Source organism: Nomascus leucogenys, chromosome 18, assembly GCF_006542625.1.
Source record: "Nomascus leucogenys isolate Asia chromosome 18, Asia_NLE_v1, whole genome shotgun sequence".
NCBI classification, from domain to species: Eukaryota; Metazoa; Chordata; class Mammalia; order Primates; family Hylobatidae; genus Nomascus; species Nomascus leucogenys.
In genome coordinates, this window is record NC_044398.1 from 70,755,923 (window position 1) to 70,900,101 (window position 144,179).

The following is a 144,179-nucleotide window of genomic DNA, read 5'->3' on the forward strand; positions in this document are numbered from 1 at the left end:
AAGTGGGTGAATTGTATGGTTATGTGACTTATATCTCAATAAAGCTGTTAAAAAGAATAAGGGCAAAATTTAAAAAGTTTTCAGACAAAAACAAAGCAATCCGTTACTGCAGATAAATTCTAAAGAATTTACTTTAAGAAGAAAAAAAGTGGTAAAAATACATGGGTAAGTCTAGTAAACAAAGACTATGTAAAATAACAACAACACATTATGAAGTTTAAAAAGCAATAAAACATAATACATTATAATAATATCTAATTAGAAGGGTTTTCTTACTGCATTAAGGTCCCTAAATAGTCTGAGATGAGGGACAACGTACTGATAACTTTAAACTTTGATATGTTAGTATAAAAGACATAATTCCTAGGGAATCCAACAAGAAGATTAGAAACAGAGTGCATAGGTTTCAAATTAGCAGGAGAAACCATGAAATTATTTCCAAAATCCAAACAAACGCAAGAAAGTGAAGATAATCAGTTAGAAAGCATCAGTAAAGGTGCTTTTACCCAAAATTAGAGTAATCATATTAAATATAAACTGTCTAAATGCTACAATTAAAAATAAAGACTGTGAAGTTGGCTTCTTAAAACATAAACTACGTGCTATTTATAAGAGATACACCTAAAATATAATACAGAAAGACTGCAGACAAATACATTACTAATGATAAAGAATGACATTTTATAATGATAAATAAAAAGGTCAGTCCACCAGATAAATATGAAAATTCAAAAGGAATTTAATCAGAAATCTATAATAATTCTCTCAGTAATAAATATAAATGCAGCCAAGGTGAGAAGATCACTTAAGATTAGGAGTTTGGGACCAGTCTGGATAACAAACACATTAAGACAAAATCTCCAAAAAAATTGAATAAAATTTGCTGAGCATAATTAGTCCTAGCTACTTGGGAGGCTGAGACAGGAGCATCACTTGAGCCCAGGAGGCCAAGGTTGCTGTGAGCTATGACTGCACCACTGCACTCCAGCTTGGGTAACAGAGTGAAACCCTGTCTCTAAAAAGAAAAGGGGGGAAAAACATACACACACACACACACACACACACACATATATGCAGGCAAAATAAATCAGTAAAATTGTAGGAAATTTAAACAAGATTTTATATAGAGAGAAAAAAACTGTAATCACTGCAAAATTCATATTCTTTTCATGTGTACAGAATATTAACAAAAATTGACCATATACTAGGCTATGCAACAAGTCTCAACAAATTTCAAAGACTGAAATTATACAAACCATTTTTCTGACTTCAGTGTAATTACTTTATTTTTTAAAAGTTAACTAAGTTCCACCCAAGATTCAAGAAAGAAATCATTCCAACCATATATAGAAAAAGAGAGTAATTTTCAGCTTAATTTATAACCTTGATCAGAGAGTCAACAAAGATAGTAAGAGAAGGAAATTTTCAGGCCAATTTTACTCATGACCATAGATACAAGAACTAAAAACTAAATATTAGCAACAGAATCTAGATATATATATTCAAATGATAATATATCATAATTAGATTTATGCCACTCCCAGAATGCAAAGTGGCTTAATATTAGTAATCAATTAATGTAATATAACCCCAATGATAGACTAAAAGAACTTATAAAATCCTCAACGAATGTAGGAAAGGTAGTTGATTAAGATTCAACATCAACTTATGGTTAAAACAAGCAATAAAAATTTTTTGACAATAGAATAGAAATAGAAAATAACTTCTTTTAAAATTATAAAAAGGTATCTACAAACACTCTAATGCTAAAAACTTCCTCTTTGAAATTAGGAGCAAGATGATGCTGCTGCGATCCCCTCTATTCCACATTAAACAGTAACTCCCCCTTATCTGCTAGGGATATGCCAGATCTCCATAGGTGCCTGAAACCATATAGTTTTGTTTTGTTTTGTTGATACAGGGTCTCACTCTGTCACCCAGGCTGGAGTGCAGTGGTGTGATCTGGGCTCACTGCAACCTCTGCCTCCCAAGTTCAAGTGATTCTCATGCCTCAGCCTCCAGAGTAGCTGGGACTAGAAGCACCCACCACCACACCTGGCTAATTTTTGAATTTTTTGTAGAGACAGAATTTCACCAGTTTGGCCAGGCTGGTCTCAAACTCCCGGCTTCAAGCAATCTGCCCGCCTTGGCCTCCCAAAATGTTAGGATTACAGGCGTGAGCCACCATGCCTGGCCCTGAAACCATATAGTATTGAACACTATATACACAGACATATCTGGTTTCACTGCACTTCACAGATTATATTGTATATTGTATCCAGATCACTGCATATTTTACAAATTGAAGGTTTGTGGCAACCCTGCATTGAGAAAGTCTCTTGGTGCCATTTTTCCAACAGTAATGTGCTCACTTCATGTCTTTGAGTCACATTTTGGTAATTCTTACAATACTCAAAGGTTTTTCATTATTATTACATCTGTTACGGTGATCTGTGATCAGTGAACTTGATGTTACTGTTGTAATTGTTTGTTGGTGTCACAATCCATGCCCATATAAGGCTGAGAACTTAATTGATAAATGTTGTGTGCTCTGACTGCTCTACCCACCAGCCATTCCCCCATCACTGTCCCTCTCCTTGGGCTTCACTATTCCCAGAGACACAACAATATTGAAGTCAGGCCAATTAATAACCCTACAATGGCCTCTGTTCAGGTGAAACAGAGTTGCACGCCTCTCACTTTAAATCGAAAGCTATAAATGATTGAGCTTAATGAGAAAGGTATGTTGAAAGCCAAGACAGAAGGAAAGTTTAGGCCTCTTGTGCCAAACAGTCAGTCAAGGTGTGAGGGCAAAGGAATATTTCTTGAAGGAAATTAAAAGCACCACTCCAGTAAACACACACACGATACAAAAGCTAAGCAGCTTTATTGCTGAAATGGAGAACATTTGAGTAGTCTGGACAGAAGATAAAACCAGCCACAATATTCCCTTAAGCCAAAGCCTACTACAGAGCAAGGCCCTAACTCTTCAATTCTATAAAGACTGAGAGAGGTGAGGAAACTGCAGAAGAAAAGTTGAAAGCAAGCAAAGCTTTGTTGATGAGGTTTAAGGAAAGAAGCCATCTCCATAACTGAAAAGTGCAAGGTGAAGCAACAAAGGCTGGAGAAGCTGCAGCAAGTTATCCAGAAAATCTAGCTAAGATCAATGATGAAGGTGGTTGCACTAAACAATAGCTTTTCATTGTAGATAAAACAGCATTCTATTGGCAGAAGATGTCATCTAGGGCTTTCATAGCTATAAAGAAGCCAATGCCTGGCTTCAAAACTTTGAAGGACAAGCTGACTCTCCTGTTCGGAGCTGATGCAGCTGGTGACCTGAAGCTGAAGCTAATGCTCATCTATCATTCAAAAAATCCTTGGGCCCTAAAAAATACAGTATATCCACTCTGCCTGTGCTCTATAACTGGAACAACAAAGCCTGGATAACCGTACATCTGTTTACAGCATAGTTTACTCAATATTTTAAGCCCACTATTGAGATCTGCTGCTCAAAAAAAAAAAAAAAAAAAAAAGATTCCTTTCAAAATATTACTGCTCATTGACAATGCACCTGGTCTACCAGGCATGGATCCATGAAACAAAGGGATAAGTCATTTTCAGAGTGGACACAGCAGGACAGTCCAAGATTTCATCATGCTATAAGAACAGCACACAATTTAAAACTTATTTCTGGAAATTTCCATTTAATATTTTCTGACTGTGGTTGAGCATGGCTTACTGAAACTGTACAAAGTGAAACCGCAGATAAATGGGAACCAGGGAACTGCTGTACTGAAGATCTCCAGTGTCCTGAGACAAAAAAGAAGGAAAGGATGGAGGGAGCCAGGGAAAGGAAGGAAGGAAAGGAAGGAAAAGAAGGAAAGGAAGGGAGGGAAGGGAGGGAAGGGAGGAAGCGGAGGGAAGGGAAGGGAGGGAAGGGTATGGAGATTGGAAAGTATATGGTATCTAGGTCACTTTATAACAAATTATTCTTCAATTAAGTGGGTTAAAACAATAAACATTTATTATATCACAGTTTCTGTGGATTAGGAATCCAGGCACAGCTGAGCTAAGTCCTCTGGCTTAGAGTTTCTCAAAAGTCTCCAATCAAGGTGTCAGCTAGGATAGAGTCACCTCAAGGTTTGACCAAGGGAAGATCCACTTCCAAGATCACTCATAAAGCTGTTGGCAGGTTTCATGTCCATGCTGGCTGTTGGCCAGAGACATCAGTTCCTTGCCTGGTGGGTCTCTGAAAGGGCAGCTCACAACATGACAGCTGGCTTTCCTCAGAGCAAGCCAGGGAGAGAATAAGAAGGGAGACAATCAAGATGGAAGCCAGAGTTTTGGAATCTAATCTCAAAAGTGATACCCCATCACTGATGATGTATTCTATTATTTAGAAATGTGTCCTTTTAGTTCCACCCACACTCAAGGACAGGAAATTACACAAGGCATTAAATACCAGGAGGCAAGGATCACTGAGGACAATATAGATGCTAACACAGAACGGAAAAGCAAAAGCTGTTTTTTTCCTAATATGTAGACAATGCAGAAGAATCATACTAAATGTTTAGAATTAACAAGTCTAGCAAGGTTCACTATAAACAAAACTCAGGAAAAATCAGTTTTATACCATACACAAGCAACAAACACTATAAGGAAATTTTACAACACCAGCATTTACAAAAGAATTAAACATCAACATCGATCAGCTGAGTAACTGTTGAAACAAGAAATGGGTACTGGGCCAGGCACGGTGGCTCACGCCTGTAATCCCAGCACTTTGGGAGGCCGAGGCGGGCGGATCAGGAGGTCAGGAGATCGAGACCATCCTGGCTAACACAGTGAAACCCCGTCTCTACTAAAAATACAAAAAATTAGCCGAGCGAGGTGGCGGGCACCTGTAGTCCCAGCTGCTCGGGAGGCTGAGGCAAGAGAATGAAGAGAATGGCGTGAAACCGGGAGGCGGAGCTTGCAGTGAGCCGAGATCGTGCCACTGCACTCCAGCCTGGGCGACAGCGAGACTCTGTCTCAAAAAAAAAAAAAGAAAGAAATGGGTACTGTATTCTTTGAAAATTTTGATACTTTTTTTAAAGTATCAAATACTTGGGAACAAATCTAACAAAAGATTTGTAAATCTTCACAGAAAAAACAACTTTTTTTCTCATTTATTTCAAATAAATGGAAGGATAAACCATGGTCATGGACTAGAAGACCTAATATTGTAGACAGCAATTCTCTCCAAATTGATTTATACATATAATACAATCAAAATTAAAAAAAAAAAAAACTCAACAGGGTGAGTGTGTGTCTCTGTGTGTGTGTGTGTGTGTGTGTGTGTGTGTGTGTAGGCTTGACAATCTGATACCAAAATTTGTACAAAGACGAAAAAGTCAAAAAACTGGAAAAAATGTTCAGCCATATTAATAATCATGGAAATGCAAAATAAAACCATAATCAGACACTATTAATAACCACCACCTTGACAACATTTCAAACTCTGATGATAGCAAGTTTTGGTGAGGAGATTAAACAAAAGGAGTTCTCATACACTGTTAATGGGAGTGTTAATTGGGACAACCACTTTGGATAACTGCTATTATCTATTCATCAATTTCACACTTAATTGGTTCTTATGTTTTATGATCTCTCCACAAGTATGTTATATTTTTTTAAAAAGTAATCTTTAAAAAAAAAAAGGAAAGAAAACAACCACATATACTTCCAAAGACAAGCAACAGGAAAAGAGATTCTGAAAAATAAACTCTACTTCGGAGTGAAAATAGAGCAGAAAGAAGAATTACTCTTGGCTCTAAATAGAATGCCAAAGTCTGAGAATGAATCCTGAAACACTAAACATCTCCCATTACATTACGTATTTGGAATGTAAGGTGGTACCCAAACCAAAAGGAATACTTTGGTCCATTTTTAAAAGCAAAATCTACATCAGATGTAGGAGGTATTTTGCTACAAGAGAACAGGAGCAAATCTTAAGTGCAAGGAAAAATCAGTCCAAGGAGTACTATAAGCCAATTAGTGGGTGTTGCTCTCAGATTTTTAGGTAATTGTGCTCAGAGGAAGACTTTCAGATGCTTCATAATCCAAGTGCACCACAATTCTACAAAAGGACAAAGCAATGCTAAAAAATTGGCAAAGTGCTCACCTAAAGGCCAGTCAGTACAAAAGCCCAAATCTTACTTTTCATTTTCTCATAGAAATAAATGACTGATGAAGACCATTGGCAAAGGCATTTGAGGATGCTCTCTAACTGATTTAAATAAATGCCAAAAAAGAGACACGAGGTATGGCATTTTTAAAAAAAATAAGTTTATTTACATTTCACTTACCTTCAAAAGGATGAAAATATATTTATAAAGGAAGTAGTTTCATTTTATTTAACCCATTTGCGTTTGACTTAGAATCACAGGTCTAAGGGTACCCAAAGAATTTATCCAGTTCAACTTTCCATTTTTAGCTAAGACTGAAATTATACCATTGCAGGCAGATGAAAATCTACTCCACTTATAGGTAAACATCAACTAATATGTATGTTATAAAAACACTAGCTTTAGTAAAATGTGTCATAACATCCAATAAATCTGCAATAAAAGACATAGCTATCACAATATAAGGCATTAAAAAATTTATGTGCAGCAATAAAAACTGGAATTTATACAGGAGAAATCATAATTGGCTACTAAGTCAATAGCATCACAGTAACAGTACCCAGTGTCTTTCTTATTCAAGTATACACACTATTTTTAAGACTTAAAATTAAGTCTTAAGGCTATATTAAAGATATCAGTAGCTAGAATGTATATACACAATTATTTAATAAACACCATGAAAATGAAAGCAAAGAGATAAAAATACCCTTAAATTCTGTAACAATTACAAACATGTTAACATTACCACTATATATTTGACTCATAAATTTTAACCAATTTATACACTTTAAAAATAGCATTGAGTTTTATAAAAATACTAATGGTTAAACATTTTTAAAAACGAAGGCAATCTTTATCTATATTTCAGTAGTCTTTGTTTTATGCTTTTCTTTCTTCCACCACCAAAGTCTTTCTCCAAACCACCATTCACTCAAAACAACAACAGTGGTCTCTAGTGCCTGTTGCTGTGGAAGTATTATTACATTCGAAAACTTCTAGTTCTTTGAAATGGTTGGAAAGGCTTCTTTAGTGCCCACATTAGCAGCTGTGGTTTCGGTTTGCATTTTTCAGGAAACAGAAGTGCTTCACTTTCTGGTGTAGGAAATCGTTCTTGATAGACTTCAGGATAGGATTTCTGAAACTAAAAAAAATGAATGGTCCAAGAAGAGTAAAAAAAGACACATAAAAGCCAATAAAATTAGGCAGCCAAATTTTAAGAGTTTCTGAGCCTGTATTTTCCTGTTTTTATTTTTGTTAAAACATTTCATTCCAATTTCTATAGAGCTAATCCATCTTTCCTTTGATCTAAGCTTCAAATAAGTTCCCCTTTTAATCATGTTTCTTAAAATTCCCCCCACTGCCAACTATAAATAGACCTCGTTTTTTAAATATTCACAAGTAACTCTGACTTCAAAATAACTTCTGTTCTACACAGTTAAATAAAATTTTGGCCCAATTACATTTCACCATTTCTCTGTTTCTCCAACTCAGCCCCACCAGCTTCTGCTCAAATGGAAGAGGGAATATTCTGGTGTATATTACTTTGTGAAAAGCTTAAAAGAGAGGCAGTATACTTTCTGTTGATCTTTACCACTAAACTCTCCTCCAAAATTACTCTGAGAATAATACGATCAGAAGCCCAGAACTCTGGTGCTCTGTGTGTAATCCTACATGTACGGTGTTTCCTGAATCCAACCATGTAGAGTTCAGTCTTTAAAAACAAAAACCACTCACCTGATCATGGATCAACCTCTATGAATAGTCAAAATTAACATATTGTGAGTTAAAAACGATTCCCTGGAACCCTAAGCTGTGTTCCCTAACATAAGAGGAACTAAAAACTTGTACTGATACCTGAGGCAAGAAACTAATTTGATAGTGGCTAAAACCAACGGCTTTTAAACTCTAAACATTTTACACCTGTGAATTCCATCTGATTTGCCTTTCGAAAACATGAGAAGAAATCTACCCTCACTGATAGCTTCTCTGAGATTAAAGCAGATGCTCTGCTAATTCACATCATGCCACATACCAAAACAAAGGACAAATATTAGAGAATAGTTCCATAAATGAAGAGTTTGGCAATGGTAACAGATTTACACTGAAGAATAAAGATCTAGGAAACTGACCACAAGTGTGTAAATCAGTGAGACTTCTGGAATGTATGAACTGACTAATATACTTAGAAAACTGCTATGGCTCAGAAGATGAGATTTACATGAAGCCTATTAAAATTAAAAAAACAAAACATAAAAACAATAGGGAGGAGAAAAAATGGCTTATAAAGAATATCCTTTTACCTGCTTCAGTTTCTTCTTCTTCTCTTTGTTGGAGAGTTTGGCATCTGTTATGACTTCCTCCAACAAGGCTGCCAGAGGTTCCTGAGAGCCATATGATCTTTGATATTCAAATTCCTCTGGACTAATTTGACGGCAAAATGATGGAGCAGATAAAGTGATATCCATATCAGCTCCTGGGTATTTTATCTGAGGCAAAAGGATTAGTAGTGAAAGAATATAGCATATTTTCAAATAAATTATAAGAATTAGTTTAGATCAAATACAGGATATCTCCTTGTACTGTAGCGATGCCATGTTAGTCCTCAAAATTTGATTGGGGGAAACTCTATATTGAAAAGTAAAAGTATTTCCATAACTTCAAAATATTATCATTTAAAGCCACGGTTTTAAATTGGAATGTTACCTTTGTAAACCCAAGAGCCATTTCAATAACAAAAAAAGCTTGTGCCCTTGTTGGGAACAGGCCCCCAAATCTGGCCATAAACAAAATCTCTGCAGAACTGTGACATGCTCGTGATGGCCTTGATGCCCATGCTGGAAGGTTGTCAGTTTACAGGAATGAGGGCAAGGAACACCTGGCCCACCCAGGGCAGAAAACTGCTTAAGGCATTCTTAAATCACAAACAATAGCATGAGCGATCTGTGTGCCTTAAAGACATGTTCATGCTGCAGATAACTAGCCAGAGCTCATCCCTTTATTTCCCACAAGGAATACTTTTAGTAAATCTTATGACTGGCTTGCTGTCAATAAATATGTGGGTAAATCTCTGTTCAAAGCTCTCAGCTCTGAAGGCGTGAGACCCCTGATTTCCCACTCCACATTCTATATTTCTGTGTGTGTGTCTTTAATTCCTCTAGGGCCGAGTTGGTCTCGGCATTCCCTCTTTTAACAAGATCTGAAATTCAAGCATAAATTAAACACATTGACTAAAATGATTCAAAACATTGATAATGTTGGATATCCACTGGAACTATCCGGGCGCCTTCCCACATCTGAAGAGTGTGATTCTCAATGCCTTGGGGATGGTAGTGGCACGCATTTAGCTAAGCTTTTAGGAAGAGAGGGGTACTACAATCACTTCCTAACATCTTACCCATGAGAATCAAGTAAAACAACAAATGTGCAGACATTGCAGAAGGGATAAGGGAGAAGAGAAAAATAAGAGGAAAAAGGAAACCAAGACCTGTGAATAAATGAACATACATTAAAAATATTTAATTTCAGAGCCTGGAGTCCTTGGAAATAGAAGGTTGCAGATGAGGATCACAGAAGGCTTGTGTCAAAAACATTGCCTACCTAATAATGTATCCCAGGGTCAGCCCTGAAACTGTCCTAAAACAATCACTGGAATAATCCAAGCAACACTGAATTTTCAGAGAAGCACTCCCCTAAATGTGATACAATGTAGAGGCTTAGGAGTCTAATCAAGAGAACAAAGATCTATAGGTTCTGAGTGCTGAATGGAACAGTGCTTGGCAATTCTAATATGTACTTGCAAGAGAGAAAAGGTAACTGGACAAATGAATCACTATTGATTTTATTCAGAGCACACTGCAATGTCTCTTCACAAGATCATGTTTACCTGCAGTTAAATGAATCACCATAGCTCAGCCTTCTGAACTTCAAGTAATAGCAAAGGGCTCACAAGGCTAAGTTACTACAATATATGCCTGTGCTATGCATGTGAATACAAAAACCAAGCAAGTATACAGGGCAACACAGTTATTGCTTGATATGGTTTGGCTGTGTCCTCACCCAAATCTCATCTTGAAATGTAGTTCCCATAATCCCCTTGTTGTGGGAGATGGGAGGTAACTGAATCACGGGGTGGTTCCCCCCATGCTGTTCTTATGATAGTGAGTTCTCATGAGATCTGATGGTTTTATGAGGGACTTTTCTCCCTTTTGCTCGGTGCTTCTCTCTCCTGCTGCCTCATGAAGAAGGATGTGTTTGCTTCCCTTCTGCCATGATTGTAAGTTTCCTGGGGCCCCCCCAGCCATGCTGAACTCTGAGTCAATTAAACCTCTTTCCTTTACAAATTACCCAGTCTTGGGTATGTCTTTATTAGCAGCATGAGAACAGACTAATACACTGCTATAACATTTCCTTGCAGAAACTTGGTGAAGTATTTCTGTTCATTTTTATTTTCTTTAGGTTTGGCTCATGAAAATATCAGAGGAAAAAAAATTAACCTAAAACAGCAGTTAAGATTACACTTTTCACCCATGCAAGTGGCAAAGGTATATGCAAGTGTTAATGATAATATCCAAAGTAGGCAAAGGGGCAAACAAATGAACACTCACTTTCTTATACCACTGACAGAAATGTAAGTTGAAATGATCACTCTAAATTTGGCAATATGCTATCGATACTTAAAATATGTTCATGGCCTTTGGCCAAGCAATGCTGCCCCTAGGAGTTTATTCTTAGAAAATAATCATAGATTAGCCAAAAAAAAACTACCTTTAAAAATATTTACTGCTATACTGCTTCCAAAATGGGGAAAAGCATGGAAACAATCTAAATACCAACCAAAAAGTATCATTTAAATAAATTATGGTATATCCATATTATGGAACACTATGTTGCCAATAATATTATTATGGAATAATATAACAATAATGATGATACCAGCAACAAAGGCAGCTACTAATTGTAGGTTTACAATGTGATAAACATTATTGTGAGCATTTCACATGTATTAAGCCCACATGTATTTTAATCACATGTTTTAATTCCCCAGAAAAACTCTATGAGGTAAATATTAACTACTATTATTCCCATTTTACAGATGAGAAAAAGAAATGTTGGGACAGATGTTGAAGCAGAGACATGTTATCTAATTTGCCTAAGGTCACACAGCTAACAAAAGGCATGTCATGAATTCAAAGGCTCCTGAATCTGTGCTCTTGGCCATTCTCATGCCAATCAACAATATTTAATGATGGGGGAATTTTTTTCTCATTGTTAAGAGAACATAAGGGGCAGGAAGGGAGGCAGGCAGGCAGGGAGGCAGGCAAGAAGGAAGGAGGGAAGGAGGGAAGGAAGGAAGGGAGGGCAGGGAGGGAGGAGAGAGGGAAGAAAGTAAGGTAGGCATGGACATAAACAGCAGACAGACACAGAAGAAAAAATCTGAAAGACTATAATACTGACTATAAACATTTTAGTGTAACTCTGATACTTTTTGGTGTGTTTTTTCTATATTTCCCAAGTTTCTTCAATGTGTTAGGTTGATAATTGCAAAAAAATAGAAAAAAATTTAATTTTAAAATTGCCTTCTAGAAACAGCTGGACAGTTAATTATTTTTGTAATACCTCAGAAGGAGGCAGTTCACTGGTCCTTAATTGTGGTGCCTCGAAAAGATCTCAAATGGGAAGAGGTCCAATCAGTCAGAATGAGTCAAGTGGACCTTCTGCCTGCCTTTACCAGGTTTCTGCTCCCACAGGCTGACATACAAACCCCACTTTGGGGTCCACACGATAATAATATATTACACTTCTTTTGCATTGTTTTTATATAACCACCATGACAACAGCAGCAGCTACCTTTCAAAGAATACCTGACATTTGTCAGAAATTCATCCTAGGAATTGCAAAGTACAGTGTTCTAATCTTCACAACTTTATAAAGAAAGAATAGCCCATTTTAACGCCGGAGGAAAGAAACTAAAATCCAAAGAGGTTAAGGGATTTGCCCAGAGTCACACGACAGAAAGGATACAGCTAGGAATTTGGCCAGGGTTTCATGGCTCTCATGCCAGTGTTCTTCTACTGTACTATGATTTTTAGACAGGCAATATGGAATGATAGTTTAGAGCACTGATTACAGAGGCTGACTGCATCAGTCAGAATTCTGGCTCTGTGGCCTTAAACAAAGTTATTTAAGTTCTTTGTGCCTTAGCTTTTTCATGCAAAAAGTGGGAATATTAAACTAGATCACAGGGCAATTATGAATCAAGACACTTACTGCACATAAAATCATTTCCATCAGTACGTATATGTAGATTCTGAACAAACTCATTCAAGGAATTAGCAATAAAAAATATGCCGCATGGATTGATAAAACAAAACCAAATGTGCATTCTGTAAACTTTTCAATGATAATACAAACACATGCAGGGGATTACTATGTGCCAAGACCTGTTGTAAGTACTTTATAAACATTAATTCACTTAATCCTCATAATAAAATGCCCCAAGAAGCCTAGCAAGCTTACGTGACTTTATATTGCCAATTTTATAGGACTGATAATATCCTCTCCTTTACCTGGACTCTTCGTAGATGAGCCACACGCTCCTCTATAGAGGTCTGCAAGGCCAAAGGGACTTTCAGAATTTCCTGGTAATTGTCCATCAGAAACGTTACCAATCTAGCAGCTAATAACTCATCCAAGTCCACTTCATCCTTGGAACACAAGATGCAATGGGAAAATGTCTGAACCATCTAAAAAAAGAGTGGGGTGGGGGGTAAACGCAGATGAGTATTTTTCTGAACTGAGTGCAATCTAATTTGCAAAAGGCAAATATGAGAAATGGTCTAAGGCACAGGGTGCATATTCTACCAAGAGTACCCAGCCATCTCAGATGGGTTGATGGTCTCAACAACCAGAACAAACAAAATGTGCATCTTCCTGTTAAGAGACTGCAGAGAGATGCTTATCTGAGCAATTTTTAAAGGTACCTCCTTTTACACATGATTTTAAATATACATACATATATATATATATATACACACATACACACATATAAATATATGAAAACAAATTTTGAAACTCATTATCACCATGACTTGAATCATGTAGCAGTATTAAGTTCAAAGCACTTTATAGCCATTTAGTCAATTATTATTTATCCTAATTTCATTATTGATTTGCTTTAAACCGCTAACACAGTCCACATGCCTTAACCATTACATCTTTTCCTAGTTAGCTTATTTTCTCTAGGATTTTCTATGTATATTTGACAGTCATCTTTGAACAAAGCCATGGGACTTTTCAAGAAGTACATTAAGTGATAAGACTCTCTTTGAGGCAGGCAGAAATGCAAAATATATTATAGAATCAATATAATGTAATAATTTCCATGGAATTTATATTAACTATTCCTTTTTTTTTTTGAAGGAGTCTTGCTCTGTAACCTAGGTTGGAGTGCAATGGTGTGATCTCGGCTCACTGTTAACCTCCGCCTCCCATGTTCAAGCAATTCTCCTGCCCCAGCCTCCCGAGTAGCTGGGATTACAGGCACCTACCACCATGCCCAGCTAATTTTTGTAATTTTAATAGAGATGGGGTTTCACCATGTTGGTCAGGCTGGTCTAGAACTCCTGACCTCAGGTGATCCACCTGCCTCGGCCTCCCAAAGTGCTGGGATTACAGGAGTGAGCCACCACGCCCAGCCTAACTACTCCATTCTTAATACTGTTCTTTGGACTGGCTTTTTTTGTTTTGTTTTGTTTTTTCCTACTACTTTTATTGCTGACAATCTTCCTTCAAAATCTTTAAGCAAAAAATCATGTAATTCTGCTTAGTAAGACTTCATTTCATTAACACACTGCAAATGATCTTCACTTACATTTACATGTACAGAGAGACACACAGGCAGAGAATTTTTTGCCTGGAGACCATGGACCCCAGGGACTCTGTGATCACCTTGAAACTGCATGCAAAGTTTTGCACATGTATTTTATATGCAGAATAAAGTTTTCTTCAGCTTTTCAAAAAGGTCTATTAGCCTCCCTAACCATCCACTCACTCCAAAAAAATATAGAGATCAAGAATCCTACTGGGCACTAAGTGCTCCTCTGATCTTACTCTATTACTTCTAAAACTGGGCCAGTGAATCCCCAGGGAGTACACAGTGGTTTAGCAGGATATGGAAAGCACATACATTCCACTAAAGCACCAGTTTTGCTCCAAGACATTTTTTGAGGAAAATTAAGAGATTTTACTAGTAAGTAAATTCTAAAATAAACTCTCTTTAAAAACATATGCCAGGCCGGGCGCGGTGGCTCACGCTTGTAATCCCAGCACTTTGGGAGGCCAAGGCGGGCGGATCACGAGGTCAGGAGATCAAGACCACGGTGAAACCCTGTCTCTACTAAAAATACAAAAAAAAATTAGCCGGGCGTGGTGGCGGGCGCCTGTAGTCCCAGCTACTCAGAGAGGCTGAGGCAGGAGAATGGCGTGAACCCAGGAGGCGGAGCTTGCAGTGAGCCGAGATCGCGCCACTGCACTCCAGCCTGGGCGACAGAGCAAGACTCCGTCTAAAAAAAAAAAAAAAAAAACAAAAAAAAAAAAACATATGCCAGTAGAAGCAGAGATTAGATGGTAGTTACCACAGGCTGGGGGATACAGGGGCATGGAAATAGAAGATGTTGGTCAAAGGGTACAAAGATCCAGTGAGACAGAAGGAGCAAGTCTTAGTGCTCTAGTGCACAGCATGGTGACAACAATTATAATAACATATTGTATATTTCAAAACTGTGAAAAGAATAGATTTTTAACAATCTCATTACAAAAAAAGATAAGTCGGTATGGTAATGAATCTGTTAATTAGCTTGATTGATTCTTTCTATAATGTATACATAAATTAAAACATTGTACCCCATAAATACATGCAATTATTATTTGTCAATTAAGAATAAATTTAAAATAATTTTAAGTGGGAGAACAGAGTGTAGCAGATCTCTCTACAGAGTCTGCCCCTACTCAAGTCTTCATTTCTCATTATGTTCTTTAAGACATTTAGACCAAAAGCACGACACAAGTCTGGGTGGACACTGACTGTGGCTCTTTTAAGCAAGCCTGCTTTGTACTTCCCTCTGATCACCCAAACTAATACACCTTACTCAGTCGACTTTCATTCCAAAAAGTCATATCTGATGTTAAAAATCAACCTACCAGTGTTCGGGTACCAAAGCCATCACACAGGGGTGGCATCTCTTTGTTTAAGCAAATCCTTGCCATCATCCTCATCAATAGCTGTAACTTTCTCCTATTTTCAGGAGGCAGGAGAAGGCAGCAAATCTGAAATGCTTCAACTGCCACTTTCTCCTTTTGTAACAAACCTGATTTAGAAAAAAAAAAAATGTTATCTTTCAACACCTATAGCCTAGTAGATTCTATATGGTCATATTTTAACAAAATATATATTAGTAAAATTACATAAAATATTTTCACACGTTCAACTATACTGGGTCAATTGAATATAGATCCATTGTCACTCACAAATCACTATAGAAAATACAAACCATCAACCAGGCATGACAAATATATAGAACCAAATACAGCCATTTTCTTCTCCTATACACTAGACAGATGTGTCTCAATTTTCATAGCACTCTTTCCCGAACCAGGAGCAGCCAGGCTAACACTACCCTAACCCTCAACACTCACGTTGTTAGTAAGTCCAAAATAGCAAGAACATGAATGTGTCATCACTCCCGTGAATTCTCCCCTCTGTATTATTTCCTCATTATCAGCAGGCTCACCACCTCGCATGACTCTCACGGACTAAATAAAGGACTGATGCCCACATAGTCAGTCCACTGCCAAATGGCTCCCCTTCTTTCTAAATAATGCCTTTCAAATAACCCTTCCTTCCACTCAGGCTATCTTTCTTAGTTAAGTGTGCTGGTTCAATCATGTTATATGCCATCCTTCCTCATCTCAGGTATGATTTTGCTAAAAGTTAGGATATTCTAGCCAGGTACAGTGGCTCACGCCTGTCATCTCAGCACTTTGAGATGCTGAGATGGGAGGATCACTTGAGGCCAGGAATTTGAGACCAGCCTGGGCAACATAGTGAGAACCCATTTCTACCAAAAAAAAAAAAAAAAATTTTAATTAGCTGCCATGGTGGCACACGCCAGTAGTCCTAGCTATTCAGGAGGCTGAAGGAGGAGAACTGTTTGAGCCCAGGAGTTTGAGGTTACAGTGAGCCATAATGGCACCAGCCTCGGCAACACAGCAAGACCCTGTCTCTTTTTTTTTTTTTTAAAGGATATTATAATACTGCTCTCTTTTTTACTATATTTGTCCCTGGACATACTTATATCCAAGCCCTCTAATGAGGTAAAACTGCTTCTATCAGTTTATCTGTCCTATATCCAACCATTTCAAGTTACCACTAGTCTTTGGGAGGCAAAAAACATCTTTTATATTGAATAAGTATTTATTGACCATCTACAATATACAAGAACTATGCTAGATCCCAGAAATGCAAAGATATATCAGGCCTCTTCCTTTGAAGAGCTTATGCACTGTGAGGAGAAACCCATAAACAAGTAAGTGACAAATGAAAAGCAATGCAAGAAATATCTGCAAGGGCCACAGGAGGGGAACTATAAGCCACTCAGTATGACATGCAGTTATGAGGGGAACGACTTGGTAGAAGTAAAGCTAGAAAGATCAACAGAGATGAGGTCTCAGAAGGCCCTGACTGCCAGATGAAGGAGATTGGGTTTGATCCTAAAGGCAGTGGATGTGCATGGATGGGAAAGGAGGGCAGAAGACAGATCTTTTCTAGACTAAGTGCTGATCCTAAACGTACTCAGGAATGCTGTTGATTATATCATTATCATCTATGTAGACCTGTTTTCAATTCCACATCATCAAATCATGGAAAGAAAAAAGGTTTACAATAATATTTTAATATATTCTTTCATTTACCCAACAAATATTTATGAAGCCCCACCCGTATTCCAGGAACTGTATTAGGAGGGGACATGCAGTGAGAAATAAAGCAAAATCCCTGTGTGATCTCATGGAGCTTGTTTTCCAGAAGATAAAAAGCAAAAAGATATAGAAATACAAGGTCAGGCGGAAAGATGCTATGGAGAAAAATACACTGGAGAGGAGCTGGGGAGTGAGGGGATGTGCTCCAAAAAAAAACACTTCTAACAATGAGAACTCATGGACACAGGAAGGGGAACATCACACTCCGGGGACTGTTGTGGGGTGGGGGGAGCGGGGAGGGACAGCATTAGGAGATATACCTAATGCTAAATGACGAGTTAATAGGTGCAGCAAAACAACATGGCACATGGATACATATGTAACAAACCTGCACAGTGTGCACATGTACCCTAAAACCTAAAGTATAATAATAATAAAAAAAAAACACTTCTATCATTTTCAGGAAGGCCCTCTCTAAGGAGGCAACATGTGAGCAGAGATCCAAAGGAAATGACAGCAAGCCAGGGAAATACTGCAGAGACAAACTTTCAAGGTGGAGGGAATGGCAATTACAAAGATTGTAATGTGAGAGCATGCTGGGAGTGTGTGAGGTACAGGAATGCGGCCAGCGTCAAGAGACAGTGTGTGTAAGGAAAACACAAGTCAGAAATCAGGTTAGAGAGGCAGCCAAGGGGCGGATCATGCAGAACTTTGTAGGCTATATCATTAAAGACTGAGGGGTTCATTATAAACGACCTGAGAAAACAACTGGTGGGTTCTGAACAGAGGAGTCACTTGATCTGAATTGCTTTTTAGTGTGGCACTTGTATAGCAAATAGATTGCAAGGGGAAAGCAGGGAAAAAGGAAGACACACAGCATGCTGATGGTCTGAATGGGGATGTAGCGGTTGAACTGGTAATAACTAGTTAAATTCTCTTTCTCCACAAAGCCATCTAGTTTTTCTGTAAAGGCTTCTATCTCATTGTCCCGCCAATCCCTTTTTCCAAATTAAAAATCCCTTTGCAAAGGCAGATTTCACCTTATCCTTCCTGCATTGTATCTACATTGCTTTATGAATGAGACTATAAGCTAACTGAAAGCATAATGCATTTATTTTGGCAAGCCACATTTCCTAGTATAATACAAGGCAAACAGACAAACACTCAAATACCTATTTATCAATAGACTACATATTATATTATATTATATTATGTTAATTATTAGCCAGTATTATATGGCTACTAAATGATAATTTTTGAAGTTATGCAACAATATTAGTAGTACAATATTTTTAAAAACTAATAAAAACATGCTGATTATAAAGCCTTTATGAAAAATAATGTATTAAAAAAGAAATATATTTTAAAATTAAGAGTACACCAGGGCTGTAAAATAATCAGAATTTTATAAAAGAAATTTAAAAATTTCTTTGTGAGGATGCTATTAAACAAATATGTAAAAATTGTATCCATTATATCTTTTCAAAAAATTATTACTAAATTCTAAACAACCAGTTGCTTGCCAAACTTAGAGTAGATAATAATTTCAGACTTTATGAAAATTAAGTGAGGCCAGGCACAGTGGCTTACACCTATAATCTCAGCATTTTGGGAGGCCAAGATGGAAGGATCACCTGAGGCCAGGAGCTTAAGACCAGCCGGGACAAAATAGCAAAATCCCATCCCTACAAAAACATTAAAAAATTAGATAGGCATAGTGGTGCATACTTGTGGTCTTAGCTACCCAGAAGACTGAGGCAAGAGGATCACTTGAGCCTATGAGTTTGAGCCTGCAGTGAGCTATGATTGCACACTGCACTCCAGCCTGGGCAAAAGAGCAATACCCTGGGAAAGGAAAAGGAAAGGGAAAGGGAGAAAGAAAGAAAAAGCAAAAAAGAAATCAAGCAAGAAGACATAGGTAAATCCATCTCAGGAATTTATCTACAGAAACCTACATACTGGGTGATAAGTGACCATCCTTGACTCATAAACATCCCAATAACTCAAACTTCCTGTGAGACCAGGGCCTCCCTTTTCCTCCCTCCTGTCACTGATCCCAGCTGGGACTCCTCTACAATTTCTTCCAACTGTCAACCTTCCTATTTCCTGTGAAAACAGAAGCCTATGCTACTATCTCTTCCTCCTTTAAATCCATAATCATTCCCCAAGATCATCCTCCTGCTTCTAGCAGTGGAGGAGCCACTATCAGTATCTTTAACGGAAGGAAGTCTCTGCTGCACAATATTGGATAATGTGGAGGGAGAGGGAGTTGCTTACTCCCAAAGCTAAAAGAGCAGCATGAAAGGATGAGGTTCCTGTCACCTGCAGCTGGAGCATGGAATACAGTTTACCAGACTGGGGAGAAAACCCACTGTAAGGACTGGTTAGATCTATAACACTACTAGATTTGAACCACAGTTGAGCTACATAATGAATTAAGTAGGACTCTGTAAGTTGATCTTGTAATTTAGCTATCTTTTATAGCAATGTTCTGAGGAGTGGGGAGAGAGGAGAAGAGCAGAACACTTGTTCCAAGCTACCTGCTTGGAAAGGCTTGGGACAAAACCTATTATTTTGACATAATTTATGAGATAAAATTGAAAAATTAATTCATTTCTCCCTCCAAAGAGGTATAAAATTGGTATGCCCAATTCCATTTACCTGCTTACTTTTTTCCAAGTATACATTACTACCACCTAATATACTACAGAATATACTACAGAATTTACTTATATATCACCTAATATACTACAGAATTTACTTATTATGTTATCTGCCATTGTTTCCCCTCTGCCCCACTGGAATGTAAGCTCCACAGGGTAGGGGTTCTTATCACTTTCGTTTGTTGATATGCCTCCCGTGGCTAGAAAAATACCTGGTACATCATAGGTACCAACACACTCCTGTGTAAACAATGAATGAATGAATGATATGAATGAATGAATACATGAATGAAGGATAAGAATAACCCATTTCTTATTGGGATTGTAGCCAGAATATCTGGATTAAATCCCAGCTCTCCATGTCAACCTCCATAAATTAGAAAATGTTATTAGGAGATATACCTAATGCTAAATGACGAGTTAATGGGTGCAGGAAATCAACATGGCACATGGATACATATGTAACAAACCTGCACATTGTGCACATGTACCCTAAAACCTAAAGTATAATAATAAAAATAAAAAAATAAAAAATAATAAAAAATAAAATTCCAAAAAAAATAAAACATTAAAAAAAAATGTTGTCAATAGTCATAAAACCAAATCAATGTACTACACTGGGTATCCATGGGCTATATAGAGGAGTCAAGTGAACTAAAAGTTTCAGTGGCATCAGTCATAGCTACTACTAACTTAAAGCGTTAAAACTAACATCAGGAGGAAGATACAACATGAGTCACATACAACTTTGGCTAGATTTTCTTTAAAATCTGGTTAAGAAGTGTATTGTACACTAATAGATAAGATTAAATTTGGCTCTGGGCCTCACAACAGTAGCAGGTAAAATTCCACAATGTCCCAACACAAGCATATTATTGAATAATAAATCATTTAATTATACCCTCCTAAACCCTAATTGCCTAAACATTTGTAGAACCACATTACACAGTATGGAAGAAGATATAAACTTATGTAAACATCATCCACATATTATGTTTTTGTAAAATTCACCATGTGTAATTCAGAAAGCCTCTGTCACAGTTATTACTCTGTGAGTCACTGGAAGATTTTCAGGCTTGCATTATTATTACATACAAAAAGATATGTCTCATTCCCTGGTGTTAGAAAGTCCTAAACAACTCAAACTTTTTTGATTTTTCAGCTGAAAGTTTGTAGATGTTTTTGTTAGCTTCAGTGCGAGAACTATCTTTGTAGTTGCCATTTGTTAGTTGGCTCCTTGTTATAGATTACCGAAGTCTTTATTGGAGTCACCTATTAATATACAGGTATAACCTCGTTTTACTGCACTTCCCTTTATTTGCTTTGCAGGTATTATGTTTTTTACAAATTGAAGTTTTGTGGCAACCCTGTGTTAAGCAAGGCTATCACCACCATTTTTCCAACAACATGTGCTCACACCATATCTCTGTATCACATTTTGGTAATTCAGAATATTTCAATTGTTTAATTATTATTTTATCTATTATTATGACCTATGATCAATAAGTAATCTTTGCTGTTACTACTGTAAGTGTTTGGGGGAACCACACAATATGCCCATAAGACTGTGAACTTAATCAACCAATGTGTGTGTTCTGACTGCTTCACCAACAGGTGGTTCCCCTGTCTCTCTCCCTCTCTTTGGGCCTCTCTATTCCCTCAGACACAATATTGAAATTAGGCCAATTAATAACCCTACAATGGCCTCTAAGTGTTTAAGTGAAAGAAGAGTCGCACATCTGTCACTTTAAATCAAAAGAAACGATTGATCTTAGTAAGGGTGGCAGGTTAAAAGCTGAGAGAAGTTACAAGCTAGGCCTCTGGTGCCAAACAGTTAGCCAAGTTATGAATGCAAAGAAAAGTTCTTGAAAGAGACTAAAGCGCCACTCCAGTGAGCACACAAATGATAAAGCAGTGAAACAGCTGTGTTGCTGATAGGGAGAAAGTCTGAGTGATCTAGATAGAAGATCCAACCAATCACAACATTTCTTTAAGCCCCACCCTAATCTAGAGCAAAGTCCTAACTCTTCAATTCTATAAAGGCTGAGAGAAGTGGGGAAACTACAGAAGAAAAGTTGGAATCTAGCAGAGGCTGGTTTATGAGGTTTGAGGAAAGAGGCTGTCTTCATAACATAAAAGTGCAAGGTGAAGCAGCAAGGGTTAATGCAGAAGCTGCAGCAAGTTATCTAGAAAATCTACTTAAGATCATGATGAAAGTGGCTACATTAAACAACAGATTTCCAATGTAGACAAAGCAGCCTTCAGTGAGAAAAGATGCCATTTAGGACATTTGTAACTAGAAGGAAGAAGTCAATATTTGGCTTCAAAGCTTGAAAGGACAGGCTGGCTCTCTTGTTAGGGGCTAAGACAGCTGGTGACTTGAAGTTGAAGCCAGTGCTTATTTACCATTCCAAAAATCCTAGGGCCCTTAAGAATTATGCTACATCTGGCTGGGTGCGGTGGCTTATGCCTGTAATCCTAGCACTTTGGGAGGCTGAGGTGAGCGGATCACCTGAGGTCAGGAGCTCAAGTCCAGCCTGGCCAACATGGTGAAACCTTGTCTCTACTAAAAATACAAAAATTAGGTGTGGCATGTGGCATGTGGCATGGTGGCATGTGCCTGTCATCCCAGCTATTTGGGAGGCTGAGGCAGGAGAATTGCTTGAGCCCAGGAAGTGGAGGTTGCAATGAGCCAAGATTGCGCCACTGCACTCCAGCCTGGGCAACAGAGCAAGACTCCACCTAAAAAAAAAAAAAAAAAACACAGAATTATGCTACATCTATTCTACCTGTGTTCTAGAAATGACAACACATCGTTTAGTGAAGATTTTAAGCCCACTGTTGAGATCTGCTCAAAAAAAAAAAAAAAAAAGAATAGTAAGTAATAGTAAGTAATCAGTAAGTAATCAGTGTTACTTTCCTGATTTTTATGCTTGTATGAGGGTCCTGTAGGGAAGTGACCTGGTTTGTAGGAAAAACACACAGAAGTATTTATAGATGATAGAACATCTGATTAGCAATTAACTTTCAAATGGTTCAGGAAAAAAAAAAAAAGTTCTTTGGACTGTACTGTAGCCTTTCTTGTAAACTGGAGATTGTTAGAAAATTTAAAAATTTGTTTAAAAGAGAAATGGTGAAAGGTCTGAGGGAATGCAAGGTCACGTGCGGGCTAAGAATAGTGTTATGAATACTCTAAGGATGTCAATGATATCGTTATGGTTTCCATCATTGCCACAAATAACTGAAGGATATAAAATAAAAGTGTGACACCTGGGAGATATCGTCACTCTTCTAAGCTTCTGTTGTGCTATACACACACAAGAGCTACATGCTACTTTTTAAATGCATTGCTTTTTTATAGTCTTCATTATGCTTCTCTTCTCATGAGATATTCATTGCGAGATTTCAATTTCTCTAAATCGATTTGAAGGCCATGATTTGACCCTTATAAAATCTGCATAACAAAAACACATTTTAAAATAGGGTGCTAAGATAGGGCAACTATGGACAAATAAACTGTGAATCTTCAGCTTTAAGGGGGCCTACTTCAAAAACAGTGGAGCCAGAAGGGGCTGCTGATTTGTCACGGAAGAGAAGCAGTTTGGGTTTGTGAAAGATAGTAGACTCATGGAAATATTCAACAGGCAGATGACGATAGCAGCGCTGGAATTTAGGGGACAGGTCAACACTTGAAATATATACTTGAGAATCATTAATGTATTCATTCAATGAAGGTTTGAAAAGAACATAAAATGTTCTAGGACTGTGCTAAGATCTGAGAATCCCAAAACAGTGAAACAAAGATCTTGTTATCAAGAAGCTCACAGTCTGGAGAAGAAGATGAACGAACATAAGCCATCACAAAGCAATGTGGAAGACAACAATAGAGATGTGTCAAGGGGATATCATGGAGGCACCAAGGAGACTGACAGGTAATCGATAATGATCTGTCCCAGGAAGATTAAAATATAACAGCCATAAGAGGAAGTTACTTTTTTAAGTCTGTATTTGAATACTTAATACAATGTCACAGAAACACACAGAAGTCATTCAACAACTATTTCCTCAAAATGAGATGAACTAAGACAGTCCATGAAGAAAGGCTGTTACGTGTGTGTGTGTGTGTGTGTGTGTGTGTGTGTGTGTGTGTGTGTGTGTATAAAACAGATGTAGGGTCATTGTTTTGCCATTAACTGGGTCTAAGGTTTTAAGCATTCCTGTATGACCACCCAAGAGATTACTTATTGATATATTTTAATCAGTTAAGTTCTTTGTACAAGTGATACTTAGTCACAAATTGCACCTATGTTGTACTTTCCGTTTTCAAGTCTTACAGGAACCATTCTCTGCTATACCTCTGTGGTCCAGGGGATGAAGGGGATTTACACCTTTGTAAATCTTTCCTTCCTTTCTCTTTCACTCCTATAAAAGAGGGCAACAGAAGTCTGAACTTGTTTGTTTAAACTCCACCAAATCTTTCTGAGCATGGTTCTAAAAGGAGCACCATGCGTTTCCCCATCTGAGCCTTGATTTTATCTTTTCTGACTGTAGAGCAGTCATGCTCATAGTCAATAAATAAACAACCCAACTTTCAAAAAGTCACTTTAATTTCTGTGAGTTTTGGGGTGTTTTTGTTTTTTTTTACACTTTCTTTTCTAGTTTCTATGTCTTCCTCCAATCGTCTCTGTTTTGTTTTGTTTTGTTTTGTTTTGTTTTGTTTTGTTTTGTTTTGTTTTAAGAGATAGGGTCTTGCTTTATTGCCTGGGCTAGGCTCAAGGGATCCTCCTGCTTCAGCCTTCCAAGGAGCTGGAACTACAAGCATGTGCCCCAACACCCTGCTAATCCATTCAGTTTTGTAAAGTTTGTTGATATTTGTTTATGTTTCTAAGCCCCTGCTTAATCTCTTCTCTTTTTTTTTAACTTACCATATAAGATAGGAATTTATTAATATTTAGATGTAATATGTTTATTAAATAATGTTGTATTTCCCTTTCAATTGGATATGAGTACTGCATTTATCTATCCAAATATGAAATGTTAGGTTTTTTAAAGTTATTATTAGCAGGCTGGGCATGGTGGCTGACGCCTGTAATCCCAGCACTTTGGGAAGCCAAGGCAGGCGGATCACCTGAGGTCAGGAGTTCGAGATCAGCCTGGCCAACATGGCGAAACCCTGTCTCTACTAAAAACACAAAACTTAGCCAGGCATGGTAGCACATGCCTGTAATTCCAGCTACTCAAGAGGCAGAGGCAGGAGAATCACCTGAACCTGGGAAGCAGAGGTTGCAGTGAGCCAAGATCATGTCACTGCACTCCAGCCTGGGTGACAGAGCGAGACCCTGTCTCAAAAATAAACAAACAAACAAACAAACAAACAAAGCTATTATGAGCAAAGTTATGAAGAAGAAAGCCACCCCTGCAGCTAATACTTCATGCACATACATGACTTTTTACTCAAATTAATACTTGAGTAAAATGAATGAAAGGCATCCCAAGTTTAAAATCTCAAAAGTAGGGGGGTGGAGCCAAGATGGCCAAATAGGAACAGCTCCAGTCTACAGCTCCCAGCATGAGTGACACAGAAGACCGGAGATTTCTGCATTTCCAACTGAGGTAACAGGTTCATCTCACTGGGGAGTGTCGGACAGTGGCTGCAGGATAGTGGGTGCAGCGCACCAAGCATGAGCCAAAGAAGGACGAGGTATCGCCTCACCCAGGAAGCGCAAGGGGTCAGGGAATTCCCTTTCCTAGTCAAAGAAAGGGGTGACAGACGGCACCTGGAAAATCAGGTCACTCCCACCCTAACACTGCGCTTTTCCAACAGTCTCAGCAAACAGCACACTAGGAGATTATATCCCGCACCTGGCTCGCAGGGTCCTACGCCCACAGAGCCTCGCTCATTGCTAGCACAGCAGTCTGAGATCGAACTGCAAGGTGGCAGCAAGGCTGGGGGAGGGGTGCCCGGCATTGCCGAGGCTTGAGTAGGTAAACAAAGCAGCCGAGAAGCTTGAACTGGGTGGAGCCCACTGCAGCTCACGGAGGCCTGCCTGCCTCAGCAGACTCCACCTCTGGGGACAGGGCATAGCCAAACAAAAGGCAGCAGAAACCTCTCCAGACTTAAATGTCCCTGTCTGACAGCTTTGAAGAGAGTAGTGGTTCTCCCAGCACGCAGCCGGAGATCTGAGAATGGACAGACTGCCTCCTCAAGTGGGTCCCTGACCCCAAGTACCCTAACTGGGAGGCACCCCCTAGTAGGGGCTGACTGACAACTCACACAGCCGGGTACTCCTCCGAGAGAAAACTTCCAAAGGAACGATCAGGCAGCAACATTTGCTGTTCACCAATATCTGCTGTTCTGCAGCCTCCGCTGCTGATACCCAACCAACCAGGGTCTGGAGTGGACCTCCAGCAAACTCCAACAGACCTGCAGCTGAGGGTCCTGACTGTTAGAAGGAAAACTAACAAGCAGAAAGGACATCCACACCAAAACCCTATCTGTACGTTACCATCATCAAAGGCCAAAGGTAGATAAAACCACAAAGATGGGGAAAAAACAGCAGAAAAACTGGAAACTCTAAAAAGCAGAGCACCTCTCCTCCTCCAAAGGAACACAGCTCCTCACCAGCAACAGCACAAAGCTGGACAGAGAATGACTTTGACAAGTTGAGAGAACAAGGCTTCAGATGATCAAACTACTCCAAGGTAAAGGAGGAAGTTCAAACCCATAGCAAAGATGTTAAAAACCTTGAAAAAAAATTAGACGAATGGCTAACTAGAATAACTAGTGCAGAGAAGTCCTTAAAGGAACTGATGGAGCTGAAAACCACAGCACGAGAACTATGTGACGAATGCACGTAGCCAATTCGATCAACTGGAAGAAAGGGTATCAGTGACGGCAGATCAAATGAATGAAATGAAGCAAGAAGTTTAGAGAAAAAAGAATAAAAAGAAACGAACAAAGTCTCCAAGAAATATGGGACTATGTGAAAAGACCAAATCTATATCTGATTGGTGTACCTGAAAGTGATGGGCAGAATGGAACCAAGTTGGAAAACACTCTGCGGGATATTATCCAGGAGAATTTCCCCAATCTAGCAAGGCAGGCAAACATACAAATTCAGGAAATACAGAGAATGCCACAAAGATACTCCTCGAGAACAGCAACTCAAAGACATATAATTGTCAGATTCACCAAAGTTGAAATGAAGGAAAAAATGTTAAGGGCAGCCAGAGAGAAATCTCAGGTTACCCACAAAGGGAAGCCCATCAGACTGACAGCTGATCTCTCAGCAGAAACCCTACAAGTCAGAAGACAGTGGGGACCAACATACAACATTCTTGAAGAAAAGAATTTTCAACCCAGAATTTCATATCCAGCCAAACTAAGTTTCACAAGTGAAAGAGAAATAAAATACTTTACAGACAAGCAAATGCTGAGAGATTTTGTCACCACCCAGGCCTGCCCTAAAAGAGCTCCTGAAGGAAGCACTAAACATGGAAAGAAACAACCAGTACCAGTCACTGCAAAAACATGCCAAATTGTAAAGGCTAGGAAGAAAATGCATCAACTAAAGAGCAAAATAACCATCTAACATCATAATGACAGGACCAAATTCACACATAACAATATTAACCTTAAATGTAAATGGGCTAAATGCTCCAATTAAAAGACACAAACTGGCAAACTGGATAAAGAGTCAGGACCCATCAGTGTGCTGTATTCAGGAAACCCATCTCACATGCAGAGACAAACATAGGCTCAAAATAAAGGGACGGAGGAAGATCTCCCAAGCAAATGGAAAACAAAATAAGGCAGGGGTTGCAATCCTAATCTCTGATGAAACAGATTTTAAACCAACAAAGATCAAAAGAGACAAAGAAGACCATTACATAATGATAAAGGGATCAATTCAACAAAAAGACATAACTATCCTAAATATATATGTACCCAATACAAGAGCAGCCAGATTCATAAAGCAAGTCCTTAGAGACCTACAAAGAGACTTAGACTCCCACACAATAATAATGGGAGACTTTAACACCCCACTTGACAGTGACAGTGACATTAGACAGATCAATGAGACAGGAAGTTAACAAGGATATACAGGAATTGAACTCAGCTCTGCACCAAGCAGACCTAATAGACATCTCCAGAACTCTCCACCCAAAATCAACAGAATATACATTCTTTTCAGCACCACACCTCATCTATTCCAAAATGGACCACATAGTTGGAAGTAAAGCACTCCCCTGCAAATGTAAAAGAACAGAAATTATGACAAACTGTCTCTCAGATCACAGTGCATCAAACTAGAACTCAGGATGAAGAAACTCACCCAAAACCGCTCAACTACATGGAAACTGAACAACCTGCTCCTGAATGACCACTGGGTACATAACGAAATGAAGGCAGAAATAAAGATGTTCTTTGAAACCAACGAGAACAAAGACACAACATACCAGAATCTCTGGGACACATTCAAAGCAGTGTGTAGAGGGAAATTTATAGCACTAAATACCCACAAGAGAAAGCAGGAAAGATCTAAAATGGACACCCTAACATCACAATTAAAAGAACCAGAGAAGCAAGAGCAAACACATTCAAAAGCTAGCAGAAGGCAAGAAATAACTAAGATCAGAGCAGAACTGAAGGAAATACAGATGCACAAAACCCTTCAAAAAATCAATGAATCCAGGAGCTGGTTTCTTGAAAAGATCAACAAAATTGATAGACCGCTAGCAAGACTAATAAAGAAGAAAAGAGAGAAGAATCAAATAGATGCAATAAAAAATGATAAAGGGGATATCACCACCGATCCCACAGAAATACAAACTACAATCAGAGAATACTATAAACACCTCTACGAAAATAAACTAGAAAATCTAGAAGAAATGGATAAATTCCTCGATACATACATTCTCCCAAGACTAAACTAGGAAGAAGTTGAATCTCTGAAGAGACCAATAACAAGCTCTGAAATCGAGGCAATAATTAATAGCTTACGAACCAAAAAAAGTCCAGCACCAGACGGATTCACAGCCAAATTCTATCAGAGGTACAAGGAGGAGCTGGTACCATTCCTTCTGAAACTATTCCAATCAACAGAAAAAGAGGGAATCCTCCCTAACACATTTTATGAGGCCAGCATCATCCTGATACCAAAGCCTGGCAGAGACAAAACAAAAAAAGAGAATTTTACAACAATAACCCTGATGAACATCGATGCACAAATCCTCAATCAAGTACTGGCAAACTGAATCCAGCAGCACATCAAAAAGCTTATCCACCATGATCAAGTGGGCTTCATCCCTGGGATGCAAGGCTGGTTCAACATACGTGAATCAATAAAAGTAATCCAGCATATAAACAGAACCAAAGACAAAAACCACATGATTATCTCAACAGATGCAGAAAAGGCCTTTGACAAAATTCAACAGCCCTTCATGCTAAAAACTCTCAATAAATTAGGTATTGATGGGATGTATCTCAAAATAACAAGAGCCATTTATGACAAACCCACAGCCAATGTCATACTGAATGGGCAAAAACTGGAAGCATTCTCTTTGAAAACTGGCAGAAGACAGGGATGCCCTCTCTCACCACTCCTATTAAACATAGTGTTGGAAGTTCTGGCCAGGGCAATCAGGAAGGAGAAGGAAATAAAGGGTATTCAATTAGGAAAAGAGGAAGTCAAATTGTCCCTGTTTGCAGATGACATGATTGTATATCTAGAAAACCCCATCGTCTCAGCCCAAAATCTCCTTAAGCTCATGAGCAACTTCAGCAAAGTCTCAGGATACAAAATCAATGTGCAAAAATCACAAGCATTCTCATACACCAATAACAGACATAGAGCCAAGTCACGAGTGAACTCCCATTCACAATTGCTTCAAAGGGAATAAAATACCTAGGAATCCAACTTACAAGGGACGTGAAGGATCTCTTCAGGGAGAACTAAAAACCACTGCTCAGTGAAATAAAAGAGGATACAAACAAATGGAAGAACATTCCATGCTCATGGGTAGGAAGAATCAATATCGTGAAAATGGCCATACTGCCCAAGGTAATTTATAGATTCAATGCCATCCCCATCAAGCTACCAATGACTTTCTTCACAGAATTGGGAAAAACTACTTTAAAGTTCATATGGAGCCAAAAAACAGCCCACATTGCCAAGTCAAAAGAACAAGCCAAAAGAAGAAAGCTGGAGGCATCACGCTACTTGACTTCAAACTATACTACAAGGCTACAGTAACCCAAATAGCATGGTACTGGTACCAAAACAGAGATATAGACCAATGGAACAGAACAGAGCCCTCAGAAATAATGCTGCATATCTACAACTACCTGATCTTTGACAAACCTGACAAAAACAAGAAATGGGGAAATTATTCCCTATTTAATAAATGGCGCTGGGAAACCTAGCTAGCCATATGTAGAAAGCTGAAACTGGATCCCTTCCTTACACCTTATACAAAAATTAATTCAAGATGGATTAAAGACTTACATGTTAGACCTAAAACCATAAAAACTCTAGAAGAAAACCTAGGCAGTACCATTCAGGACATAGGCATGGGCAAGGACTTCATGACTAAAACACCAAAAGCAATGGCAACAAAAGCCAAAATTGGCAAATGGGATCTAATTAAACTAAAGAGCTTCTGCACAGCAAAAGAAACTACCATCAGAGTGAACAGGCAACCTACAGAATGGGAGAAAATTTTTGCAGTCTACTCATCTGACAAAGGGCTAATATCCAGAATCTACAATGAACTCAAACAAATTTACAAGAAAAAAACAAACAACCCCATCAACAAGTGGGTGAAGGATATGAACAGCCACTTCTCAAAACAAGACATTTATGCAGCCAAAGACATGTGAAAAAATGCTCATCATCACTGGCCATCAGAGAAATGCAAATCAAAACCACAGTGAGATACCATCTCACACCAGTTAGAATGGCCATCATTAAAAAGTCAGGAAACAACAGGTGCTGGAGAGGATGTGGAGAAATAGGAACACTTTTACACTGTTGGTGGGACTGTAAACTGGTTCCACCATTGTGGAAGACAGTGTGGTGATTCCTCAAGGATCTAGAACTAGAAATACCATTTGACCCAGCCATCCCATTACTGGGTATATACCCAAAGGACTATAAATCATGCTGCTATAAAGGCACATGCACACGTATGTTTATTGCACTATTCACAATAGCAAAGACTTGGAACCAACCCAAATGTCCAACAATGATAGACTGGATTAAGAAAATGTGGCACTATACACCATGGAATACTATGCAGCCATAAAAATGATGAGTTCATGTCCTTTGTAGGGACGTGGATGAAGCTGGAAACCATCATTCTCAGCAAACTATCTCTAGGACAAAAAACCAAACACCGCATGTTCTCAGTCACAGGTGGGAATTGAACAATGAGAACACATGGACAGAGGAAGGGGAACTTCACACACTGGAGACTGTTGTGGGGTGGGGGTAGGGGGGAAGGATAGCATTAGGAGATATACCTAATGCTACATGACAAGTTAATGGGTGCAGCACACCAACATGGCACATGTATACATATGTAACAAACCTGCACGTTGTGCACATCTACCCTAAAACTTAAAGTATAATAATAATAAAATTTAAAAAAGAAAAAGAAAATGTGGCACATATACACCATGGAATACTATGCAGCCATAAAAAAGGATGAGTTCATGTCCTTTGTAGGAACATGGATGAAGCTGGAAACCATCATTCTCAGCAAACTATTGCAGGGACAAAAGACCAAACACCACATGTTCTCACTCATTGAACAATGAGAACACTTGAACACAGGAAGGGGAACATAACACACCGGGGCCTGTCCTGGGGTAGGGGGAGCGGGGAGGGATAGCATTAGGAGACATACCTAATGTAAATGACGACTTAATGGGTGCAGCACACCAACATGGCACATGTATACATATGTAACAAATCTGCATGTTGTGCACATGTACCCTAGAACTTAAAGTATTAAAAAAAGAAAAAGAAAGAAATGGCTTTCAGGAAAAACAAACATGCATTAAAGAACAGTTTTTGGTTATTACTCATCTTTGTATAATTATATACTACTTTCTTTTCTTAGTAATTCAAGTCTTGAGCCTAAGCATTTTCAGACAATGAATTCAAATGTTTTCTGAATGTTTTTGGTGAATAGCAACTATGCTTACCATCATATGATATACTGATTTTCACAAATACTGCTTTTGACTTCTTTATTACCTTTAGGATATTGGCAATGAAATTTATGAGTTGTATTAAATAAAACCCTTGTCTGCAAAAAATAAAAAATAAAAAACATGATGCTTTAAAAAAAAGTCCTCAAATAACATGTGTTACTTTTTTGTTCAACTTTGATTTATAATTAAAATCCTACAAAAATGTACCCATTTTAAATGTAGAGCTCAGTGAGTTTTGACAAATGCATACCCCCATGTAAACAGCACAACAATGAAAATATAAAACTCTTCCGCCCCCCAAAGAATCTACTGGTGCTCTTTGGCAGTAAGGCCTCTCAATCCCCTAGACCAAAGCAACCTCTGACCTGCTTTCTGCCTCCATAGATTCCCCTTTCCTAGAATTTCATGTAAATGGAACCAGAATGGCTTTTATCACTCGGCATATTTTTGAGATTCATTTATACTTTTGTATGTACCCACAGTTTATTTTTATTGCTGGGTAATACTTCATTGCATGGATATACTAGAAAATGTTTTTCCATTCACTTGCTGATAGACTTGTAGATTGTTTCCAACGTTTTGATATTATGAATAAAGCCGCTATGAGCACCACACAATTTGTGTGAACACATGTGTTCTTATCTCTTAGATAAATACCTAGGAATGAAATTAAGGTATATGTTAAATATGTATGTTTAACTTAGTTAGAAATGATGAACTCATTTTCCAAAGTGGCTGTGTCATTTCACAGTCCTATCAGCCATGTCTGAGGGCTCCAGGAGCCCCACATCTCACCAAAAATTTATGTCAGTGTCTTTGGCTTTAGCCATTTTAGTGTGTACATGGTAGTATCTCATTGCGGTTTTAATCTGCATTTCCTGTATGATTAATGATGTTAATAATCTTTTCATGTGCTTATGAGTATTTCCTATATATTCTTGTTGTATCCAATTTTTTTGTCTTTTTTATTGCACTGTCTTATTATTGAAGTGTTCTCTACATGTCCTAGTTATAAGTATTTTGTGAGCTATGTAATGGGAATTTTCTTGTCTTTTCATTTTCTTAACAGTATATTTCAAAGAGCAGAAATTTCCAATTTTGATGAAGTCTATTTGATATAATTTTTATTTTATGGTTTATGTTTTCTAGGAACTAAGATATCTTTGTCTATGCAAAATTGTAAGGATTTTTCTCCTATACTTTCTTTTGGGAGGTTTTTAGATATATCTATTATATTTGAATCTGTGATCTAGTCCAAAGTAAAAGTTGAGTACATACAGTATACAGTATAAAGGTTCACTTTTTCCATAATAGATATCCAGTTGTTCCAACACTACCCTGAAAAGATGATCCCTTCCCTTGGCTTCTTTGCTGAAAATCACTTGACTACAGATAGGTGAATCTACTATTGGACCCTCTATTCTATTTCATAGGCCTAAATATCTATCCTTATGCCAACACCACACTAAATATCAATATACTTTACAGGAAGACTTTATAGTAAGATACGAATACCACACCTGAAAGTAAGATTTTATAGTAAGTCTTAAAAACAGGTAATGTAAGTTCTCTAATTTTTTCTCCTTTTCTCCACATTGTTTTGGCTATTCAGATTATTTGTATTTCCAAACAAATTTTACAAAATGCTTGAAAACTCTACAAAAAAAAAGCCCTTGGATTTTTATCAAGCTAAAGAATCCATGGATCAATTTTGGAAGAATTGACATCTTATCACTATCGCATATCTTTCAGTCCATGAACATAGTATGTCTCTCCAGTTATTTAAGTCATCCTTAGTTCCTCTCAACAGCAGTTAATAGTTTTGTCAGGTCTTACACACACCTTGTTTATCCCTACTTATAATTCATCCCTGAGTATTCCATGTTTTTTGGTGTTATTGGAAATAGATTATTAGGTTGGGTTTTTTGGGGTTTTGTTTTAGTTTTCCAATTGATTTTTATACAGTGGTCTTATATCCTGCTTCCTTGTTAAGTGTAATTATTAATTCATACGTGCTTTTGGGGGGCAGATTTCTTGGGATTTTTGATATCAGCAAATGTAGTTTTAGCTCTTCTTTCCAATCTTAAATCACTTATTTCATTTTCATGCCTTTAAGGCGTGAAAGCACTGCTGACCTCTCATGAAATGTTGCACAGAAGTGATGAGTTTTGTCTTTTTCTGACCATAGGGGAAAGCATTCAGTCTACCACCATTAAGAAAAATGTTATCAATAATTTTCTCACAGGTACCCTTGATAAGGCTGAGGAAGTTTTCTTCTATTCTAATTTATTTAACCTTTTTATCATTAATGGGTGTTGAATATTGTCACATACGTTTTCTGCAATAGTTGAGATGGTCACATGAGTCTTTTTCCTTCATCCTATCGATATGATGAATTACACTGATTGATTTTAGATGTTAAACCAGTCTTACCTTGCTGCGATAAATCCTACTTGGCCATGATGTATTGTTGTCCTTTCTATCTACTGCTGCATTCAATTTGCAAATTTAATGTATTTTTGCATTTGGTTTTATCAGGGATATCATGTGCTACAACTTTTTTGTGTAATGTATTTGTTGGTTTATTACCCATGTCAATACTGGCCTCATAAAATAGTTCAGGAAATATTCCCTCATCTTCTATTTTCTGAAAGGACTTTCGTACAAATGTCATTATTCATTCCTAAGTGTTGGGTAAAATTGATCAGTAAGCCATCTGGACCTGGAGTTCTAGCTTAATTCTAGCGTGGTCAGAAAACTTAGTACAATTTCAATCATTTTAAATTTATTGAGATTTGCTTAATTACATGTCACCCTTGACATACATATTAGTTTATTATTATTATTATACTTTAAGTTCTGGGGTACATGTACAGAATGTGCAGGTTTGTAACATAGGTATACATGTGCCATGGTGGTTTGTGGCACCCATCAAACCGTCAAATACATTAGGTATTTCTCCTAATGCTATCCCTCCCCTTGCCCCCCACCGCCCACACAGGCTCCGGTGTGTGACGTTCCCCACCTTGTGTCCATGTGTTCTCATTGTTCAACTGCCACTTATGAGTGAGAACATGTGGTGTTTGGTTTTCTGTTCTTGTGACAGTTTGCTGAGAATGATGGTTCCCAGCTTCATCCATGTCCCTGCAAAGGACATGAACTCATTATTTTTTATAGCCGCATAGTATTCCCTGGTGTATATGTGCTACATTGTCTTCATTCAGTCTATCACTAACGGACATTTGGGTTGGTTCCAAGTCTTTGCTATTGTGAACAGTGCCGCAATAAACATATGTGTGCATGTGTCTTTATAGTAGAATGATTTATAATCCTCTGGTTATATACCCAGTAATGGGATGGCTGGGTCAAATGTTATTTCTAGTTCTAGATCCTTGAGGAATCGCCACTGTCTTCCACAATGGCTGAGCTAATTTACACTTCCACCAACAGTGTAAAAGCGTTCCTATTTTTCCACATCTTCTCCAGCATCTGTTGTTTCCTGACTTTTTAATAATCACCATTCTAACTGGTGTGAGATTCTATTGGTTAGAAGCAAGTAACAGGTCCCACATATACTCAAGGGTACAAGGTGGCAGGAAAGTTGGGGGCCATCTTGGATTCTGTGCATCCATAAGTACTTTCAAATATTCTATTTTATCTCCACCATTGGTTGATAAGCTATACCTCTGTTTAAACAACCACACCAAGATATAATGCAATTCCTAAAAATCAATAATAAAATCCTAACAGCAGTCATAGGGGACAAAAAAAGATACATCCTACCCCCCTCCTCCTTCAGGGATTCCAATTACATGTATATTAGACTGCTAAATATTTCCCATAGGTCGAGGCTGTATTTTTTGTTGGCTTTTGTTTTGTTTTTTTGTGGGAGGTTTGTTTTGTTCTTTTTTCTCTCTGTGCTTTGTTTAGACTAGCTTCTACTGTGTGTATTCAAGCTCACTGATCTTTAACTTCTGGAGTGTCTAATCTACCCCAATCTTATCCAGCAAAATTTTCATTTGAGATACTATATTCTTTTTAACTCCTAAGGTCAAATTTAGTTATTTTTTCTTTGCTGGTTCTTTTTTTATGGGATTATCTTTTTTAAAGTATATGATTCTAGTGATTTTTTTTGTATAGTCACTAAGTTATACCCATCCCTATTATCTAATTCCAGAACATTTTGTCACCTTCCCATTCTCTCCTCCCCACAATCCCTGGACACCACTTATCTTTGTCTCTATAGATTTGCCTATTCTGGACATTTCATAAAAATGGAATCTTTTACTTAGAATAATGTTTCCAAGATTCATCCAAGTTGTTGTAGCATGCAACAACATTGCATTCCTTTTTATGGCTGAATACTATTTCATTGTACGGATATACTACATTTTACTCCTTCATCACTTGATGGACATTTCAGTTGTTTCCACTTTTTGGCTCTTCTGAGTAATGCTGCTATGAACATTTGTGTACAAGTTGCTGTGTGAATATATGTTCTCAATTCTTTTGGGTGTACATCTAAAAGTGAAATTTCTATATCACATGTTAACTGTATGTTTAACTTTTTGAGGAACTGCCAAACTGTTTTACCAAATGGCTGTGCCATTTTATAGTCCCACCAGTAATGTACAAGAGTTCCAATTTATCCACATCCTCACTAACACTTATCCAAATTAAGAAATACATTTTACACTGCAATAATAAATATATATGTGTTTAATTAAACAAAAAAGTGTATGAAAATACCTACTCTTGCTACATACAATGCACTCTGATATTTTGCATACTATTCTATTTTTCTGTTTTTAATGTTATTCTACAATACAGATTTCACATCCAACATAAAGTTTCAAAAACAATGGTTTAGGGAATACTGAGTTTGAGCTGAGGTTCTTGTATAACATCCAGAAATACACAGTCAGAAGTCAGAAAGATATTCTGGTCTTGAGTTCAGGAGATCTAGAATGAAAACACAGAACTGAAAGTCCTCAGCACATGGGTGATCTATGAGGTAGGTATGTGATCAAAGAGATACACAGCAAAAGGGCTGAGATTGGGGGTATCTATCATACTTGTGAAGTCCTTCTTTACATACAGTTCCAAGGATGTTAATTATTTTTCAGTTCATTCAAATGTCAAAGCAGTATTCCACTTTTAGTTTTGCATCGAATCTTGGAGTGCTACGCTTTGTTTTCCATGATCCAAATTCATGCAGGAATGCTTAGATTCTAAAAACCAGTTTAATCTGAGCTCTTTGTTCCTTAACTTCTTCCCCATTGCTGAATGATTACCTAATCTTTTTTATTTCATCACTAAGAGGTTACAAACAAAGGTATAGAAAAAAATGATTACAAGATAACTTAGATTTTAAATACACAAGAAGACCTACGAATAAATTCAAAAGACATCTTCATCAAATACTTTGAAACCCTTCAAGATCATAAACTATTACTGATTTTTTAAAAGCTTCTCTTTTTTTTAAGGTTCTGGTTTAAGAAGTTCTGAAGGACATTAGCATTCTATCTTTTTTTATTTTCCCAAAGAGATTCAATGTTGTAACTGTTTTATTATTTGGGTTCATTTCATTTTGCTAAACATAAGCGAGAATAACTTTTTCACCTTCATCATTTCTACAATCTCAACATCATCATCGAAATGCTGATTCTTCCTTCTTTTGAGAAAATGACAAGGGCCTCTGTTGCCCCAAAGGTAACTTGTTTCTTGCATTTCCAAATGATATAATAGTGCTTTCTCTAACTACAGATTGTTAAGATCTCTCACAAGTAGTTTCACATAAAAATCTTCCTATCATTTGAGAGAAGAAATGGCTGGATATCAATATATGATTATTCCATCTTAACTAATATATTATGCCAATTTTTTATATTTTTCAAAATAAAAAAAAGATACGAGGAAAGTATTACCCAATACTTTAACTTTCATGTTTTTATATCTGTTAAGTATGACAGGTTATCACTGCCACTTAATAAGAAAACTGGGTCCAGAAAGGCAGTGATTTGTCAAAGTAGGTACAATCAGGTCAACAAACCAAAGAACTTCCCGATATTTTCATTGGTGAAATAAGAATAAATAATAAAAAGAGCATAAACAATCCAACCAAATAAACTGTGCAATCAATCTATGAGACTTTTGCAATCAGGGAAACAATCATTTAGCTGGCTTGAAGTAGAATAAGTGAATAAATAATTTAACACTCAAGGAAACCCAACTGTTCCTATGATACACATAAATGCAATCAAGTACAGAATTATTCAGAATTGTTAAGTGCTTTCGGTGATACCTACCTTCGTCACCCACTTTCCCAATATCTAATAGTTACATCGGATTTCTATTTTCAAATCACTGGAAACACAAATTTTTCATCTTTGCAAAGTAGACCTGATCATTCCACTAACATGTACAATGTCAAGAGCAAGCTATTCCTTTTGGGAGCTCTGAAAAGAAACGAAACACGAAGGTTTTTCAGACAGCCTGGAGTTCCCTGAAAGGCCAATAGGACCATTGTTTGTTCAGCCAGAGAAGAAACTCAGAAGAGTTAATTGTAGTTTTTGACCAACCAAAGGAATAAAAAAAAAAAAGTCACAGTTTCATTTTCACTAAGAACAGGTATAGGGGTGGAGCCAAGATGGCCGAATAGGAACAACTCCAGTCTACAGCTCCCAGCCTGAGCGACACAGAAGACGGGTGATTTCTGCATTTCTGTTTGAGGTACCAGTTTCATCTCACTAGGGAGTGCCAAACAGTGGGTGCAGGACAGTCGGTGAAGTGCACTGTGCACGAGCCGAAGCAGGGCGAGGCATTGCCTCAATCGGGAAGTACAAGGGGTCAGGGAGTTCCCTTTCCTAGTCCAAGAAAGGGGTAACAGACAGCACCTGGAATATCAGGTCAGTCCCACCCTGATACTGCGCTTTTCCAACGGGCCTGGAAAACGGCACAACAGGAGATTGTGTCCTGCACCTGGCTCGGAGGGTCCTATGCCCACGGAGACTCGCTGATTGCTAGCACAGCAGTCTGAGATCAAGCTGCAAGGCAGCAGCGAGGCTGGGGGAGGGGTGCCCACCATTGCCCAGGCTTGCTTAGATAAAAAAAGCAGCCAGGAAGCTCGAACTGGGTGGAGCCCACCACAGCTCAAGGAGGCCTGCCTGCCTCTGTAGGTTCCACCTCTGGGGGCAGGGCACAGACAAACAAAAAGTCAGCAGGAACCTCCAGAGACTTAAATGTCCCTGTCTGACTGACAGCTTTGAAGAGAGTAGTGGTTCTCCCAGCACACAGCTCGAGATCTGAGAATGGACAGACTGCCTCCTAAAGTGGGTCCCTCACCCCTGAGCAGCCTAACTGGGAGGCACCCCCCGAGTAGAGACAGACTGACATCTCACTCAGCCAGGTACTCCTCTGAGACAAAACTTCCAGAGGAACTATCAGACAGCTGAATTTGTGGTCTCACGAAAATCCGCTGTTCTGCAGCCACCGCTGCTGACACCCAGCCAAACAGGGGCTGGAGCGGACCTCTAGTAAACTCCAACAGACCTGCAGCTGAGGGTCCTGTCTGGTAGAAGGAAAACTAACAAACAGAAAGGACATCCACACCAAAAACCCATCTGTACATCACCATAATCAAAGACCAAAAGTAGATAAAACCACAAAGATGGGGAAAAAACAGAGCAGAAAAACTGGAAACTCTAAAAAGCAGAGCACCTCTCCTCCTCCAAAGGAACACAGTTCCTCACCAGCAACGGAACAAAGCTGGATGGAGGATAACTTTGACGAGTTGAGAGAAGAAGGCTTCAGACGATCAAACTACTCTGAGCTATGGGAGGAAATTCAAAACAATAGCAAAGAAGTTAAAAACTTTAAAAAAAAATTAGAAGAATGGATAACTAGAATAACCAATGGAGAGAAGGGCTTAAAGGAGCTGATGGAGCTGAAAGCCAAGTTTCGAGAACTACGCAAAGATTGCAGAAGCCTCGGTAGCAGATGCGATCAACTGGAAGAAAGGGTATCGCTGATGGAAGATGAAATGAATGAAATGAAGCGAGAAGGGAAGTTTAGAGAAAAAAGAATAAAAAGAAATGAACAAAGCCTCCAAGAAGTTTGGGACTATGTGAAAAGACCAAACCTACATCTGATTGGTGTACCTGAAAATGACGGGGAGAATGGAACCAAGTTGGAAAACACTCTGCAAGATATTATCCAGGAGAACTTCCCCAACCTAGCAAGGCAGGCCAACATTCAGATTCAGGAAATACAGAGAACGCCACAAAGATACTCCTCGAGAAGAGCAACTCCAAGACACATAATTGTCAGATTCACCAAAGTTGAAATGAAGGAAAAAATTTTAAGGGCAGCCAGAGAGAAAGGTCGGGTTACCCACAAAGGGAAGCCCATCAGACTAACAGCTGATCTCTCGGCAGAAACTCTACAAGCCAGAAGAGAGTGGGGGCCGATATTCAACATTCTTAAAGAAAAGAATTTTCAACCCAGAATTTCATATCCAGCCAAACTAAGCTTCATAAGTGAAGGAGAAATAAAATACTTTACAGACAAGCAAATGCTGAGTGACTTTGTCACCACCAGGCCTGCCCTAAAAGAGCTCCTGAAGGAAGCACTAAACATGGAAAGGAACAACCGGTACCAGCCCCGGCAAAAACATGCCAAATTGTAAAGACCATCGAGGCTAGGAAGAAACTGCATCAACTAACAAGCAAAATAACCAACTAACATCATAATGACAGGATCAGATTCACACATAACAATATTAACTTTAAATGTAAATGGGCTAAATGCTCCAATTAAAAGACACAGACTGGCAAACTGGATAAGGAGTCAGGACCCATCAGTGTGCTATATTCAGGAAACCCATCTCATGTGCAGAGACACACATAGACTCAAAATAAAGGGATGGAGGAAGCTCTATCAAGCAAATAGAGAACAAAAAAAGGCAGGGCTTGCAATCCTAATCTCTGATAAAATAGACTTTAAACCAACAAAGATCAAAAGAGACAAAGAAGGACATTACATAATGGTAAAGGCATCAATTCAACAAGAAGAGCTAACTATCCTAAATATATATGCACCCAACACAGGAGCACCCAGATTCATAAAGCAAGTCCTGAGCGACCTACAAAGGGACTTAAACTCCCACACAATAATAATGTGAGATTTTAACACCCCACTGTCAACATTAGACAGATCAACGAGACAGAAAGTTAACAAGGATATCCAGGAATTGAACTCAGCTCTGCACAAAGTGGACCTAATAGACATCTACAGAACTGTCCACCCCAAATCAACAGAATATACATTTTTTTCAGCACCACACCACACCTATTCCAAAATTGACCACATTGTTGGAAGTAAAGCTCTCCTCAGCAAATGTAAAAGAACAGAAATTATAACAAACTGTCTCTCAGACCACAGTGCAATCAAACTAGAACTCAGGATTAAGAAACTCACTCAAAACCACTCAACTACATGGAAACTGAACAACCTGCTCCTGAATAACTATTGGGTACATAACGAAATGAAGGCAGAAATAGAGATGTTCTTTGAAACCAACGAGAACAAAGACACAACACACGAGAATCTCTGGGACACATTTAAAGCAGTGTGTAGAAGGAAATTTATAGCACTAAATGCCCACAAGAGAAAGCAGGAAAGATCCAAAATTGACACCCTAACATCACAATTAAAAGAACTAGAAAAGCAAGAGCAAACACATTCAAAAGCTAGCAGAAGGCTAGAAATAACTAAAATCAGAGCAGAACTGAAGGAAATAGAGACACGAAAAACCCTTCAAAAAATTAATGAATCCAGGAGCTGGTTTTTTGAAAAGATCAACAAAATTGATAGACCGCTAGCAAGACTAATAAAGAAGAAAAGAGAGAAGAATCAAATAGATGCAATAAAAAATGAAAAAAGGGATATCACCACCGATCCCACAGAAATACAATCTACCATCAGAGAATACTACAAACACCTCTATGCAAAAAACTAGAAAATCTAGAAGAAATGGATAAATTCCTTGACAAATACACCCTCCCAAGACTAAACCAGGAAGAAGTTGAATCTCTGAATAGACCAATAACAGGTTCTGAAATTGTGGCAATAATCAATAGCTTACCAACCAAAAAGAGTCCAGGACCTGATGGATTCACAGCCGAATTCTACCAGAGGTACAAGGAGGAACTGGTACCATTCCTTCTGAAACTATTCCAATCGACAGAAAAAGAGGGAATCCTCCCTAACACATTTTATGAAGCCAGCATCGTCCTGATACCAAAGCCGGGCAGAGACATAACCAAAAAAGAGAATTTCAGACCAATATCCTTGATGAACATTGATGCAAAAATCCTCAATAAAATACTGGCAAACCGAATCCAGCAGCACATCAAAAAGCTTATCCACCATAATCAAGTGGGCTTCATCCCTGGGATGCAAGGCTGGTTCAACATACGCAAATCAATAAATGTAATCCAGCATATAAACAGAACCAAAGACAAAAACCACATGATTATCTCAATAGATGCAGAAAAGGCCTTTGACAACATTCAACAACCCTTCATGCTAAAAACTCTCAATAAATTAGGTATTGATGGGACATATCTCAAAATAATAAGAGCTATCCATGACAAACCCACAGCCAATATCATACTGAATGGGCAAAAACTGGAAGCATTCCCTCTGAAAACTGGCACAAGACAGGGATGCCCTCTCTCACTGCTCCTATTCAACATAGTGCTGGAAGTTCTGGCCAGAGCAATCAGGCAGGAGAAGGAAATAAAGGGTATTCAATTAGGAAAAGAGGAAGTCAAATTGTCCCTGTTTGCAGATGACATGATTGTATATCTAGAAAACCCCATTGTCTCAGCCCAAAATCTCCTTAAGCTGATTAGCAACTTCAGCAAAGTCTCAGGATACAAAATCAATGTGCAAAAATCACAAGCATTCTTGTACACCAATCACAGACAGAGAGCCAAATCATGAGTGAACTCCCATTCACAGTTGCTTCAAAGAGAATAAAATACCTAGGAATCCAACTTACAAGGGATGTGAAGGACCTCTTCAAGGAGAACTACAAACCACTGCTCAATGAAATAAAAGAGGATACAAACAAATGGAAGAACATTCCATGCTCATGGGTTGGAAGAATCAATATCGTGAAAATGGCCATACTGCCCAAGGTAATTTATAGATTCAATGCCATCGCCATCAAGCTACCAATGCCTTTCTTCACACAATTGGAAAAAAATACTTTAAAGTTCATATGGAACCAAAAAAGAGCCCGCATCACCAAGTCAATCCTAAGCCAAAAGAACAAAGCTAGAGGCATCACGCTTCCTGACTTCAAACTATACTACAAGGCTACAGTAACCAAAACAGCATGGTACTGGTACCACAAGAGACATAGATCAATAGAACAGAACAGGGCCCTCAGAAATGATGCCGCATATCTACAACTATCTGATCTTTGACAAACCTGACAAAAACAAGAAATGGGGAAAGGATTCCCTATTTAATAAATGGTGCTGGGAAACCTAGCTAGCCATATGTAGAAAGCTGAAACTGGATCCCTTCCTTACACCTTATACAAAAATTAATTCAAGATGGATTAAAGACTTAAATGTTAGACCTAAAACCATTAAAATCCTACAAGAAAACCTAGGCAATACCATTCAGGACATAGGCGTGGGCAAGGAATTCATGTCTAAAACACCAAAAGCAATGGCAACAAAAGCCAAAATTGACAAATGGGATCTAATTAAACTAAAGAGTTTCTGCACAGCAAAAGAAACTACCATCAGAGTGAACAGGCAACCTACAGAATGGGAGAAAATTTTTGCAACCTACTCATCTGACAAAGGGCTAATATCCAGAATCTACAATGAACTCAAACAAATTTACAAGAAAAAAACAAGCAACCCCATCAAAAAGTGGGCGAAGGATATGAACAGACACTTCTCAAAAGAAGACATTTATGCAGCCAAAAAACACATGAAGAAATGCTCATCATCACTGGCCATCAGAGAAATGCAAATCAAAACCACAGTGAGATACCATCTCACACCATTTAGAATGGCCATCATTAAAAAATCAGGAAACAACAGGTGCTGGAGAGGATGTGGAGAAATGGGAACACTTTTACACTGTTGGTGGGACTGTAAACTAGTTCAACCATTGTGGAAGTCAGTGTGGTGATTCCTCAGGGATCTAGAACTAGAAATACCATTTGACCCAGCCATCCCATTACTGCCTATATACCCAAAGGACTATAAATCATGCTGCTATAAAGACACATGCACACGTATGTTTATTGCGGCACTATTCACAATAGCAAAGAGTTGGAACCAACCCAAATGTCCAACAACGATAGACTGGATTAAGAAAATGTGGCACATATACACCATGGAATACTATGCAGCCATAAAAAATGATGAGTTCGTGTCCTTTGTAGGGACATGGATGAAACTGGAAAACATCATTCTCAGTAAACTATCGCAAGGACAAAAAACCAAACACCGCATGTTCTCACTCATAGGTGGGAATTGAACAATGAGAACTCATGGACACAGGAAGGGGAACATCACACCCTGGGGACTGTTGTGGGGTGGGGGGAGTGGGGAGGGACAGCATTAGGAGATATACCTAATGCTAAATGACGAGTTAATGGGTGCAGAAAATCAACATGGCACATGGATACATATGTAACAAACCTGCACATTGTGCACATGTACCCTAAAACCTAAAGTATAATAAAAAAAAAAAAGAACAGGCATAAAAAATAAAAGGTTTATACTTAGCCAGGATTCAAACTACACATCAATTAGTAAAAATTCTTGCCTAAAGAAAGACACAGCAAGAGGAATTATTTCTCCAGAGATTTTCAAAGAAAAGGAAACAGGCACCATTGAAAATTGTTTAAAATTAGATACAGATTCATCCATGCACATGATGATGCCCTTTCCTGCATAAAGAGTCTCAAACTGCTATAGCATTTCTATGACTTTTTTTGCTTTTATGCTTAGAAAGTCCTTTAGACACCTAAACACCAGGCAAATATCAACTGTATTTTATATACAGATATAAATATGTATTTATTTGCATTATTAACATTTCATTTTCTAATCCAGTTGGAATTTATCCTGCTGAAATGGTGGCAGCAAGGTCTTAAACTTCTTTCCCAAAAGTTCTATGGATTATCCTAGTGATCACTGATATAAGTAGGATTCCTCAGGACCCGACTGAGGGGGTGCCATGGCAGCTCTGGGATGACTTGGGGCCAGCCCTGTCCTGGGGAAAAACAGCTCCCGTCCCTGGCCCTGACTGCTGAGGAGGCAGCTTGTTCTGTATAGCTTCTCCGGGGAGTTTTTCTTACATTGTCCACCATGTTGCTGCAATAACATGATTCCGTGAATTTTTTATGGTGAAGAGCATTCCATTGTGTATATACACTGCATTTTCTTTATCTCTTCATCTGTTCATGGACAGGTAGGTTGATTCCACATCTTGAGTATTGTGAATAATGTGTCAAGAAATGTAGGATTTCACCTATCTCTTCAATATACTGACTTCATTTGCTTAAAATGTATATTCAGTGGTGGGATTACTATAGCAAATGATACTTGTATTTTATTTTTTGAGCAACCTCCAACTATTTTTCATAGTGTGTTTACTGACTTAAATTCCACTCTACATTGTGTAGTAGTGTAATAGTACCCCTTTGTCCAACTCCACACTGATCATTGCATTGAAAAAAATTTGTTTCTTTTTTGTAACATTAATTCCAATTAGAGTGGAGAAGATATATCAGTGAGTTTTAATATACATTTTCTTGATGATTAGGTATGTTGAGAACCTTTTCTTTTACCTGGTAGTCAAATTCATGTCTTCTATTCAGAAACATCTATTCAGGTTCTTTGCCCAATTTCCATCTGGTTATTTGTTGTTTTGTGGTGTTTTTTTTCCTACTTAGCAGTGGTAATTTCTTGTACGTGTGAGATAACAACACTTTCAGATATATAATCCCCCATAATTTTGTCCCAATCTACTGGATGCCTTCTGTATTGGTTCATTCTTTTCTTTCCTATGCAGAAGCTCGTCAGTTTTCTATAGTCCCACACTTACTTTTGCTTTTGTTAGCAATGATTTTTGTGACAACAGAAAAAATTATTTCCAACCCACTTTATTGGCAGAATCATTTTCCTCTATGTTTTTCTCATATTTTTCTTTTTGCAACCTGTGAGCATAAATTTGAGTTTCCCTAAACATACATTCACTCTATGTTTTCTTTTAAAAGTTTCATCGTTTCTGATATTCAGTTTAGGTCATTAATTTGAGTTGATTTTTGTATATTGTGCAACATAACAGTCCTCTTTATACTTCTTTATATGAATATCCAGTTTTCTCAAAATCGTCTATGAGACAGACTCGCCATTCCCCATTTTGTCTTTCAGATGTTCTTTAAAAAATGTGTTGACTATCCATTTGTGTTTATTATTTGGTTGCCTCAATTTGTCCACTGCCGAGTCAGCTCCTTGCCCAGAGTAGGAGCTATTGGGAGATGTGCACTCGGCACGGCTGCAAGGACCAAGGGAGCAGCCCAAGCCAGTGACGGCCTTGGACGGGGAAGGGGAGGACATGGAGACCAAGAGCAGGCAACCTGGCCCCACCAAGCAGTGGGGGCTTTGCTTCCTCCTGGGATGCCTTGCACATCTGCAGCAGGCACTGTGCAGGCCCTGAAAAGCATGACTGTTCTGGAAAAGAAAGGCATTTCTAACCAAAAACCAAAACAAACCAAAACAAAGAAGCAGAAAAGGCTATAGAGGTTTCCAAAACTCTGGTTGCCATGAAAGAAATTCTGCAGGCACAAATAAAAACCAGCCACAGACTGAAGGTGCACTCAACCCACTCAGAACTCTGCAACTGTGGGCTCTTTAGCACTTGGGAGCTGATCCACAGCTCGCTAACTTTGAGAACCAAAAAGATGTGTTCACATTTTCAACAATATTCTCAGAAGACAAATGAGTGCAAGAACTCCTACTGCTGAAGACATCTGTACCCAGCAGAATATTGTGCTCCTATTATTGAAAGGGTGTGAACCGCCAGAAATATCTCTACATTTTGGATAATGTTAGAAGACTGCATCAGACATGAACCACCTACAAAGAACATTTTGTGGTGGGAACAATTTTATGATTTCTTCAGAATTTTGCCTTGAGAATATGAGAACGTGTCTTCAGTGGTCCAGAAGATCCGCTGCCCACCCCAAGCAGTGGGTGAAAAAAATCCACATCTGGTCACATAACAGAATGCACCCTGGGGAACAATTCATTGAAGCTCAGGCTGAAGACCTGGTGGAGGAGCCTCCAGGTGACAGGTCAGAGGAGGAGACCTTATCTGAGGTCAAGCGAGTGAAAACCTTCCCGTTGAGGAAATATTGAAATAGCTTCCTCATTACTGGGCATTGGAAAAGGTCCCATGAGAGACAATGGCAGCCTCAAGAATCAACGAATATGATTAGCCCCTGGACATCATCTACGAGGGCAGCTGTAACAACGAAGACTCATCAGCTGCTCCTGAGGATCTCTCAGCAGAAATGAGGAAGATTTCTTCTCAGGGAAATGACATGTTCCCAAACGTCATCAACTTCATGTAACCCAGAGTGGATTCTGGAGAGTATAAGTGATGGGGAGGACTCTCCAGCTCCCTGCAAGGACCATGTGGAAACCAGATCTGAAAAGGAAGAAGGCACTGGCAATATATCATCAACTGCCAGGGAAAGCAAGTGGATTCTGGAAAGGATAAGTGATGAGGAGGACTCTCCAGGTTATTTCCCATCCTGGTAAGTCTCATTTGCATCGTATGGGTCCTATTAGCACAGCTATCTCCAAATGGGCCACTCTTCTATTACATGGAATAAATTGCTCATTACAGGGCCTCTGATTATAGCTATTTTCCTCCTTGCCATCTACTACAAAAGAGTCAATCAACATGGGGCTCTAGGGTCTCACTGAAATTGTGGTCAGCCTTATTCATAGGATCACAGAGTTCACCCACAGAACAGAAAACTGGTTGGTGGCTGGTGGCTGCCCTAAGTTAATAAGTGGGGCACACTATCTGAACTTTGCCATTTTTGTAACCATTCTGGCTATCCTGGGAATCTCCCCATTCACTAAACCCATTCCTGGTGTACATAATGTCAACACTGTTCAACATGAATGATGTCCTGTGCTGATGAGGGTGAAGAGACACCCTCACTCTCCAAATCTGTTGGAAAAAACCTATATAAAGGACCAGTGGAACAATTTGTCTATTTTGTTGCTGTTTCATTAATTCACTATGAGACTGCATGCCTGGGCACTGTGCCCTCTGCCTGAACCTGGGGCACCAGGGGCACTAAGAGGCCATCTCTCGGGGCAGCCCAGGCCACTCAGAGCACACAGGCCACGGTGATGGCAACGCTTGGCTGGAGCGCTCCATGCCCGTGTCCTGGAAGCCACTCCTCACCCCAAATCGGCTGCCAGGCATCATCCCAGGTGCCAGGATCATTGATGCCACCACCACAGGCACGCTGGGGAAAGGCGGCTGCTGCGAACTGAGCAGCCAGCCAGGCCACCTGCCTTGATTGGAGCCTGGTCCCACTCAGCCCCAAATCCTGCAGCCTCCACCCATCTGGCCAGAGCGCCCCCTCTGCGAAGTCAGGCCCAGCGGCCACACGGAACTTTGCGAATATCCAGCTACTGCCTAAGAGCCATGGGTGCATCTGGCCCCACAAGACCAGAGCTGGACAGCAGTGGCTACTCCCGACCTGGCCTCTGCCTTCTGCAGTGCCCAGCACAGGCCTTGCTTCAAGGGCCCATGGCCTCCCAAGTGCTCAGCACCCAGGGCCTTGGACATTTGACCACCAGGGACCACTGGCAAACTAGCAGGGGTGCCTCTAGGCTGGGTCCCTGGCGCCACTTTATATAAGCCAGCCTGGGGAATGGAGACCTCCACAGCTGTGGGGATAATGCAGCATCCAGGTCTGGAATTTTAGGGGGCTGTGGTGGTGTTGGGGACAGGAGACTGAGGCAAGTGGCCGGTGGACTTCTGGAAGTGAAGTCAGGGGAAATGTCTGTCCCTGTCCAGCAGAATAAGCCACAGGCTGGGGGATTCATTTTAAAACCTGCATTATGCCCTCACCTAAGTACTACCACAATCATTTCCTTGAGTGCCTGCTGTGTGCCAGCTGCTGTGCCAAGCTCTTTGTGTGTATCTGAACTTCACAAAGGCCTTAAGGCAACAGTTAATAGCATTATCCCATTTCACTTCTGAGGAATCTGAGGCTAGGGGATAAATAACTTGCCCACAGTGAGTGCAGAAGCCAGGACTGGAATCCACGTCTGCTTCTCTCTAGAGCCTGGACTCCTTACCCCTGAAGTTACTCTCCTGCCTTCTCTATGGTAGGTACTGTTCAGTTAGTGTTCAGACTTTAACAAGAGGAGCTGGCCCTGCTGCCTTCCTTGCCTCTTCTCTCCTTCCTTACTCTGGTGACTTCCTCTGGCCAAGGAGAGGATCTACAAGACTGTCTCTCTACTCCATGTAAAATGACTGGATTCTTGTGGAGAAACTGTGAAGTGGACTTGGGAAGCACACAAGAAAGCTACGCTGGAGGCTTGGGAAAAAAGAGCAGCTGTAGGCAAGTACTCCAATAGAAGCTCGGCCTTCACCGTGAGAACATGCCAGGGTTGGCCTGCTGGAGGCAGACATGTGGAGCAGAACTGAGTCACCCCAGCCAACCTCCAGACCTGGGAGGCCCCTAACAACAGCCTGCAGTCCTGGGAGTGAGCCCAGCTGAGACCTGAAGAGCCGCCCAGGCTAAATCACCAGCCTGTAGATTTGTGAGCTGAAAGGAGAAATGGTAAAGAAAGTGTTCTTGGAATTCATTTCTGGCAGAGTCTTGTGAGCTTTGCTTTCATTTGTTAGTGAAATGCTTGACATTTTTCCTTCACTTTATAAACATTATGTGTAAATTACTCAGAATCCTAATTGAAAATAATTTCCCATTAATGCAGGCTATAAAATACCATTTTATTTGAAACTATGCCTCAGAAATAGATAGTAAAGGGCACCCCTTTACACTCGCAAATTATACCCACAAATCCAGGAAGCACAATGTTGGGTGTGTGAGACAGAGACTTAAAGCTACTACCAAGGAAAATGCAGAAGAGGCAACTTTGGACAGGCATAGGCAAATGGCAGAGAGTGGCATGCAGTAGAGTCTGCAGCAGTGGAAAATCCAATTATGGGACACTAAACTTTAAAAGCCAACTTTTGCACATCTGCAATCTCTGGGTGACCAGTACCCTTCTAAGAATTTAATCTGCCTAGACACCAAGCAAGGGCCAAGAAGGAGGAAAGAGAAGCACTGGCATGCACGGTCTGAATGAGGAAGCCAAAGAACCCACTGCCCTATCAGTGTTTTTTCCTTCCAAGTCAGACACATACAGCGGACTTCCTTTGTGACCACTTGCTGACCACACATTATCTGCAATCATGAATCTTGGAAATAAATCATTCCAAATGCTCTTTAAAAATAAAAATAAATAGGCCGGGCACAGTGGCTCACACCTGTAATCCCAGCATTTTGGGAGGCCGAGGCGGGCGGATCACGAGGTCAGGAGATTGAGACTATCCTGGCTAACACAGTGAAACCCCGTCTCTACTAAAAATACAAAAAATTAGCTGGGCGTGGTGGTGGGCACCTGTAGTCCCAGCTACTCGAGAGGCTGAGGCAGGAGAATGGCGTGAACCCAGGAGGGGGAGCTTGCAGTGAGCCGAGACTGTGCCACTGCACTCCAGCCTGGGCAACAGAGCGAGACTCTGTCTCAAAATAAATAAATAAATAAATAAACAAAAAATAAATAAATAAATAAATAGCTTGTGTATTTAGTTACAGCCAGGTAATACCTAGGCATTTCCCTAAATTTCCACCTTTAATGAGTACCTAACTCCACTTTATTCTGACAATCACGGTAGGCAGCAATCATTATGTTTTGAGGTAATTCAACATCCTTACCTTGGCCCATCTGCATCTTTAAAAGCTCCAGCCAATACAAAATTAGCTGGGCATGGTGGTGCATGCCTGTAATCCCAGCTACTCAGGAGGCTGAGGCAAAAGAATCACTTGAATCCAGAAGATGGAGGTTGCGGTGAGCCGAGATCGTGCCATTGCATTCCAGCCTGGGCAACAAGAGCGAAACTCCATCTCAAGAGAAAAAAAAAAAAAAAACTCCGGCCATAAGCCCTGGGCTCTGAGAGCAGATAGCACCATTGGCAAGAACTTTGGACTAACATGGGCAAGAGCCCTCTGTCTGGTCAAGCACACAAACTTAGCACTCTCTGCAAAAAAAAAAAAAAAAAATTGTTTTCCCTTAAGAATTACCATGGGATAGGGACCCTGACATAACTTGAAGAACATAAGGGCAGAGAGGTAATAAGGCAAAGATTTCACTGCTCCAGAGGGTCTCCTTAAAGTCACTAGACAAAAGAACTAATGAATGGAAACCCTAACCTTAAGGATGTTTCTAGGTTAAAAATCACAGGAGAAGATCTCAACCTATTGAGTTAAACGAACCAGTGCATAATCAATCTAGTGAATGTCTATGGCATTTTCTATATTTAACATTTAGGAGAAAGGGAACAGCAAAGAGCTATTATCTCAGTATTCCAGCCTCCTAACAAATAAACCAGGAGTTGCAAGCTCAACTGCCTATGGGAGCAGACAAATGAAATAAATAACTGAAGAGAGTCAGGTGAACTTGGCTTCAGAGTCTGAGAAGCAATGAGGAGTATTAGAGATTTGGCAAATTGGAGTTCACACTCCTTAAACACTTGCTGCTTCTAGTGGAAGCACTAACTATGCAGCTCCAGCAGTTTGTATCACCAAAAATTCAAGCCCAGGGCTGCCAGATCTTCTAAATTTAAAAAAAAAAAAAAAAAAAACAGAAATATGAATTCTGATGTGAATCTCCTATTTCTTAAGGATTGGTGATTTAATTGAATTCTCTTTTTAAAAACACAGGTCAAATCAGACGTTTTCATGGTGAATTTATGTGGGCCATATTTGGCCTACAGATGAACAGTGTGGGTTCTCAGATTATACGGCCTACAAGTCACTCAATTTTCCAAAACAGTCTACCCTGCTCCTGTAGCCCTTTCTGCTTCCTATCTGCCTCTCTCTTTTCCTCAATATGCCAAATTATTGCATGCTACACATCTCAACGGACTCTAGGTTGGGTATGGAGTGTGAGTAAAGAATGCTACTCTATCTCAATCACCCCATTCAAGAGTCAGATGAGCTCTGACCTCACTACAAGGAATTGCTATTTGGAAATGAAGATCAATTAAAATGGAGTCAAACTGACTGGCAGGTCAGACAGCTGGGCCAAATTAAATAATTTTTTTAATATAAGTGACAAATAAGTCTTTCATCTCCAAAACTGCCAAGTCTTTTTTAAAGAATCTTTAGATGTCATATCTCATGTATCAGTGATGACTAACTGCTTTCATACAGATTTGCCACCAAGCCCAACCATGCCACAAGCAAAGGAAGAAACCTCAAAAGAAGTTCATTAACTAAGCTGAACATCACTTCCATTGAAAACACTGTAGAATTTTTAGCTTCTACACAAAGTAGACTTATTATTTGCTTTAAAATACTTTAATGATATCCTATTCCAATCAAAGTAAAAGGTTTAAAGGATGGATCAACCCCACTGGGATCCAACGTACATATCTAGATATTTACCTTTTTCCACAGACTCTAACAGGATTGCTATGTTAGATAATCTTTGTTAAACATATAAACAAACTGTGGTCTTCCGTATCTAGAAGGCCTTCTTCTTTCTTCTTCCACTATGTAAGGATCTAAGAAAATAGTTTTCGATGTAAGATATCTCAAATATATTCACTTGAGGCAAGGACTGGATGAGGCAAGGTTAATGTATTACCATCCATATGCATTAGTGCATTCCTGCTGATACCTAAAGGCAATAAATTCCCCCAATCTGCCCATCCTTTACCACCCTGAAGCCTCTAAAGATGATATATTAGAGGGCAGCTGACTCTGATACTAATTTAGAAACAGTCAGCTTTCATTTCTAGCTGAGATCAAAATGAATAATTGTGATAAAACAGAGCAGTGACATCGTAAATATAACTGATACAAATTGGAATTTGTTTTTGAAAAAGTTTCCAAAACAGATACTTTTAATATAGAACATTATAAAAATAGAAAATGAGAATGAAATCTAAGAAGTTATTTTTAATACAATCTTTAGGACTCTTATTTTACCAGTGGCATAAAGGCAGTAAGTGGCTGGTATGGTTTGGATCTGCATCCCTGCCCAAATCTCCTGTTGAAAGGTAATCTCCAGTGTTCGAGGTGGGGCATGTTGGGAGGTGATTGGATCGTGGGGGCAGTTTCTGATGGCTTAGCACCATCCCCCTTGGTGACACTGTTGCAACTGTGAGTTCTCCCAAGATCTAGTTATTTTAAAGTGTGTAGCACCTCCCCTAATCCTTTTGGTCCTGCTCCTGCCATGTAAGATGCCTGCACCCGTTTTGCCTCCTGCCATGAGTAAAAGCTCCCTTTGGACTCCCCAGAGGCAGACACTGCCATGCTTCTTGAACAGTCTGCAGAACCATGAGCCAATTAAACCTCTTTTCTTTATACATTACCGAGTCTCAGGTATTTCTCCATAGCAATGCAATTCCTAATACAGTTGCTGTAATAGGAATCTACCCAATTAGTCCGTAAGCATACTAAGCAACAGCAAATATTCATCATTAGCCATGATGATCACAAGTCCATGGGCCCCCAATTCTCCTTAGTTGCAGCCAAAATACAAAGAAGATCCAGTAGTCTCAAAACCCAGTACTAGGCCTAATCTTTTAATTTGTTCCAATGTTGTTCTGTGGGAAAACACTGACTCTTATTTACATGATTGATAATTGTTGTATTTTGTTATTATCAGGAAATCTATAAAAGCATAAAATCCAAAGTATTTCTCATGAGATCAGGTAACTTATTCACATATTGCTGATACTTTGTTACAATACAATGGCAGCATCCATAGTTTCCAAAATGAAAGAATGACATAGGGAAGGAGGAGGAGGAAAAGTAAGCAAGGGAAAAGAAGGGAAAGGGAAAGGCGGTTAAACCCAACAACATTCAAAAACAAAAGTATGCTAATTCCTACAACTTTACCTAATAGAATATGATACCCACACAATAATTTCGTCCTTAAAGCTCTTTTGACAAGAAAACAATAATACTTAATGAACAATTACAAGAACAAGAAAATCTGATTTCCAAGAATAAAGGAATATAAGAATGAACTATAACAATAATGTTGATTTTTTTCCTTTCTACCATGTTCCTTTCAGTGTAAATTCTGAAGTATAAATTTATACGAGGAATAGCTACATGTTTTAATTAATGATAAAGTCACTATATTTATTTCATATGTCTCAAATTACAAAGTCCTACAAAAAACCTGTTTCTTCTATAAAAAGAAATTAGATTTCTAAATGAAAATACACCTCCCACACTTGACTATTCATGAAGTCATAGCCAGAATAATAGATTTAGCCAGGAATAGTAAATGTCAAACTTACATTCTCCTCTGCCAATAAAGTTACAGTCTTTTGAATAAAAATAACATACAACATACTATATTCTTTCTTAAGAAACAAAAACTACTGGTCCTTGCTTTGAGTTTCTTAATAGAGCTTAACCACTTTCTTTTACTTCTTCGCAGAGCAACAGAGCAAGACTCTAGCTATGCCAAATACTCTATCAGTTTTTATTTTTAAAATGGCATGAGCTTTGGCTAATGGAAGTCTCAAAATGGTGAAAAATGAAATGATTCAATATCAGTGATGTAGATATATGTTCATTATATTCCAACTTACCCAGTACACTGACAAAAGCATCAAAAAGATGAAATGTAAGCAGAGGTTCTTTCAAGTGACCATAGTAATCCGCTATGGTCTTAAAGACATCTTTTTCAAATCCCAAGTACGTAGGCTGCTTCAAATCAGAACAGTTGGGCCCTATTTTCAAAAAGAGAGTGAAAGAGAAATATTAATGGAGTAATTACCTCTAAGTATTATTCTCTGTGAATATGTGTGGCATGTACAGATATTCAGATATTTGACATATACAGAAAAGTTTTTATGGGGAAAATTGACATTAATTAGGCATTCTACATTGATATTAATTAAATAGACATTTTACATTTTGCCTACACAAATATGCTTTATGTCTGAATTGAAATCTATTATAAAACAATGAAGAAAATCACTGGCTTACTTCCATTTTAAAAGAAACCTTCAAGAAAAAAACATTCTTCTGAAAGGCATTTTTATTAAATGTAAACAATAATTTTCTTTGAAATACTCAACATTATCCTAGTCTTAATAAAGTTGACCAAGATAACAATAGCTCACATATGTAACAGACAAGGTATAAAGCAATTTTTAAAGATTTTCATTATTTCATCCTTGTTTTATTATAAAATCCTACAGTCATAGAGTTGAGCAAAATAATCAATTTCTGCCTCTATTTCAGACTAATACATATTTAAACTTAAAAAAAATCCTTAAAGGGGAATTTTATATTTTGTCTTAATTCACTCTGATTATAAACTGTTTATTTGATCACTGACCAACCATCAAAAGACAGTTTATCAAGCAAAGTCATACTGCAAAGTTGAAGCAACCATTGAAACCCTGAAACAGCCTGCTCCCAACCATAACCTACTCCAGCAACAAGCAACGAAAACATCCACTTGTGTCTGGCCCAAAGAGGAACAAGAAATGTTCTCTACAGAGTTGGCAACAACTGCTCCACCAATCCATCCACAGACCACACATTTACACTGCCAAGTTGAGAGATGAACTGGAGCTGCCTGTACCTTGAGGAAAATAGCAAGTCGTCCCATGAGGAACAGTGTAGCCAGCCTTCTCTATTTCCATTACAGCATGGAAGAAAGGACCACATCCTCATTGCCTAGTTCTGGCTCAGCAGAAGACTAAACAACTGTACCCAAATAGACCTCTACCCCCAGAGGAACAAAAGCAGCAGCCAAGATAAATTGAAAGGAAATTCTTCCTACAGAATCTCTATAACTAAAGAAAGGGGATCAAGCTAAAAAGGACAGTAAAGCATTCTGGGTCTTTACATTTCAAGGTCACTGTGACATGATCAAATGGCCTCTTCGGCCTCCTTAAAGACTCTCTTACCTTTCAATATTCTGTTATCTTCTTATAAAATAATTTGATTGGCTAAAATAATGAAAATTGTGAAATATCTATGCGTGTGGCACAGCATGAATCCAGCAGCAAAGGTAGCTGCCATTTTGCTTGCCTCCTGCTCTGACATATCCCAAGCCTAATCAATTAAAATAATTAGGTTGATATGTCTCAGCAAGCAATACACATTGCCTAGAATTACTCCCTGTCAGGATAAGTATGTGGTTCATTCTAAGCAGTTGCATCCTTCTTAAAAATATGCAAAAAACTTTTAAAGGTTTCCCTAAAAACAAAAAACAGTGCATGGTGAGCCCTATGAGAGGAAGCCATATTTTATGACCTTTTCTTTTGCAGTCATCTTGAACTTTAATAATATTTAAATTTTTTTTTATAAATGTTATTCCTGACTGATTCTGGAAAAGAAATGCTTTGACTTTTTTGTGTCTATTTTTTATTGAATCCTGGACATGCGCAAAGAAGAAAAATACAGTTAACTTGGTTTTGCATTTATGTAGCCAGCATTGAGGCTGGCCAACAATGAATGTATACAGGCCCATGTGCACACGGGTGTGACAATAAACACAGATGGGCCTGAAGAGAAAGAGGTGAGCAGCACCTCCTTCAGAAAAGGAGGCAATAGGCCTTCAAAATACCATACAATCAGCCTATCCTTTCTGTTCCCTTTTAGATGACTGAAACACAAATTGGGACTTACTAAGGATAGGACGGACAAGAAACAGGTCGTGACTTTGGTGGACTCAAAGTAGATTCTGAGGGTCAACAGGAATTTCAGAAAACATAGTGACTTTATAAAGTTACTCAAAAGGTTAACCTTGCCCTTTGGCCACCTTTATTTGTTTGACACATAAACAAACATCTTTACAGATATGCCAGCCACTCATAAAGCATAGTACTTGATACATATGAGACAAGTTCCCTTTTCCCAGCACTTGCCACCTAGTATCACGCCACCTCACACGCATGAAGATGATTAGTAATTCACCCCTCACATCTTTGCTCTCCATTGATAAGAAATTCCAGTTATTCTAAGCTTTCTGCAGAAGTTTTTTGGCTTTAGGTGCACATGCTGCTTGAGGGAAAATTATGTTCTTTACTACATTTCAGTAATCATTGAAAATTCAACATCATAATCATCTTACTATATATTTTACAATATATTACAGGCTAGATGGGTTATACTAGCTTCCCATGTTCATTCCTAGCTGATCAACTTCTTTTTTTTTTTTTTGAGACGGAGTCTTGCTCTGTCACCCAGGCTGGAGTGCAGTGGCACGATCTTGGGTCCACGCCATTCTCCTGCCTCAGCCTCCCAAGTAGCTGGTACCACAGGCGCCCGCCACCAAGCCCAGCTAATGTTTTTTTGTATTTTTAGTAGAGACAGGGTTTCACCATGTTAGCCAGGATGGTCTCCATCTCCTGACCTCGTGATCCACCTGCCTCGGCCTCCCAAAGTGCCGGGATTACAGGCGTGAGCCACCACGCCCAGCCTGATGAACTTCTAAAACCTTGATTTGCCAGTTCGGAAATGGGAAGTTTAACTTCTCATTTATACTCTCTATCTCATCATTGTCAACCCTAGACAAAGATGTAATTTAAATTTCATTGACTTCAAATGCCTGAGCAGGAAGAATAACAAGCACTTCCCCAAGCAAAGACCATAGTACTCTGCATCTCAGAGGCTCCAAATTTTAACCAAAAACCAATGAAAATGTTAACAGTTAAACTCAGAGAACCTTGGGCTTCACACAAACTAATGGTTACTATTCATATACAGAAGGATAGTATAGAATGAATGAACAGCATTCATCTTCAAAAGGCTATTCAAAATCATAGGATCATGTTCCATATACTACCACTAAGATTCCCCACATTAAGCTTAAGAGTTATTTTAGTTTCATTCTATACTCAAACAAAACCAATTCCAGTTAAACCCATATTTTAGGGTCTACTAATTTATGAATTTAAAGGGAATTTACACCTATATCTGTAATGCTAGTCCCGTACAAAAGAAATGAAAAAAAACTACTACGTTGTGGTATCTGTGAGACTCAAAAGGCACCCCAGACCAAATATCACTATTATCAGTCAGCCAAAATAACTAGAACTCTTTCCATCAAAATTATTTGTTTGGGTTAAGGCATTAGAATCCCTTCTTTGGGTTAACCCTTCTGAAAATTCCCAGAAGAATGGTAGTGTTTCTGAGATAATATAACAACTAATGCCTTTACAGTGCCTATGATATTCAATGATATGGAAATCACATGCCTATGAAATGGATTTCATATACCTATAAAAATCCTCACAGGGACCACCCTGGTCCAGGCCCTCTCATCTAACATCCAAATTACTGAAACAGTCTTTCTCATTTCTCTACATGCAGGTTCTTCTCCTTCCAAACCATCCTTCATCCTGTGATGAAGCAATTAGAACTAGTGTGGATGGATCTACTAGAAAGTAGAAGTACTAAATCCCTTTAAAACTGTTCTAGAATGCAGTCCTTTCACTAAGTCAAAAATTTATCACTAAAAGCACAGTAGTCCCAAAATAATTAACAGCCAGTCTCACAGGTGTCAAATCAATGTTCAGGCCATTGAGCAGAAATTTTTTCTAACTTAGGGCACTAATTTCTGTTAATTTCACAAAACTGGCAGATAATTAGTACTTACAATTTGCCAAACACTTCATAGCTGACAGCACCCAATGAGGAAGTTCTTCTGAAGGAAAAAGAAAATTTTTATTCAATTCCATATAACTCAAGAAATCATATACATACTTGGTATCATAAGAATGTATTACTTGCCCAAGTAATATGAACCATATCTGCTAATCACAAATCACCAATTTATGTTATTAGAACATTTAAAAGATGGAAACCTTTCCTTGTCAGCAGTGTTATAACATGCACTTACATAAATCATGCCTACGGATTTCTCTAAGGACACAATGCACCTTTTTAAAGCTATAGTAAAAAGAAAAAATGTATAGTTTGCTCCAAACAAACCAAAAGACAAACCAATTATTTTAAGAATTACAAAAAGAAAAAGAAAAGAAAAATTATTAGTCATCAAACACATTTGTGAAACAAGTTCATCAAACACCACCAGCCCCTCAAAAAGGGTAATTCTGTAGGTCCAATATAAGTATCATTTTACATGTTTCCATTTTCAAAATGCTTTAGGCCAAGAAAGTTCCACTGACATATTAATGTTAGGCTATTAGTATTAGGACAACTTTTAAATAATAGTAACTGAACATTGCTACAAAAAAATCCCAGCTGAACCATTTGGTACAGAATCTCTTCCCTCCACGCCCTGCCACAGACATCTGATGAGATGGGCTAGCACTCAGGCTGACACTTCATCTTCTCTATTTCTGTAAAACTGCGAAGACACTTGTTGAATTGTGTTAGATCTAATGAACCGGAGTCTTGTAAAATGCTCTCTTCTTTTTTAAGATCTTACTTAATAAAATGAAAGATGATTGATCATCTAACTGATAACTAAAAATATTAACTTGCTACACTCAGAGAACGTGGAAGAATTTTAGATGTATTTCAAAGGCTGCACTCTCCCCCTCATTCTATGGAACTTAATTTTATAGGTTGATATTAACCTCAAAACTCATAAAGTCACCACAAACTTATTTGTCTTGCATTGTCCTCCATTCCTCGTATAGGGACTATAAAAGGAGAAGTGTTTCAGGTCTGAAGATAGGTTCTGCTCCTGTCAGGAAACATGGCATAGAAAAACCTCTTCCCCTCTCACCACTACTTAGGCTATTCTGCTACATTCTGTCTGCTTCCCAGGAGCCTCCAGCCCTAAATTTAATCATATTTTTAAAAAGTCAAAAAGTATTATGCCATCTTCCCACATCCAAAGATCATCAAGTTCCAGCCAATTCCCAGCATCAAGGGTTTGCACTAAAGGAAGAACAAATCAATGAGCCCATCCAAATCTGGTCCTTATCCACAGAAAGATTAAAATCAGTGTGGGGACTGTGGTCCACTATCAGTACCCTAACCACATTTTTACAAATCAAAAGCCATGTTAGGTGGCTGTTATATGGTTCTTTTGTTTGTTTGTTTGTTTGCTTTTTCTGATTTGTAAACTGGTCTATGGTGGGAAATATAAAAAATTAAAGCAATATCAACATTTCAAAAACTACCTTATTAAAAAGAACCAAGACTATTCCAGAAAATCTAACACAGAGAAAACAAAACAAAAATGTGAGAATTCTAAATGCAATCAGACCCCAGGGCCCACCTGAAAACTGACTCTAACTCTTAGTTATGTATTGAATATTCTCACTTTTCAGAGATTTCCCTGGGAATATGAAACCACTTAATGCCCAAGGTGGCTAATACTGAACTAGCTTCTGGATGGATTTTGCTGAGGCTCTCATTCCTAGATACTCATCTTCCTATGACATTCCCTTATTCCAAACAATTTGTTAAAAGGTATTAGAAAGAATATATGTAATGAAGGAACAAACTTATTCAGGTTTAGGGAAGGGTCAGATAGGAGCTGCTGGACCTATGCAGCCAATATATTATGTCTATAAGTAACAAAATTATATTTATGCACTTACTTGACTTGTCATCAAGAATAACAACTCCCTGCTTGCTAACACTATACACATTATGGATGATGAACTTCGAATTGACAAGTTTGATGTCTAAAACTTCTTCTAAGGAATCCAGGCCAAGAATTTTCTGTAAGCTAAAATATAAGTAATTATATTAATTAGTTCTGTCTTTAATATTATATTTACTCAAAAACCTGGTACTACAAAAAAATCAATCTTTATAATGCTTTATTTTCATGCATTGCACCCAATCTTTGTGGGGCAAAAAGGGTAGAAATGGAGTACAATAAAACAAATGTAAAAGATATCCTTTTGCTATTAAAATTTTGCCTCACAGGTTTAGTAACACCCCAAATGACAAGAAAGTAATTTTGTAAGTAAAAATACTACAATATAAAAACTAACTTATCCAATGATAAGAAACTACTATTAGCATATCTTCATGAGAAACAAAATTTTGCTGTATATGATTGTTAACTTTATACATACAGTACATCAGTATCTAGGAGACCAAATTTTCTATTATGTGTTTTATTACTCTTAAGAACTTTTAAACTCCTAACTTAACTATTATGTAAACAGCAGGAGATAATCCCCAGAATTCAGTTAAACTATGTTTGCTGATCACAACTGCAAATAATGCAAAGTTGAGATTTTTATACATAATTTCAGAAAATTAAATATGCAGAGAGTGAAGAAGTAGCAAAATAGGAAAGAATATCGCTAAAATTTCTCATTAATATCAAATGTACGTACTATGATAATGTCATAGACTTCCATATCTCTTCTACATTGGCCTCTGTCAGCTGTCTGCGGTGGACAAGACGGCAAGCTGGCACCTCTCCAATTGCAATACTGTGACGCTTGTACCACATCTCAGAATTCTAATGAAGGGGGGATGTAAGAAGGGAGGGAAGGAGAAACGGTAGAAAGAGAAAGAATAAATATTTCAATATAAGGTGGTGTGATTTTTATAAGAAATGTCTTTGATTTGGTTACTTGTAACTTGATTTAAAATAATAATTAGAAATATAAACTAACTTTCTTTACATGGACCTCAGAGAAATAAAGAGTGATTCTTAAGACTAGGTCACATTATGAATGAATATTCATGAATTACAAAAGAGCTATGGCAATAAGTATGGCATTAACTAGCTAATTTTTCCTGTGGATGTTTCAACTAATCAGTGAAATAGCAGTGAAATAAAATTTTATTAATTCAAAATTAAGGGATACGTATCTAAATTCACACACTGTACAGACTGATTATTGAAAATGGAATTAAAATGTATTACTTTTGAGGACTGTCTATTTTTCATAAGCAAATATCAAGTAAGTGCAATGTTCGAAAGTAGCCCCCAAATCTTAGGCATCTGCAAAAGGCTCCATAAGGACAGCTGAAGATGGCAAAAGGAACAGAAGTTTTTTTCTTGTTTGCTTTTTAGCATTACACCTCAGTCCTGGTGGTCTTCTACTGGGGATATTTTAAGGAAAAAAATGTGAAAGAAAGAGGCAGTCAATTCTACAATGAGCTTCGGTTTTCCAAGACTAGAAGAATCTACCTTTGTTTATATATTTGGTCAGGGGCTATTACACAATATTCCACACCCTAACCTTCTTACCCTCAACTGGCAATAATAACAAAGTTAGGAGGAAGAGACAAAGAGGAAGAAGAGTAATAAGTTATAGAACGTACGGGAAAAGGGGATTACAAGAGAGTTTTAACAGAAACCTGCTCAGTCTGAACATATAAAAACAGCTGGCATATACAATTGACCCTTTATATTTATGGATTCTGCATCTGTGGATTCAACCAACCATAGATCGAAAATATTCAGAGGAAAAAAATGGATGGTTGCATCTGTACTGAAGATGTAGCATTTTCTTCTTATTATTATTCCCTGAACCAGGGGTCCTCAACCCACAGGCCATGGACTGGTATCAGTCCACAGCCTATAAGGAACCAGGCTGCACAGCAGGAGGTGAGCGTTGGGCAAATGAGTGAAGCTTCATCTGTATTTACAGCAGCTCCCTGTTGTTCACATACTGCCTGAGTTCCACCTCCTGTCAGATCAGCCGCATTAGATTCTCAAAGGAGCATGAACCCTTTTGTGAACGGTGCATCTGGGGGATCTAAGTTGTGTGCTCCTTATGAGAATCTAATGCCTGATGATCTGTCACTGTCTCCCATCATCCTCAGATGGGACCATCTAGTTAAAGGAAAACAAGCTCAGGGCTCCCACTGATTCTACATTGTGGTGAGTAGCATAATTATCTCATTATATATTAAAATGTAATAATAATATAAATAAAATGCACAATAAATGTAATGCACTTGAATCATCCCAAAACCACCCCCACCCCCACCACAGCAGCCCTGGTCCATGGAGAAATTGTCTTCCACGAAACCCATCGCTGGTGCCAAAAAGGTTGGGGACTGCTGCCCTAAACAATACAGTACAACAACTATTTACATGCAAGAGTGAAAAACTGCAAAAGTCATTCTTTGTTACTGGTCTCCCAGCTGTTGGCAGGTATGATTTTATTTTAAGGTACCTTTAAACTATTGTTCATAAAGGACCACAGAAAGACAGACCAAGCCTAGGAGTTCATGGATGATTCTGCCTGCTGCCAGCCCCTCCGTCTTTCGGTCGTGGCACTTACCATCACAACTGGCCTCACTGGGATGTTCTCTTGTGAAGTGCCTGGTGGGGGATCATTCCATTCTGGAAATTTAATAACATCCTTTCGGTATGGGGGCTTCTTTGGATATGGTTTCAGGGGTGATGAAGGAGGAAATCTAAAACCCAAGAAGAAATTCTCTATTACTGCAGTCAGTGGGAGACACAGATATTTTAACAATAGTCTCCACTTTTGTGTACCTGAAAATTTATACAATAATTTGTATAATATTTATACAATAATTACATAAATTTTAATTTTTTAAACTGCTCTACACCATACCTGATAAAGAACAGAAAGGTGATTGAATACATATTTTTTATCAGATAATCTTTTTCTGTAGGCTTGTTAGAAAAGGATACAATGCATTACCTTGCACTGCAAAAGCAATGTAAGAACTCTAGTTCTTAACGTTGACATAAAAGGCAGTGGGTTGTTGACTTTTATTTTGACTTTTTATTTACTTAAGCCAAAATAACAGTTTAAAAATCTTACCCATGTTATCCATAGAAAAAATCATACAAATAACTAAAGACTTTATCTCAAAGCAAATGCAGAAACAAAGAATTATAAAATGTCCATAGTGTTCAAGGGAAGTTTATATGAAGGTGAATCTGGAGACTCACCAACAAGAGTACTGAAGGAAACAGAATGTGTCACCTCAAAATATTCCTCTTTGACATAACTTTTTGGGGCTAAAGGCCATTTGAAGCAGATACAGAAAAGTGCTCTGTCTTTCCTCTGTTTGCCTAAGAGCAGGAGTATTATTAATATAAAGACAAAAGGTCTATCTTTCCCTCTTTCCTGCCTCAAAACAGTATGTAAATTCTCCTTTACAACGCTTATCAGCTTAGAGACTGCACCAGAGGCATCTAAGCAGACTTTATTAGTTTCCCCATAAATTTACCTTCCCACACCTTCCTGCCTTTGGAAGCCTTAAACTGCTTTCATGTGTCCTGATGCTTCTCTAAAATTTATTGCTCTTTGTTGAAGGCCATATAAGCTGGGACTCTAAGGCACTGCATCTAGTTATTTTTCTCCCACGGGATGTGCACTGCACACATTAACAAACTTGCTTGTTTTTCTCTTGTTAATCTGTCTTTTCTTGCAGGAATATGTCCCAAGTATGAACATCTGAAGGTTGAGGAAAACTATAATTTTTCATCTTCAAATAGAGAAACATTTCAAAAACAGTCACAATAGATTTGAAAAGGAATGACTAGTGGAGAAAAGTTGCATTTCATCTTTTCTGAAAAGAATATCCAATAACTATTTTAAACATCAGTTTTGGGTCAGTTAAAAAAAGAGAGTTCTGGAAATCACTAAATTAAGTTAGAGATAGCTTAAAGTTTGGTAATCAAGTTACCAAGGCAGGTGTTCCCAAAAGATTCCAAAATATAAACTAAATGAATCTCTATAGCCAAAGCATCTTTCTTTATAAATAAAGGGTGGCTTATAAAAGTCCAATTTTATTTCCTACAAGTCAACAATCCCAACAAATGCCCATTTCTTGACAAAGTACAGCATTTATGCATGTGTATGTGCACATATGCTCACATACAGGTAGGATATTGAATGTAATTCCAGGAGTTCACAGATCGCCCACCTCTCAGTTCATTCAAAACTAAACACAATCCCTACTCCCATCCCACCACTAATGCCCTCTGTTTACTCTCCCACTTCATTCCGTCAACTATGGCATAAAAATTTTTGGACCTGAATTCCGGGCTTTCTCACAAACTGTCTATGTGTCTTGGAAAGTATAAGTCTCTCTAAATAATAATTTATTTATTTGTCAAATGAAGGAATTAAATTGGGTGACCCATAAATTTTCTCCTAAGTTCACAAAGATGCTTCTTATATTTCCATAACCAGAAAAAAGTATTATCTTCCAAAGACCAAAGCAGAATTTGTTATGTGCAAAACTGTGATTGAAGAAATACCAGGAAATCACTTTTTTCTTCCACACTGAGAAGATGAGATCTTTGCTGTCAGTAATATCTGCAGTTACCATTAGAAGGTGTGCTATCTATTTTCACAGCAGTCTGACAACTTTGTCTGAGAAAAAATGCAGAAGAGCTCCCTCCAGTGGAGTACTTCCATTTCAGGCATTGAAAGTTAGCAATTTAATCCTAATATTTTAATAATGTAATGTTTCACCTGTTAAAGATGATCCAGTTCAAATGCCACATTTTTCACTCAGAGAAATTAAGGCTCAAAAGAGGAAAGCAACTAATTTAAAAGCCTCACAACTGGCCAAGAGAACAAACCATCTTACACAAAGGATTTGCAAGCCTTTTATTAAGAAAATTATAAAATTTTTATGCAAAAAAAAGACGGTGTGCCGCCCTAAAAAGAAAGAAAACTATAAAATTTTATTGAAAGACATTAAAGAGAACTAAATTGATAGTTATATTATGCTGGTGAATAAGATTCTTTCGTAAACTCAGGCTCAAGCAATCCTCCTGTCCTTCTGTTTAGCCTCCCAAGTAGCTGGGATTACAAGTAGTTGCCAGTGTGCGGAGCTTGGTGAATAAGACTCCATATCATACAATGTTAATTTTCCCCCATGAAGATACATAGTTACAATGAAAATTTAATAAAAATATTAATATAAAAATTTTTATGAAACATCGTAAACTTATTCCAAGCCAGGCACAGTGGCTTACACTTGTAGTCCTGGCTATTCAGGAAGCTGAGATGAGAGGATCACTTGAGGCCAGGAGTTTGAGACCAGCCTGGGCAATAAAGCAAGACCCCATCTCTAAAGTAAAAAAATAAGAAACATGATCAACTGATTCTAAAATTTATATGAAAATGCAAAGGCCCAAAAATAAGACATTCTTAAAGAAGAAAAACAAAGTGAGGTGACTTGTCCTATCAGATATCAAGGCTAACATAATAGGGCAATACTGATGGCAGAGACCACAGTTCCTCAAGCTCCGCATTGACATTTAGGGCCAGATAGTTCTTTGTTGTGGGGAGCTGTCCTGTGCACTGGGGGATGCTGCTAAGTGCAAAGCATCCCTGGCCTCTACTCACTGGATGTTAGTAGCACCCTACACACAACACACACACCTGCTGTGACAACAAAACATTTCTCCAGACATTGCCAAATGTCTTCTGCAAAATGGCCCCCAGTTGCAAATCATGGGCCTAGACAAAGAGAATTCAAAACAAATTAACACTACTCTTTAGAAACATGATTTATGATAGAGCAGACATTACAGATCAATGGGAAAGTATGGACTGTTCAATAAATAGTACTGAGCCAACTGGTTATCCATTTGGGAAAAATGAAATTGCATCCCGGTTCAGCCTGCCATATTTCCAAAGGTGTTTACAATCATACCTCCTAACCATATGCTCTATTGCAATATGATCTTGCCACTACTGTATCAAGAGGCAGAATGTCTTTCTCTACCCTCTTCAAGTCTAGGTGAGCCCTGTCTAATTGCTTTGATAAATACAATAAGGCAGAAGCACTAGCCTAACTGGCTAGAACTCTCTTCCTGCCTCTTGAAACTCTCACTCTTGTATAACTCATTATTATGAAGCTCCCTCTTGGAAACTAGCCATCTTAGAAGAAGTATGACTACCGTGAGCCCACCATGTTGTCAAATACCTAAGCAACAGGAAGAGGCCCTAGAAGACAAGATACTGCAAGGAAATAAACTGAGGTAAAGGAGCATCAAAATTCCAGATCTGCAAATAAACAAATATTCCTGGAGGTGGATTCTGCAGCCTCAGCAGCCGCAGCTGATGCCCACCTAAGCAACCTTCCAAAATTCCTGATACACACAATTATGTAAAAACTACAATGGGCCGGCACAGTGGCTCACACCTGTAATCCCAGCACTTTGGGAGACCAAGGTGGGTGGATTGCCTGAGGTCAGGAATTCGAGACCAGCCTGGCCAACATCGTGAAATCCCGTCTCTACTAAAAATACAAAAATTAGCCGCACATGGTGGCGTGTGCCTGTAATTCCAGCTACTCGGGAGGCAAAGACAGAAGAATTGCCTGAACCCGGGAGGCGGAGGTTGCAGTGAGCTGAGATTGCACCACTGCACCACTTCAGCCTGGGCAACAGAGCGAGACTCCATCTAAAAAAAAAAAAAAAAAAAAAAAAAAAAAAAACCTACAATGGTTATTTTAATCCACTAAGTTTGACATAGTTTTATTACACAACACATAACTAGAAAAGAAATTTGTGGCATCTCCAACAGGATCGGGCAGTGAAATGGATGCATGAAGGGCCTCAGAAGGACTCCTTAATAGAGGTTGAAAGAACAGTAAGGAAGTTGTTGTGGAACAGTATGGAAGGTGGAGAAAAAAATCTGTGTTGCACAGTGGCATAAATTTCAGTAATACTGTCACCTGTGGTAATAGGGAAACTAAAAAAGGTGGATCTGGCGAACAAATTTCCCAGGATGAATGATGAAAATGACAACTGGTTTCTTTTATAACAGCTGCAATAACCAGGTGTGGATTGTGCCAACTTAAAAATGATGAGGTGGATAAATTTGAAAAGAAGAGCTTCAGCCGGGCATGGTGGCTCACACCTGTAATCCTAGCACTTTGGGAGGCCGAGGTGGGCAGATTACAAAGTCAGGAGTTCGAGACCAGCCTGACTAACATGGTGAAACCCTGTCTCTACTAAAAATACAAAAATTAGCCGGGCGTGGTGGCATGCGCTTGTAATCTCAGCTACTTGGGAGGCTGAGGCGGGAGCATTGCTTGAATCCGGGAGGTGGAGGTTGTGGTGAGCTGAGATCATGCCATTGCACTCCAGCCTGGGCAATAAGAGCAAAACCCCGTCTCAAAAAAAAAAAAAAGGAAAAAGAAAACAAGAGCTTTATTTCTCATAAAGGGTTTCAGCCTGTAGGCTAGCCATCCCACAGGTTGGGAAGCAAAGCCTCCAGCAGCAGCTGAGAGCAAGCACTTTGAGGGAGGGGTAAAGGGAACAGGAATTTATGCTGAGCGAGGTAGCCAAATAGGCATATTTCATAAGCTAAAGGAAGAGTCATGAATATTTATGAAAGGAGAAATATGCACATGTGCAATTGAGCTTCATGCACCTTTCATGGGTTGCATGTTCAAAAAATGGTGGCATTAGCATGATCTGAAGATGGAGTTTTCAGCCCATTGATGTCAAAAAATGAAACAAAGGACACAAAACCATCACCATGTATCCTCCACCAGTCAGCCAAAACCGGTCTGGAGATGGTGGTCAGTTTTTAGCAAGGGATGTATTGTGAAATTGCAAAAAAAGTAGGAAGCGTCCAGTCACAGCCTCAGATGACTGGCTTAAGATGATAAAGCAATGAGTCATCTGTTTCTTGTCTTCCAGAGCTGGTTTCTGTTTATTCCTTAGGAAAGAAATCTGGTTAAATGTTACTAAGGAAGGGACATATTGAGACTTGTCCAACCCCTTATCCCATCATGGCTAGGAACTCAGTTTTTAAGGTTTCTTTTTTGTAGAATGCTTTTTATTTATTTATTTATTATTTCAATAAGTTTTGAGGGACAGGTGGTGTTTGGTTACATGAATAAGTTCTTTAGTGATGATTTCTGAGATTTTGGTGCACCCATCACCTGAGCAGCGTACACTGTAACCAATGTGTAATCTTTTATCCCTCATCACCTCCCCACCGATTCCCCAAGTCCCCAAAGTCTATCATATCATTCTTATGCCTTTGCATCCTCATAGCTTAGCTCCCACTTATAAGTGAGGACACACAATGTTTCGTTTTTCATTCCTGAGTTACTTCACTTAGAATAATGGTCTCCAATTTCATCGAGATTGCTGCAAATGTCATTATTTTGTTCCTTTTTATGGTGGAGTAGTATTCTATGGTGTGTATATATATATATATATATATATATATATATATATATATATATACACATACATACATACATACCACATTTTCTTTATCCACTCATTGATTAATGGGCATTTGGGCTGGTTCCATATTTTTGCAACTGCAAATTGTGCTGCTATAAACATGTGTGTGCAAGTGTCTTTTTCGTATAATGACTTCCTTTCCTCTGGGTCGATACCCAGTTGTGGGATTGCTGGATCAAATGGCAGATTTACTTTAAGTTCTTTAAGGAATCTCCACACTGTTTTCCATAGTTGTACTAGTTTACATTCCCACCAGCAGTCTAAAGGTGTGCCTTTTTTGCCACATTCATACCAATGGTCAGTCTTGCAGGAGTACGGTGGTATCACATTGTGGTTTTGATTTGCATTTCCCTGATCGTTAGTAATGTTGACCATTTTTTCATGTGTTTGTGGGCTATTCGCATATCTTTTTTTGAGAATTGTCTACTCATGTCCTTAGCCCACTTTTTGATAGGATTGTTTGTTTTTTTCTTGCTGGTTTGATTGAGTTCCTTGTAGATTGTGGATATTGGTCCTTTGTCGGGTGCGTACTTTGTGAACATTTTTTTCCTACTCCGTGGGTTGTTTGTTTACTCTGCTGATTATTTCTTTTGCTATGCAGAAGCTTTTTAGTTTAATTAAGTCCCATCTATTTATTTATTTGTCTTTGTTTTTGTTGCATTTGCTTTTGGGTTCTTGGTCATGAAGTCTTTGTCTAAGCCAATATCTAGAAGGGTTTTTTCAATGTTCTGCGATTTTTATGATATCAGGTCTTATATTTAAGTCTTTAATCCATCTTGAGTTGATTTTTGCATAAGGTGAGAGATGAGGATTCAGATTCGTTCTCCTACATGTGGCTTGCCAATTATCCCAGCACCATTTGTTGAATAGGGTGTCCTTTCCCCACTTTATGTTTTTCTTTGCTTTGTTGAAGATCAGTTGGCTGTATTTCACTTTATTTCTGGGTTCTCTATTCTGTTCCATTGCTCTATGCACCTATTTTCACACCAATACCATGCTGTTTTGGTGACTATAGGTTTATAGCATAGCTTGAAGTCAGGCAATGTAATACTTCCAGATTTGTTCCTTTTGCTTAGCCTTGCTTTGGCTATGTGGACTCTTTTTTGGTTCCACATAAATTTTAGGATTGTTTTTACTAGTTCTGTGAAGAATGATGGTGGTGTATTAATGGGAATTGCATTGAATTTGTAGATTGCTTTCGGTAGTACAGTCATTTTTACAATGTTAATTCTACCCATCTGTGAGCATGGAATGTGTTTCCATTTGTTTGTGTCATCTGTGATTTCTTTCAGCAGTGTTTTGTAGTTTTCTTTGTAGAGGTCTTTCCCCTTCTCAATTAGGTATATTCCCTAAGTTTTTTGGTGTTTTTTTTTTTCTTTTTTTTTTTTGGCGGGGGGTACTATCATAAAAGGAATTGAGTTATTGATTTGATTCTCAGCTTGGTCACTGTTGGGGTATAGCAGTGCTACTGATTTGTGTACATTAATTTTGTATCCTGAAACTTTACTGAATTCATTGATCAGTTCCAGGAGCTTTTTGGATGAGTCTTTAAGGTTTTCTATGTATATGATCATATCATCAAGAAACAGTGACTGTTTGACTTCCGCTTTAACAATTTGGAGGCCTTTATTTCTTTCTCTTGTCTGATTGCTCCAACTAGGACTTCCAGTACTATGTTGAACAGAAGTGGTGAAAGTCAGCATCCTTGTCTTTTTCCGGTTCTCAGGGGGGATGCTTTCAACTTTTCCCTGTTCAGTATAGTGTTGGCTGTGGGTATGTCATAGATGGCTTTTATTACCTTAAGGTACATCCCCTCTAGGCTGATTTTGATGAAGATTTCAATCACAAAGTGATGCTGGATTTTGTCAAATGCTTTTTCTGTGTCTATTGAGATGATCATGATTTTTGTTTTTAACTCTGTTTATGTGGTATATCACATTTATTGACTTGCAGATGTTAAACCATCCCTGCATCCCTGGTATGAAACCCAATTGACCATGGTGGATTATCTTTTTGATATGCTGTTGGATTCGATTAGGTAGTATTTTGTTGAGGATTTTTGTATCTATGTTCATCAGGGATATTGGTCTATAGTTTTCTTTTTTTGTTATATCCTTTCCTGGTTTGATATCAGGGTGATAATGGCTTCATAGAATGATTTAGGGAGGATTCGCTCTTTCTCTATATTTTGAAATACGTCAATAGGATTGGTACCAATTCTTCCTTGAATATCTGAGAGAATTCAGCTGTGAATCCTTCTGGTCCTAGACTTTTTGTTGTTGCTGGCTATTTTTTTCTTACCATTTGAATCTCGCTGCTTGCTACTGGTCTGTTCAGAGTTTCTATTTCTTCCTGGTTTTATCTAGGAGGGTTATATATTTTCAGAAATTTATACATCTCCTCTAGGTTTTCTAGTTTGTGCACATTAAGGTGTTCCTGGTAGCCTTGAATGATCTTTTGTATTTATGTGGTATCAGTTGTAATATTTCCCATTTTGTTTCTAACTGAGCTTATTTGGATTGTCTCTCTTTTCTTGGTTAATCTTACTAATGGTCTACTGATTTTGTTTATCTTTCCAAAGAACCAGCTTTTGGTTTTGTTTATCATTTGTATATTTTTGTGTTTCAATTTCATTTAGTTCTGCTCTGATTTTGTTATTTCTTTTCTTCTGCTGGGTTTTGGTTTGTTCTTCCTTCTCTAGTTCCTTGAGGTGTGACCTTAGATTGTCTATTTGTGCTCTCTCAGATTTTTATATGTAGCCATTCAATACAATGAATTTTCCTCTTAGTACTGCTTTTGCTGTATCCCAGAGATTTTCATAGGTTGGGTCACTACCATAGTTCAGTTCAAAGAATTTAATTTCCATCTTGATTTTGTTATTGACCCAACAATCATCCAGGGGCAGGTTATTTAATTTCCATGTCTTTGCATGGCTTTGAGGGTTCCTTTTGATTTCCAATTTTATTCCCCTGTGGTATAAAAGAGTACTTGATATAATTTCAATTTTCTTATATTTATTGAGACTTGTTTTGTGGCCTATCATATGGTCTATCTTGGAGAATGTTCCATGTGCTGATGAATAGAATGTATATTCTGCACTCATTGGATAGAATGTTCTGTAAATATCTCTTAAGTCCATTTGTCCTAAGGTATAGTTTAAGTCCATTCTTTTTTTTTTTTTTTTTTTTTTTTTTTTTTTTTTTTATTGAGACGGAGTCTCACTCTGTCGCCCAGGCTGGAGTGCAGTGGCATGATTTTGGCTCACTACAAGCTCTGCCTCCTGGGTTCACGACATTCTCCTGCCTCAGCCTCCTGAGTAGCTGGGACTACAGGCGCCCACCATTGCACCCAGTTAACTTTTTGTATTTCTAGTAGAGATGGGGTTTCACCATGGTCTCCTTCTCCTGACCTCGTGATCTGCCCGCCTCGGCCTCCCAAAGTGCTGGGATTACAGGCATGAGCCACCGCGCCCAGCCCCAGTCCATTGTTTCTTTGTAGATTTTGTCTTGATGATTTGTTTAGTGCTGCCAGTGGAGTACTGAAGTCCCCCACTATATTAGTCTGTTTTCATACTGCTATAAAAACTGCCAGAGACCAGGTAATTTATAAAGAAAAGAAGTTTAATTAAAGCATAGTTATGCATTGCTGGGGAGGCCTTAGGAAACTTACAATCATGGCAGCAGGGGAAGCAAACGTGTCCTTCTTCACAAGGCAGCAGGAGAGAAAGAGCAAACAAGAGCAGAGAAAACTGCCTTATAAAATCATCAGATCTCATGAGAATTCACTCACTATCAGGAGAACAGCATGAGGAAAACTGTCCCCAGGATCCAATCACCTCCCACCTGGTTCCTCCCTCAACACATGGGGATTGTAGGGATTTCAATTCTAGATGAGATTTGGGTGAGAACACAGGGCCAAACCATGTCACCCACAATTACTGTGTTGCTATCTATCTCATTTCTTAGGTCTAATAGTAATAGCTTTAAAATTTGAAAGCTCCAGTGTTAGGTACATATATATTTAGGATTGTGATATTTTTCTATTGGACCAGTCCTTTTTATCATTATATAATATCCCTCTTTGTCTTTTTTAACTATTGTTGCTTTAAAGTCTGTTTTGTCTGATATGAGAACAGCTATTCCTGCTCGCTTTTGGCATCCATTTGCATGGAATATCTTTTTCCACCCCTTTACCTTTAGTTTATATGAGTGCTTATGTGTTAGGTGAGTCTCTTGAAAATAGCAGACACTTGATTGGTGAATTCTTATCCATTTTGCCACGTTCTGTATCTTTTAACTGGAGCATGTAGGCTATTTACATTCAATGTTAGTACTGAGAAGTGAGGTACTATTCTATTCATTGTGCTACTTGTTGCCTGAATAGCTTGTTGGTTTTTTTTCATTGTTTTATTGTTTTATAGGTCCTGTGAGATTTATGCTTTAAAGAGGTTCTATTTTGGTGTATTTCATGCATTTGTTTCAGGATTTAGAGCTCCTTTTAGCAGTTCTTATAGTAGCTTGGTAGCAGCAAATTCAGCATTTGTCTTTAAAAGACTGTATCTTTGCTTTGTTTATGAAGCTTAGTTTGACTGGATACAAAATTCTTGGCTGATAATTGTTTAAGGAGGCTAAAGATAGGACCCCAATCCCTTCAAGCTTGCAGGGTTTCTGCTAAAAATCTCCTGTTAATCTGATAGGTTTTCCTTTATAGGTTACCTGGTGCTTTTGCCTCACAACTCTTAAGATTCTTTCCTTCATCTTGACTTTAGATAATCTGATGACTATGTGCCTAGGTGAATATCTTTGTGCGATGAATTTCCCAGGTGTTCTTTGAGTTTCTTGTATTTGGATGTCTAGATCTCTGGCAAGGCCAGGGAAGTTTTCCTCGATTATTCCCTCAAATACGTTTTCCAAACTTTTAGATTTCTCTTCTTCCTCAGGAATACCAATTATTCTTAGGTTTAGTCATTTAGCATAATCCCAAACTTCTTTGAGGCTTTGCTCACTTTTTTAATTCTTTTTTTCTTTGTCTTTATTGGATTGAGTTAATTCAAAAGCCTTGTCTTCAAACTCTGAAGTTCTTTCTTCTATTCGTTTGATTCTATCACTGAGACTTTCTAGTGTATTTTGCATTTCTCTAAGTTTGTCCTTTATTTCCAGAAATTGTGATTGTTTTTTATTTATGCTATCTGTTTCTCTGAAGATATTTCCATCCATATCCTGTATCATTTTTTAAATTTCTTTAAGTTGAACTTCCCCTTTCTCTGGTGACTCCTTGAGAAGCTTAATAATCGAACTTCACAATTCTTTTTCTGGCAATTCAAGGATTTCTTCTTGGTTTGGATCCATTGCTGGTGAACTAGTGTAATCTTTTGGGGAGTGTTAAAGAACCTTGTTTTGTTATATTACCAGAATTGTTTTTCTGTTTCCTTTTCATTTGGGTAGATTATGTCAAAGGGAAGATTTGGGGATCAAGGGCTATTGTTCAGATTATTTTGTCCCACGGGGCAATCCCTTTGAGAGACAAGACTAGCTGGGTTTCCTAGGCCGACTAAGAATTCCTAAGCCTAGCTGGGAAAGGTGACTACATCTACGTTTAAACATGGGGCTTGTAACTCAGCTCACACCCAACTAATCAGGTAGTAAAGAGGGCTCACTAAAATACAAATTAGGCTAAAGCAGGAGGTAAAGAAATAGTCAAATCATATATCGCCTGAGAGCACAGGGGGAGGGACAATGATCAGGATATAAACCCAGGCATTCCAGCAGGGAGCAGCAACCCCCTTTGGGTCCCCTCCCATTGTATGGGAGCTCTGTTTTCACTCTATTAAATCTTGCAACTGCACACTCTTTTGGTCCATGTTTGTTACGGCTCGAGCTGAGCTTTCGCTCGCCATCTAGCACTGCCGTTTGCCACTGTCACAGACCCGCCACTGACTTCCACCCCTCCAGATCCAGCAGGGTGTCTGCTGTGCTTCTGATCCAGTGAGACACCCATTGCCACTCCCAATTGGGCTAGAGGCTCACCATTGTTCCTGCATGGCTAAGGGCCCAGGGTTCGTCCTAATCGAGCTGAACACTAGTTGCTGGGTTCCACAGTTCCCTTACGTGACCCACAGCTTCTAATAGAGCTATACCACTCATCGCATTGCCCAAGGTTCCATTCCTTGGAATCCATGAGGCCAAAAACCCCTGGTCAGAAAACAAAAGGCTTGCTGCCATCTTGGGAGCAGCCCGCCCCCATCTTGAGAGAGGCTCGTCACATCTTGGGAGCTCTAAGAACAAAGACCCCTACCACCCCCCATAACATTTGGTGGCCCATATGGGGATTCTCCAAAGCAGTGAGTGATATCGGACCACTTTCACTTGCTAGTCTGTCCTATCCTTCCTTAGAATTGGAGGAAAATACTGGGCACCTGTCGGCCAGTTAAAAACAGTAGCGTGGCTGCCGGACTTAAGACTCAGGTGTGAGGCTGTCTAGGGAAGGGCTTTCTAACAACCCCCAACCTTCTGGGTTGGGAGCGTTGGTCTGCCTGGAACCAGCTTCTACTTTCACAATTTTCCTGGGGAAGCCAAGGGCTGACTAGTGGCAGAAAGCTGTCATCCCGAACTCCTGGCATTAGCCAGTTGAGATCATGGCACGGCCAGAAGTCTCTATTCAACCAGTTGTCCATGTGTGCGTCCCACCTTTCCTTCTGACCCATACCTCCTGGGTCCCGACCACAACTTTCTTGAAAGTGTAGCCCCCAAATTCTCCTTACCTCTGAATCTACTTCCTTCAATCCCTGCCTTCTAATGGTTCAGACTTTCATTCCCTCTAGCAAGTTGTATCTCCAAAGGGATCTAAAGAAGCTCTATGCTGCATCCTTAGGCATCTAAGCTATGAACCCAGGGAGTCTTGTCCCTGATGTCCCTCCAATTTAGGTATACAGCTCTCGACATGAGCAGTTATGTGGGACCTGTTCCCCACCACCCTTCCAGGGCCTTAGAACTGATAACCCAGTACTTTAACAACTGGAACTGGATCTACAACAACATAATAGATCAGGATGAAAATGAATTGAGTAAATTAAAGGGAGGCACGTATTCCTATAGTGGCAAATGGGGGCAACAAGCGAACGTCCTTCCACTGTGTTTCCAAAATCCATCTACAAGGAGATAGAGAAGAGAGAGAGAGAGAAAGAGAGAGACAGAGAGGAGAGAGAGAAAAAAACAGGAGACAGAAAGAGAGGAGAGAGAGAGACAGAGAGGAGAGAGACAGAGAGAGAGACAGAGAGGAGAGACAAAGAGACAGAGAGGAGAGAGAGACAAAGAGTGGGGAGAGAGAGAGAGAGAAAGAAAAGAAGTAGTAAAGAAAAAAGAGTGTACCCTATTCCTTTAATAGCCAGGGTAAATTTAAAACCTATAACTGATCATTGGAGGTCTTCTCTGGGATCCTATAACACTCCAATACCACTTTGTTGTCAGTATAAACAAGGGCATAGCCCAAAAGGACTGAGGCCACTGACAACCCATAGCCTTCCTATCAAAAATCCTTAACCCAGTAAACCGTGGATGGCCCAAATGCATTCAATCTGTAGCGGCAACTGCTTTGCTAGTAGAAGAAAGTAAAAAAATAACTTTTAGGGGAAACCTCATTGTGAGCACACCTCACCAGTTCAGAACTATCCTAAGTCAAAAAAAGCAAAAAGGTAGCTTACTAACTCAAAAATCTTAAATTATGGGGCTATTCTGTTAGAAAAAAGGCGATTTAACACTAACCACTGAAAATTCCCTTAACCGAGCAGACTTCCTAACAGAGGATTTAAATCTTAATTACCATACAAAGGTCCGACTAGACCTGGGAGGAACTCCCTTCAGAAAAGGACGATAGATGGTTCCTCCCAAGTGATTAAGGAAAAAAACACAATGGGTATTCAGTAATTAACAGGGAAACTCTTGTAAAAGCAGAGTTAGGAAAATTGCCTAATAATTGGTCTGCTGAAACCTGCAAGCTGTTTGCACTCAGCCAAGCCTTAAAGCACTTACAGAATAAAAACAAAAAAAACTCTATCTCAATCCTGACTCAAAAGGTTACCGACACCCTCTCTGAAACAAATTTGCATAAGAACTGTTGTTTATGGGAATACATCTTAATGGGGCAGCTGGGTTATGAAATACTCAGGAACCCAGCCCAGCTCTAGGACTCACCCCAGAGCACAAAGGCAATGTTGGGCACGCTGGTAAAGGACCACTAGAATCCAGCAGCCTGGAACCCTTTCTTTGTGGTCAAGAAAAGCAGGAAAAGGGGTGCAGGACTGCTACATCAGTAAATGTAACTAATCCCATAAGCAGAGGTCCATGGGTGGTTACACACCCTGGAAAGGAATAAGCATTAGGACCATAGAGAACGCTCTAGGACTAACGCTCATCAGAAAATGACTAGGGGTGCTGGCATCCCTATGTACTTTTTTCAGATGGGAAACGTTTCCCCCAAGGCAAAAATGCCCCTGAGATGTATTCTGGAGAATTCAGCCCAGTCAGAGTGCATTACCTTTTTCCCTCTCAGACTTGAAGCAAATTAAAACAGACCTAGGTAAATCATCAGATAACCCTGATGGCTATATTGATGTTTTACAAGGGCTAGGACAATCCTTTGATCTGACGTGGAGAGATATAATGTTACTGCTAGATCAGACACTAACCCTAAATAAGAAAAGTGCCGCCATAACTGCAGCCCGAGAGTTTGGCGATCTCTGGGATCTCAGTCAGGTCAATGACAGGATGACAACAGAGAAAAAAGAATAATTCCCCACCAGCCAGCAGGCAGTTCCCAGTGTAGACCCTCATTGGGACACAGAATCAGAACATGGAGATTGGTGCCGCAGACATTTACTAACTTGCGTGCTAGAAGGACTAAAAAAAACTAGGAGAAAGCCTATAAATTATTCAATGATGTCCACCATAACACATGGAAAGAAAGAAAATCCTATGGCCTTTCTGGAGAGACTAAGGGAGGTATTGAGAAAGCATACCTCTTTGTCACCTAACTCTATTAAAGGCCAACTAATCTTAAAGGTTAAGTTTATCACTCAGTCAGCTGCAGACATTAAAAAAGAACTTCAGGATGGGCATGGTGGCTCACGCCTGTAATCCCAGCACTTTGGGAGGCTGAGGCAGGTGGATCACAAGGTCAGGAGATCAAGACCATCCTGGCTAACACGGTGAAACCCCATCTCTACTAAAAACACAAAAAATTAGCCGGGCGTGGTGGCGGGCGCCTGTAGTCCCAGCTACTCTGGAGGCTGAGGCGGGAGAATGGCATGAATCCGGGAGGCAGAGCTTGCAGTGAGCCGAGATCATGCCACTGCACTCCAGCCTGGGCGACAGAGCGAGACTCCGTCTCAAAAAAAAAAAAAAACAAAAAAAAACTTCAAAAGTCTACCTTAGGCCCAGAGCAAAACTTAGGAACCCTATTGAACTTGGCAACCTCGGTTTTTTATAATAGAGATCAGGAGGAGCAGGTGGAATGGGACAAACGAGATAAAAAGAAGGCCACTGCTTTAGTCATGGCCCTCAGGCAAGCGGACTTTGGAGGCTCTAAAACGGTGAAAGGCTGAGCACATCGAATGCCTAATAGGGCTTTCTTCCAGTGCAGCCTACAAGGACACCTTAAAAAACACTGTCTGAATAAAAATAAGCTGCCCCCTCGTCCATGCCCCTGATGTCAAGGGAATCACTGGAAGGCCCACTGCCCCAGGGGACAAAGGTCCTGTGAGTCAGAGAAGCCACTAACCAGATGATCCAGGAGCAGGACTGAGGGTGCCCAGGACAAGTGCCAGCCCATGCCATCACCCTCACAGAGCCCCAGGTATGCTTGACCATTGAGGGACAGGAGGTTAACTGTCTCCTGGACACTGACGTGGCCTTCTCAGTCTTACTCTCCTGTCCCAGCCAACTGTCCTCCAGATCTGTCACTATCCGAGGAGTCCTAGAACAGGCAGTCACTAAATACTTCTCCCAGCCACTAAGTTATGATTGGGGAACTTCACTCTTTTCACATGCCTTTCTAATTATGCCTGAAAGCCCACTCCTTTGTTAGGGAAAGACATTCTAGCAAAAGCAGGGGCCGTTATACACCTAAACATAGGAAAAGAAACACACTTTTTTTGTCCCCTACTTAAAGAAGGAATTAATCCTGAAGTCTGGGCAACAAAATGACAATATGGATGAGCAAAGAATGCCCATCCCATTCAAGTTAAACTAAAGGGTTCCGCCTCCTTTCCCTACCAAAGGCATTACCCCCTTAGACCCGAGGACCAATAAGGACTCCAAAAGATTGTTAAGGACCTAAAAGCCCAAGGCCTAGTAAAACCATGCAATTGCCCCTGCAATCCTCCAATTTTAGGAGTACAGAAACCCAACGGACAGTGGAGGTTAGTGCAAGATCTCAGGATTATCAATGAGGCCGTTGTCCCTCTATACCCAGCTGTACCTAACCCTTATACTATGCTTTCCCAAATACCAGAGAAAGTAGAGTGGTTTACAGTCTTGGACCTTAAGGATACCTTTTTCTGCATCCCCGTACATCCTGACTCTCAATTCTTGTTTGCCTTTAAATATCCTTCAAACCCAACATCTCAACTCACCTGGACTGTTTTACCCCACAGGGTTCAGGGATAGCCCCCATCTACTTGGCCAGGCATTAGCCCAAGACTTGAGCCAGTTCTCATACTTGGACACTCTTGTCCTTCGGTATGTGGATGATTTACTTCTAGCCACCCATTCAGAAACCTTGTGCCATCAAGCCACTCAAGCGCTTTTAAACTTCCTCACCACTTGTGGCTACAAGGTTTCCAAACCAAAGGCTCAGCTCTGCTTACAGCAGGTTAAATACTTAGGGCTAAAATTATTCAAAGGTACCAGGGCCCTCCGTGAGGAACGTATCCAGCCTATACTGTCTTAACCTCATCCCAAAACCCTGAAGCAATTAAGAGGTTCCTTGGCATAACAGGCTTCTGCCGAATATGGATTCCCAGGTACAGTGAAATAGCCAGGCCATTATACACACTAATTAAGGAAACTCAGAAAGCCCATACCCATTTAGTAGAATGGGCACCTGAAACAGAAGTGGCTTTTCCAGCCCTAAAGAAGGCCCTAACCCAAGCCCCAGTGTTAAGCTTGCCAACGGGGCAAGACTTTTCTTTATATGTCACAAAAAAAACAGAAATAGCTCTAGGAGTCCTTACACATGTCCGAGAGACCTGCTTGCAACCCGTGGCATACCTGAGTAAGGAAATTGATGTAGTGACAAAGTGTTGGCCTCATTGTTTACAGGTAGTGGCAGCAGTAGCAGTCTTAGTATCTAAAGCAGTTAAAATGATACAGGGAAGAGATCTTACTGTGTGGCCATCTCATAATGTGAACAGCATACTCACTGCTAAAGGAGACTTGTGGTTGTCAGACAACCATTTGCTTAAATATCAGGTTCTATTACTTGAAGGGCCAGTGCTGCGACTGCGCACTTGTGCAACTCTTAACCCAGCCACATTTCTTACAGACAATGAAGATAGAACATAACTGTCAACAAGTAATTGCTCAAACCTACGCCGGTTGAGGAGACCTTCTAGAGGTTCCCTTGACTGATCCCAATCTCAGCTTGTATACTGATGGAAGTTCCTTTGTAGAAAAAGGACTTCAAAAGGTGGGGTATGCAGTGGTCAGTGATAATGGAATACTTGAAAGTAATCCCCTCACTCCAGGAACTAGCACTCAGGTGGCAGAACAAATAGCCCTCATTCAGGCACTAGAGTTAGGAGAAGGAAAAAGGGTAAATATATATACAGAATCTAAGTATGCTTACCTAGTCTTCCATGCCCATGCAACAACATGGAGAGAAAGGAAATTCCTAACTTCCGAGGGAACACCTATCAAATATCAGGAAGCCATTAAGAAATTATTATTGGCTGTACAGAAACCTCAAGAGGTGGCAGTCTTACACTGCCAGGGTCATCAGAAAGGAAAGGAAAGGGAAATAGACGGGAACCAGCAAGTGGATATTAAAACCAAAACAGCTGCAAGGTTGGACCCTCCATTAGAAATGCCTATAGAAGGACCCCTAGTATGGGGTAATCCCCTCTGGGAAACCAAACCCCAGTACTCAGCAGAAGAAATAGAAAGGGGAAGCTCATGAGGACATAGTTTCCTCCCCTCAGGATGGCTAGCCACCAAAGAAGAAAAAATACTTTTGCCTGCAGCTAACCAATGAAAATTACTTAAAACCCTTCACCAGACCTTTCACTTAGGCATTAATAGCACCCATCATATGGCCAAATCATTATTTACTGGACCAGGCCTTTTCAAAACTATGAAGCAGATAGTCAGGGCCTGTAAAGTGTGCCAAAGAAATAATCCCCTGCACTTCAGGCTATACATTTCAATCTCTGTATTTTTAACCTCCTTGTTAAGTTTGTCTCTTCCAAAATCAAAGCTGTAAAACTACACATTGTTCTTCAAATGGAGCCCCAGATGCAGTCCATGATGAAGATCTACCGCGGACCCCTGGACCGGCCTGCTAGCCCATGCTCCGATGTTAATGACATTGAAGACACCCCTCCCGAGGAAATCTCAACTGCACGACCCCTATTACACCCCAATTCAGCAGGAAGCAGTTAAGAGTGGTCGTCGGCCAATCTCCCCAACAGCACTTGGGTTTTCCTGTGGAATGGGGGGACCGAGAGACAGGACTAGCTGGATTTCCTAGGCTGACTAAGAATTCCTAAGCCTAGCTGGGAAAGGTGACCACACCTACCTTTAAACATGGGGCATGTAACTCAGCTCACACCCAACTAATCAGGTAGTAAAGAGGGCTCACTAAAATACAAATTAGGCTAAAGCAGGAGGTAAAGAAATAGTCAAATCATATATTGCCTGAGAGCACAGGGGGAGGGACAATAATCGGGATATGAACCCCAGGCATTCCAGCAGGGAGCAGCAATCCCCTTTGGGTCCCTCCCATTGTATGGGAGCTCTGTTTTCACTCTATTAAGTCTTGCAACTGCACACTCTTCTGGTCCGCATTTGTTACAGCTGGAGCTGAGCTTTCGCTCGCCGTCCACCACTGTTGTTTGCTACCATCGCAGACTCGCCACTGACTTCCACCCCTCCGGATCCGGCAGGGTGTCGGCCGTGCTTCTAATCCAGTGAGGCGCCCACTGCCGCTCCTGATAGGGCTAGAGGCTTGCCATTGTTCCTGCATGGCTAAGGGCCCAGGGTTCGTCCTAATCGAGCTGAACACTAGTTGCTGGGTTCCACAGTTCTCTTACATGATCCACTGCTTCTAATAGAGCTATAACACTCACCGCATGGCCCAAGGTTCCATTCCTTGGAATCCGTGAGGCCAAGAACCCCAGGTCAGAGAACAAAAGGCTTGCTGCCATCTTGGGAGCGGCCCGCCACATCTTGGGAGCTCTAAGAACAAAGACCCCCGCCCCACATAACACCTTGATGTGGTACTCTCCCCTTTTCCCCAAGGATGGGCTTTCTGAGACCCAAATTGCAGTGATTATGTTATTTCTCTTCTGGGTCTAGCCACCCAGTGCATACTGGGCTCTGGATTGGTACTGGGGAGTGTCTGCCAAGATTCCTGTGATGTGATCTGTCTTCAGGTCCCTCAGCCATGGATACCAGCATCTGCTCAGGTGAGGGTAGCAGGGGAGTGAAGTGGACTCTGTGAGGGTCCTTGGTTGTAGTTTTGTTTAGTGACTGGTTTTGTGTTGGTTGGCCTCCAGCCCAGAGGTGGCACCGACTACCCTAAGACCATCATGCTACAAGAAGCACAACCCACATGGAGATAACCTAGAGGATGAAACCTCATGTAGAAAGAGAGGCCAAGAAGCACAAAGACACATTTGTGAGCAGAGAAAGAAGCCATCTTAGAAGTAAATCTTCTAGCCCAACTGACACTACCTTTATTGGAAGAGAAAAACTACTAGTTGAGCTCTTTCTAAATGCTTGCCACAAAACCCATGAGTAAAATAAAATGGTTACTTTAAGTCACTAAAGTTTGGGGTAGATTGTTTCTCAGCAATACAAAACCAAAACAATTCCTAACTCACAGCATGAATAAAAAATCATGGGCAAAACCATTAAACATAAGGCACAAAAATATCTCTTATTCTAAGATAAAAGAAAATACATCTCTCTGACTTTGAGTAATGAAGGGACTTGTTTTAAGAAAGTTATTAAAACCATACAACATAAAGAAAAAGACTGACAGATTCAACTACATTAAAATTAAGAACTTTTCTGTTCATCAAGACACTATAAAGTGAAAAAAAGAAAGATCTTTGCAATCCATATAACTGATAAAGTGTTAATATCCAAAATACATATATATCTATATAAAATGGATATATATATATAGATAGATAGATAGACAGATATAGATATATATTTTTTTGAGATGGAGTCTCGCTCTGTCACCCAGGCTGGAGTGCAGTGGTGCAATCTCATCTCACTGCAACCTCCGCCTCCCAGGTTCAAGCAATTGTCCTGCCTCAGCCTCCCAGGTAGCTCGGACTACAGGTGTGTGCCACCAGAACTGGCTAATTTTTGTATTTTTAGTAGAGTCGGGGTTTCATGATGTTGGCAAGGCTGGTCTCGAACTCCTGGCCCTCAGGTGATCCGTCTGCCTCGGCCTCCCAAAGTGCTGGGATTACAGGCGTGAGCCACCATGCCCGGCCCAGAATATATTTTTTTAAAGACAATGAATCTATAAGAAAAAACTTCTGTGGAGAAAGGCAAAACACATGAACCAAGCATTTCCAGATGTGGAATCAGGAATGGTGAATAAGCATAAAAATATACTCAACCTCATCAGTAATCAAGGAAATTCAAAATAACATCATGAAACAGAATTTCACACACATCAAATTGGCAAAAGTTTAGTCAATATCAAATATTTTCTGCTACTGAAATAAAAATTAGCATATGTTCTTTTATGAAGGATGTCTTTCTCAATAAAACTGAGAACATTTAAAAAGAGCAGAGCTCCCTCTAGTGGGCTACATTTCATTTTGCTTTAAAAACTGTAAATTTAATCCTAACATGATCATGGATTCCAGAATTATAAACTCCCTTAGAAAACATCTAGAACAAACTACACATTTGTACACTGAAGAAATTAAGGCCAGAAAAGTTACTGGCCACAGCTAATCGTCCAACCAAACAAGCAGGTCTCCTAGTGCCACCACCACTGCCAAATACTGGCTGGAGAAAAGCAATCGAAAAATAATCCATACCAGAACTATCCTTTGGTGAATTTACTTGTAAAAAAATTAGGATTTATTACCTAATAAATCAATAAAATTATTCTAAGTCATCTAAACCACAAAGAAACATAGTTATAAATCTTAATAAACTTGATAAATGACAGCTCTCTCAATGATTTAAAGCCCTTTTAAGAGTTTAACTATATACTGTGGAAGCATCAGTAGAAATTTGCAACATCAAGCTGCCTCCTTGCCCTACTAACTTACAGACTTTGTACCCAAAAACAAAAAGCAAACAACAATACAAAAAAACACAGCCAGATATTGTTTATTATATGGGCTGGTCTTTCTGAGACTACTATTTCCCAGAAATCCATGAGTTATGCAAAACCATAGCAATTTGTAGGGTTTTGCTGTGCTCTGTAAACCCATTCAACATATTTATTGAGCCCATTAGTGGTATACATCACCTAAATGCTGAAAAACTGCTAATGATTACATTTCACAATACTTTCTGAAAGTGTGTCAGGAACATAAAGTGTTTGAGGAAAGGAGAATGGGAGATGAAGCTCGAAACCAAACTAAGGAAGCCTTTAAAATCCAAACTTAGAAATCTTTCCTTATTCCACATGAATAAAGATTCCATTGTAAGCAAAGGATCAAGTGAACATTTTTAAGGAGAGAGGTGAACTTATCTGAAAGACACTCCTACCTTAAATTAACAATAGTTATTTAGAAAATAAATTCCATTTGCAACAGAAAAAAATCTATAAAATATCTATGACTTAAAATATACATATATACAAGATTTACAAGAAAAACTACAACCACTTAAAATAGCACAACCCCACAGTAAGTGGGGTGATTATTGCACCAAACCCCACAATAGGTGGGGTGAAAACTGCACCAAAATAATCACCCCAGAAATACGTGGGGTGATTATTGCACCAAAAAACATGAACTAGTTAGATATAAATATAACAGTCAGGGCGCAGTGGCTCACGCCTGTAATCCCAGCACTTTGGGAAGCCAAGGCAGGCAGATCGCGAGGTCAGGAGATCAAGACCACCCTGGCTAACTCAGTAAAACCCCGTCTCTACTAAAAATACAAAAAATTAGCCGGGTGTGGTGGCAGGCACCTGTAGTCCCAGCTACTCAGGAGGCTAAGGCAGGAGAATGGCGTGAACCAGGGAGGCGGAGCTTGCAGTGAGCTGAGATCGCGCCACTGCACTCCAGCCTGGGCGACAGGGCGAGACTCCGTCTCAAAAAAATAAAAAATAACAAAATATGTTCAGGATCTATATACTCAAAGCTACAAAAAAACTGCTGAGAGATTAAGCACCTAAATATATGATTTCACTCAAAATCCCAGCAATAATTTTTATAGGAATAAACAAGTTGATTCTAAAATGTATATGAAAAAGAAAAAGAACTGGAATGACCCAAACAATTTTGAAAAAGAACAAAGTTGGAGGACTCACATTACCCGATTTCACTGGAGACAAGCTACACATGTAGAATGGAATGGCATATGAATTAAGTCAGAGGACTCTATGTGGCATTGTATCCCCCTAGGAAGAATACATGTACTGGGAACCAGAGGGTGGAAGCAGGAGTGGCCCTACTTACCATCCCTCCCCGTGCCTCTCACCTCCATAACCCTGGGCTCTGCAATTAGCAGTCTTGTCCCTCAAAGGGACATATTCTTGACAGGGGACATAGTAAGGGTATTTTGGACTCCTTGTGGCCAGGGAGCAGCAGGTGAGAAGAGAAAAGGAATCACTATCTTGGCAGAGGTCATAGATCCTGATCAGCAGGCAGGAGAGTTGCATTTACACAATAGGGGCAGGGAGAAATACCTGTGGCACTTCCTGGAGATCTACATGGCACTTCCTGGTACTTCCTTGTCCCATTGTAACTGTGAATGGGTTTGTACAGAAACATTAGCTCAAAAAGTGCATGATTACCATGGGTCCAGATCTTTAGGAATGAAGTTTTGGGTCACAATACCAGGTAAGGCACCCAAGGCCTGCCAAGGTGATGGCTGACAGTAAGGGGATCGAGGATGAAGAGTCAAGGAGGGAGAGAATGAGTATCAGTTGCAGCCATGAGACCAACTGCAACAATAGGGGCTATAGTCTTCCTAGTAATTTCCATCTTCTAGGTTTCCACTCAGGAAGAAAGCACCAACATGGGTGGGCAAGCAGATCTGTGAAGCACAAGAAATGGACTGTGCTGGCCATAGGGGTGCACAGCTCACATCTCCCTCCAAGAAGCCAACAGCTCCCAGCTGCTCTACCTTTCACACTTCCCCAGGCTGCTTCCAGCCCACCAAGGAGCACAGCAAGGTAATGAGCCAAGACAAATCCTTCCAGAAGACCTAAGACTCCTCTAACAGCATCCTTTGCTTGGGAACTCCCCATCAGCCTGGGGAACTTTTTCAGAACTGCGGCATGTGGTCTTAGGCTCTTCCTACCCAATTCTTTCCCCTCTGCTTTCCCTGAGGTCAGGCCTTCATCACAGCCTATAGGCTCACTCCATCGCCTCCTGTTCCCTTCCCCATTTATCCTTTCCTGGTGCCCCACCCCAACCCCTGGCATTAAATCTCTTGCACATCTAGTTCCCTCTTGGCATCTGCTTCTCTTCTCAGAGGACCTGAATTAATGGAGTCTCCTATGAGTTTGTACTTATCTATGTGTAATGAATTCAGATCAGTGCAAACAATGTAAGTACCTGCCACATATCAGACACCAATAGGTAACAAAGATACAAGAATAAACAACAGTCTTTGCCCTCAAGAAACTTAGAGTCTAGCAACTATGCCCTGTGAGCCAAATCCCACCATTTGCTTTATTAGATGTAAAGTCTTACTGGTGGAACACAGCCATGCCCATTCATTGACACACTGTGTATGGCTGCTTTCTCCCTACAACTGCAGTTAAGCAATTCTGACAGAGGTTATATGACCTGCAAATATTCACTACCTGGCCCTTTTCAGAACAAGTTTGCTGACGTGGGTCTGGTGGATACAGAGATAAAGGAATACTTACTTGCTTGTTGTATAGGCTTCACCAGGGTAAAAAGTCTGTCTGTCATGTTCCCACTGTATCCCCAACAACTGGCTCATTCAATTTGAGCACGAGTTACAGGAGACTTGGTAAATACCTTGTATTAGTCCGTTTTCACACTGGTATAAAGAACTACCTGAGACTGGGTAACTTATAAAGAAAAGAGATTTAATTTACTCACAGTTCCACATGGCTGGGGAGGCCTCGGGAAACTTACAATCATGGCAGAAGGCAAAGGAGAAGCAAGCACCTTCTTCACAAGGTGGCAGGAGAGAAAGAAAGAGTGCAAAGGGGAAAGTGCCGCACTTTTAAACCATCAGATCTCATGATAACTCACTATCACAAGAACAGAAAGGGGGAAATCCTCCCCCATGATCCAGTCACCTCCCACCAGATCCCTCCCCTGACATGTGGGGATTACGATTCAACATGAGATTTGGGTGGGGACACAGAGGCAAATCATGTCATACCTACATCTATTCTTGGTGACCAGTATATCCTAAAAACAGTAATGTTAGCAGTCTTACTTTGTAAATGAGGTCACAGAGATTCAGAGAGTGTCAGCATTTTGCTTAAGATCATATGAATGGTAGTAACTGAAAGCTGAGATTAGACCCCAGGCCTGCCTCATTCTAAACCTGTGTTTGTTATAGTCCTTCCATACTGAGCTCACATTATACTTAACTGCAGTTCACCTGATATGGGGAGGACTGAGCGACCTTACCTGGGGAACGGAGGTGGGGTGATTATTGTTTAACTCCTTCACAGTAAGAAAGGGAACTCACTGACTAACCTTTGAACTTCTTTGTCAATAAATACTGGGCATTATGCTGGGTGTTGAGGACACAGAGATAAAAGGCAAATTCTTTCACAGTCTTATCTCCCACAGCTGCCTGTGTAATAATACCTAACTTGTTTACTGGGTTCCCGCCCCCTTGATCACCCTGACCAACCTCTCTCCCTTCCTTCCTGACACACACCTGTTGATGCATCAAGACGCAAGTGTCACCTCTACAGCAAACTATTCTCTGACTGATTCAAGCAGAGTTAATTCCTCAGCCCTCCTATAACAATGAATTCACATCCATTACAGCATTTGAAGCAATAAATTCGAATTTATCTGTTTGTCTTTCTAACTAAACTATAGATAGAAAAATGCATCAAAAGTGTTTAGCACCATGCCTGGCATACAACAGGAACTCCATGATGCCTGAGAAAGGAAAGGAGGAGGAGCGGGGGGCACTGGAAGAAGCAGCATATGTGAGGATCTAATTAACAGAGACCCAAAAACACAAAACTGAGCTAAGAAGCTGGAAAAGAAGTGTTAATCAAGTGACTGGGGAAATGCTGACTGGGCACTAGCTGCATAAAATGCTTCAGCCGACTGTGCTTCCTCATGTTCACAGGAAACATTTGATGGGCCTCTCCCATTCCTAGTTTGAGAGCTTGTCAACTCCACAAATTCAGGGAATAGTATACCCCAGCTTTCAACAACTTTTATAAATCTAGTCTTAACAACCAACATCTCAAGGCAAGATACCACTCTTCTCAGCAAGTTATAGTTTAGAACTGATTAATGCCTATATGATATTATTTTGTTTCTAGGTCAATAATATCTGAGAACTACTCTTGTTCAATCCCTGTTCTCTCCAAAAGAGTGTTCTCTTCTGTGTAAATTGGGAGCTTTCAGTCAGCTGTGCTCCTTTCATATTTCTGGAGTCCTTTATTCCATTTCCTATTTAAACTCATTTATGCCTAGTGTTCCATTATTGGAATGCTAAGCATGTGGGAGTCATCTCTATCCTACTGCTCAAGGTCACCACCAAGGTCTGATTGCAAAAATTCAAAAAAATTGCAACCTCAGGAATAAACAGGTTAAGAACACTAGTGGATAATAACTAGGCATCATGAATTCTCAGCAAAGAAACCTGAGTAAGGATATTAAAAAAACAATAATAATTTCAAGGCCAGTTGGTAAGACCAAGTGTTTAAAACAAATAAATATAAAGGGAAAGGATAAAGAAATCAGCAGGAACTATGACCCCAAATGAAAGATCAGGATAGAAGAATAAGCCAAGGATTTGAAATTATCATGAGTTAATCACCAAAAAGCCTAAAAAAGGACATTATAAAACAAAAGTCTATCAATAACCAGGAATTACCTTTTATGACTCAGGGCAGTATATTTCAACATCCTATTTAACACACCTACATGTACCAGTTCTTTTGCAAAGATGGCAGTGATAACATAACCCCAGAATCAGTTTGACTTAACAGCTTAATACATAACTTTGAACCTTGGGTCCACATATAACTGGCCTACTACTTATACTTGGTAGACTCTGCTCCTATGCCTCGGTGCCTACAAAGGATCCTGAACTCAAATCCATCCCCCATATCTCTGATTGCTACAGATCAATCTGATCTGTTGCTTTGCTTTCGCGTACACCTAATAATCTGTTGCAGTCACATACACATAATAGTCACTGTGCTATTTCCTAGGCCCAAAAAGCTGCCCCAGTCTTGCTCACTCTACAGCCATTGCTTGTTATATCCATCTGGGTTCTTAGTTGCAACTGTAAGGAACAGAAATACATTCTGGCTGATTTAACCATAAAGGAATTTGGAGATATCAAATAGAACACAAAATCAATTGGAGAGCTGGAGAAACAGGCTGGGGGTGGGGTATAAGACAAAGGGGGAAAAGGAGGCCACCCAGCACACACACAAGGAAGCACAAGTGAGTTCATGCTCCGGGAACAATCTGGTCCTAAAGCCACTGCCAGTAGCTCTGGGTGCCTCTGTGTACTTCTGTCCTTGCTCCTGCAGTCCACCACTTCTGTCACAGGAGGATTCTAAGCTGTCCCTTCCCCTTTGCATGCCTCATTCAAGATTCAAAGTCCTAAGGAGGAACATACAAATGGCCAAGGAGAAGACATGCCTGAGCCCTCACTGCCAGGGGTAGGAAGCAGGAGTGTCTCACCCCTGAGGGCTTCCACTGTAGGGCACAGGGCCCTGCCTCTCACCAACACCCACACAAATGGGGATTCCCACAAAATAGAAAAGGAGTTTGGCAAGAAACAGAAATAGAAAAGAAATGCCTGGCAGCAACAAAGTTGTCCCTATATACTTTTTTCATCATTATCCCACAACAACCTGGGCATTCATTCTTGACTTTTGTGGGAGATGTGGGTACAGACTCTGAGACAGTCACCCAGCTCCAGGGACTCCAAAATCCTTGAGCGATTACCTAGGAACAAAGCCATCACAAAGACTTAGACACCCACTAAACACTGCAGGTGTGTTTGAAGAACTGTTCATTGGCTTGAAAATAGTTACAGGTACATTCCAAGCCTCCATAAGCAGATGCTAAACATTAACAAAGATTCTAAATGTAAATAGCAATTTCAGATTAATGAACAATATGTTTAAAACTTTGTTTAAAAACAAAAATTAGACTTCAAACAAAGCTTATAGACTACATACAGAGCAGTTACAGGGTCTAGCCTGAAATTTGCCTATAAAACACAGGCCCTTCCTTCCTTTTCAGCCCCACAGTTAGCATTCTCATCTAGGCAATATCGCTTTCACCAGTTACCTTAAACGCCTCACCAGCTTCTCTGCCTTACAATCTATTCTGTCCCTATTATTTAATTAACTCTGTTCTAGAACAAAGACTCCATCACCGCTCAAAACACTAACAGCAGCTGCCTTCTCTGTTTTTTTCTTTTTCTTTTTTCTTTTTTTGTTTTTTTGTTCTTTTGTTTTGAGACAGAGTCTTGCTCTGTTGCCCAGGCTGGAATGCACTGGAGCAATCTCGGCTCACTGCAAGCTCTGCTTCCTGGGTTCACGCCATTCTCCCTCCTCAGCCTCCCGAGTAGCTGGGACGACAGGCGCCTGCCACCATGCCCAGCTACAATTTTTTTGTATTTTTAGTAAAGATGGGATTTCACTGTGTTAGCCAGGATGGTCTCGATCTCCTGACCTCGTGATCTGCCTGCCTCAGCCACCCAAAGTGCTGGGATTACAGGCATCAGCCACCGCGCCTGGCCTTTTTTTTTTTCTTTAAGAGACAGGGTCTCACTATGTTGCCCAGGCTGGCCTTAAAAATCCTGTAGGACACCAATACGGCACATGTATACATATGTAACAAACCTGCACACTGTGCACGTGTACCCTAGAACTTAAAGTATAATAATGAAAAAAAAAATCCCAAGCTTAAGGAATCCTCCAGCTTCAGCCTCCTAAGTAGCTAAGACTACAGGCGCATGGCACTACGCCTCGCTTTAATAACTTCTCCTTTTGAAATAAAACCCTACTCCATAGTCAGAAATGTAAGAAATTCCACCAAATGTATCCCTCATGATTTCCTGACCTAAGATTTCTGTTCCAGCCGGGTCATCCTCCTCCCTTTTCTCCCAGGAAGCTTATTTGTGTGTTTTTGACTGACAGCCTTGATCTTGCCATCTTTCCTTTTCCTTCCCATCCCTTCTTTTTATCCAGATCCTGCCCTGTTGAGCAGACCCAGACTGAAGTCCTGCTCTTCCTCGGTCTCCTTCCCCTTCTCCTTCTCCTCCCCATCCCCCTCCTGTTCCATGAGGTTCCAAACACTCCAGTCCACACCAACTGGATCACAGACACAATTCCTACAATGGCCAGGCAGACAACATAATCATGATACAGTCTGGTATAATATTATAGGGAAATGGTGGGGAATGTGGCCAATGGAGTGAGTTTGCCCCATCTAAAGACTTTCCGGTTCATAATGTATTAAGACACTGTGCTAGAAGTTAATGATGTTAAGTGTCTATGAGAAAGAGAACTGAGTGGCTGGGGGAGGGATATGTGAGGAAGGCTTTTCATTGCATATGCCCTTTCGCACTTTCTAAATTTTGAACCACATAAATGTATTATCTTCACAAAATATACAAAATTTAAAAATAAAAAGGAGACAGAAAAAACTTAATGACTAAACCACAATGCTGATCAAACAAAATAGATATGTCAACCCAATGTTTGTTTGTTATGGGTTATTTTAGGTAATTAATTAAATACTGTCTTGATTCTGCTAAGTAGCAGAATCTTTTTCATACAGACACACACACACACACACTCAAAAGAGATTATAAAGTCAGGCAGATAAAGAATCATGTTATATTTCCTTTTTAGATCCTTCACTGCCACAGATTGGAAAACATGTGATAGGTACTCCATATCTGGAAACGTAAAAGTTTAGAACTAAAAAGGATCTTAAAGATCTAGTCCTGTCATTTTTTTTCTTTTTTATTTTTTCTTTTTTTTATGAGACAAGGTCTGTCTCTGTCACCCAGGCTGAAGTACAGTGGCATGATCATGGCTTACTGCACCCTTGAACTCTGGGACTCAAGCAGTCTGCCCCACTCAGCCTCTGGAGTAGCTTGGTCTATGGTACATGCCACCACTTTACCTAACTAAATTTTTAACTTTTGTAAAGACAGGGTTTTTGTTGCCCTGTCAGTTTATATTTGAGAAAACCAATGCCCAGTAAGGCTAAGAACTTATCCAACTAATCACAGGAGAACAACCCACAACGATGAAATGAGTAAAAACAAAAGAAAAATAAAATCACACTAACAAGTTTTGTGCTTTCCTAGAAAAACAAAAGATGTCCACTAGAGGGAGGAAGTAGTCCATTAATTTAAAGGTGAGGTATCTAAAATGGGTCCAAAAGACCTATTGGGTAGTGATGAAAGAATTTTTCCCAGGGCCACAGAAAATGACTTAAGGGCCACCTCCCTCAAACAACTTAAATTTGAGTTTCTTTCACTGGAGGTGCAAATACAGGTTTTGCAAATCTCTAGCTTAAGAAAGTTATTAGCATATGGTAAAAAAAAATTTTTTTTTGGTGTATAGTCCTATCAAGTTTAACACATGTATACATTTGTGTATCTACCACCAAAATCAAGAAACAGAACTATTCCATTACTGCCAAAAACGCTCCTTCCTGCTCTCCCTTTACAGTCCCACCCTTCTCCCACCCAACAGTGCTACACTGTATGGATGTACAATAGTTATCCATTCACCCATGGAAGAATGTTTAGGTTATTTCCAGTTACTGGCAATCTATAAATATTCACTTACAAGTTTTTGTGTAAACATTGTTTTTGTCTCTCTAGGATAAATACCCAGGAGTAGGAATGCTGAATCATATAGTCAATGTACTTATTAACTTTAAAAGAAACTATTCTAAAGTGACTAACAATCTAGGTGTCCAACAGCAATGTATAAGATTTCCAGTGACTGCATCCTCACTAGCACTAGATATCATTAGTATTTTTATTTTAAACATACTAATAGATACATAGTTGTATCTCCCTAGGGCTTTAATTTGCATCACCCTAATGTATACTACATTAAACATCTTTTCAAATGCCCATCTGCTAACTGCATACTTTTGGTGATATGTCTTTTCAAGTCTTTTGCTCATTTTTTAATTGGATTGCTTGTTTACTTACTGTTGAGTTGATGAGTTCTTTACATATTCTTGATACCACTCCACTGTCACATATGTGGTTTGCAAATATTTTCCCCATCTGTAGCTTGTCCTCTCATCCTCTCATCCAATGTCTTTCACAGAGCAAAAATTGTTCATTTTGATGAAATCCAATTTATCATATTTTTCCTTTATGTTTGGTGCTTTTAGTGTCATGTCTAAAAACTCTTTGCCTAATACCAAAACAAAGATTTTTCTCCTGTTTTTCTAAAAGTTCTATAGTTTTATATTTAAATCTATGATCCACTTTGAACTAATTTTTGTACGAAGTATAAGTTTATGTTGAGGTTCTTTTTTTATTTTGGCATATGCGTGGATGGATGCCCAATTATTCCAACACAATCTGCTGAAAATACTCATCTTTTCCCATTAAATAGAATTTACATCTTTGTAAAAAATCTATTGGCATATTTATATGTATCTGTTTCTGGACTCTCTATTCTGTACCACTGATCTATATGTCTATCACTTCACCAACACCATGGTGTTAACTTCTGTGGCTTTATATACTAAGCCATAAAACTGGGTAGTATGATTCCTCTGCTTTCTACATTAAGAACTGTGAAAGTAACATTATTCAATAAATCTGGCAATAGCTACATAACAAACTTCAGTTTCAAATTAAAATCAGTATTTTGGAAATAGGCCAGAAAAACAAGAAAGTATGAGAGAAAAGGAGTAGAAAGAGAGAAGGAGGAAGAAAAAGAGAAGTTGAAACATGAGAATGACACACATAGAGGTAGAAACAAAAAAGAAAAAAGAGAAGGAAAGAAAAAAAGGAATGAGACAGGCAGGAGAATAAAAAGAAAATGGTCCCTACATGTTAGATCTCAATCCCCACCATCTGAGACAGTGAATTTCTACCTGTAAGCCATGAAAACCTTCCCAGTTCAACCACCCACCAGAGCTAGCACCAGTGATGAGAGCAAGTCAGGAACCATGTAGAGGCTCCATGCCAGAGAAACCTTTCCTGCTAAAGGGCTACAACAGGACAAACACTTTTCTCATTAAATAATCCAAAACAATTATCATAACATACATTTTTATTTGTATAGAACCCACTAAGTTAGGTTTAAATAATATTACATAATTGTTCACATACACAGATGGGCAGAAGCAGTAAGTACGGAATTTCTTTAACTAGAACATTCTTGGTGTTTTGTTTAGACATTTTAAAGGGGAAAGTGTTGAGGATTAAATATGTACCCTGTCTACCTCATAGAATTGTTGTTAAGATCAGAGGAGATGATAAAGATTAAATGACATGACAGAAGTAGAAATGTTTCATAAACCAAAATTTCTTATAAACATATAAAGTAGTATAATTCAATCTCCTTATCCATTAGAAGTTTAGGGTCATGAAGCTTTAAGACACAGACAACAGCATCTGGTTCAACCATGAGCACCATTTAGTGAAATCTAAAATTGTTTTCACCAGCAGCAAACCCAGAATTCTTTCTAGTAATTGCTGTTGGTTAACAGGAAAGAAGTATAGTGCTGAGTACATCTCTGCAACATCTCATTATTATTATTATAGGCATTCAGATATTACAAACTTGCTTTCCTTTCTCATACACTAAAATTCACTCCTCCCTTCAATTTTTCTATACTGAACATCTTGAGTCTTTAAAAAAAAAAACTTACAAATTTAAATGCATTCACAAAACAAATATGACATGCATTTTTTGAAATCTAGAAATCATTTTGACACATTCCAAAATAAGGGCTTTACTCATCATCTTTGTTATAAAATTCTCTAACATATATATGCAAATTCCCTCTCTTCAAAATATACAAAAAGAACCCTTATATTTCAGGTAGCTTTCTCTAACTCATAGATAAAGGAAACCACCTTTCTTTTGCTATATTTATGTAAGTATTTAGGTTATGTTTCCCTTGCCTCCTTTATTTGAGAAGAACTTCTTGAAGAAGACAGTTCATCATTTAATATGTATTACATAGTACTTAATGCATTACAAGAACTTTGTGAATATAAACGTGTTGATTACACCAAATGTTTCTTGCTTATTCTGTGTGTTTACTCTTTCATTTACTAATATATTTGATAAACTAAGTCAACCTCATGTTGTGAAAATAGAGGCAGCCTGGCATACCACTAGAGCATAGGTTTCAGAGATGAAGACCTCATTTCAAATCCCGACTCCTCTACCACTACCTGGATTACTTTGGACAAGTTAGTTATTCTGGCTTTATTAATATCCTAATCTTTACAACTAGGATACTACCATTTCCACCTACAGCTGTTGAGTTACCAAGGCTGAGGGAGGGGCGCCCGCCAATGCCAAGGTTTGAGTAAGTAAACAAAGCAGCTGGGAAGCTCGAACTGGGTGGAGCCCACCACAGCTCATTGACGCCTGCCCGCCTCTGTAGACTCCATTTCTGGAGGCAAGGCATAGCCAAACAAAAGGCAGCAAAAACTTCTGCAGATTTAAACGTCCCTGTCTGACAGCTTTGAAGAGAGTAGTGGTTCTCCCAGCATGGAGTTTGAGATCTGAGGATGGACAGACTGCCTCCTCAAGTGGGTCCCTGACCCCTGAGTAGCCTAACTGGGAGGTACCTCCCAGTAGGGGCCAAATTACACCTCATACAGCCAGGTGCTCCTCTGAGACAGAGCTTCCAGAGGTACGACCAGGCAGCAACATTTTCCATTCTGCAATATTTGCGGTTCTGCAGCCTCTGCTGGTGATATGCAGGCAAACACGGTCTGAAGTGGACCTCCAGCAAACTCCAACAGACCTACAGCTGAGGGTCCCGACTGTTAGAAGGAAAACTAACCAACAGAAAGGACATCCACACCAAAACCCCATCTGTACGTCACCATCATCAAAGACCAAAGATAGACAAAAACCACAAAGATGAGGAGAAACCAGAACAGAAAAGCTGAAAATTCTAAAAATCAGAGCGCCTCTTCTCCTCCAACGGAACGCAGCTCCTCGCCAGCAATGGAACAAAGCTGGATGGAGAATGACTTTGACAAGTGGAGAGGCTTCAGAAGATCGGTAATAACAAACTTCTGCGAGCTAAAGGAGGAAGTTTGAACCCATCGCAAAGAAGCTAAAAACCTTGAAAAAAGATTAGACAAATGGCTAACTAGAATAAACAGTGTAGAGAAGACCTTAAATGACCTGATGGAGCTGAAAACCATGGCACGAGAACTACGTGACTCATGAACAAGCTTCAGTAGCCGATTCAATCAATTGGAAGAAAGGTATCAGTAATGGAAGATCAAATGAATGAAATGAAGCGAGAAGAGAAGTTTGGAGAAAAAAGAGTAAAAACAAATGAACAAAGCCTCCAAGAAATATGAGACTATGTGAAAAGACCAAATCTACGTCTGACTGGTGTACCTGAAAGTGACGGGGAGAATGGAACCAAGTTGGAAAACACTCTGCAGGATATATTCCAGGAGAATTTCCCCAACCTAGCAAGGCAGGCCAACATTCAATTCAGGAAATACAGAGAACGCCACAAAGATACTGCTTGAGAAGAGCAACTCCAAGACACGTAACTGTTAGATTCACCAAAGTTGAAATGAAGGAAAAACTGTTAAGCGTGGCCAGAGAGAAAGGTCGGGTTACCCACAACGGGAAGCCCATCAGACTAACAGCAGATCTCTTGGCAGAAACTCTACAAGACAGAAGACAGTGGGGGCCAATATTCTAAAATCTTAAAGAAAAGAATTTTCAACTCAGAATTTCATATCCAGCCAAATTAAGTTTCATCAGTGAAGGAGAAATAAAATCCTTTACAGACAAGCAAATGCTGAGAGATTTTGTCACCACCAGACCTGCCTTACAAGAGCTCCTGAAGGAAGCACTAAACATGGAAAGGAACAACCAGTACCAGCCACTGCAAAAACATGCCAAATTGTAAAGACCATCAAAGCTAGGAAGAAACAGCATCAACTAATGAGCAAAATAACCAGCTAACATCATACTGACAGTATCAAATTCACACATAACAATATTAACCTTAAATGTAAATGGGCTAAATGCTCCAATTAAAAGACACAGACTAGCAAATTGGATAAAGAGTCAAGACCCATCAGTGTGCTATATTCAGGAAACCCATCTTACTTGCAGAGACACACATAGGCTCAAAATAAAGGGATGGAGGAAGATCTACCAAGCAAATGGAAAGCAAAAAAAAGCAGGGTTTGCAATCCTAGTCTCTGATAAGACAGACTTTAAACCAACAAAGATCAGAAGAGACAAAGAAGGCCATTACATAATGGTAAAGGGATCAATACAACAAGAAGAGCTAACTATCCTAAATATATATGCACCCAATACAGGAGCACCCAGATTCATAAAGCAAGTCCTTAGAGACCTACTAAGAGACTTAGACTCCCACACAATAATAATGGGAGACTTGAACACGCCACTGTCAACATTAGACAGATCAATGAGACAGAAAGTTAACTAGGATACCCAGGAAGTGAACTCAGCTCTGCACAAAGTGGACCCAATAGACATCCACAGAACTCTCCACCCCAAATCAACAGAATATACATTCTTCTCAGCACCACATGGCACTTATTCCAAAATTAACCACATAGTTGGAAGTAAACCACTCCTCAGCAAATGTAAAAGAACAGAAATTATAACAAACTGTCTCTCAGACCACAGTGCAATCAAACTAGAACTCAGGATTAAAAAACTCACTCAAAACCGCTCAACTACATGGAAACTGAACAACCTGCTCCTGAATGACTATTGGGTACATAACGAAATGAAGGCAGAAATAGAGATGTTCTTTGAAACCAACAAGAACAAAGACACAACATACCAGAATCTCTGGGACACACTGAAAGCAGTGTGTAGAGGGAAATTTATAGCACTAAATGCCCACAAGAGAAAGCAGGAAAGATCTAAAATGGACACCATAACATCACAATTAGAAGAACTAGAGAAGCAAGAGCAAACACATTCAAAAGCTAGCAGAAGGCAAGAAATAACTAAGATCAGAGCAGAACTGAAGGAAATAGAGACACAAAAAACCCTTCAAAAAAATCAATGAATCCAGGAGCTGGCTTTTTGAAAAGATCAACAAAATTGATAGACTGCTAGCAAGACTAATAAAGAAGAGAGAAGAATCAAATAGACACAATAAAAAATGATAAGGGGGATATCACCACCAATCCTACAGAAATACAAACTACCATCAGAGAATACTATAAACACCTCTACGCAAATAAACTAGAAAACCTGGAAGAAATGGATAAATCCCTGGACACATACACCGTCCCAAGACTAAACCAGGAAGAAGTTGAATCCCTTAATAGACCAATAACAGGCTCTGAAATTAAGGCAATAAAAGTCCAGGACCAGACAGATTCACAGCCGAATTCTACCAGAGGTACAAAGAGGAGCTGGTACCATTCCTTCTGAAACTATTCCAATCAATAGAAAAAGAGGGAATCCTCCCTAACTCATTTGATGAGGCCAGCTTCATCCTGATAACAAAGCCTGGCAGAGACACAACAAAAATAAAGAATTTTACACCGATATCCCTGATGAACATCGATGCAAAAATCCTCAATAAAATACTGGCAAACCAAATCCAACAGCACATCAAAAAGCTTATCCACCATGATCAAGTGGGCCTCATCCCTGGGATGCAAGGCTGGTTCAACATACACAAATCAATGAACGCAATCCAGGATATAAACAGAACCAAAAACAAAAACCACATGATTATCTCAATAGATGCAGAAAAGGCCTTTGACAAAATTCAACAGCCCTTCATGCTAAAAACTCTCAATAAATTTGGTACTGATGGGATGTATCTCAAAATAATAAGAGCTATTTATGACAAACCCACAGCCAATATCATACTGAATGGGCAAAAGCTGGAAGCATTCCCTTTGAAAACTGGCACAAGACAAGGATGCCCTCTCTCATCACTCCTATTCAACATAGTGTTGGAAGTTCTGGCCAGGGCAATCAGGCAGGAGAAAGAAATAAAAGGTATTCAATTAGGAAAAGAGGAAGACAAATTGTCACTGTTTGCAGATGACATGATTGTATATTTAGAAAACCCCACTGTCTCCGCCCAAAATCTCCTTAAGCTGATAAGCAACTTCAGCAAAGTCTCAGGATACAAAATCAATGTGCAAAAATCACAAGCATTCCTATACACCAATAACAAACAGAGAGCTAAATCATGAGTGAACTCCCACTCACAATTGCTTCAAAGAGAATAAAATACCTAGGAATCCAACTTACAGGGATGTGAAGGACCTCTTCAAGGAGAATTACAAACCACTGCTCAACGAAATAAAAGAGGACACAAACAAATGGAAGAACATTCCATGCTCATGGATAGGAAGAATCAATATAGTGAAAATGGCCATACTGCCCAAGGTAATTTATAGATTCAATGCCATCCCCATCAAGCTACCAATGATTTTCTTCACAGAATTGGAAAAAACTATTTTAAAGTTCATATGGAACCAAAAAAGAGCCCGCATTGCCAAGACAATCCTAAGCCAAAAGAACAAAGCTGGAGACATCACACTACCTGACTTCAAACTGTACTACAAGGCTACAGTAATCAAAACAGCATGGTACTGGTACCAAAACAGAAATACAGACCAATGGAACAGAACAGAGGCCTCAGAAATAATACCACACATCTACAACCATCCGATCTTTGACAAACCTGACAAAAACAAGAAATGGGGAAAGGATTCCTATTGAATAAATGGTGCTGGGAAAACTGGCTAGCCATACGTAGAAAGCTGAAACTGGATCCCTTCCTTATACCTTATACAAAAATTATTCAAGATGGATTAAAGACTTAAATGACCTAAAACCATAAAAACCCTAGAAGAAAACCTAGGCAATACCATTCAGGATATACACATGGGCAAGGACTTCATGTCTAGAACACCAAAAGCAATGGCAACAAAAGCCAGAATTGAGAAATGGGATCTAATTAAACTAAAGAGCTTCTGCACAGCAAAAGAAACTACCATCAGAGTGAATAGGCAACCTACAGAATGGGAGAAAAATTTTGCCATCTACCCATCTCACAAAGGGCTAATATCCAGAATGTACAAAGAACTTAAACAAATTTACAAGAAAAAAATAAAAAAACCTCATCAAAAAGTGGGCAAAGGATATGAACAGACACTTCTCAAAAGAAGACATTTATACTGCCAACAGACACATGAAAAAATGCTCATCATCACTGGCCATCAGAGAAATGCAAATCAAAACCACAATGAGATACCATCTCACATCAGTTAGAATGGCGATCATTAAAAAGTCAGGAAACAACAGACGCTGGAGAGGATGTGGAGAAACAGGAATGCTTTTACTCTGTTGGTGGGACTGTAAACTAGTTCAACCATTGTGGAAGACAGTGTGGCAATTCCTCAAGGATCTAGAACTAGAAATACCATTTGACCAGCCATCCCATTACTGGGTATATACCCAAAGGATTATAAATCATGCTGCTATAAAGACACATGTACATGTATGTTTATTGCGGCACTACTCACAACAGCAAAGACTTGGAACCAACGCAAATGTCCATCAATGATAGACTGGATTAAGAAAATGTGGCACATATACACCATGGAATACTATGCAGCCATAAAAAAGGATGAGTTCATATCCTTTGTAGGGACATGGATGAAGCTGGAAACCATCATTCTCAGCAAACTATCCCAAGGACAGAAAACCAAACACCGCATGTTTTCACTTATAGGTGGGAAATGAACAATGAGAACACTTGAACACAGGGTGAGGAACATCACACACTGGGGCCTGTTGTGGGGCAGGGGGAGGCGGGAGGGATAGCATTAGGAGATACACCTAATGTAAATGATGAGTTAATGGGTGCAGCACACGAACATGGCACATGTATACATATGTAACAAACCTGCATGTTGTGCACATGTACCCTAGAACTTAAAGTATAATTAAAAAAAAAAAAGAAAAAGAAAATGTGGCACATATACACCATGGAATATTATGCAGCCATTAAAAAGGATGAGTTCATGTCCTTTGTAGGGACAAGGATGAAGCTAGAAACCATCATTCTCAGCAAACTATCACAAAGATAGAAAACCAAACACTGTATGTTCTCACTCATAGGTGGGAAATGAACAATGAGAACACTTGAACACAGGGTGGGGAACATCACACACCAGGGCCTGTCGTGGGGCAGGGGGAGTGGGGAGGGATAGCATTAGGAGAAATACCTAATGTAAATGATGAGTTAATGGGTGCGGCACACCAGCATGGCACATGTATACATATGTAACAAACCTGCATGTTGTGAACATGTACCCTAGAACTTAAAGTATAATTAAAAAAAAAATGTGGCACATATACACCATCGAATACTGTGCAGCCATAAAAAAGGATGAGTTCATGTCCTTTGCAAGGACATGGATGAAGCTGGAAACCATCATTCTCAGCAAACTATCACAAGGACAGAAAACCAAACACCGCATGTTATCACTCATAGGTGGGAAGTGAACAATGACATCACTTGGATACAGGGCAGAGAACATCACCACCACCACCACCAGGGCCTGTTGGGGGGTGGGGGCTGGGGGAGGGATAGCATTAGGAGAAAAACTAATGTAAATGATGAGTTGATGGGTGCAGCAAACCAACATGGCACATGTATAATCAAAACTGTACTTTGTGCATATGTACCCTAGAACTTAAAGTATTAAAAAAAAAAAAAAACCAGTATGGAGTTTTCTCAAAAAAACTAAAAATAAAACTACCATATTATCCAGTAATCCCACTACTGGGTATTTATCCAAAAGAAAGGAAATCCGTATATCAAAGAGATATTGGTACCCCTACGTTTATTGTAGCACTATTCACAATAGCCAAGATATAGAATCAACCTAAGTGTCCACTGATGGATGAATGGATAAGGAAAATGTGGTACATATACACAATGGGATACTACTCAGCCATTTAAAAAAAGAAAAAAGAATGAAATCCTATCATTCATGGCAACATGGATGAACCTGGATGACATGTTAAGTGAAATAAGTCAGGCACCAAAAGATAAATAATTCACGATCTCACTCACATGTGGGAGCTAAAAGAAGGAGCTTATAGAAGCAGAGAATAAAATTATGGTTATTAGATCCAGGAGGGGTAAGGGGAGAGGAGGACAACAAGAAGTTGGTTAATGGATGCAAAATTACAGTTATATAGGAGGAATAAATACTAATGTTCAGTAGCGCTATAAGGTGAATAACAATAATTTATTGTATATGTTCAAAAAGCTAGAAAAGAGGCTTTTTTAATATTCCCAACACAAAAAAATGATAAATGTTTGAGGTGATAAATATCCTAACTACCCAGATTTGGTCACTACACATTGCATACTTAGATCAATATATCACTCAGTACTCCATAAATATGTACCATTATAATATGGTAATAAAATTTAAATAAATTAAACTAAAATTTAAATAAATTGAAAATTAATAAAATTTAATTTAAATAAATTAAAGAAATAAATTTTTAAAGGCTCCTTTCCACAAAGCTTGATATTTAGAAGGATGTTCCTGGATTTTGACATTTCATTGACTCTCCATCTGTTTTCAAATCTAACCTGCCTCTCGCTCATACATACTCTCCTCCTCTGTTTTCATAACTTGGCAGTAGTACTCTCTGCCCAAGGAAAGCAGTTAAGACATGGCAGGTAGGACAGCAAATGCTCTTTCATGGAGCACTGTAATAGAGGCCTGCATGTATGCAACGGCTGGCTGTACACTCATTAGCTCACTCTCAATTCAAGGCACGGGCACCTTAACAAATGATTTGCATGTCTAAGAGGATTTCATCCCAGATTAATCTAGGTAATTGGCAAAAGTCGATGGTTAACTTACACAACTTCCACTCAGGAAAATGGAAAGCCATAATGAACTTTCAGGTAGTAAATGGTGAAAAAAAAAAAATACTTTTCCATTTATGACTCACAAGTATTCTATTAGAGAAACTGGAGGAAAAAATAATTATTTAATGGATGAATTTAATCCGTCTTGTGTACTCTATTTTTTAAAGGGGGATACAGGGTTAAGTCTTAATATTGAAGTGAAACATGTTCTGGCAGTTAGTGCTGGGTAGTCGGTTCCTATTTTACTCTGCTGGGACTCAGAAAGCCTCCTGGGACTCGATGGGAGGTACCCAATTTAAGGTCACAATAGAATAGAATGGAAGTTACTCATCCAGAGAATCTTTCAGAAGTGTTCTAGCTAAATCTTGATGGACTACAAGCAATTAAAGTTTCCCAAGAGAAATAATCATTTAAGAATTCCCAATAAAGTGTGGCATGTAGAATCAGGGCTAAAATTTCCACTGCCTGATGCTATTAAGTACTAAGGTCTCAGAATAGACCAAGATTACCCAACATCCTAATTAAAAGTGGGATCAGCAACACCAAAACTAACCACCAAGTGGAGAGATGACTAATTGCCCAGATGACAATACTGATATCTGGACGCAAGAGACTGCTGATGAAACTCCCCGAGGAAGTTAGATCCTAATGCACAGCAATGTCTATTCTTCACCCTATGCACTCACAACAGACACTCACCCTGCTCTGCCTTTCTCAGCAGCTAGTCCAAGAGGGAGACAAAGAAATGGTTCAGGTATGAAAGAGCCAGATTTTCTCTGTGCAAAGCCATGTGTCCCAGTGGAATGCCCTCACTGAATATGTTGCAATCACACTCCTTATTTTTCAGCTGCAGTAAAAGAAAGCACATAATAAGGGTCCATATTCTCCATTCCTTCTTTTAATCTGTGTAGATAACTCAACAATTTCTTTATGGACCTGTGTGACTTCATTCCTCTTTAGTCTTCTCCCACGCCTGAATCTGAGGTTGGTCCCCTCCACCTCCAGGAATAAAACTGCCAAGTATGCAGTGAGAAGTGAAGTGCAAGACGAGCAATCTTCATTTTCCCTTGGATTATCTGGTGGTAAGTGTCCACATGATAAAATAGCACTGAAACATGAGCAAAAATGTTTGCAGAAAAGCAGACTCACATTGTCAGGCTTAATCTGAGACATCAGGGAATTCTAGCATAATTCTTCACACGGGCCCTGAGCTGTTTAAAGATCGCACACACTTTACTACTAACCTCCTGAATATACCAATCCCCGTTGCTCAGAAAAGCTGAACCCAGAGCTACTGTTTCACCATTTCAGATTCTCCAGGAGAAGTACTAAGTTATGGCCACCATCTTCCCAGGTGAGCAAAAGGCATGAAAAGATTACCTTACTGAAACATCACTGCAACAAAACACAGCTCTGGTATGCTCTAAGAAGCCAAGAAAAATCCCAACTGGTTTTATTGTAGCAACACATTCAGTTCTCCACTCAACAAATCACAACTAGACCCACTGTTCAGTGAACAAGGTAAATTCTTACACATCAGGAAGCTTCAACAGACTTGGACCAGATTCACTCATCTCCCCAATTCCTCACCTTCCAGGTTTACATGGTGCCATTACCTGTATAAGTGACGATTGTCTTCAAAATCTTCCTGACCCCATTTTCCCTTGATGTCTTCAATAACGTGATTCTTCAGGAATTTTTTTAGCAGCTGGACCGTTTGTTTGCGGGTCACTTCAGGGCCGAAGTTTTGACTGCACCTCAGCAGCTCATGCAGCCAATCCACAGCTTCGGCCGCTGTGAAACAATGCTCATAGCTCTTGAAATGACAGCGATGTTTCCGTAATGGCATCTTAGCACGAAAAAGCTCCACGGTCTCATTCCACTAGGGGAAAGAAAGAGAATGGCATTTAGTAATCAACTGATTTTTTAAAGATTACTACATCTCAAATAATTAAAGGAAAGCATGCAATTTTTCCACTTAAACTGCTTTAATAACAGGTAGAGCCTTGAAAATGTTTATTTACAGGCTTCAAACTCTAATAAAGAAAAGTTTCGGAGAATGGATAGTGATAATGGCTGTACAACACTTTGAATGTACTTAGTGCCATAGAAGTATACACATAAAAAACAGTTAAAATAGTTTTATATTATGTATATTTTACATAATTACATTTGTTTTACAATTAAAACAAAAATAAAAACTTTTTTTTTTTTTTGAGATAGAGTCTAGCTTTCTCGCCCAGGCTGGAGTGCAGTGGTGTGTCTCTGCTCACTGCAACCTCCACCTCCCAGGTTCAAGCGATTCTCCTGCCTCAGCCTCCTGAGTAGCTGAGATTACAGGCGCCCACCACCATGCCCAGCTAATTTTTGTATTTTTAGTAGAGATGGAGTTTCACCATGTTGGTCAGGGTGGTCTCGAACCCTTGATCTCAAGCGATCCAGCCACCTCGGCCTCCCAAAGTGCTGGAATTACAAGAGTAAGTCACTGCACCCGGCCTCAAAAATAGAAACTATTGATAGAAAAAAAACTCTAAAGAAAATGCAGCTTTTCAAGGGTAGTTCATCATTTACTCATTCAAGAAATATTATTTATTGAGGAGGTTGCCATCAAGTTGTCCTATTAATGGATTTTTACATAAATGAACATACAGCAAATAATGATTAAAACTAAGCCCACTACGCAACTTTGCTTTTTGGAGTCCCCTGTTTAATATGGCTTTACCTTCATTCAGCAAATATTTCTAGGTTGCTTATTATGTGAAAGGCATTGTAGGAGGAGGGGGAAAAGAGATGAAAAAGATAATACAGGCCACAAAGATAATACAGTGCCTGATGTCAAACAGCTCAAGGCCACAAAGATAAACCTTTGAAAAGTGATGAGCCAGTTTTTGCTTACATGCAAAACAAAGCTTTTTGAAAGAATAGATACTAGATTCCTCAAATAATATATATTAGTTTAAAACTACCTCATGTTTCCTTTGAAAGGACCTAGAAGTTTAAGTGTGCGTGACATCTTCAGATACCACATTGAAAAGTAGACTGGGTAGAGAGAGCTCAGGCTCTGAAGTCAAACGCTGCTGGGTTGAGAGGCCTATTCTATAACTGACCAGCAGGGCAACCTTTGACTCATCGCTAGACAAGCCTCCATTACTCCAGGTGTAATGCAGTACCCACATGACAGGGTTGTTACAAAGACCAGATGAGATGATGTTGATGCAGCGTATCACAGTGTCTGTCACGAAAGAAGTGCTTAATAAACGTTAGCCATTATAGCATCATTGCTGCTGTATTTATTAATATTATCAGGGTCAGTGTGGCTGTCAGAACTGAGTGAGTACGTTGGAAAGACCCCAGAATGGAGTCTCCATTGGCCATTAGTCCAGCCTCTGCCAATAACTATGTGGCTTTGGTGCAGTTAACACTTTTCTCTAGGAATTTGTCCTAAATAAAAACATGGCCCTAGAAGCTCAAAAAATCTGATTTTGGGAGTCAAAAATCATGGAAATTAAAATGAGAGGTCTGCTAAGAAACAGCACACCACACACTGATTGGATCCACTTCAGTTAAGTCTAGGGAATATATATCCTATTGCTTCCACTTTATTCAGGAAACTTGCTTTGTCAGATCAAGTACATACTAATTCACTGTAATACACTGCTGGCCATGCTCACCACACAATGATCCTAATCTTCAAGTTAAGAAACGACCACTTCAGGATAACAGAATCAATCCCTGAGGAATGGGGAAAACATGAGGTATGGAGTCAGACCTGAGTTCAAATCCCAGTTCTGCCATATACTGGTTGCACAGGGCCTGGCACATGGTTAAGAACTGAAAAAAATCCAGTTTCCCTCCACTACAAGATGCCACTAGGGGGCAGGTGAACTGCCATGTCTCATAGCATCCTTGAAGACAAAAACCAGATGTCTCTCTTAAATGTTGCTTTCAAATAACTTCATGACAACTCAGCTTCTTTCTCCTTGTATCTGTGAAGTTATATCAGTGAGCAGAAAATCAGGAAGCAAATAAATGACTTTTTTGTTCTCATTAGACTATAATATGTCCCAAACTTGTCTCCCCATTGTGTCTTTGTATATATGTAATCCTCATAATAACCATCTTTCAGAAGGAATTAAGAAATTTACTCAAATCTACCCAGCTAATAAGTGGTAGAACCAATCTGTATATTCAAATCTATATCTTGAATTTTAAAAAATCTATGTTCTACCTACAGTCTGCTGAAAATACAAAAATGTTAAAGGGAAATAACAGTCTCATCTCCATATTGTTTTAAAGCTAGCTCTAGAAAAGAATCTCATAAGTACTTGTTTAATAAATGCTTATATAAGATGTGATCTCTTTTTTTTTTCAGCCACTTTACTTTTAGAGATTCACCATGTAGAAGCAGAAATATAAGGGATTAAAAAGCATTTACAGGCCAGGTACAGTGGCTTACACCTCTAATCCCAGCACTTTGAGAGGGTGAGGTGGGCAGGTCACTTGAACCAAGGAGTTCAAGACCAGCCTGGGCATCATGGGGAAACCCCATTTCTACAAAAAATTTAAAAATTAGCCAGGTGTAGTGGTGTGTGCCTGTAGCTGCAGCTACTCAGGAGACTGAGTGGGGAGGCTGAAGTGGGAGGATGACTTGAGCCTGGGAGGTCAAGGCTGCAGTCAGCCATGATTGCACCACTGCCTTCCAGCCTGGGCGACAGAGTAAGACCCTGTCTCAAAGAAAGATAAAATAAAAGTATTTACAAGTTAAATGTTATTTAAACATGTTGAATTATAATTAATAAACCTGAGTGTTTTTTCAGAGAAAGCATTTATAAGTATTTTATAAACATAAGTATATTTATGTTTTATAATCAGAGAAAAATTAGAACTAATTTTCCATTTTATAATCAGAGAAAAGCTGGAACTAATTTGAATAAAATTGACTGAAGTGTGGAATAGCCACAAAACAAAATACTATCAATAGTTCCAGACAGAAATAGATATCATAAATATAACAAAGTGGAAGAAAAACGTACAAAACCATATATAATCTGATCCTATCTGCTTTGGTATATGCATATGAAAAGCTAAATGAATATACAACAAACTTAAAAAAAAATGAAAGTCATCTCTTTCGAAGAAGGAATATAAGGCAACTTTTATTGTGTAACATATTTCTAATTTCTTCCTACATAATTATTTCAATATCTTTTTAGGAACGTAGGCTCCCTGCCAGTCTCCTAAAGTCCTTAAAATTCATAGTCATATTCTCATTTTCTCTTACTCTTCTCTTTCAAGTCTGTCACTTTACAAACTCTGAATCTTTTATTTCTCACCTCTCTTCCTATTTAAATCAGATTTTTCTGACATCACCTTTTTCTTTAAACTGTATTTCTGATCTCAGAGTTGTTTTTTGTTTTTTTGTTTGTTTGTTTGTTTTTGCCCAACCTTGGGTCATGTTTTCCCTTCTAATCATGCCTTTTCTTCCGGATTTCTCTTCATACTCTCTGCTGCCCAACCACCTGAGAAACTATTATCCTATTTCTCTTTTATTTTTGATGGCTAACCTTCTCAGCCACACTCATAATTCCTGAGCATACAACAGCAGGAGCTTGAGGGACAGAAGTGGGGTTTGTGTATGCATGTACCCCGGATGTGTAGCACAGTGTGTGACCCACACTAGGTAGTCAATAAGCAAGTGCTTAATCGATCTTTCACTTTTTCTACTTTTTTTTTTTTGAGACAGAGTCTCATTGTATAGTCCAGGCTGGAGTGCAATGGCATGATCTTGGCTTAATGCAACCTCCGCCTCCCGGGTTCAAGTGATTCTCCTGCCTCAGCCTCCCAAGCAGCTGGGATTACAGGCATGCGCAACCACACCCAGCTGATTTTTATATTTTTAGTAGACATGAGGTTTCACCATGTTGGTCAGGCTAGTCTGGAACTCCTGACCTCAGGTAATCCACCCACCTCAGCCTCCCAAAGTGCTGGGATTACAGGCGTGAGCCACCACACCCAGCACTTTTTCTACTTTTTTTAACCAACTTCTCAACCTCACGAAATTTAATCCCACTAATTCCTAATCCTGTCTTCCTCCTGGCCAAATTGAAATAGCTTTTTATTCTTACATTAATCTTTCTACTTCTTTTGACACTGTTATGAGTCATGCTCCAAATTAAGTTAGTCCAAATTTAAAATCTTTTTTAACTTAAAAACACACAGAAACAAGGCAAGCCACTGAGTAGGATAAGATATATCTATAATTTCCAAACAAAACAAAAAAAATGAATAAGAAAAAGACATTCCAATTAAAAAATGAAAAAAAAATTTGAACAGGTGTATCATAAAAAAAGATCTTCAAATGTCCTTTAACATATACAAAGATGTTAAACCTCATTAATTATCAGTGCAATGTAAAAGAACTCGACAAGTCAATATCACGACATGGCTGTCAGAATAACTAAAATGAAAGACAGGAGGATCTAATGATCCCACTTTTGGGTATTTGCCCAAAACATTTGAAGTCAAGATGTCAAAGAGCTGTCTGCACTCCCATGTTAATTTACTATTTACAAGAGCTAAGTTATGGAATCAACCTAAAAGTCCATCAACAGATAAATGAATAAAGAAAATGTGGTATACATATACAATATAATACTATTCAGCCTTTAAAAAAAGAAAGAAATGTCATTTGCAACGACATGGATGGAAGTGGAGAACATTATACCAAGTGAAATAAGCTAGGAACAGAAAGACAAATAATGCCTATTCTCATTTATATGTGGAATCTAAAACAATTGAGTTCAAAGAGGTAAAGAGCAGAATGGTGGTAACCAGAGGCAGAGGGGAGTGGGGAACGGGGAGATAATGGTCAAAAGGTACAAAGCCTCAACTAGAGAGGAAATTATCTTTTTTATTTGAGATATCTTGGCATCATGGTGAAGATATTAATAATAATGTACTTTCAAAATCTGAGAGTAAATTGCAAGTGTACAACAAAAAAATGTTAAGTATTTGAGGTGATGGATATGGTAACTAGCTTGATTTAATTATTCCACTGAATTCGTAAATCATAACATCATTTTGTACTCTACCAATATATACAACTATAATTTGTCAGTTTACAATTTACAAAACTAAAATTTTTTTTTAGAGACCTAAAAAATAAGAAAAAAGGTAGGCACTACTAAGTGCTGGTAAGAATGTGAAAGAACTAGAAATCTCATACACTGCTGTAAGGAATGTAAATTGGAGCGACCCGTTTGGAAAACAGATTGGCAATATATACAAAAGCTAAATATCTGAACACCTTATAACTCAGCAATTCTACTCCTAAGCATATACCCAACAGAAATCCATATATATGTTCCCCAAAAGACACATTATTCATAATGGCACTATCCATAATAGGCAGAAACAACCCAAATGTGCATCAACATAAGTTATAATATATTCACCAATAGAATGCAGTGAAAATGAACGAACTATTGCTACATGCCATAACATAAATGAATCTCAGAAAATAATATTGAGATGAAGAGGCCAGATATGAAAAGTAAATACTATATGATTCCATTTACTTGAAGCTCAAAAGCAGGCCAAATGATCCATGATATTTGAAATAATGATAGTAGTTACCTTCATAAGGAGGTAGGGACTGAGCGGGGGAAAGGAGACTTCTGCGGTGCTAGTAATATGATATTCCTTGATCTGAATGTTGGTTACATGGGATGCTCACTTTACGAAAATTTGTTGAGTTGTACACTTTTTGTACAACTCAACAAATTTTTTTGAGCATTTTTCTGTACATTATGCCTAATTAACACCTAAAAACAAAAACACATACATACACATATGCAAATGCTCACATACTAAAATTATTACCCACATGAAAGTTGGCAAATATGAACTGGTTGGTTGGGGTGGTAAACTGGATGTGGAAGACAGTAGGGAGGTTGGAGAAGAAACCAAGTGAGTGGATGAAGGAGGGAAAGTATGTAAACAGGAAAAGCAGAGCAAAGGCTAAATAATGAATAGTAGACAGGAAGTCCATAAAGAGTCCAAGAATGCTGATTCAACTTCTCTACCTATCCACCCACTTTACAAGGTTATTGTAAGATTAAATGAGATCATGACTATAAAAGTCCTTTGTTAAAAATGTGTTCCTCAAATTTAAGGATAATATATAAAATGTCCAGGATATCTCTTAAATTATGAGGTTCAATCTATTCTAGAGCTGGAAAAAATCTTTGGGACAAAATCAAGACCTTAGCAGGATACACAGCTTAGCAAATGTCATTCAGGTACTTAGTCTGTGAATAAGATCTGGAATCCTGTGCTACGGACTTTTCTTCAAGTAGTCATTTCACTATGCCAAATACCTATGGATATTACCATACCTTTAAACAATTTTCACATATTTTTAATCATTGATTATTGATTTTTTTAATACATGCTCTGATACCTAGCTTTCATTTATCATTAGATTTTTGCACCTAAAAGGCATAATCAAGTATGTAGGGCCGGGGGAAGGGGTAATAAAAAAGATTTTTGTTTATTTTATGTTGGTTGAACAATCATAATCATGAACTAAAATTACCTAATGCATAATACCTCATGCATTACATAAACATAATGAAGACATGGCTCTCTGGGACCCAATATATCCAAATATCACTAGGTATGTCCACTAATTGACCCAGTCTGGTTAGCAGTTCTGTTGTTCTTTTAATTACAGAAGTAATAACACTCATTGAAACAAACAAATTAAATATAGAAGTATACACAAAAGAGTTTGCATGTCTTACCCCATACCTATCCCATACAGACACATAGACAGAATTTTTCCTTTGTAGGTGTGTCGTTTATTGTTGTTTGCCATTTTAAAAAATGAGATCAATCATGTTGTACATGTTATCTTAAAACATGCTTTTGCACCTAACAGATATCTCCCTGCGTCATACCTGCAGATCTAGCCCATTCTTAAGAATGTGCCATAATTTCTTCTGCTATTTTCTAACAAATGGTCATCCAAGTTACGCCCAGTTCAATTTTTACAAATACGTTACAAGTATATACTTGTTTATATAACCTAAAGTACCAAGGCTTTTGTTTACTTTTGACAGATTACTAAAAAGTATCAGCATATTTAAATCAGTTGCAGCAATTCACACTTCCACCAACAATGTGGGAGCCTAAAGCCTTACACTTTGGCCTACACTAGATGTTATCATTCCTTTCATTTCTGCCAATCTACGTAAAAGAAATGATAGATCCATATTTTGTTTGCATTTTCATATCTTTACCTTTAGTCATATTCATTTCTTCTTCTGATATTTGCCATTTTTCTATTGGGTTATCTCTTTTTTAAAATCAATTTTAAGAACTGTTTAATCCGTTAATGTTTAAGGGCATAGAAGTCAGGAAAGTTAATCGATTTTGTTCAGTTCAATATCCTCACAACAAAGACCAGTGCCTGACATACAGTATACCCATTTAAGATGTACTGATGAATATAGAATATTAAACCTTTTTGTTATATGTTACGAATGTTTTATCTTAGCCTATCAATTTCTTTACATAGTCTCAAGCTATACAATGATTTTGTTGTAGATGTTGATGTTTTTATAAGGAAATAAATATCTATTTTCTTTATCAGTTCAGGGTTTATTCTCTTGAGAAAGCTTCCCTATCCTGAGGTATTAAAACACTTATCAAAATTTTCTTTTAATATTTTAGAGGGTATGTTTTTTAATATGTAAACCTTTAACTGAATTTTATATGGTGGGAGGCAGGGGATCTCTATTTGTTTCTGGATGGAGAGTTGTGTTAGTCCATTCTTGCATTGCTGTAAAGAAATACCTGACACTGGGTAATGTATAAAGGTAAGAGGTTTAATCAGCTTGCGGTTCTGCAGTGTCCAAGAAACATGGTGCCAGCATCTGCTCAGTTTCTGGTGAGGCCTCAGGAAGCTTTTATTCAAGGCAGAAGGTGAAGCAGAAGCAGGCAGAAGGAGGCACGTAACACAGCAAGGGGGGAGCAAGAGCGAGTGAGGGACAAGGTGCCACACTTTTAAACAATCAGATCGCACATGAACTCAGAGTGAATACTCACTCATTATCATGAGGACAGCAACAGGCCATTCATGAGTGATCTGCCCCAATGACCCAAACATCTTCACTAGGCCCCACCTCCAACACATGAGATTTGGAGGGGACAAATGTCCAAACCATATCAAGAGTCAATTATGCCATGCTTTTCTAAATTGAACAGAAATACTATTAAGTAACCTTACATATCATACTTCTTGGTTGTTTCTATCCCATTGAGCGACTATCTGTTCCTGTGTAATACCATACAGTTGTCATTACAGTCAATTAATACCAAGTATAAATCTCTGGTAGGACAAGGCCCCTGTCTTCTTTGGAAGGGAATGTGAAAACTTCTTTCTTTTTTTTTTTTTTTGAGATAGAGTCTCGCTCTGGTGCCCAGGCTGGAGAGCAGTGGCATGTTCTCGGCTCACTGCAACCTCTAACTCCCTGGTTCAAGTGATTCTCCTGCCTCAGCCTCCCAAGTAGCTGGGACTACAGGCATGTGCCACCACACCCAGCTAATTTTTGTATTTTTAGTAGAGACAGGGTTTCACCATGTTGGCCAGGATGGTCTTGATCTCCTGACCTCGTGATCTACCCGCCTCGGCCTCCCGAAGTGCTGAGATCACAGGCATGAGCCACAGCATCTGGCGTGAAAATTTCCTTTTGTGAAGTTCATTTCTTTTTGTGAGGGAAAACTTTTTTCAATTCTCAGAATTTTACTCTTCAGCATGAGCTTTCGATTCACTGCATTCTCCCACACAGGAAAAAAAAAATCCATTAGGATTCAGAATGGATTAACTGCTCTATTGCTACTGACTTTTATTTCATACTAGAAAATGTCTAATAAAACATCTTTATCCAAGTCCCACTGCCCCTTTTAAAAAGAGCATTTATAAATAGACTTTTGAATTTACTCATTTTGATTTTGAATGGCATTTATCATTATGGGTTATATTTCCTTAATATATGAGATACTTTAGATTTTTCAAAGCCTACTGAGGTCACCTTGGTCTCTGTTCCCACTTATTTCCAAATATAACTAAGGGGTTATTTGGCTACTTTGCTCAGAAAGAAAAATAATTATCTTTAAATAATCTAACAATATACCATTCTCAGTCACTTTTGGAAACAAAATATCCTATGTCAACAAAGAACAAGAAAGAGCTTGAATTTTTTTTCATGACATTATATTTGAAGAGAATCTTTACAGCAAATAGAACAAAACAGAGTTGTTTTATAATTGTAAAACACTTTTTGTTTTGCTCTACTTATTAATTTCAGTCCCCTAGTTTCTCAGGAAAAAATAAAATCACACAATTGTTTTTGCTTAACGTGATGAGGCAAACTATAAGACATACACCTACTGCTGTGCATCCTGTTCTTTTCTCCAGGATATTCCATTTCCTTTCTTCTTAGTACCAAAAATATTATGATAGCGGTGCTATAAAGAAAACTGACTGGTCTGGGAGTTCAGTGACAACCAATCCTAGATCTACTTGTACTTGCCACAACCTCATTGTGTGATCTTGCCATTCTAACTCTCAGATTCAATGAAAGCTGTATCTTTTAAAATTTATCAGTTGCATCAGACCATATATATAACTCAGAATAAGTTCAAAGAAGATTTAAGCAGTTTCTAGAAAAAAAATTTCTTTCTCTCTACGTGAATGAACTATTTATACTAAGTTTACAAAAATGAAAGTTATTTCAATGAAAATGTATAAATGGCTAATTAGAATCACACTTATCACGAGTTGGGGCTGTCATTTGACTTTTGTCATAACATTTTACCTAATCCACAAAATGTTATTTTCAAATAAGACTTTGGTGCTTTAGAAAAAGCACCAAAGAGCTTTTTCTAAAGCTGTACATGCTTTGAGAAAGTAAAGTGAGCCATGAAAGGAGAAAATAGAGGCCTAGTTTTTGTATCCGAATAGATTTTTACCAAGCTTCCCCTGAAGAAAGTTTAGAATGAGCATGATGGGAAAAGAGAGAAATTGTATGCTGCGGATGGAGGGAGGAAAGGCCAGCTAGGTCCAACAAGTAAAAAGAGGACTAGTCTCAAACTGTTAAATATATGATTTACCTAGCAAAAGCTTTAAGTCACAGCTGGGGAAACAATTAGAGATTTTACAATGGAAAGAAGTATCTTCAATGTTGGCTGCAATCACTGACAGCAAGAATACTCACTTTTGAAAAAAGAAATTGGCTATTGTTTTCTGTTTTCCAATTCTTAGTTTAATATGATGTTCTTCAAACACTATGAAGTTGAGAACTGAATTGATTACCTGGGAAATTCTGGTGAAACTGAGGTGTTTGTTTCATTAATTATCCATGTCATTTATCTTCTTAACTTAACCTAAATTTAGCCTGAATATTATTTGTTAGGGACTAAAGACTTCAAGAGAGCAGAGAGCACCTTTTTTTAGTTAAACAAATTGCTTTGATAATAGTTTAATGTGACTCAAGAATCCAGCAGTATCTATATATGAGCCCTCTGCATCCATGAAAAGTACCTCATACAATTCTGTGAATATGAGACTAAAATACAATTTCAATTATGAGGTAATTTTTTTTTTTTAGTCTAATGCAGGAAGAATGAAGACTAGTCACGTCAAGAACCACAGCCTCGCTATGTTTTCCTTATGTAAGTGCTGTAAATAGATTGGTGAAGGGAATGATCAAATGCCTTATTTTCCTCCCTAAAGTTAGACCTATCAACAGTCTTGACCCCAGATCATTCCGGTGTCTGTATAGTGTTTGCAAAGATGAGTGCAATAATTCTTCCCATCCTCTCCACATGCACCTCTGTGGCTTTGCCACTCTGCCCATCAAGAAGTGGTGTTGAATTTCTAGAATCTGGATTTAGCTGTTTAACTTGCTTTGACCAATGAGATTCGAACAAAAAGTCACAAGCTGAAACTTCCTTTTAGCTACGTTGGAACCATGAGACCACTACGTGAAGATGCCTCCGATAACCTGTTAGAGATATCTGGCCCAGGTAACAGCCAGGACCAAGTCAAGCAGCCATCTTCCATCATCCAGTACTAGCCAAGTCACATTACTTGTGGCACATAAGTGACCTCCACAAAAGAACCACTGACATGAGTCTAGCCCACATTACTGATCCAAAGGATGAGCAAATAAAATGCTTGTCTTTATGCCAAATAAAACAATGTCACAGACTCTCCCAATCCCCTTATTATTATTAATATATATTTTTTTGAGATAGTTTCACTCTTGTTGCCCAGGCTGGAGTGCAATGGCGCAATCTCAGCTCACTGCAACCTCCGCCTCCCAGGTTCAAGCGATTCTCCTGCCTCAGCCTCCCGAGTAGCTGAGATTATAGGCGCATGCCACCATGCCCAGCTAATTTTTGTATTTTTAGTAGAGACGGGGTTTTGCTGTGTTGGCCAGGCTGGTCTCTAACTCCTGAACTCAAGTGATCCGTCCCCTTAAATCACGTAAAATTTCATGAGTATGTGGCGTGTGCAGTTTTCTGTGAAGAGGATCCTTAATCTTCATCAGATTCTCAAAGTGATCTATGAGCCAAATTTAAAAAGTAAAGACCCGTCAGCCCCAACTATGATTTCTCTTCCAGAAGCTGGCCGCCTCAGCTCTGACTTGACCTACTGGTATAGTGTGTGGCTGGCTTTGGAAAGAAAAGGAAACCCTATTTACATTATCCATATCCCAGCATCCTCACCTCTTCCATGAGTCTAGCTGAGTAAGAGTTTGGATCTTAGTTCCCATCTTTTCCTGTGTATTCATTATGATGCATGGAACGATGAGAGTAATTCCCATATTAAATGTAGCCAGAGGCTAGCAGACCAAGGAGCAAGTTACCGTCCTCCTAAATTACCATTACACGTCCACAGAAAGTCCTCTAAAAACTTGCCAAGGACATTACCAAATTGTCACCCTTTATTGCATTATAGTAAGCCTTTGAGGTAGAAATCACTAAAATTACTTGCTCCAAGTCAAAGCAGGCCAAGTACACCTCATTACCAAAGCTTTTCTCCCAGAAAAAAAAAAAAAACCAGGACCCAGGACCCTCAGGTTCGGCAAAGACTCTCCTAAAACATCTGTCCCGGCCAGCTCCTCATTTGGATCGGTGCTGACAGAAACACAAACGCCAGGGGCCGGAAATGTGGCCAGCGTGATGCCCCTCTGTTCTGGGCACCGTTTGTTCGAATACCTCGTCAGGTATTATCAGGTGTCACTCGGGAAGGAGACACGCCCTGCCTGGACTGCCGCGAACGCTGAGCGTTACGGGGTACGTGGTGGCCCCTCAGGTTACCGACCGGGTCTGTTAGATTCCAGAGGACAAAAGGCAGGGAACAGCCTGGTCTTGGGGTCTTTAAATAGAGAGGCGCCATCTACTGCCGAGAACCCAGTCAACATCTCATGGACTAAGCTGCACTCACCCCCGGCCGGCTGAGCTCTGGGCCTCGTTAGCCTTTCTTTGAGGCTCGTCCACTAAAAGGCAGCCCCAGTAGTCCCAGCTGAAATGCTCCACACCCGAGCCCCGCTGGCCTGCAGAAGCGAAGACTGACAAGCACTCTGTCCGTGCGCTGACTAGGGGCTCGCGGCACCGGCGGCTCCGCCCAGGCCCCCGCACACTCACTCACCAGCCTGGTAGCTCGGTACGGCCCGGGCCCCACGATGCGATGCTCCATGGCGCGTAGGCAGCAGCGGCCGCAGCCGCGCCAGCGCCGATCCCAGCCAGCCGGAGGAGCAGCAGTTTGAATCCCAAGCCCGCGGGCTCCGGGCGCTGATTGGGCGGCGCAGCAGCACGTCACCGGAACTGCGCGGGGTGGGCGGGGAGGCAGGCGTCTCCTCTGAAACCCGCGGCGTAGGGAGCTCCGGGTGCCAACTTGCCCAGGGCGAAATCTGTTGCCCACCCTGGTCCCACCGTGCGAGCACACCTGGGCAGGTGCGACTAAGGGGCCGGGGGCGTCTCCCTAGCGCTGGACAACGCTGTGCAGCGCCCTTCCCAGATTTCTGCGTCCGCGCAACACAAACACGCACGCTTTCTCTACAAAAGGGTCAATAATAGGTGTTATCCAGCGACCGAAACCCAGCTTTGAGCCGCGTGGATAAATCCCTGTCCTCCCTACCAAGTGCACTGTGAGCCTGGAGGTGCTGCTAACGCTGGGAGAAGCGGGTAGTGAAATGAAGCGAGGCGACAGCTTTTACCAGTGTAGGGACATTTAAAAACGGGATAGAGAGCGCAAGGAGCGTAGACAGTGTGTTAAGGGCAATAAAGAGCGGGAAGGGAGCCCCGATTCCTCTTCTGTTTGTTCTCATGATAGTCTTTTCTCCTTTAATTTGAGTTCTATGTTTTGTATTGGACTGCTACTTTTAGTCCTCGGCAACAGGGTTGTGAGTCCTTTTTTGACTGCTGAGAATTTTCCCCCTGGGAATTGCTAGTTCGATTTGCAATCTTCAGAGGGACAAATGAAGTAACTCCATATGCTTAGGACTCTGTACCTGCTCAAATTTGGTCATCTCGGTAAGTACCCAGGACAAGACGTTGAAGGAGTGAAGGTGTGCCATTCCAAAATATGCCTAATTGGTATATTGATTATTTCGAGCGGAAAACATTGGAGAAATGGTAGTTTCAGAAAGGGCAAGCTGACCTGCCTCTTCCGATGCAGCAGGCCACAAAGATTTCTCTGGGATGGGCATCCTTTCCCTACCACGGTGAGAAAATAGCCCTTATCACCAAAGGCTTGGAATTGAAGGCTGCAGTGGACCTGAATAAACATTCTTAACGAAGTAACCCTACCTTCCACTAGGAGATAGAGATTTTTACATATATCTTCTAGTGACTCCCTAGAAAATGTGACTGCCTTTGTGAGCTGTGGAAGTTAACTTGAGTCACAGGGCACCAAAATATGTTAGCAGCTGCCCATATCCGAGACACGGCCCCAAAGTATGTTACAGGCAACGAATCCCTACAGATCTGCAGCAACCTCAATTCTTGCCTCCTCAGAAGAAAGAGTTCGACTGAGGGGCATAAGGCAGAAGGAGAGACCAAGGCAAGTATTAGACCAGAAGTGAAAGTTTATTAAAAAGCTTTGAATGAAAGGAAGTACACTTGGAAGAGGGCCAAGCCGGTGACTTGAGAGATCTAGTGCGTAGTTTGACCTTTTGACCTGGGGTTTTATACGTTGGCATACTTCTGGGGTCTTGCTTTTGGGGCTTTGCATTACTTCTCTCCTGATTCTTCCCTTAGAGTGGGCTGTCCACAGGCGCATACTTGAGCCCACTTGCCCAACTCCTAAGATCTTATCGGGAAGCCGCTGATCAACAGTGTTCAAGTGTTTTCTATTAGGAGACTGCCTTTCCCTGGTGCCGGCTGTGACCAACTATTATTTTACAGAGACAATTAACAACCACCTGACCATCACCTGATGGCTGCCTGACATTCCTAATGTGTGTGTGTATGAGGGGAAGCCCTCTCCTGCCCTGCCCATGCCTGACTAGCTATCTACTGTAACACCTTAACCAGATTTTCTTTGTCATGGCTTTTCTTCTCAAATTTCTCTCTCTTCGTCTAAAACCATGAATAAAAGCATCTTACTTTGGCCACTTCTTCAGACTTCACTCTCTTGTGAAGACCCCCATGTGCATGTAAAACTAATAGAATGTGTATACTTTTCTCCTGGTAATCTTCCTGGTGTCAATGTGGCTTCTAGATACAGCTGGAGAGCTCATTAAGAGGTAAAAGGGAGCTTGGTGATCTCTGGCTCCCCTATAACATCATAAGAAAGAGCTAAGTAAGGGATTGGACCACCTCTTCTCATCCTCAAAACCACACCATTACCACCACCCATTTGCTGCTTTAGGTTTTTATTTAGAAAGCCCAAGAAATGTCCTGAGATGATACATATATATTGCTTTTGTAATTAGAAAAAGCAATTTAAAATTTTTTTTTCTTACTTCCAGTAAGTGAATCCTTATCAGAGCTTTTTTCTTTTAACCTCTAAGCTCCATGGAAGAGATCTTCTTGTCCTTGGCAAGGAATACAAAGGGATACTTGTGTCCTTGACACAAGAAACAGGAGAAAGGGAATTTTAGAGCCTTGTCTGAGACCTGCCACCACCTATCATGGTGGTGAAACTGGAATCTGATACAAAACATTATGTCCAGCATTATGCAGCTTTCTAGTTCTGTAAGTACCACAGACTGTGAAATTCCATAGATCTGGATTTCAATAATGACTGGTACTGCTTACCAGTGGAGTGACTTCAAGCTAATTATTTAATTTCCATCTACTCACTGGTAAACTGGGAATATTAATGATTATCTTGCAGAGTTGTAAGGATGTATGTAAAGTGCTAAATATACTGCCCAGCATATATTTACGATGCCCAGCATATAGCAGTAATAAAAAGAACTATATATATATTTTTTAAAAAAAATCACGCCAGCTTCTTGAGCATTTCCCAAGACCCTGTTATTAGCCACAGACAAGATGGCTGTTACTAGAAAGGCATACTTGCAAAGGATCTACATATCAGAAGCCACAGAGAGTCATTGCACGGGCCGGGGGCATCTCCCCGACGCTGGACAATGCTGTGCAGCACCCTTCCCAGACTTCTGCGCCCACACAACACACACACACTATTTCTCTACAAAAGGGTCAATAAAATGATGTCATCCAGCGATGTCTCATGCCTATAATCCCAGTACTTTGGGAGACCAAGGCAGGTGGATCACTTGAGCCCAGGAGTTCAAGACCAGCCTGGGCAACATGGCAAGATGCTATCTCTACTAAAAATACAAAAATTAGCTGGCTGTGGTAGCACGCTCCTGTAGTCCCAGCTACTCAGGAGGCTGAGGTGGGAGAATCGCTTGAACCTGGGAGGTGGAAGTTGCAGTGAGCCAAGATCGCCCCACTACACTCCAGCCTGGGTGACAGAGTGAGATCTTGTCTCTAAATAAATAAATAAATGCCTCAAAGAAATAGAGGTTTTACATTTGTTCATTCACTTATTCAGCAAGTATGTAAGAATACACTACTGTGTGCCAGGTATAATTCCAGTCACTGAAATCATGCAATAGATAAAATGCAGCTTCTAGGAGCTGACTCCTAAGTAAAGGAAGGGATGACAAGCCAGCTATAATACATTCAAATATGTATTATATATCAGATGGTGATTAAGTACTGGGAAGAAAAGTAGAAGACTGAAGTGGAGAGGGTGGTAGGGGGAAGTTGCCGTTTTGGTTCAGGTGGTCAGGGAAGGCATCTTTGATGAAATGACATCTGAGTAGATGATCTGAGTAAAGTAAGGGGTAGTTGTCTAGGGAAGAGCTTCTAAGCCGAAAGAATGAGCAGCCCATGAGAAACTTCCAGGAGACATGGGAAGGAGGTTGGTGCTGACTAAAGTGAGGGGATAAAAGGGGAAGTGGAGGAGATGGAGTTGAATACAGAGTGGAGTGGGGCTTTCAGACCACATTATGGGCCATGGGATTCTGATCCTCTTCTGAATTAGTGAAAATATATTAGAAAGTTTTGATCAGCAGAGTGATCAAAACAGATCACAATCATTCTGCTGATCTTTGGCCAATCATTTTGGCCAAATCACTCTGGGCATTGCATGGATACTGGACTCGGGTAGGCATTGAGGGTGAGAGAGGAGGCAGGAAAACCAGTTGAGGAAGCTGCTACAATACCTCACTGGAGAAAGTAAACATATTTGCTTGGTATGGTGCTTGGCACATAGTGGCATTCAACAACTATTTACTGAGTGAGTAAGTGAGTGAGCAAATGTATTGCTCATGTAGTGTATTCTTACATAAGCTTTAGAAGTTATTCATTCCTTAAAGATCAATTTGATTCATTCATTCTGTTTGCCATTTCTCATATGAATATGGGCAACAAAATAATGGCTAGCTTTTATATTTTTATTTTAATGTATCAGATTTGTTTTTAAAACTCTTACTTTTTGTCATTAAAGTCCTCTGAGATTTTGAGTTTGGGAAAATACAATCTGCACATACTCCATGACTTGTGTTATAATTGCCCCTCCACCTCCTGCCGCCTCCCACTTACACCATTACAGTACAAAGTTAGCATAATAAAACCTGTGCCAAGGAATATAGCTAAATGGATTTTCACATTTGAGAATAAGCGCAATTTCTGACACATCACAGCTATGCCATGTAGCACATATGGTGAAGTATAATTCTCTACACCTTGGAAAGAGACATAATGAAAAAAATTTTTAACTAACATTGATCTGGCCAAGAAATATAGGATGAATTAAAGGAGGAAGATTCTGAAGATAGGAAAGCCATTTGGAAGACAGCTGAAGGAATATAGGCGTGGAATTCCATGAGTAATAGAGTGTTATGAGAAACCACCCCTGTAATCTTGAGCAAGACTCAACTTCTCTGATTATCAGTTTCCTCATCAGTAAAATAGAAATAATAATGGTACTTGCTTCATAGGGTTGTCAAAAGACTTAACTGAGGAAATATATACAAAGCTCTTAGAATTTTGTTTCCCTTATATGGTAGGCAGAATTCTAAGAAGGCCCCTATTTCAGAAAAAGAGAACTAATAGAAGACATATATATATGTATAGAGAGAAAGAGACAAAAACAGAGATTTATTTATTGATTTATTTTTATTTTTATTTATTTTTTTTTTTTGAGACAGAGTCTCGCTGTCGCCCAGGCTGGAGTGCAGTGGCACGATCTCGGCTCACTGCAGGCTCCACCCCCCGGGGGTTCATGCCATTCTCCTGCCTCAGCCTCCTGAGTAGCTGGGACTACAGGCGCCCGCCACCTCGCCCGGCTAATTTTTTTGCATTTTTAGTAGAGACAGGGCTTCACTGTGTTAGCAGGATGGTCTCGAGCTCCTGACCTCGTGATCCGCCCACCTCGGCCTCCCAAAGTGCTGGGATTACAGGCGTGAGCCACCACGCCCGGCCAGACAGAGATTTATTAAAAGGAACTGGCTCACATGACTATGGAGCCTGATGAGTCCCAAGATCTGTAGTTGGGAAACTGAAAACCCAGGAGACATGATGGTGTATTTGCAGTCCAAGTTCAAAGATCCGAGAACCAGGGCCAACGGTATAGCTCCAGTTTGAAGTCTGGTAGGCTTGAGACCAGGGAGAGCTGATGTTTGTTTCAGTTTGAGTTTAAAGTCAGGAAAAAAAATGTTCCAGCCTGAAGGCATTCAGGCAGAAGAAATTCCCTCTTATTGAAGAGAGAAACAGTCTTTTGTTTTATTCAAGCCTTCCACTGATTGGATGAGGCCCACCTATATTAGAGAGGGCAATCTACTTTAGTCTATTGACTTACATGTTAAACTATCAAAAATACCCTCAAGAAACACTCGTAATAATGTTTGACCACATATCTGGGCACCCTGTGGCCCAGTAAAGTTGCACATAAAATTAACCATTACAGCCCCTGAGATCCCCAGCCCCTGATATACATAAACCTTCTTCCCATTATTCAACCAAACACTCATCTAGACACTGCTGTAATGGGATTTTGCACATGTAATTAAGGTTGTTGATCTTGAGGTAGGACAAATATCTAGATAGGCCTACTTAATCATATGAACTCCTTAAAAGGAGAGAATTTTCTCCAACTAGTTGTATAAGGGAAGCCAAAACTAAATTCCACCACCCTGAATGAGCTTGGAAGCAAATTTTCCCCTAGAGCCGCTACAGGAGAACTCAGCTGGCTGATGCCTTGATTTCAGCCTCCCAATACCTGATACATCGAACAGAGAGCAGCCACACTGTGCCAGATTTCTCACCTACTGAACTGTGAACTAATAAATAGGTGTTGCTTAAAATCCAGTAAATCTGTAGTAATTTCTTATGTACCAACAGAAAACTGATACACATTTTACATACAAAACTCTCAAATGCTTCTCCTAGTTACTCTGTGGCTGGAGTAGGAATGGGAGAAAAAAAGTCAATATTCAATGAATAATTATTTACAAGGGATGAGGGAAAAGAAAACGTCAAAGGTGGCTCTAAATATATTCTGGAAAGCTGGCAAAAAAAAAAATTGTGCCATTAACCATAAGGAAAGAAGAGTTGTCTGGGTAAGCAAGAAGGAACATGGAGAAGGGGTCTCAGGCTTTCCTGTGCATAAGAATTGTCAAGGTTCTTATGCATGGTAAAGTGCATAAAACTCAATTTTATGGATTCCACCCACAGAGGTAGCTAGAAGTACCTAGATTCCATAGCTAATTTGCTATTTGACTATTTGCTAGTAGCTCCAAAGAGCCATGACATGTACAGATTTCTAATTTTGATGAATCAAAAACTTGAAATCCCCACCTTGGGGGATGGAGTGTAAGAGAACATCATCCAGCTTGTAATTAAGCCCATCCAGCCACCTGGGATCCTCAGCTCACTACGGCTTTCTACTTTTCTAATAGAGAAAAGTAGAGTCAATCTCTACTTTTCATGCCAATGCATGTTACTAGAAAAATATTTTGTTATACTGGTATTGGAGAATTCACACAAGTCATTGGACTTATTCCTTATACATGTCAAAGGCCAAAAGAAGTTGATACTTGGACATGCAGCATTCAAATGAGAATGAAATATCCAAAGAGAAATAACCCATATTTGAAAATACTAGATGAAGAGGTTGGGTACAGTTGGGGAAGTTAGAGGGAGGAAGAATAGAGAGAGGAACAGAGGACCTTTCCAATGTCCCATTTCAAGGCTTTTGGTTTACGGCTTTGACTGACCTGTTTCTCTGGCCCTCATACTACTGCCTCACCCCTCTGTCTAGACTTATCTGCCTCCACCTGGCTCTTCATGTACCACAATCTCTCAGCCTTCCCTGGGCCCATGATAAATCTTATGACAGGGGCTTGTCCCACTCTTGGCTCCAACCCTGGAGGCTAAAGCTCTGGACATTCATCAAAGACCTTCTCCTCTATTTTACTTTTAAAGGCACAAGATTCAAGTTTCTGCCTCAGCAGAATTACAAATCATTACATATTACTGAACTTTGGGGCAGCTGACAAATAGTCAAACAATATATTGTTTGATATCCAGTATTAGTAGATCAGCTGTCTGGCCCATGGCACCTAAGCTCAGTTTTAAAAGAAATGAAAAAGTAAGATAAAATTATTGGCATTTTTTAAAGATTCATCACAAATGGTCCCTGAAATAGCAAGTGTACTTAATTTAGCTGGGGGAAAAAAAAAAACTCAATTAAAAACTTAAAAAGGAAGTCAGGGTAGAAGGGTGGGGAATATAGAGAACTTTTGGGAAACACTACTGCCAGATCCTACAGACACTTACAACAAGTAAGGTGCTCAAGGCAGAGGGTGCTTCCGTCAGGGCAAGATATTTAACAGGAAATTTCCTACACCTGGAATCAACAGTAGAGCATCCTGGGTGCCTAGGCCCATGGACCACACGCACATGCAAGAACCCAGAATCAGAAGTGGAGAGTAGCTGGGTGCGCAATCTCAGTGACTCTGGAGGACTGCTTGAAACCAACAGTTTGAGACCAGCCTCAGCAAAATAGTGAGACACTTGTCACTACAAAAAAAATTTTTTTTAAATTAGCCAGACTTGGGGGCACACACCTGTGGTCCCGGTTACTGAGGAGGCTGAGGTGGGAAGACTGTTTAAGTCCAGGAGTTTGAGGCTGAAGTGAGCTATGATCATGCCACTGCACTCCAGCCTGGACAATAGAGTGAGATTCTGTCTCTAAAAAATAAAAAATAAATTTTAAAAAATGGATAGTGGTCAGCGTCACTAAGCCAGAAACAGGATGAAATTGAGATTGTGAGCAAAAGCAGTTGGGGAACAAGGAAGGTCTGTGAGCTGGGGTTGGGGCAGGGTGTCTGTATGTGTTGGGCTACCTTGAAGGGCTAACAAAGGCAACAATGGTGATTGTGTTCGTCCCCAACACTGCTGCTCTTATTTTCTTGCAGAGCCAAGCAACTGAAACTTTCAAGGATATAAAAATATAAAAAACAAAATCATTTTAAGCTTTTGTCCTTACTGATGATGATTAGATTTTATATTTTTCTTTTGTTTATTCTTAAAGGTTTTAATGAGAATTCAAATATAGGCTTATCATTTAATCATATTAAATGTTTTGAATCTGATAAATCCTCTGTGGTATAAAATTACACATTTTATTAAAAGACTTTTTAGAGTAGTTTTAGGCTCACAGCAAAATTGAGAGGAAGGTTCAGAGATTTCTCATATACCCTTTTACCCACATGTGCATGGCTTCTCTCATTATCAACATCCTCCACCACAGTGGTGCATTTGTTACAACTGAGGTTTTAACTTTTCACTGGGTTATAATACATTGATATATATTTCTTTTTTAGTAGGAATCTAAGTCCCTTCCCAAATCTTATGTGAAATTGTGATCCCCAGTGTTGGAGGTGGGGCCTGGTGGGAGGTGACTGGATCATGGGGGTGGTTTTTAATGGTTTAGCATCATCCTCCTAGTGCTATTCTCTTGAGGGAGTTATCATGAGATCTGGTGAAAGCGTATAGCACCTCTCCCCTTTCTCTCTTCTTCCTGCTCCCACCGTGTAAGATAAGCCTGCTTCCCCTTCGCCTTCTGCCATGACTGTACGTTTCCTGAGGCCTCCCTAGAAGCTGAGAGATGGCCAGCATCATGCTTCCTGTACAGCTTGTGGAACTGTGAGCCAATTAAACCTCTTCTTTATGACTTATCATCCCAGGTTTTTCTTTATAGCAGTGCAAGAATGGACTAATACACACATATGGAGAAAAGTACACAAATCTTCTTTGTATTTCTTGGTGAATTTCACAACCTAAACACATCCTGTAACCAGCACCCAGATCAAGAAACAATATATGAGGAGTATCCCTCTCTAGCAGTTCCACAGTGTAATGGTGAACACTCTGGATTCTGAATCCAGCTGTTCAAGTTCAAGAAACAAAGCATGACCAGCACCTGAGAAGACCCTCTCATGGCACTGCCAGTCTCTACTTGCTAAGGGCAACTGACACAGATATTTTACTGTGTAAGAAAAAAGAGAAGCAAAAAAGACTATATAGCAGACCAAAAAGGGAACAGACGCTGAGACACAAGTTACTAGGAATTTAGTCCCTCTACATTATAACCCAAAAACCAATGTTGGAAACTTAAGGAGAAAAAGATAAAAGGATTTTATTTAATAGACAAAACTCTTATAGTATCCAGTTTCAGACCGGATCTACCATTTGTGAATTTTCCTGTTTCAATTAAAACTAAAGAGTGACTTTCTAGACATTGAAACCTGTTTGACTGCATTTTCTTGTCTAACTTTGTCTGAAAAGCCTCTGGCTTGCTCCTGGAATTAATTCACAGGGCAGTGGTGTTATTCCAGTTCCAATGAGGGATTAGTAGAGAGTGGCTCTGCAGAATTCACTATGAAGTTGCCTCCAAATCTGTCAACAAACCAGAACCCTGGAGAGTATTTTAAAAAGAGTTGCCAAGGCCTGACTTCAGAGCCCTTGAAAGTAGCTGCTTTTAGGAGAGAGGGACCAGAAGAGTTACCACAGAAATGTCTTTTTTTTTTTCTTTTTTTAAGATAGGGCCTCACTCTGTTGCCCAAACTGGAGTGCAGTGGTGTTATCTCTTGTCTCACTGCAACCTCTGCTTCCCGGGCTCAAGCAATCCTCCCATCTGAGCCTCCCAAGTAGCTGGAACCACAGGTGCATGCCACCATGCCCAGCTAATTTTTGTATTTTTTGTAGAGATGTGGTTTTGCCATGTTGCCCAGGCTGGTCTTTGACTCCTGGGCTCAAGAGATCTGCCCGCCTTGGCCTCTCAAAGTGCTGGGATTACAGACATGAGCCACCATGCCCAGGCTTTTTTTTTTTTTTTTTTTTTTTTAAGACAGAGTCTCACTGTCACCCAGTGACATCACTGAAATTCAGTGGTACAATCATAGCTCACTGTAACCTCAAACTCCTGAGCTCAATGATCCTCCTGCCCCAGCCTCCTGAGTAGCTAGGACTATCACATCTGGCTAATTTGTTTTCTTAATTTTTGTAGGGAAGGGGTTTTGCTATGTTGTCCAGGCTAGTCTTTAACTCCTGGCCTCAGGCAATCCTTTCAACTCAGTGTTTGGATTACAGTATGAGCCACGCTGTCCAGCCAGAAATGCCATTATTATCTGATCTCCTCCTGCAAGCTAGCTGAGAGCTAAAAGTAGGGTTCTGCAGGCCTTGCTAGTAAGTGTCATGAGGAACTGGGCAGAATCCTAGGAGAGAATAGCTCTTGCTGTTCTTCTGTGCTTGAAGCTCAAGTTATCAGAAGTAGCATCTTAAAGGAATATTAGATAAAAGTCATAAAGAGATTCAAGTTCAGTCTTCAAACTGAGCCAGGAAAAGTACAGAGCCGAAGGAGATGGAAACAGAGGAGGTACAATCAGAGAGGATGTTGAGGCAGAGCCTGGAGCAACTATAAGCTGCAGTGCAAATAGCCAGAGCCAAGTTTTGACCATGAACCTTTTTTTTTTTTTTTTTTTTGAGACGGAGTCTCGCTCTGTGGCCCAGGCTGGACTGCAGTGGCGCGATCTCGGCTCACTGCAAGCTCTGCCTCCCGGGTTCACGCCATTCTCCTGCCTCAGCCTCTCCGAGTAGCTGGGACTACAGGTGCCTGCCACCACGCCCGGCTAATTTTTTGTATTTTTAGTAGAGACGGGGTTTCACCGTGGTCTCGATCTCCTGACCTCGTGATCCGCCCGCCTCGGCCTCCCAGAGTGCTGGGATTACAAGCGTGAGCCACCACGCCTGGCCGACCATGAACCTTTAAAGAGATAAGGACCACAGCTCCATCTACTGAGAGTTCTTGCCACAAAATTTGAAGCTAAAGTTGACCATACCTCATCATTATGATCCAATTACCAATTTACAGGAATGCAGAGGATAGAAGAAAAGAGGGGTGGGGTACAAAGAGCAAAATTTTATACATGTGGGAAATTCTATACATGATCAGGTGTTTGCAATTGCAGGAAGAGGGACTGTGACTGATGGAAGGAGAACCCATAAGATATTTAAGACAAATTAACTAATCACAGTATGTGGACATTATTTAGATCATTACTCAATATACTGTAAAAATAATGAAAACAAAACATTTTAAAAGCAATTATGAGATAATTGGAAGTTGGAATACTGAATCGCTATTTGAGGATAATCAGAAATTATAGTTTAAATTTTTACACGATTGTTGTATTGTGGTTATTTAAAAACTAAAAGAAAATAAAAACCTCCTAAATCTTTTAGGGTAGTGATTCTAGATCTGGAGCAGGCATCAGAATCACCAGGAGGACTGATTAAAACACAGATGATTGGTCCATATCCCCTAAGAGATTCTGATTCAGTAGGACATTGTTGGCACCTGAGAATTTCCATTTTCAAACAACTTTCCAGGAGATTGTGATGTGCAAGTCTGGAGACCACATGCTAAAAACAATTGTTTTAGATACATATTTTGAGATATGCATGATTAAAGGATACAATTTCTAAGATGTGCTTAAAAATCATATGGAGGAATGGGCATGGGTGGAGACAGACAAGATTGCCTGTAATTGATAACTGCTGGAGCTGGAAGATGATGGGTATATGAGGGACTATTGTTACTATTCTGTCTATTTTTATTATGTTTGAAATTTCTGTTTTGAAAAGATTTTTTAAGATAAAGGAACACAAAAACCAATAAAGCATTTGACAAAGTTCAACATCCATTCCTGATTTTAAAAATCAACCATAGATGCTTGGTATGAAAAAAACCTCTCAACAAACTAAGGAATGGACAGGAACTCCTCAACCCGATAAAAAGAATCTATGAAAATCCTACAGGTAACATTACAATTAATGCTGAAAGACTGAATGCTTTCTACCTAACATCAGCAACAAGGCAAGGTTGTCTGCCTTCATTATTATTATTATTTTTTATTATATCCATGTAACTTTCTGTATTGTCTTTTTAAATTTAATTTTATTTTTTATTATACTTTAAGTTCTGGGATACATATGGAGAACGTGCAGGTTTGTTACATAGCTATACATGTGCCACGGTGGTTTGCTGCACCCCTCAACCCATCATCTACATTAGGTATTCCTCCTAATTCTATCGTTCCTCTTGCCCCCAACCCCACAACGGGCCCTGGTGTGTGACGTTCCGCTCCCTGTGCCCATATGTTTTCATTGTTCAACTCCAGCTTATGAGTGAGAACATACAGTGTTTCGTTTTCTGTTCCTGTGTTAGTTTGCTGAGAATGATGGTTTCCAGCTTCATCCATGTCCCTGCAAAGGACATGGACTCATTCTTTTTTATGGCTGCATAGTATTCCATGGTGTATATATGCCACATTTTATTTATCCAGTCTATCATTGATGGGCATTTGGGTTGGTTCCAAGTCTTTGCTATTGTAAATAGTGCCACGATAAACATATGTGTGCAAAGGCCATGGGAAAAGCATAGTATTTGGGCCGAATAGCTCCAACTGTCATGGCATGGTCCCTCCTGGCTTCCCTTGGCCAGGGGAGGGAGTTCCCTAACCCCTTGTGCTTCCTGTGTGAGGTGACACTCCCCCTGCTTCTGCTCGCCCTTCGTGGGTTGCACCCACTGTCTAACCAGTCCCAATGAGATGAACTGGGTACCTCAGTTGGAAATGCAGAAATCACCTGCCTTCTCCATTGGCTTTCCTGGGAGCTGCAGACCAGAGCTGTTCCTATTCGGCCATCTTGCCCCAACCATCTGCCTTCATTATTTTTATTCAACATTGAATTGGTGGTTCTAGCTAGTGCAGTGAGGCAAAAAAAGAAAGAAAAATTCTCCAGGTTGGAAAGAATAAGAAAATTGTCTTTCTTTGCAGAAAACATTATAATCTATGTAGAAAATCTTATGAAGTCTAGAAAATAGCTACTAGAATTAATAAGAAAGCTTTGTCATTTTCAGGATATAAAATCAATAAACAAAAATCAGTTGCACTTCTATATGCTATCAATGAATAATCAAAAATTTGAATTTTTAAAAATGTCATTTGTAATAGCATCAAAAACCCATAGGGTTAAATATCTAGGGATAAATCTTATGAAAGATGCATAAGACTACACACTGAAACTATAAAACACTTAAAAAATTAAAGACATAAATTAATAGGGAGATATATAATGTCCATGGATCATAAGACTCATATAATAAAGATGTCTTGTCTCCAAAAATTGACTTAAAGATTTCATGCAATCTCAGTCAAAATCTCATCAGAGATGAGATTTGCCATAGAAAACAGAAAGGTAATATCAAAATTTATAAGGAAATGCAAAGGAGCTAGAATAGCCACTTGAAAATGAAGAACAAATTTGGAAGACTAACACTCTCTGATTTCAAACTACAGTAATCAAAAGAATGTGTGGCATTGGTATAAAGATAGACAAATAGACAAATGGAAAAGAGTCCAGATATTAATGTATTATACTCCCAACATTTATTTGTAAATAAATTATTTGAACTCAAAACACAAATATTCTATATAAGCTGGAAATATTATACATTATAGAAAGATTGCCAACACTCCCAACAAAAGCCTGTTGAGCACTCGATACCCCAAATTTACTGTTCTATTAGTATTACCATTGAATGTCACCACCACACTTAAATATGTTAACAAATTCTCCCATTCTTGGGTCTAACTGGCAAGCCCACCTGCTCGGAAATTGGAGGAGGAATTCTCTCCACTGTACCACTGGGGACCATCCCTGTAGCCAAGGATAGGAACTCTAGCAGGGTAAGGGCTAAATAATTGTAGGGCTCTGATATGGTTTGGCTCTGTGTCCCCACCAAAATCTCATGTTGAATTGTAATCCTTAATGTTGGGTGAGGCACCTGGTGGGAGGTGACTGGATCATGGGGGTGGATTTTCCCTTTGCTGTTCTTGTCATAGTGAGTGAGTTTGCACAAGATCTGATTGTTTGAAAGTGTGTAGCACATCCCCCTTTGTTCTCTCTCTCTCTCATGCTGGCCATGTGATAATGTGATTGCTTTCCTTTGCCTTCTGCCATGATTGTAAGTTTCCTGAGGCCTCCCCAGAAACAGAAACCTGGATAGCCCACAGAACCATGAGACAATTAAACCTCTTTTCTTTATAAATTACCCAGCTTCAGTTTCAGTTTCAGGTAGATCTTTATAGCAGTGTGATAAAGGACTAATACAGGCTCTCTATTGTGAGAGTTCCTAGAAGCATATTTCTTTCTAAATCTGCATTATATCCCAACTTGGGAGCCCCAGGTGGGTTTCTTTTCTTCCTTAACTAATATTGAGAATGAATACCTATTCTGCTCTTAGTCATATTACCACATGGAGAGACTTCCTTAAAGTAGTGGTTCTCAAGCTTGTCTGCACATTACAATCACCTGGGGAGTTTCAAAACTACTGATGCCTGTGTTCCACCTCCACGGATTGTAATTTAATGGTTCTGGGATCGGGGAGCATAAGATTCCCAAGTGATTCAAATGTGCAATCCAGCTTAAGAACCATTGCCCTTGAGGAGTATTTCTGGCCTTGTAACTTGTCTGAACAGGGGGTTTAGGAGGTAAAACTGGAAAGCACGTTTCAGACACCTCTGGGTTATCTGCGGGATCTGACTGCCTGCAAATTCTACCAATTCTATACTGCTGTTCTGAGCCATCAATTTTATAAGAACAGGCCTTACACAAGGGGCAGAGGGAGCAGTAAGTGGGAGAAGTCTATTCTTGCCCAGGAGTGACTATGACAAGATAATTATGTCTAACTTAGGCATGAGGAAGTACCAGCAAGCTTGTTTAGTCATAGACCTAAAGTCATCTAACCACTTACCTGCCCAACTTTTTATTTGAAAAAATTTCAAAGGCACAGAAAAGCTAAAATAATCCAATGACACCTATGTACTCTCCACCTACATACATAAATTGTTAACATTTTGTTCCGGTTGCCATCTCTCTCTCTATCTCACTCACACTCCCTCTGCATGCACACTTTTTTTTTTTTTTTTTTTTTTTTTTTTTGCTGAACATATACAGCTGACACTTGAACGACATGGGTTTGAACTATGCAGGTCCATTTTGGTGAAATTGTTCAATCGTGCCTGCCTTTCCTGCCTCCCCTTCCACCTTCTCCAACTCTTTCACCTCTGCCACCAGAGACAGCAAAACCAACCTCTCCTCTTCCTCCTCCTCTTCAGCCTATTCAGTGTGAAAACAATGAGGATGAAGACCTTTATGATAATCCATTTCTACTTAATAAATAGTAAATATATTACCTCTTATGATTTAGTTGATAACATTTCTCTAGCTTAATTTATTATAAGAACACAATAAATAATACATATAACATACAAAATATGAAAGCTATTCGTAGTTGAGTTTTCGGAGAGCCAAAAGTTATATGTGGATTTTTGACTGCACAGGAGATTGGCACTCCTAACCCCCATGTTGTTCAAGGGTGAACTGTATATCTCCACAGGTATCTGCTAAGAATGAAGGAATCTTCTACTCAACCACAATACCACTTGTACACTTACAGTTTAGCACTGATAACATAATATTATCAAATATATGGTTCATATATAAATTTCTTCAATTTACCTCAAAAATTTCTTTATAGCTATTTTAAAGACCACATACTGCATTTGGTTTGTTTCTTTACTCTCCATAATGTAGAATAATCGCTCTCCTTTTTACTAGACATTGACACTTTTGGAAAGTCCAGAACACTTGTGTCATAGAATGCCCTATAATGATTGTTCCTTATGATTTAATTCATGTTGAACATTGAACAAGAATAGTATGTTGATGATTTTATGCACTTCCAATTGCATCACATCAGGAAGAATGTGGTGTCAGTTTGTCCCATTACCTCATGCTAAATTTAATCATTTAGATAGTAGGGTAGTGCCCACCAGATGTCCCCATTGTAAAGATAGCTTTTTCCTTTATACTTAATAAGTAATATGTGGGGTGATATTATGAGAACATACAAATATCCTGTTCTGCAACAAGCTTTCATTCAATGTTTTTTGACAATCCTCACATGTATGAGTTAGTACATTGGTGGTTTCAAATAGTGATTTTCTAATTCTACCATTCCTTCTACATTTTTAACAGGTATTCTTCCGTTAAGAAGAGCTTTTCTCATGATTAGAAATGACAAAGAGGACATTACCACTGACCTCACAGAAATACAAAAAACCTCCAGAGACCATTAGAAATTATGCACATAAACTAGAAAACCTATAAGAAATGGATAAATTGCTGAAAACATACAACCTCCCAAGACTGAATCAGGAAGAAATTGAAACCCTGAACAAACCAATAATGAGTTCTGAAATTGAATCAGAAATAAAAAGCCTACAATCAGAAAAAGCCCTGGACCATACAGACTCATAGCCAAATTCTACCAGACATATGAAGAAGAGCTAGTACCATCCCTACTGAAACTATTCAAAAAAATTGAGGAGGAAGGACTCCTCCCTAACTCATAATGAGGCCAGCATCATTCTGATACCAAAAACTGGCAGAGAGAGACACAGAAAAAAAGAAAAAGATAAAGATAAAGAAACTTCAGGCCAATATCCTTGATAAACATAGATACAAAAATCTTCAACAAAATGCTAGCAAACTGAATCCAGCAGCACATCAAAAAGCTAATCTACTATGATCAAGTAGGCTTTATCCCTGGGATGCAAGGTTGGTTTAACATATGCAAATCAATAAATGTGAATCACATAAACAGAACTGAAAACACAACCACATGATCATCTCAATAGATGTAGAAAAGGCTTTCAATAAAATTCAATACCTTTCATGTTAAAAACATGAACAAACTAGGCATTGAAGGAACATACTTCAAAATAATAAAAGCCATCTATGACAAACCCACAGCCAGCATTATACTGAATGGGCACAAGCTGGAAGGATTCCTCTTGAGAAGCAGAACAAGATGAGGATGCCCACTCTCACCGCTCCTATTCAACATAGTACTGGAACTCCTAGCCAGAGCAATCAGGCAAGAGAAAGATACAAAAGGGATCCAAACAGGAAGATAGAATGTTAAACTATCTCTGTTTGCAGACAATAGAATACCCCATAGTCCTAAAATAGAAAAAGAAACCCCATAGTCTTTGCCCAAAAGTTGCTAGATCTGATAAACTTCAGCAAAGTTTCAGGACAAAATATCAGTGTACAAAAATGAGTAGCATTTCTATACACCAACAACTTCTAAGCCAACAGGCACATAAAGAACACAATTTATTTCACAATAGCCACAAAAAAATAAAATACCTAAGAATACAGCTCACCAGGGAGGTGAATGATCTCTACAACAAGAATTATGAAACATCATCGAAAGAAATCAGAGACCACACAAATGGAAAAACATTCTATGCGCATGGATAGGAAGAATCAATATTGTTAAAATGATCATACTGCCCAAAGCAATTTATAGATTCAATGCTATTCCTATCAAACTACCAATGACATTTTTCATAAAATTAGAAAAAACTATTTTAAAATTCACATGAAACTAAAAAAAGAGCTTGAATCATCAATGCAATCCCAAGCAAACAGAACAAAGCTGGAGACATCACATTTCCCAACCTCAAACTTTACTACCAGGCTTCAGTAACCAAAACAGCATGGTACTGGTACAAAAACAGACACATAGACCAACGGAACAGAATATAGAGCCCAGAAACAAAGCCACACACCCATAACCATCTGATCTTCCACAAAGTTGACAAAAACAAGCAATGAAGAAAGTAATTCCTCAATTAATGGTGCTGGGATAATTGGCCAGCTACATGCAGAAGACTGAAACTGGACCCCTTCTTTCACCATATACAAAAATCAACTCAAGATGGATAAAAACTTAAATGTAAAACCTAAAACTATAAAAGCCCTAGAAGAAAACCTAGGAAGTACCATTCTGGACATGGGCCCTGGCAAAGATTTCATGACAAAGATGCCAAAAGCAATTGCAACAAAAACAAAAATTGACAAGTGAGATTTAATTAAAATAAGTAAACTAAAGAGCTCTGCACAGCAAAAAAAGAAAAGAAAAGAAAGAAAGGAAGAAAGAAAAAGAAAAAACAAAGAAAAACTATCCACAGAGTAAACAGACAACCTACAGAATGGGAGAAAATATTTGCAAACTATGCATCCAACAAAGGTCAAATATCCAGAATCCATAAATAACAAAAAAATCAACAAGCAAAAAACAACCCATTAAAACGTGGACAAAGGACATGAACAGACACTTTTCCAAAGAAGATGGATGCATAACTAACAAGCATATGAAAAAATGCTCCACATCACTATTCATTAATGAAATGCAAATCAAAACCAAAAGGAGACACCATCTAACCAGTCAGAATGGCTATTATTAAAAAGTTTAAAAAGTAACAGATGGTGGAGAGGTTGCAGAGTAAAGGGAATGCTTACACACAACACAGTTGGTGGGAGTGTAAGTTAGTGCAGCCACTGTGGAAAGCAGTTCGGCAATTTCTCAAAGAACTTAAAACAGAACTACAATTCAACCCAGCAATCCCTTTATATTGGGTATATATTGGGTATATACTCAAAGGAATATAAATTACTCTACCATAAAGACACACACAAGCATGCATGTGTTCATCACAGCACTATTCACGATAGCAAAGACATGGAACCTAAATGCCTATCAATGGTAGACTGGATAAAGAAAATGTGGTACATATACACCATGGAATACTATGCAGCCATAAAATAGAATGAGATCATGTACTTTGCAGCAACGTAGATGGAGCTCGAGGCCATTATCCTAAGTGAACTAACACAGGAACAGAAAACCAAATACCACGTGTTCGCATTTACAAGTGGGAGCTAAACATTGAGTACACATGGACACAATGAAAGGAACAACAGACACCACCGGGGCCTACTTGAGGGTGGAAGGTTGGGGTAGGGTGGGGATTGAAAAACTCTCAGGTACTAGGCTTATTACCTGGGTGATGAAGTAATCTGTACATCAAACCCTGAGGCACCTACCTATATAACAAACCTGCACATGTGCCCCTGAACCTAAAATAATAGTTAAAAAAAATAGTTTTTCTCCCCCACTGCCTATTTTGAGTATAATTACAGACTCAGGAATTCTGTTTACTTAATGAATTGTAATCCATTATTGTCATTTTTCTTTTTTAAGCCAGATCTTGTGTCATTTTGATATATCCCCATTCATCTTTGACTAGTGTCTTTATTTTCGCTACAACAAGGTGTTTCAAACTCATCTTGTATATTGCCTGCTCCAGACCTGGAATTAAACATTTCTCTAAGAAGCCCCTCATTCTTTTTAATAGGAAATGGTGTTTCTTTCTTTTCAGTAGTGACAATGAAGTTCTTCTCGGTATCTGCCTGGCTCCTGCATCTATCTCTAAGTTCATTACAAACTCAGGCAGAGGAAAAATAAGGTGTTATTGATTCACACCTTTTAAAATAAGGCATGAATTGATTGACACCTTTTCTCTTATGTTTCTGTATTGATCCAACAAATATTTTTTGAATTATTACATTGTGCAGGGTTATGCTAAGCACAGGAGATAGAATTTTAAGCAAGACACAGACAGTCCTGGTCTTCATGGAACTTACAGTCTTAGTGGGGAGGACAAATGTGAATCAGGTGATCATACATTTGATTTTTAATCAAATTTTGATCAAATTTTTGATTTAACTAAAAATAGGGTAAGTGCTCCCAAAATAGACTGAGTTCTAGGCATGTAACAAGGAATCTGATACATCCTGGGTAGTTAGGAAAAGGCTACCCTAAAAATACAAACTGAGACTAATGTCTGAAAAGTGGGTAGAAGTTACTGAGGCCAAGGGTGAGGGGTTTATGTGCTTGTTAGTGGGGAGATAGAGCCTGGAGGAAGGTAGTCAAGCGAGAAGTTTCCAGACACAGGCAGATAAACGTGGACTTTTGTTTTTTAGAGACAGCCTGGGTGCTAAGATTACAGGTGTCAGCCAGTGCACCCAACCCCTAAAACCTGAACATTTGAGAAACCAAAAGAATATTTAGGTTTTTATACAGCAGCTATAGCTAAAAGTCTGGGCAGATGCTGACTCCATAGAGCCTTGAGGGTTTTCTTCTTCTTCTTTTTTTTTTTTAGTAGAGACGAGGTTCCACCATGTTAGGCTGATCTTGAACTCCTGACCTCAGGTGATCCACCCACCTCAGCCTCCCAAAGTGCTGAGATTACAGGGTGCACCACTGCACCTGGCCGAGGGTTTTAGTCTTTATCTCAGTGTATTCTCAGTGTAATAGAAAGCTATGAAAGGACTTAAGCAGGATAGAGGCATAACCAGATCTATATTTTAAAAGGAATATTGTCTAATACAAAAAAGATTAGTTGGAGCAAGGCAGGATGTTAGCATTCCAGCTGGAAGTCTCTTTGCAATAGTGTAGAGAGAGCTGACAAGTACTGTGTTCTAGGGTGGTGTCCATGAAATGTCACTGTCACTTCCCACCACTGAACAAGCACACACCCTTTTTTTTTTTTTGGCCCTCTAAGGATTTCTACAGACAATGGGAAATCTAGTTAATGGGCTTCTTGCTAAGCTCTCTGTCCCTCCACTACTCTCTCTGTTCCCCATTTTTCTTTTATGCCTAGTAGAGAAATACAAAAGCGAGACTGAAATTGATGAATTGATGATGAGACTTTAGGAACACAAAGTCAGAAAACAAATAGACTCCAAAAGTCTTCAAAAGTAGGGTGGGGGGTCTCTGAGGGAAGGAACAGAAACGGAGCAGGAGCTGGCAATTTATTTGGATCTTTGGAAGGGAGAAGGAGAGGGTAGGTGAGAGGGTAAAGGAAGAAAGTGCCAAACAGAGGACTTATTTTCATTCCCCCCTTACTCCAAAGGATCTGCTCCTTTGCCACCATAAGATGTGGCACCACTAAAAATCTGCTCATCCCAGCACTGGAAATGGTTTGAAACAGAGAGCAGCGGTAATGGTTAAGGGTTACCACCAAAAGGATGTTGAGGAAGGTCTGAATTTTAGGAGTGATAGCTGGGAGGAGAGCCAGAGACTAAATGGAATGATTCTTCAAAATTATATAAAATTATTATGCTATGTGAAAATATTCTAAAAGATTTTTAAAAACTCAAATGTTTTCCAACTCCTTTTACAATGCTAGCATAACTCTGACATCAAATCCGATGGTCATAGTAAATGCAAAGGGGAAGGGATAACACACAAAAGTTATGAGCTTAACTACTTTGAAGTGAACAGTTCAGTAGCGTGAAGTGCATTCACATTGTTGTGCAACCAATTTCCAGAACTCTTTTCGATTTGCAATGTTGAAACTCTGTACCCATGGAACAACTCCCCACTCTGCCTTCCCCCCAGCCCCTGACAACCACCATTCTACTTCCCGTCTCTATGAATTTGAATATACTAGGTAACTCACGTAAGTAGAATCACATAGCATTTGTCTTTTTATAACTGGCTTATTTCATTTAGCATAATGTTCTCAAGGTTCATCCATATTGTAGCATGTGTCAGAATTGTGTTCCTTTTTAAGGCTGAATAGTATGATGCTGTATGTCTATACCATATTTTGTTTATCCATTTATCTTTCTTTTTTTGGGGGGGGGCCCTCAGTTTGCTCTTTTTATTCCCCACCATCAGTTTATTCTCTTATCTTTCCCACAGAATATTCATATAAAACTAGTGCAATTACAAAAAAGTGGCTAATGTATTGAAGACTTTTGATGTGCTATATATTGACCAAAGCATTTCTATGCATATCATTTTATTGTCATCATTAAAACAATCTCTGGGGTAGAAATTTACACTGTCTTTACTCTGCTCTTGAAGAAACTAAATTGTAAAAAGTTTATGTAACTTGCCCAAGGACACACATGTTTTCAAAGTCAAATTGTCTGAATTTTTTTTTTCTTGGAACTCTTTTTTTATTATTATTATTATTACTATACTTTAGGATTTAGGGTACATGTGCACAATGTGCAGGTTTGTTACATATGTATACATGTGCCATGTTGATTTCCTGCACCCATTAACTCGTCATTTAGCATTAGGTATATCTCCTAATGCTGTCCCTCCCCCTCCCCCAACCCCACAACAGTCCAATAGTGCTGGGAAAACTGGCTAGTCATATGTAGAAAGCTGAAACTGGATCTCTTCCTTACACCTTATACAAAAATTAATTCAAGATGGATTAAAGACTTAAATGTTAGACCTAAAACCATTAAAATCCTACAAGAAAACCTAGGCAATACCATTCAGGACATAGGCATGGGCAAGGACTTCATGTCTAAAACACCAAAAGCAATGGCAACAAAAGCCAAAATTGACAAATGGGATCTCATTAAACTAAAGAGCTTCTGCACAGCAAAAGAAACTACCATCAGAGTGAGCAGGCAACCTACAAAATGGGAGAAAATTTTTGCAACCTACTCATCTGACAAAGGGCTAATATCGAGAATCTACAATGAACTCAAACAAATTTACAAGAAAAAAACAAACAACCCCATCAAAAAGTGGGCAAAGGATATGAACAGACACTTCTCAAAAGAAGACATTTATGCAGCCAAAAAACACATGAAGAAATGCTCATCATCACTGGCCATCAGAGAAATGCAAATCAAAACCACAATGAGATACCATCTCACACCAGTTAGAATGGCCATCATTAAAAAATCAGGAAACAACAGGTGCTGGAGAGGATGTGGAGAAATAGGAACACTTTTACACTGTTGGTGGGACTCTAAACTAGTTCAACCATTGTGGAAGACAGTGTGGTGATTCCTCAGGGATATAGAACTAGAAACACCATTTGACCCAGCCATCCCATTACTGGGTATATACCCAAAGGATTATAAAACATGCTGCTATAAAGACACATGCACACATATGTTTATTGCAGCACTATGCACAATAGCAAAGAGTTGGAACCAACCCAAATGTCCAACAACGATAGACTGGATTAAGAAAATGTGGCACATATACACCATGGAATACTATGCAGCCATAAAAAATGATGAGTTCATGTCCTTTGTAGGGACATGGATGAAACTGGAAAACATCATTCTCGGTAAACTATTGCAAGGACAAAAAACCAAACACCACATGTTCTCACTCATAGGTGGGAATTGAACAATAAGAACTCATGGACACAGGAAGGGGAACATCACACTCTGGGGACCTTTTATCTTTCAATTTATTGCTTCCACCTTTTGGATATTGTGAATAGTGATGCTATGAACATGGGTGTACAAATATCTCTTCAAGACCCTGCTCAGTTCTTTTGGTATATACCCAAAGTGGAACTGTCAGATCAAATGGTAATTCTGTTTTTAATTTTTTGAGGGACCACCATATGTTTTTTGTAGCAGCTGAACCATTTTGTAATCCCACCAACAGTGCACAATGGTTTCAGTTTCTCTGCATCCTCTCCAAGATTTGCTATTTTCTGTTTTTTTTTTTTAAATAGTAGCCATCCTGGTCAGGTGTGGTGGTTCACGCCTGTAATCCCAGCACTTTGGAAGGCCAAGGCGGGCAGATCATGAGGTCACGAGATCAAGACCAGTTACTCAGGAGGCTGAGGCAGGAGAACCACTTGAACCCAGGAGGCAGAGGTTGTAGTGAGCTGAGATGGTACCACTGCACTCCAGCCTAGGCAACAGAGTGAGACTCCATCTCAAAAAAAAAATATATATATATAGTAGCCATCCTAATGGATGTGTGTCTATAAATTTTAACAATGAAACGATGTTCATTTTGTTTATGTAGAAATTAGAGATGTAGAAAAAATAGGCCAGGAGTGGTGGCTCACACCTGTAATCTCAGCACTTTGGGAGGCTGAGGCAGGTGGATCGCCTGAGGTCAGGAGTTCAAGAGCAGCCTGACCAACATAGTGAAACCCCATCTCTACCAAAAATACAAAAATTAGCTGAGCAGTAGTGGCACGCACCTATAATCCCAGCTACTCGGGAGGCTGAGGCAGGAGAATCGCTTGAACCCTGGAGGTGGAGATTGTGATGAGCCAAGATCGTGACACTGCACTCCAGTATGGGCAACAGAGTGAGACCCTGTCTCAAAAAATAAATAAATAAAATAAAAAATAAAGTAAAATCGAGTGTTTTTAAACGTTTTTAAATGCTACATTTTAAAATTAAAAAAGCAAACGTTTGCTATGTAAATATAAAAAGAGCCATTGTTTTTAAAAATATAAAAACTTTAATAGAAAATTGAGCAAACAACAAGCAAAGGAAGAATGCCAGGGATGAAATAGAAGTAGCTAAGAACTATACGAAAGAGCTGGTTTTGGGTGATAGGAAGCCAGGGCTGGAGGCCTCTCTAGCTCTCTGATTGCTTCTAAGGTAGTCATGAGGGTGAAGCAGTCTCATGCCCCTATTGCAGCAGGGAGGTGTCAAGGGCACTTTTGTTCTGCTCTGCAGGGACTATAACTCCAATTGGTTGATCTGTTTAATACAATAAAATAGAGGCCAGACAGCCAGAGGAAATATTTCCTCTTCTAATGCCAAAAGCGATATATTGGGAATGCTCCAGGGAAGTCAAGGAAAAGAATCGAGTCCCTAAAAAGCTCTACCAACACGTCTGAGATGGCTGAACTACACATTTGGTTTCAGAGAATGAATACTTTGGCTATTTGGGGGTTTAAAAAAAAGGATATTAAAGGACTCTACTTAGACTGCAATGCTAGACTGAAGTCTGCACACACATCATTTATCAAGCTGATAATGCAGCACATC

The 144,179-nt window shown here is 39.4% G+C and overlaps 1 protein-coding gene across 3 annotated transcripts; it reads right to left on the bottom strand.

The window, feature by feature from the left end:
• Positions 1-6,305: 6,305 nt before the first annotated feature.
• On the bottom strand, positions 6,306-119,128 carry DEPDC1B (DEP domain containing 1B). Of its 3 annotated transcripts, none has more exons than XM_003265968.4 (11): positions 119,014-119,128; positions 105,908-106,173; positions 63,612-63,747; positions 61,704-61,831; positions 60,951-61,081; positions 59,030-59,077; positions 55,002-55,142; positions 15,366-15,532; positions 12,734-12,910; positions 8,468-8,653; positions 6,306-7,308 (listed from the first exon to the last, which is right to left on the bottom strand). In XM_003265968.4, exons 1-11 carry the CDS (start codon positions 119,059-119,061, stop codon positions 7,147-7,149), a joined length of 1,590 nt encoding a protein of 529 aa, XP_003266016.2. In that variant the 5' UTR covers positions 119,062-119,128; the 3' UTR covers positions 6,306-7,146. The 3 variants fall into 3 exon arrangements, with proteins under 3 accessions (XP_003266016.2, XP_003266017.2, XP_012352563.2); XM_012497109.2 differs by lacking the exon at positions 8,468-8,653 and adding an exon at positions 107,963-108,023 and having other exon boundaries at positions 6,322-7,308; positions 119,014-119,102; XM_003265969.4 differs by lacking the exon at positions 8,468-8,653.
• Between the last annotated feature and the right edge of the window lie 25,051 nt (positions 119,129-144,179).

What these genes read in the sequence shown, in the direction of transcription:
- DEPDC1B (XM_003265968.4), bottom strand. Translation starts at nt 119,061, where the DNA reads ATGGAGCATCGCATCGTGGGGCCCGGGCCGTACCGAGCTACCAGGCTG. An exon ending in GCTTTGGTACCCGAACACTG is followed by an intron (nt 12,911 to 15,365) that starts GTAGGTTGATTT and finishes CTCTTTTTTTAG; the next exon opens with ATGGTTCAGACATTTTCCCA. An exon ending in AGAAGAAGAAACTGAAGCAG is followed by an intron (nt 7,309 to 8,467) that starts GTAAAAGGATAT and finishes CATTTTTTTTAG; the next exon opens with TTTCAGAAATCCTATCCTGA.